The 142,045-nt window shown below is 37.6% G+C and overlaps 13 protein-coding genes, 3 long non-coding RNA genes, 1 other non-coding gene and 1 pseudogene across 46 annotated transcripts in view; 10 read left to right on the top strand and 8 right to left on the bottom strand.

Moving 5' to 3' along the window:
* Window positions 1-13,060: 13,060 nt before the first annotated feature.
* Window positions 13,061-17,138, top strand: LOC112194753 (delta(12)-fatty-acid desaturase FAD2). Its single transcript, XM_024334981.2, has 2 exons — window positions 13,061-13,220; window positions 15,672-17,138. The coding sequence occupies exon 2, from the start codon at window positions 15,683-15,685 to the stop codon at window positions 16,829-16,831; it is 1,149 nt and encodes a 382-aa protein (XP_024190749.1). The 5' UTR covers window positions 13,061-13,220; window positions 15,672-15,682; the 3' UTR covers window positions 16,832-17,138.
* A 6,905-nt stretch (window positions 17,139-24,043) lies between these two features.
* On the top strand, window positions 24,044-25,015 carry LOC121052374. Its single transcript, XR_005808853.1, has 3 exons — window positions 24,044-24,476; window positions 24,600-24,783; window positions 24,879-25,015. It is a non-coding gene; the product is annotated as an uncharacterized LOC121052374 (long non-coding RNA).
* On the bottom strand, window positions 24,829-27,201 carry LOC112194752 (UPF0481 protein At3g47200). The gene is made up of 2 exons (XM_024334979.2): window positions 26,908-27,201; window positions 24,829-26,464 (listed from the first exon to the last, which is right to left on the bottom strand). Exons 1-2 carry the CDS (start codon window positions 26,995-26,997, stop codon window positions 24,962-24,964), a joined length of 1,593 nt encoding a protein of 530 aa, XP_024190747.1. The 5' UTR covers window positions 26,998-27,201; the 3' UTR covers window positions 24,829-24,961.
* Window positions 27,202-59,485: 32,284 nt separating this feature from the next.
* LOC112194355 lies at window positions 59,486-60,253 on the bottom strand (annotated as a pseudogene).
* Window positions 60,254-67,412: 7,159 nt separating this feature from the next.
* LOC112193568 (VQ motif-containing protein 25) lies at window positions 67,413-68,249 on the top strand. Its single transcript, XM_024333758.2, has one exon. It carries the CDS (start codon window positions 67,495-67,497, stop codon window positions 68,062-68,064), a length of 570 nt encoding a protein of 189 aa, XP_024189526.1. The 5' UTR covers window positions 67,413-67,494; the 3' UTR covers window positions 68,065-68,249.
* Window positions 68,250-70,810: 2,561 nt separating this feature from the next.
* On the bottom strand, window positions 70,811-76,233 carry LOC112192180 (probable plastid-lipid-associated protein 13, chloroplastic). Its single transcript, XM_024331771.2, has 7 exons — window positions 75,829-76,233; window positions 75,352-75,473; window positions 75,188-75,271; window positions 74,961-75,057; window positions 74,225-74,441; window positions 72,427-72,479; window positions 70,811-71,174 (listed from the first exon to the last, which is right to left on the bottom strand). Exons 1-7 carry the CDS (start codon window positions 76,102-76,104, stop codon window positions 71,079-71,081), a joined length of 945 nt encoding a protein of 314 aa, XP_024187539.1. The 5' UTR covers window positions 76,105-76,233; the 3' UTR covers window positions 70,811-71,078.
* An 8,762-nt stretch (window positions 76,234-84,995) lies between these two features.
* On the top strand, window positions 84,996-85,437 carry LOC112192179 (protein disulfide isomerase-like 1-6). The gene is made up of 3 exons (XM_024331769.2): window positions 84,996-85,083; window positions 85,195-85,266; window positions 85,348-85,437. Exons 1-3 carry the CDS (start codon window positions 84,997-84,999, stop codon window positions 85,435-85,437), a joined length of 249 nt encoding a protein of 82 aa, XP_024187537.2. The 5' UTR covers window position 84,996.
* Window positions 85,438-86,448: 1,011 nt separating this feature from the next.
* TRNAA-UGC lies at window positions 86,449-86,521 on the bottom strand. Its single transcript has one exon. It is a non-coding gene; the product is annotated as a tRNA-Ala (tRNA).
* A 26-nt stretch (window positions 86,522-86,547) lies between these two features.
* On the top strand, window positions 86,548-91,880 carry LOC112192174 (DNA polymerase delta small subunit). 4 transcript variants are annotated; one of them, XM_024331764.2, is made up of 15 exons: window positions 86,548-86,708; window positions 86,895-87,021; window positions 87,204-87,310; window positions 87,404-87,530; window positions 87,832-87,939; window positions 88,701-88,816; window positions 88,906-88,989; window positions 89,221-89,289; window positions 89,375-89,446; window positions 89,521-89,612; window positions 89,689-89,816; window positions 90,053-90,154; window positions 90,310-90,377; window positions 90,591-90,651; window positions 91,632-91,880. In XM_024331764.2, the coding sequence occupies exons 1-14, from the start codon at window positions 86,652-86,654 to the stop codon at window positions 90,642-90,644; spliced, it is 1,311 nt and encodes a 436-aa protein (XP_024187532.1). In that variant the 5' UTR covers window positions 86,548-86,651; the 3' UTR covers window positions 90,645-90,651; window positions 91,632-91,880. The 4 variants fall into 4 exon arrangements, with proteins under 4 accessions (XP_024187532.1, XP_040372519.1, XP_024187530.1 ...); XM_040516585.1 differs by having other exon boundaries at window positions 91,617-91,880; XM_024331762.2 differs by having other exon boundaries at window positions 90,591-90,667.
* Window positions 91,881-92,461: 581 nt separating this feature from the next.
* LOC112192178 lies at window positions 92,462-94,300 on the top strand. Its single transcript, XM_024331768.2, has 2 exons — window positions 92,462-92,967; window positions 94,041-94,300. The coding sequence occupies exons 1-2, from the start codon at window positions 92,593-92,595 to the stop codon at window positions 94,128-94,130; spliced, it is 465 nt and encodes a 154-aa protein (XP_024187536.1). The 5' UTR covers window positions 92,462-92,592; the 3' UTR covers window positions 94,131-94,300.
* A 4,109-nt stretch (window positions 94,301-98,409) lies between these two features.
* LOC112192175 (probable protein phosphatase 2C 68) lies at window positions 98,410-101,668 on the top strand. Its single transcript, XM_024331765.2, has 4 exons — window positions 98,410-98,992; window positions 99,830-100,194; window positions 100,758-100,994; window positions 101,106-101,668. The coding sequence occupies exons 1-4, from the start codon at window positions 98,689-98,691 to the stop codon at window positions 101,346-101,348; spliced, it is 1,149 nt and encodes a 382-aa protein (XP_024187533.1). The 5' UTR covers window positions 98,410-98,688; the 3' UTR covers window positions 101,349-101,668.
* Window positions 101,669-102,634: 966 nt separating this feature from the next.
* LOC112192176 (actin) lies at window positions 102,635-105,665 on the bottom strand. 2 transcript variants are annotated; one of them, XM_024331766.2, is made up of 5 exons: window positions 105,507-105,665; window positions 105,067-105,136; window positions 104,575-104,968; window positions 103,413-104,026; window positions 102,635-102,985 (listed from the first exon to the last, which is right to left on the bottom strand). In XM_024331766.2, the coding sequence occupies exons 2-5, from the start codon at window positions 105,124-105,126 to the stop codon at window positions 102,920-102,922; spliced, it is 1,134 nt and encodes a 377-aa protein (XP_024187534.1). In that variant the 5' UTR covers window positions 105,127-105,136; window positions 105,507-105,665; the 3' UTR covers window positions 102,635-102,919. The 2 variants fall into 2 exon arrangements, with proteins under 2 accessions (XP_024187534.1, XP_024187535.1); XM_024331767.2 differs by having other exon boundaries at window positions 105,067-105,139; window positions 105,507-105,648.
* A 1,930-nt stretch (window positions 105,666-107,595) lies between these two features.
* On the bottom strand, window positions 107,596-110,381 carry LOC112193251 (probable protein phosphatase 2C 51). The gene is made up of 7 exons (XM_024333327.2): window positions 109,768-110,381; window positions 109,408-109,657; window positions 109,214-109,319; window positions 108,959-109,100; window positions 108,587-108,854; window positions 108,069-108,439; window positions 107,596-107,962 (listed from the first exon to the last, which is right to left on the bottom strand). Exons 1-7 carry the CDS (start codon window positions 110,045-110,047, stop codon window positions 107,937-107,939), a joined length of 1,443 nt encoding a protein of 480 aa, XP_024189095.1. The 5' UTR covers window positions 110,048-110,381; the 3' UTR covers window positions 107,596-107,936.
* Window positions 110,382-111,036: 655 nt separating this feature from the next.
* Window positions 111,037-113,553, top strand: LOC112195206 (UPF0481 protein At3g47200). Its single transcript, XM_024335574.2, has 2 exons — window positions 111,037-111,216; window positions 111,675-113,553. Exons 1-2 carry the CDS (start codon window positions 111,127-111,129, stop codon window positions 113,172-113,174), a joined length of 1,590 nt encoding a protein of 529 aa, XP_024191342.1. The 5' UTR covers window positions 111,037-111,126; the 3' UTR covers window positions 113,175-113,553.
* Window positions 113,554-117,094: 3,541 nt separating this feature from the next.
* Window positions 117,095-120,803, bottom strand: LOC112191513. 4 transcript variants are annotated; one of them, XR_002932987.2, is made up of 7 exons: window positions 120,476-120,803; window positions 120,136-120,389; window positions 118,620-118,762; window positions 118,446-118,521; window positions 118,022-118,181; window positions 117,693-117,758; window positions 117,095-117,414 (listed from the first exon to the last, which is right to left on the bottom strand). It is a non-coding gene; the product is annotated as an uncharacterized LOC112191513 (long non-coding RNA). The 4 variants fall into 4 exon arrangements; XR_005808425.1 differs by lacking the exon at window positions 118,446-118,521 and having other exon boundaries at window positions 117,647-117,758; window positions 120,476-120,802; XR_002932986.2 differs by lacking the exon at window positions 118,446-118,521 and having other exon boundaries at window positions 120,476-120,801.
* An 11,279-nt stretch (window positions 120,804-132,082) lies between these two features.
* On the top strand, window positions 132,083-132,850 carry LOC112194354 (microfibrillar-associated protein 1A). The gene has a single exon (XM_024334604.1). It carries the CDS (start codon window positions 132,083-132,085, stop codon window positions 132,848-132,850), a length of 768 nt encoding a protein of 255 aa, XP_024190372.1.
* Window positions 132,851-137,488: 4,638 nt separating this feature from the next.
* LOC121052236 lies at window positions 137,489-138,593 on the top strand. The gene is made up of 2 exons (XR_005808611.1): window positions 137,489-138,061; window positions 138,164-138,593. It is a non-coding gene; the product is annotated as an uncharacterized LOC121052236 (long non-coding RNA).
* A 2,186-nt stretch (window positions 138,594-140,779) lies between these two features.
* LOC112192125 (probable ribonuclease P/MRP protein subunit POP5) overlaps window positions 140,780-142,045 on the bottom strand; it is a 7,969-nt gene continuing 6,703 nt past the window's right edge. For 16 of the 23 annotated variants that reach the window (XM_040516762.1, XM_024331696.2, XM_024331710.2 and 13 more), the window contains 2 exons: window positions 141,519-141,706; window positions 140,780-141,186 (listed from right to left, as the gene is read on the bottom strand). In XM_040516762.1, coding sequence (XP_040372696.1) covers window positions 141,558-141,706 — 149 coding nt within the window. In that variant the 3' untranslated portion in view covers window positions 140,780-141,186; window positions 141,519-141,557. The remainder of the gene's footprint in view (window positions 141,187-141,518; window positions 141,707-142,045) is intronic. The other 7 variants (XM_040516752.1, XM_040516763.1, XM_040516754.1 and 4 more) reach the window with 1 other exon arrangement.

Raw genomic sequence — 142,045 nt, 5'->3', positions numbered from 1 at the left:
CCAACTTACTTTTACAAATAACCAATTTGCTATCTACACCTCACTAATTTTCCTATAATGCCCATCGTCTAATAAAATTAATAAAAAACATTTTTTCTTTTTTTAGATTCTATTATTTGAGAAAAAGATGGAGGTCTAAATAACAATTTTGGAGGTATGAATAGAAGCTCCCTTTCAAAAATCAATAGTTGGATCTCCTTCAGTTTTTGAAGATTTGGAATTGCAGCAATTTTTTATTTTTTATGGAAGTTCATCCTCCATATACGAGTAACAGAGGTGCTAGCATTTTTTTCAATGAATTGTCAACTCTTGGTTAGCGTAGGCAACAATACCATGTTTGCTCATCATCTCGTATAAATATGTTTTCCAAGTATTATTTTCATTGCATTTAGGTGTCATTGTCCCTAAACTGATTCTCTCCTACTTGTTTCCATAGCATCTTGAAATGAACATGCATGGTCTTTTTATTTTAGATATGTATGGGATAGTAGAGGAAATTACAATAATCAACCATGAGTCTAGTGCATTCTCCATAGATTTATATCAAATGGTCGAATTTTTCATCATATTTATAGAATAGTTCCACATAAAATTGCTCTGCATTGACGATGTGCAGAAAGATCTTGTGAACAACTACCTATTGTTGCGTTTGTCATATAAATGTGTTGGAGTACTGTTTTTTGTCACCGCTCATTCACATGTTTGATTGCATTTAGAATGAGAAGGGCTTCATCAACTGAGGTGTCTTTGTATTTCCCATTTTCTCTCCTTTTTTTAATTTTTTTATAGCGCTGTGATAGATCTTGTAAATTGTCAGCTATGTGAGCAAGGAAGTTTCACTTTATGAAGACAAAGTAATTCATAAAATTTTGACTTCAACGTTAAATAACATTTGGCAATATATATTTTAGGGTTTACATTAGAGGAGAAAATTTTTCCCAAGTTGAAGACTATTATTGTTCGTAGAGATAAGAAGAGATTTTTTTTTTTTTTTTTCCATTTGTGTCTTTATTGGTAATTTGACATGAGTTAACAAAGTCAACTATTATTTGAAAAAAAATGAGAGGTTTAAATATCAATTTTGGAGGTATGAATAGAAGCTCCATTTCAGAAATAAAAATGAGAGGTCCATTTAGGGAACAACAAGAAAAATAATATTATAATGAGCTATTATTTATGTGCTTTTTACTCTCATGGGGCAATTTGAAGGCAATAATAAAAGAAAATGATAATAGAGTCGAGGCCAATAATAATAATAAAGGGGATATTATCAACTTTGTTTCAACGGATTTGAAATAGATGAATGCAAAGTGTAGGAAGTGGAGTGAGGAATAGGTCCACCATTTGATGGACCTCTCTCAGTTTCAAACAGTTCCTCTCTCAGTTTATTTCTTTTTAGGATTACCATTTGATGCTTTTTGTAATCAATTTTTTAATTCTTTGATTCATTTTTTTTGCTGATTTTTATGATAAGTTGGTGTCTAACATTAATTTTATAGGGATGTTTGCCTTTCACAATTTCAGTAAAAAAAGGGGAAGAGATACATCAGAGAACAAACACAAGACTTGAGCTATGGAGAGGCAATGAATCGCTTAATTTGGTTGAATGGTATTGTACTTACTGTTAGCTGGTGAGTTTTGTTTCTGTCAATACTCAATAGTTTTGCAAATTTCAGTTTTTGTTGTTGTTGTTGTGCATGTGTATGTCATCTTTATATCTCTACTATTGGTTCTGAGATGCTCAAAGGATGAATTTCTATCTACCACAGAATTTTGAAGATCAAGTCTGTGCATTTGATGGTATCTTAATTTTTTTATGTTTATGTATATTGTTCACATAGAAATACAGTGAATTATTTTTTTTTATCTTTTTCTTCTACTGGCTTTGTTCATATCAACAATTTGATGACTAATCAGCTTAACTTGCCTTTTATTTTTGTAAGAGATCATGTTTTTCTGTAGTTACCATCTTAATACATCTTTCGTGCTCCAGAATCATTTGGCTTTCAATTTTCAAAGTCCACAAGCTTGCTCTATGGAGTATGGAAAGTTATAATTAATTTGGTTTAATTACAAAGGCTGTTTAATTATTGCAATTGGAGAACTTGTAAGACATACTACAGCTTCAAAGTTTTGATTTGTTGTCTTTGATGTAGTTGATGATGGTTGCTGATTAGTTTTCCTGACTTTATGGGAAATCAAGTTTCATGTGCCTATGTGAATTCGGTGCCTATAATAATGTCTTTTTTGCCAAAGCAAGATAAAAGATTATAAGTTTCAGGTTTTCTTAAATACTTTACTCTGACTACTATATTTTTTCTTAATTGTCTGTTTAGGTTATCTTTGTCACATTAGCTGCTAGCCTTTGCAGCCTTAATCTGCTCAGAATGCGAGTGTGTATTTGCCCTTTTTGGTTTAGTTAAGGTTCTTATGTGTCACGCCCCTGATTTTTAACACAAATAAAAATTGATATACAATCTCATACTTATATATGTGCGATCGTTCAGCCATCAATACCAAATACCTGAAAACTTTTTCCTTTTTAAACCAAATACATATTGATGCCCTGAACCCACAAAGTTAATATATACTAACTCCACAGAGTTATATATTACACAAGCTTACGAATTAAATTGTTAACAACAAAATAAAACGTAAATGCTCTTCAGAGCTCACTACAAGCAGAAGTCTTTATCAACGGTAAAGTCACAAAAATGACTTCCTACCGTAAAACTGCAAATGGCGATGCCTCAGCATCAGTCACGATTATCCTGACCTGCAGGATTAACCCCTACACCGTTTGAATTGTGCACCAGGTTGCCACACAACAAACCTGGTAAGCTTTTGCAAGCCCGTATGAGTAAACTCAAAATCACAAAACAAAAACACATTCTTAAGTCACCTCAACCTAACCACGATAAGCACATAACTCACAACTACAACCATCTATTTCATAATCTTCCATCTCATGCTTACGTAGGTTAACTCATGACTAAAACCACATGCTCAGATTCTCAACCTAGCATCTCATTACACAAATTTCAGTCAAACAAAACCTCCTCAGATAATGTTTGGAAATCCTTTGACGCACAACGGCGAGTCACAAGGATCACACTCGTTTCCTTCCCACCGGAAGCCTTTGTCCTCAACATGACGTCAAGGTGAAAACAATGAATCACCTTCTTATCCTCACACAGAGCACAATCGTCACCACTATGGCCTTTAAGATCAATAAAACCATCAATCAATAAAATCAAGAAGAAAACAAGGCAATCACAATTCAAAACAAACAAAACAAGTCATAGTAATCATCATAACCCTACACTCTGACATCCATAGGTAGCTTTGACCATCACAGCAGTCCTCTCTATCTTTGTTAACTTAATAACAATTCAACTCCGCTACCGAGCTGTCATCACACTGATTAGCACACAGATTTCACCGACCATCACACAGATAGCCATCATCCTACTAATCATCACACAGATAGCGATTATCCAACTAATCATCACACAGATATCGCCGATCATCACACAAATATCATCGGTCATCACACAGATAGCAATCATCCTACTGATAATCAAACAGATATTACCGGTCATCACACAGATAGCAATCATCACAAGGACATATCGCTGTCATCGATTCATTACACAGATATTCCTACACAAGCTTTACATGACAATCATTACAAAGATTCATCGCACTGATGTCATTGATTCATCACACAGATATTTCTACACAAGCTTTACGTGACAATCATCACAAAGATTCATCACACTGATGTTATCTATTCATCACACAGATATTCATACACAAGCTACCATATCTTAAATCTCAATTAAGACGGTCATATTAGACTCATGGTATCTCAACACACGAAATTCTACAATCACAACTTAATACACAATTTCACCATTCTCAAGAAATAATGAACTCATTTCAATTATTGTTCACATCACAATGAAATCACCAATGCATATATACATCACGTAAATATATATATATATATATATATACACACATGTAGTCATCCACTCAGGAATGCCACTAATACCAACTATAGTTTGCAGTTAACTAAATAACTCCCAAAACGATAAAGGTATTTCCGTTTATAAATGAACCTTGTGAGATTACTCACCTCTGAGTCCCGCTGCGTCTTCACATGCCAACCAAGATAAGTACAAACTGCTGCAATTCTCTCAACACAAGCCTGTCAAGTACCAAAATACATACGGTCTCGAATCAGTGCACGAATCACAAAGTGATTAAAGTCCGAACCCCCGTTTTGAACTAAAATCACAAAAGTGACTCCAATCGAGGCAAAACCACATCCGAGACCTCCTAAAGTCTCTGGAATACTTCTACAATCGATATGGCCAAACCACAAGTCGATCGGATGCTTGAATCCTCACGGATCGAATAAATCAACCGATATGAAACCGTAAAAATCATAACAATTTCATACGAACTCCAAAAATTGAAGGAAGAGGTTACTCTAGATTTCTTAAGTTTTTTAAAATGAAATAACAGAGGAGCATGTGTCACAAAAGTATACAATTCGCACTAATTAATTTCAGACTATAGATACAATCTCTATGATCAGAACATGCATTATTTCACCTTGGAATTTTGAACATGTATGCAAAGACACAAAAGTGAACAAATTGAGAACAGGCATCAATTTAGCATCACTCTATCCATGATTTGATTCATTGTCTACAAGTACATTACATTATGATTTTAAGGGAGAGAACATACATGATTCTTTTTATTGTAGGACAAGGTCTCTGCGTCGATACAAAGTAGTATATACCAATTTCGTAGGTGAGATCGAAATTATAGATTGGAATTGTTCTGGATTGTTATGTTTAATATGATTCCCATGGTACTTGTATGAACAATGTTGCATGCAAGCTCTCCACTACTATATTCTTTGTTTCAATATCAAATCACGTTCTATGATTTAATGTTTTATGGTGGCATATCGGTGGATGAGGCATTACATGACAGTAGCATTTTATCTACTGAAACAACCTTCTGTGCCTCTGGGTTCCCAATATTCAATCACTTGTGGCTCTGGGTTGTCTTTATTTATTATTGCCCTTCTTTACTATCTGCTTTTTTATTCTTTGTACAACTTAGTCTCTTTGATAGTTGTATTGGTTTCACTGAGGAAAATTTCTCCAATATGCTATAAGCACTTTAGAGTGAAATGTTTCTGTCAAGCATTTGGGTCGTATGTAAAGTTTATACGGAGCAGTATTTGTAGCTGAAATTTAATTCTCATCTTCACATCTTAATTGCACGCTTTGATTCATAAGTGGGCTCCTGTTGCCATGCTCTGCAGGTGCTAAAAGTCTCTACAAAACCTCTAAAAGAGAACTTCCATTTCCAGTGACGAGTTCCAAATGCAAGAGTAGAAGAGATTCCAAGATTTGGGGAAGAGATCAAGAGGATTCCAAGATTTAGTTCACCAATAACCAAATGATTAAGCTACTTCTATATTGGGTTTAGTATAGGAGGATCCCTAAACTCTTTTGAATTAGTATTTAATATTGATCCAACTACTTTGAATTAGTGCTTATTGTAAGGGAATACTTGTTTTTATTTTAATTTTATTATGTACTTCTTATTTTAATTTTATTATGTACTTCTTCAAAAATGCTTGAGATCCCAAATAATTATACCAAATATCCATACCAAATGATGTGGCAGGTGCCATATCATCAAACTATTTTTAGCATGTATTCTTATATTTTATTTTTATTCTTTAAAATGGAAAGATCAATAATTGAAAGTTATTGTTGTTTAATTAGAAGAAAAAAAAATGTATATGATGAACAGCAACAAAAGGAATGAATAACCCTATACCAACCCCTTAAATTATGGAGACTTTAACATGCAATTGTAGGAAAAGGCCATCAACCAAAACAGAGTAAATAGAATACATAGTTGTTATGGCTTAATTCATTAGTTCATTGGCAATTGAATAATGATCTATTATATACTGCTAGTGGTGGTGGGTTTCATCATACTGAAAATAGAGATATGTAGTGATGAAGTAAACGAGAAATGATGATTTTCAATTGATGGCCATATCCATCTCTAATGGGTTTCAAATGAGTTTCAAATGAATTTAATATGAATTCTCATATTGTTAGACGGAGAAAGAAATAGTTGTACTATTATATATGCAGTCTGCCAGATTTGATGTAATTTCTTTGCGCTATTCTCTAGATTTCGTTGCTCTTTTCATTCTGCAGATGTGGTTGTTTTGTTTGAGGAAGGGCGGTAGCAGATTTGGTTGTTTGGTGAATCACGTTCTTCTTTTTTGCTGATTAATTAGTTTTCTAGATAAAATCAATGAAATTTGCTGAAAATTATTAAATTGAATATCGTGACACGTCAGACACCAACTCAGACGCCATGTCATTTGATATTGCTTTTTGGTATAATTTTTTTGTGTCTGTAGCACTGCACGATATTTCTTTTGTCTACTCATCTTTATTATCTACATTATGGAAAATGCTTGAGACACCAAATATTTATACCAAAATTGAGTACCAAATGATGTGGCATACAACACTTCATCAATATCATTCCATAAATTTCAATGACATGGATTTATTTATTTTCAATTTAAAAAAAGAATGTTTTTGAGAAAATATTTTGTATATTATCAAAACCCTAATGTTTTACAAAATCAAAGCAATTACAAATATAATTACACTGCTTCTTGTGAAGAGCAGCCAATGTTATTCGTTAATTGGCTTCATCTTGCTTAAATGGGGAAAAGGATGAAGAATAAAACAGATAGAGAGACTAATACTGATTCTTATCCAATTCTTTATTTGAAGTCTATTATCCATCAGCATTCTAAATTTATGGACAAGCTAGTTGATCTCATCCCTGCTCAGTTCTATTTATCCAATGACGACCGGAATAAGCCATGGTTTCAAGGCCTCATTAACTTGCAAAAGCTTTAGGTAAGAAAAAAAATAAAGAAAGACATTAAGAAAACTCGCAGAGTTCGATTCAAAACTCAAACATCAAAGACCCAGTTATAATCTTTCATGTGGGAATTGCCTTTTTTTCTAATATATATTTTGATCTGGGTATCAAGGTTGCAGAGAGCCAGATTGCTATAACAACTCCATCTATTCATTTTCTAGATTAATTTGGTATTTTGTTTAATTGTGACTTTTATTTAATATAAGTTTTCTTAATTCTTAAAAAAAAAACATGAAATTTATTTTATATTCAACAAGGAAATCCATGTCAACATTTAAATTGATGATATGGCATGTGCCATGTCATTTGGTAAGCAATTTTGGTACAAAGTTTTGGGATCCCTAGCACTACTCCTATATTATTATTCCTCGTCATAACCAAATAAACTGCAACAAAAATAAATTTTCTCGTTATGGACAAGAGAACCTATGATGACAAAAGTAAAGTTCCTGGTCATTGAGTACGTTTGGGGAGGAATGGTTTTCTCACTAATTAAAGATAGCTTATAGCGAGGAAAAACTTGTTCACCTAAAGCTATCTACAACAATAAAATTATTTTCGTCCCAAAAAGCATATTTTAAATTTTTTAGTATTTATAATTTTTAAAGTATTACTTATTATTAGCGAGGAAATAATAGTTTAGTGATGAAATCTATTTTATCGAGAAATATATTTAACGACTATTTTCTAGCCTTCAAAATTTTTCATTGAGGAAAAAGTATAAGTTTAGGCGTGGAAAAAAATTGTAGCTAAAGAATAACAACGAGAAAAAAATATATTCATCACGAAAAATGTTTGGCGAAGAACTAGTATTTTCCTTGCGAAAACTTTCTTGACCACCCTATCGCGAGGAACTGACGACCAAAATATTTTCCTCGCAAAAGCACAACGGCGAGGAAACCTCAATTTTCGGCGACAAATTTGTTCCTCACAAATTAGCTTTTCTGTTGTAGTGCAGGTGCAAAGAAGAGAAGAGGCCGGCTTTTGAGGTCCAAAAACAAAAATCCTAAATCGAAGAAAGTATTTGCTGAAGAAGTCTTAAGTGTGCTATACTTAAGTAAACCTCCTAGCCCTACCTTGAAGAGCAAGGAAAAAATATAGGAAGATGTGGTAGGAGCCTATATACTATGTCTTACAATTCTCCATAGTTCATAAGTTCACTTTTAATAAGTGAGCAATTAGTTCAAATATAGATGACATATCTTCTATGTATCACAATAGTTTTCTACTACAACTAGGGCTGTCAATGAGTCATGTCGGGTCAATGTATTTGTCGTGTCACAAGAGACAAACTCAAACCTAACCCATTTGATAATCGTGTCGAAAATTTAAACCCAAACCCATCCTATTTATTAAACGGGTTGCCTGTTTCCAACCCACTTAACCCATTTAATAAATAAGTTGTGTCGCGTTGTATCAAATGGCCCATTTAAGGATTAACATTGCAACCCATAAACGAAAAAAAATGCATAAATTGATTAAATTCACTAAAAAATTCACAAGACGAAGAATATAAATAATTATATATAATTCATAAATAATTAAATCAAATAATGATGAATTAAAATATTTCAAATTGTCCAATCGTAGGATCAAATACTCCCAACGTCCAAAATTTCAAGAAGTATAGCATAATTGTGTTATATAGGTTCACTTCGTGTTGGTGGGTTGACCCGTGACCAACCTGTTTATTAAATGGGTCATAGCGGGTTGACCGCAGCCGACCCTCTTATTAATCGTGCAGGTTCAACCCACTTTATTTCGTACGGGTTTCAAGTCGTGTTATCTGGTCAGGTCTGAATTGACAACCCTAACTACAACTTGTTGACCTGTCCAGTTGAAGGCAGCAGAAAAATATGTAATGACTATCTTGGCATGATTTTAATGAAATCCACATTTCTTTAAAAAAAAATTAAGATCCAAGATCAACTCATTTAATTAGATTTAATCAATGTATATTATTTATTTAAGAATCAAAGCCTTTTTCATAACCATCTATATTGAAAAAAAAATAAATAAAAAATAATTAAAATGATAATTTGGATTAACAAAAATATTTCTATAAGTGTCTACTTGTTTGGCCCCTTCAAGAATCAATTTCTAATTTCACCACTGGATGAATGTAAATCAATAATGTAGGCAGCACCCTTATAAAATTTTTCGTGGTTGAACTAGTAGAATTAATAAAAAAACAACAACAAATTGTTGAAGATACATATTTAATTGTACAATGGTGTTTTGATAAAATTTAAGGAGGTGTATTTAGCTTTTTAAGTATTCAAAAAAGTGAATCAGTGGTTTAATAAGTAAGAGATGTCTAAATATCAAATTTGGAAGCCAAACTAGAACCATGGTTGAGAAAATTTCCTTTCCTTTTAAAAAGATAGTACTATGAATTTTTCTATTGGAACCTTCAAATTTACTCACTTGACCTTATATGTTTGTTACACTACCTATCAAATTTTCAAATACAAAATTTACTTACTACACCTCACTAAAGTTCCTTAAATAATTTCACTCATATAATTTGAAAAAAAAATATTATCTTTAAAATAAAAAACTTAGTTATTTCAATGATTAATTACTCTATAAATCTTAATTACATGTCTATTCCTTAATCAAACAATATAAATCTCTTATCCAATAAAAAAATCAAAAATAAATTTCTAATCAACAAGAAAATAACATGAACTATTCTATAGTTTTTTTTTTATATATATAACTTTTTTTTTCTCTTTTAGCTGTGCAAAAAAAAAAAAGATTAATCATTTTTTTAATGTTGATTTTTTTTCTCTATTTTCTGTACCTCATGATTAATTATTTAATTTTTTTTTTAATTTTTCTTTAATTGCTAGCTCTTTTAATTTTATTTTTTACAAATATAATAGATAGACATTAAATCATACCAACAATAAATGATTTTCTTCACTTCTACTAACATTATGTATCCCAAAGCCCTAAAGAGAGCCAGTGGCGGCTTTTTGAACAATCACTTTCTTCGTCCGACGGTGGCTCTGGGCTAGCCTTTAGGCCTCGCCGACGCCTCTGCTAGACTGTAATTGCACTATACAATCGAAGAACTCTTGTGCAGGGGTCGCTCGAGGGTTTATTTGTAGGCTGGTTTTTTCCGATTTCGGTCTCTGGTGTTTCATTTCGGATTCTAGTGGATTTGCGTTGCAAGTTCAGTGGAATCTCTGTTTGGGATTCTTCGACTAACGACGTTTGTAGGGTTTTGTGTGTCAATATCAACGGCTGCGTGGGTTGGCGGGGTGCTGGATTAAGGTGGCTTCGGTGTGAGGCAGGTGGAGGCGGCATGCTCTGCGGTGTGTAGGATAACAGTGGGTCTGGTCCGTGGCGGGGATCATAGCGAAGCGGCGTCAAGTGAAGCTTTGCTGCCACTACGCGCGGGGTTCAGGGTTGGAGATGGATGCTAGGCTGGAGCCAAGCCTGGTTTGCTGGGCCTTCCTTTAGAGCTTCTTGGATCAAGATATGTTGGGCTGGGGTTTATGGCCCTAAGCCCAACTCTATGTTTTTAGCTTTTGTCTAATTACACTATTTTCTCTTATCTGTCTGGCCTATAGAATGTTAGTATTCTACATCCAAAGAGGAAGAGTTTCTTGATGCACCGTAATTGAGTGCATGGACTTTGAAAACTTTTCTTTGCTGTCATTCCTAGCTAGGATTTATTGTTCTGATAGGCTCCTGAATAAATGAGCAAAAATATTTCAAAGTGTAATGACACCTATTACTCCTAATGGAAATTATATATCTATGCCATTCTAGCATGTGTTTTGCTATTAATGAAATCATTATATTTACCTCAAAAAAACAAAGGGAGCTTCTATTCATACATCGTAAATTGATAGTTGGACCTCCCTACTTAATAGACCTCTAACTTATTTTTACAAATAACCAATTTGCTATATGCACCTCCCTAATTTTACCACAATGCCCATTGTGTAATAAAATCAATAATTTTTTTTTTTTTAAAGTTCTATTCATACCTCCAAAATTGATAATGTATCTTTAATTTTTAAAGATTTCACTTGCAATCTGTAATTGGTAGTCTCTCCCTTGATAGAGTTCTGTTATGATTAATTATGGTGGTCCAAGGAAGCCATCATTAATCAGATTAGAGGTGACAAACGGGTCACTAAGCACGAGCACGGCACGCTTAAAAGCGGCCCGGCACTGTCTAAGCTCGTTAGTGGCCCGGCACGACCCGAGCAAGTTAGAATAACAGGTCGGGCTGGGCCTAAGAATATTGGCCCATTGGCCCGGCCCGGCCCTAGCCAGTAATCACGGCCCGAGTACGACATATTGTGGGCCGGCCCGTTACAAACACAAAATTTCATTTTGTTTTTAAAAATATTAAAAAACTATAATGATGAGATTTGAATATGAGACCTTTTTATTTAAAATCTCATGACAATTCCACCAATGTTTTCTTTTATATTGTCAAAATAATAAAACAAAACATTATATCCTTATTTTGACATAAGTATTTTTTCTAAATATTAAATATATGTTTATTAATAAAGACTAATCTCTTAATAATACAACTATAGAATGAAGGAAAGAATAATAGATACTAAATCTTCATTATATCAATAAAGATTAATCTCAAAATAATATACTAAAAACAATATATTTTGAGTTGTTTTTTTTCTTTCTTTTTTATAGTGGAATATAAAAAATTATTAGAAATCTAATCTTAAAAAGCTAAGATTAAGAAAAATGTCGTAGAACTTAATTTATTTTAATTTTCTAAATAGTTAAATACAATTAATTTTTATTTGTTCAAATTAAGATTTTAAAATCGTGCTTTATAGTGGGTAGGCACGGCACGACCCGTTATTGACCCGGCACGAGCACGGCCGAGCACGATATGGGCTCGGGTCATGGGTCGGGCTTAATGTTTAAGTAAATGGGCTGGTACGAGCCCGACACTATAATAAATGGGCCGGCCCAAGCACGGCACGAAGCACGACTAGGCCCGCTTAAAATGGGCTGGACCGGGCCGGCCCGTTTGCCACCTCTAAATCAGATTATTCGTTTCCTTGGAGAAAGCATGGGAGGTCTACCGTGTGAAAAGCTACTTCACTTGGAGAAAAGCAATAATCGAGTTATAGAGGGAAAGAAGTCCTACTTCCATTAGAAAACTAAAACAAGTGCTGATTTTTAATTCATGGATCCCATTACAAGACTTAACTCCAACAGTCCAACTACTCCCAAGCACACAACGCAAACCTTCACAGAGAGCACAGAGTGACAGAGAGAGACTCCACTACCAATTAAAACCGTCTAAATTTATTTGATTGCGTAAGCTATGATGACTTCAATTTCTGACTTATAATTTTGCGGATCTAAAATTTGGGAATTGGGTGAAGGTTTTTTTTGTTTTTTATGTTTTTATTGGTAATTTGACATAAATTGACAAAGTCAATTATAATTTGGAAAAAAGATAGAGGTTCAAAGAATAATTTTAGAGATATGAATAGAAGCTTCCTAAATAATTTTCTTTAAAATAAAAAAAAAAATTAAAAAAAAACCTGTTTGCCCCATTTTTGGTCCCTCGCAAGGCCAGTTGCCTTTATTGTTGTGTTGCACGCGAGGCGTACCGGCACCATGGCGGTTATTGCCTTGTCCTTCTCGTTCATATTCCCATTCCAACCAGGGGCATTCTCGTCCATAAATAAAAAATTCAGAATCCCCATATCCGGGTCCCGCCCACAGTACCGCGCACGTGATCCCCACAGATATTTTTCACCTGCTCAGGTAAAGAGTCCGAAGTCCAGACAACCTGCACCGTCTAGCTCTCTTCGTGAAAACCAAACGAACGGCCAGGATCGCACCTCCAATTCAGTTGAGAGCATGCGGCGGAGCATCGATCGTGTCACGCAAAGCTAGCAGAAGCCAACTCAGCCCCCCAATCACTCCCCGCCACGTCAGCCGATAGCGAAAAAAAAAAATAGAAATCTCTCAACTCCGCAAAACAACCTGTGGTCCCGATGCGGGTGCCCCACCAGGCCCACTAACTTATTATTATAATTTATTTTTTCGAGAATCGGAGGAGGGAAGCCACTGGTTAAATAGGAGTGGCCTCAGCTTCCTTTGCCTCAAGGGCTGGCGATTCATAACATAGCCACAGCCCAGAGAGAGAGAGAGAGAGAGAGAGAGAGAGTGCCGGAGAGCTTCTCTTTCAGGTACCGTCCTTCCCTCACTTTCTTCTTCCTTTTGATTATTTCTATATGTATATGCTTTTTGTTTTTGTAATTATTTCAGAGATTATTAGTCACATTTTGTGCGTCATGCCATTATGCAAGCTCCGGCAAATGTTCATATTCCGGTAGCGAATATCGGCTAGATCTAGGCTTATCAACTTTTGCTCGCAGATTCAGATTATTTGTCCTCAATATACATTATTTTCGATCTCAACGGCGGGCGAGGTTGATTATTGATTATTACAAATGCAACTAGTATTCCTCTTTTTCTCTATTACTGATTTTATAGAATATTATTGAGCGGTTTTAAGTCCGATCTGACTCGTCTGAGCATACCCGTCTGGATCTTTTGTCGTCTTGTTCGATTTGATTTTATTATATTCTTGAAGATGGCCGCCACATGATTCCTACATGTCGTCATGCTCAACCTCCTCTGTATTTCTGAAAATTAAAATATAATTTTTTGTTGTTGTTGTTCTCCAAAATGAAAAATGACGAAGGATTTCTTTCTGGGTTTCTTTTTAATTTTTAATACGCTGGCGTTGTTCTGGTCCAGAATTAAACCACTTTCCGTATTTATTTTTTTTATATTTTTTTTTGGCAAGATTACTTTCCTTATTTGAAAGCATCGCCACCTTTTCTACTTAAAACGTGTCTTCCGTGAAATTAGAGTTGCGAGGATTTTCTGGCCTTTCGTTGTATCTGGCGCAGTTACAGATCTTTAGACACGGACAAAGGAAGGAGGGAAGGCCCGATATGTGTGTACATTTTTGGGATTAGTTTTCGGCTGAATATTAGGAAAATAATTAAAGCTTGATTAGTCTTCAGTCCAATATTTAGAAACGTTAACAAGGGACTTGGCGTACGATAATTATGGAAAGTTTAGCCTAACTTGACTAGTTTGCACGTTCGGCAGTTTACGCCGTTGGCAAATTGGAATAATAAGTCAATTCAGGAATAGTTTTAAAGAATGAGTCGTGATTAATCGAAGAAACCATGACTTGAGTTGGCCATGATACTAGGACTGAAACAAAACTCTTCTCGGTTTTGCTTCTCTTTTCAATTTGCTTCAGTTTCGTATTAGACTTCTCTTTGTAGAAAGCTTTTCCCATTTCTTTTCTATTTGTCCCTTTCTTTTCATTTAAAATAAGAAAAAGAGGTTGTGTGATTTTAACGTGTGATATGCCACTCTTGAGTGCATTATTCATAAATTTAAATTCAGTGCTTTCATTTTTCACACTTTTCTTGACCATTATTTTCGGTTCTGCCACTATTGTTTATGTAGGGTAGCAATTCTTTGGAGAAATTCAGGTCGTGGGTCCTAATTATAAATATCAAAGAAACTTTTAGAATTGTTAACCATACTTTGTTGAGCGGTGCTATCATATAATTAAGTAGTTGTTGTCATTTGTCAATAAATTTATGTATGATAGTGAACGGAAACTGACTGCCATTGCTGGGCCAGTGGCCTATATACTTCAAACCAGTAGAGGGCGGCCCCATAAGCACGGCCACCCTAATATTTACGGAGGTTCGGTCATTGATGGATGTGTGTTGATACACGTTTGTTTCTCTTGATTTAAATTTCATGTGTACCACAGTATCACTTTATTATGAGGGCAACAATGTCATGTTGGAATTTCAGGTTGAAGTGGTCAACTTAATCAACTATGAAACTTGAGTAGTGTTGGTAGTCAATTTTCCCAGCTGTGATTGTTGGATCCCAGACCGACACAAACCTAGTATTCTGGGTTTTGAATTTCTGAATCTTCCTTTGTAGAAACAATTTATGCTCTCTTTAAAACAAAGAGGAAATTGAAGAAACTCACTGGTAACAACTTGGTTTTGCCGTCTCAGATAACAATAAAATATGGAATGCAGAACCTTGTCCTTACGTTTTCACCGTAATTTGTTGAGTCGATGTGATCATCGCACCTCCAGTTGTTTAGTGGATTCTATTGGATATTCCACTTGCCTCTATTTTGGTTTTAATCGTTTACTTTTTTCTCCATTTCTTTTTGAGTGGTTTCCATGTAAAGGGTTGAAGCTCCCCAATATCTTAAATGGGGTCGAGTGTTTGTAGGTTAACTTTTGCTGGGTCGGCTTTTTTGGTGTTTTTCCATCCAGCCAAGAAGGAAATCCAACTAGCAGTAGTCACTTTCAGGGTCTAAATAGGAAAACCAGGTTGGTGAGGAATAGAATAGAATAGTGACCACACAGAGAATCAAAATTAAACTAGTAAAGGATACAAATTATTCGGAATTGTTCTATTTATATTTTATGCCATGTCTTTTTCCCTCGTTACTCTATGTTGAAATATTGAGGATTAGGCAAATTATTCTACCTTGTTAATAGAAGTTCAGAAGCAACAAGTTCATCAGCTCCTTGTAATAAAGCAGTATTGAATTTGTTTCACCCTTTCCTTCTTGGCAGGTTTAGGAACAATGGGTGCTGGTGGAAGAATGTCTGCACCCCCAACTCGCAAGAATGCAGAAACTGACAACATCAAGCGAGTGCCACACCTGAAACCTCCATTCACTCTTGGCCAAGTCAAGAAAGCCATCCCACCTCACTGTTTCCAGCGCTCCGTCATCCACTCTTTCTCCTATGTCGTCTATGACCTCGCAATTGCCTCCATCTTTTATTATATTGCTTCAAATTACATCAACCACCTCTCGACACCTCTCTCATTCCTGGCATGGCCAATTTACTGGGCTCTTCAGGGCTGTGTCCTAACTGGTGTCTGGGTCATTGCACACGAGTGTGGTCACCATGCCTTTAGCGATTATCAATGGCTTGATGACACAGTTGGCCTAGTCCTGCACTCCTGTCTTCTCGTCCCCTACTTCTCTTGGAAGTATAGCCATCGCCGCCACCATTCTAACACAGGTTCCCTTGAGCGAGATGAAGTCTTTGTCCCAAAACAGAAGTCTGCTATGGGATGGTACTCCAAATACCTTAACAACCCACCAGGCAGAGTCCTTACTCTAACTGTCACACTCACTCTTGGCTGGCCTTTGTATTTGGCATTTAATGTTTCTGGAAGGCCCTATGACGGCTTTGCTTGCCACTACCATCCATATGGCCCTATCTACTCCGATCGTGAACGTTTGCAGATATACATTTCGGATGCTGGTGTTCTTGCAGTCTGTTATGGGCTTTACCGTCTTGCTGTTGCAAAAGGGCTTGCCTGGGTCTTGTGCTTCTATGGAGGTCCCTTGTTGGTGGTGAATGCGTTTTTGGTTTTAATCACATATTTGCAGCACACCCACCCTTCATTGCCACACTATGATTCATCCGAATGGGACTGGTTGAGAGGAGCCTTGGCAACTGTTGACAGAGACTATGGAATCTTGAACAAGGTCTTCCATAACATCACAGACACTCATGTCGCTCACCATTTGTTCTCAACCATGCCACATTATCACGCAATGGAGGCCACAAAGGCAATCAAGCCGATATTGGGCGAGTATTATCAGTTCGATGGGACTCCATTTTACAAAGCAATGTGGAGGGAAGCAAAGGAGTGCATCTACGTTGAGCCAGATGAAGTTGATAAGAAGGGTGTCTTCTGGTACAAGAATAAGCTGTAATTCTGATAAAAGTTGTCGAACAAGCTTGTTGGGAAGTTTTAGATTCCAGTCATCAGAAGTTCAGAACTCAGCTTCCCTGTCTTGATAATGTAGGTTTCTTTCTGCTGTTTTGAACTACTTATCATAATAGTTGTGTGGCTTTCAATAATTCTTTTGACCCGTAATTATCTTAGGAACTAAGATTACAAGCTATGGTCTGGCGTATGTTTTGTTTGTTTCTTAAGTATAGAGCTTGCAAGAGGCCCAATCCAAATGGAACTTGCTTGTCGATCTAAATGTGGAATATATGTATACATGGTTGCTAGAAGCTTTTCTTTGTTGTTCACGGGAGGGAAATCCACCGAATACACGCAAGACGTTTCGTGTTGGTATGGGACGCAGGTGCTTCAATGAATCTGTAACTCGTATTGATGATCATATCAAGATGGAACTCTGATGACGTTTTTGTATTCACCCAAAAGTTAACTACTGCTACAACCGAGTTCGTATCAAATAGGACCATGTGGTCCTTATTAGGGCATCAGCTGGCACGCAATTCTTACCGACTGCCCACTAATTTATAATAACGTGATGGGCCTTGTGGCCAAGCCCAATACTTATGAAATTGGGTGCCGATCTATCCCTTAGAATAGAGGTGGCAAACGGGTCGGATCGGGCAAACGGGCCGGCCCGGTCCGATCCGACCCATTTTAAGCGGGCCTAGTCGTGTTCGGGCCGGCCCATTTATTATCGTGCCGGGCTCGTGCCGGTCTATTTACTTAAACATTAAGCCTGATCCGGCCCATGGCTCAAGCCTATATCGTGTCAGGCCGTACTCGTGCCGGGTCAATAAACGGACCGTGCTCGTGCCTACTCACTATAAAGCATCATTTTAAAATCTTAATTTGAACAAATAAAAATTAATTTTATTTAACTATTTGGAAAATTAAAATAAATTAAAGTTCTATAACGTTTTTCATAATCTTAGCTTTTTAAGATTAGTTTTCTAATAATTTTTTATATTCCACTATAAGAAAGAAAGAAAAAAAAAACTCAAAATATATTGTTTTTAGTATATTATTGTGAGATTAATATTTATTAATATAATGAAGATTTAGTATCATATTATTATTTCCTTCATTCTATAATTGTATTATTATGAGATTAGTCTTTATTAATAAACATATATTTAATATTTAGAAAAAAAATACTTGTGTCAAAATAAGGATATAATGTTTTATTTCACTATTTTGACAACATCAAAGAAATAGCATTGGTGGAATTATCATGAGATTTTAAATAAAGAGGTCTAATATTCAAATCTCATCATTGTAGTTTTTTAATATTTTTAAAAACAAAAATGAAATTTTGTGTTTGTAACGGGCCGGCCCACAATATGTCTTGCTCGGGCCGTGCTGGGCCCATTACGGGCTAAGGCCGGGCCAATGGGCCAATATTCCTAGGCCTAACCCGACCCATTATTCTAACGTGCTCGGGCCGGGCCAATGGACCAATATTCCTAGGCCCAACCCGATCAGTTATTCTAACGTGCTCGGGTCATGCCAGGCCACTAACGAGCTTGAGCCATGTCGGGCCGCTTTTAAGCGTGCCGGGCCCGTGCCGTGCTCTTACTTAGCGGCCCGTTTACCACTTCTACTTTAGAATTAGATGTTTTTATCATTAAACTTTTCTATAATTGAATCCGTTCGCATTGAAGTTCTGAACTTCAATAATGATCAGCCAAGTTCAGACTTGAAAACTAAAAAGATCAAGATGAAACAAGTGTTATGCTTTCGTCCACGGGCTGCAACATCTCCTTTAAATGAGACCATGTGTATGTGTCATATAGTCGTGTATATTTTCATAAGTAAAATTGTCTTTCTATAACTAATCAAAACATTATAGTTAATCAAAATGTACCTTTTTTTCATTGCAATCTATCAGAAATCGTCCATCGAGATTACAATAATCAAAACATCAAAAAAATTAGCAGTTACAATGAACGAAGAAGATTGAGAATCTAACTATAATAATTTCTTCTTTGCACATGTTACTTTTTAGAGTTGAAATTATGATCAAGCAATTAGTCCCCAAAAATAGGGATGGCAAAAATCCCCAGTGGGGCGGAGCTCCATTGGATATCCACCCCTAATGGAGGGAGAATTCGGGGACAAATGGGGAATGGGGATGGAGATCCTCAATCCCCGCTATCTAAGATTGGGGATGGGGCGGGGATGGTGTTGTGATCCACATCCCCAAACCCGCCCCAATAATATATACATATATTTAACTATATATATTTTAATTTATTTTTTATAATATAAATCATAAATATATACATTTACTACTTTACTTTAATGACTACACTTTTACTTTAATGGTGTTTTGACTTTTGCACTCAATGAATTATGATTTATGAATTTAATCATGTTTTAAATTTATTTATTATAGATTTTGATTTTAAAAAAGGCAATATGAGAAAAAATTATTTTATTTATTAAATTCTTATTAGGGATTTGGGGCGGGTTTGGAGGTTTAGTCCCCAGTGGAGATGGGGATGGGGAATCCCCAATATAATTTTATTGGGGATTGGGGTAGGGAATGACCCTGGGGATGGGGATGGTATTGTGATCCCTATCTCCAACCCGCCCCATTGCCATCCCTACCCAAAAACAACGCAATGATCATGACATATCAGTTAGACACTGAGTCCATGACTCCAAAATCCCATCCCCATTAAATGTTGGAGAATGTGGGAGGGACTCCCACATCTAAAAAATAGTTTAAGGAATATGTCCTTTAGTAAGTGTTCTTAAAACACTTATTAAATGGACAAAGAGAGGCAAGGCCCAAAATTGGGAGGAAGTAGACCTATGCCCTGTTGTAAATATATATATATATATATATATATATATATATATATTTATATTTATTTAAATATCATAGATGGGCCTTGGGCCAAAACGGGAAAAATAAATTCCTTTTTGCATTTTGTTTCTGGTGTTCTTGTTTGATTTTCGGATAAATATCAAACATCAGTTAACTGTTGATTGAGTTTGAAATTTAAACAAACAGTTACAACTGTTCGTCCGAGGTTTATATATGCAACGTGAGAAGAAACAGAACAAACGCTTCTCCTCTCCCCTCCTTCTTCTAAAAGAGAAACACATAGTAAAGTTTGCTAGGATTCAAGTCGAAGTGCTTCGACTTGAATCAGATAGTTGTATCCTGCAAGATAGACGTCCAAGGAACTACAAGCACAAGAGTAGGGACGAATTTCTATTTTAGGAGATTGCTGCAAGCAAGCCTCTATCTATTATCAAGTCAGTGATTTCATCCTCTCTTCGTTTAATTTCAACCAAATTGATTTCTTGTGTGTGTGTGTGTTCATATATTAGGATTGATTTACTTTAGTCAATTGATTTCGTAATTATATCTATATCTATATACAATTCATTGTGGTACACGATCCATTGCTTATTGTGCACTGTTCTAACATTAAAGACAGTCGACACTACCATATATAGAATGATGGATATTGTTCCACAAACAACGCCATAACCATGGCGCGCATACTGTAAGACCACGACAGCACGAGCCCATCCCCATTAGAAGAATCATCTAATTAAAACAAGACCTGATATAAGAGACTTATGTGAACTAACCAAAACATAAACAAAAAAAATAGAAAGTCGTGTTAAAAACTAAAATACCTATGCCGCTAGAACCTGCAGATCCCATCTTAAGCAAGATGACGCTAGCCTACTAACAAGCACTAGCATAGAATCATGGAGACACTTCCGCAAATAAACGTCACCATGCATGAAAAAGAAAACTTTGAAGATAGAAGAAATTTAATGTATCCAGCAAATTTCTTAGTATACCCAGTCTTAAAATATTCTTGTTAGTTTTTCAACTATATCCTTACAAAAGAATAAAAAATAAAAAAGTTGCACCCAACAATTGCTCTGTGGTGTCGCAGGTGGTTGTGCAAAAGTTCTCCGTTCTACCTTTTTTTTTATTTTAAGAATAATTTGTTCTCTACTTTAAATGGGAGATAAAAAAATATAAAAAGAAAGAGTATAGATCCCAAAAATTAACTACTTAAGCTTGCTTTTGTGGTATAAACTATAAATTGATAACTATAAACAATTATGAATCTTTTTGTCAATCTCTACCGAGAGAGAGAGAGAGAGAGAGAGAGAGAGAGAGAGAGAGAGAGAGAGAGAGAGAGAGAGAGAGAGAGAGAGAGAGAGAGAGAGAGAGAGAGAGAGAGAGAGAATTCAATGTGTTTAGAATGCTTCAATAATATTCACCTCCAACAATAGGGTTTATAAAGTGATACAAGTGTAATCCTAATAGGAACGATCTCCTACAATTATACAGAGAGACAAAATCTATATGCACAAGGAAAGTAAATATTTACAGAATATTCTATACTCGTCCTCAAGTTGGTGCATAGATGTCAATCATGCCCAACTTGTCAATCGAGTTGTCAAACACTTTCCTTGACACTCCTTTCGTAAGAACATCTTCTAACTGATCTTCTGTATACACAAAAGGAAAACGAATAGCCTTCCTGTCCAGATTTTCCTTAATGAAATGTCGATCTACTTCCACATGCTTAGTCCGATCATGCTGAACATGCTTAGTCCGATCATGCTGAACATGCTTAGTCCGATCATATTGGGCGAGTATTATCAGTTCGATGGGACTCCATTTTACAAAGCAATGTGGAGGGAAGCAAAGGAGTGCATCTACGTTGAGCCAGATGAAGTTGATAAGAAAGGTGTCTTCTGGTACAAGAATAAGCTGTAATTCTGATAAAAGTTGTCGAACAAGCTTGTTGGGAAGCTTTAGATTCCAATCATCAGAAGTTCAGAACTCAGCTTCCCTGTCTTGATAATGTAGGTTTCTTTCCGCTGTTTTGAACTACTTGTCATAATAGTTGTGTGGCTTTCAATAATTATTTTGACCCGTAATTATCGTAGGAACTAAGATTACAAGCTATGGTCTGGCGTATGTTTTGTTTGTTTCTTAAGTATAGAGCTTGCAAGAGGCCTAATCCCAAATGGAACTTGCTTGTCGATCAAAATTTGGAATATGTATACATGGTTGCTAGAAGATTTTCTTTGTTGTTCACGGGAGGGAAATCCACCGAATACACGCAAGACGTTTCGTGTTGGTATGGGACACAGCCACACAGGTGCTTCAATGAATCTGTAACTCGTATTGATGATCATATCAAGATGGAACTCTGATGACGTTTTTGTATTCACCCAAAAGTCAACGACTGCTACAACCGAGTTCGTATCAAATAGGACCATGTGGTCCTTATTAGGGCATCAGCTGGCACGCTATTCTTACCGACTGCCCACTAATTTATAATAACGTGATGGGCCTTGTGGCCAAGCCCAATACTTATGAAATTGGGTGCCGATCTATCCCTTAGAATAGAGGTGGCAAACGGGTCGGATATGGCAAACGGGCTGGCCCGGCCCGATCCGACCCATTTTAAGCTGGCCTAATCGTGCTTGGGCTGGCCCATTTATTATTGTGCCGGGCTTGTGCCGGTCCATTTAGTTAAACATTAAGCCTAGTCCGGCCCATGGCTCTAGCCCATATCGTGTCGGGCCGTACTCGTGCCGGGTCAATAAACGGGTCGTGCTCGTGCCTACCCACTATAAAGCACCATTTTAAAATCTTAATTTGAACAAATAAAAATTAATTTTATTTAACTAGTTGGAAAATTAAAATAAATTAAGTTCTACAACGTTTTTCATAATCTTAGCTTTTTAAAATTAGTTTTCTAATAATTTTTTATATTCCACTATAAGAAAGAAAGAAAAAAAAAACTCAAAATATATTGTTTTTAGTATATTATTGTGAGATTAATCTTTATTAATATAATGAAGATTTATTATCATATTATTATTTCCTTCATTCTATAATTGTATTATTATGAGATTAGTCTTTATTAATAAACATATATTTAATATTTAGAAAAAAAAATACTTGTGTCAAAATAAGAATATAATGTTTTATTTCACTATTTTGACAACATCAAAGAAATAGCATTGGTGGAATTATCATGAGATTTTAAATAAAGAGGTCTAATATTCAAATCTCATCATTGTAGTTTTTTAATATTTTTAAAAACAAAAATGAAATTTTGTGTTTGTAACGGGCCGGCCCACAATATGTCGTGCTCGGGCTGTGCTGGGCCCATTACGGGCTCGGGCCGGGCCAATGGGCCAATATTCCTAGGCCCAACCCGACCCGTTATTCTAACGTGCTCGGGCCAGGCCAAAGGACCAATATTCCTAGGCCCAACCCGATCAGTTATTCTAACGTGCTCGGGTCGTGCCAGGCCACTAACGGGTTTGGCCATGTCGGGCCGCTTTTAAGCGTGTCGGGCCCGTGTCGGGCCTGTGCCGTGCTCTTGCTTAGCGGCCCGTTTACCACCTCTACTTTAGAATTAGATGTTTTTATCATTAAACTTTTCTATAATTGAATCCGTTCGCATTGAAGTTCTGAACTTCAATAATGATCAGCCAAGTTCAGACTTGAAAACTAAAAAGATCAAGATGAAACAAGTGTGATGCTTTTGTCCACGGGCTGCAACATCTCCTTTAAATGAGAGCATGTGTATGTGTCATATAGTCGTGTATATTTTCAGAAGTAAAATTGTCTTTCTATAACTAATCAAAACATTATAGTTAATCAAAATGTGCCTTTTTTTCATTGCAATCTATCAGAAATCGTCCATCGAGATTACAATAATCAAAACATCAAAAAAATTAGCAGTTACAATGAACGAAAAAGATTGAGAATCTAACTATAATAATTTCTTCTTTGCACATGTTACTTTTTAGAGTTGAAATTATGATCAAGCAATTAGTCCCCAGAAACAACGCAATGATCATGACATATCAGTTAGACACTGAGTCCATGACACCAAAATCCCATCCCCATTAAATGTTGGAGAATGTGGGAGGGGCTCCCACATCTAAGAAATGGTTTAAGGAATATGTCCTTTAAACCCTTATTAAATGGACAAAGAGAGGCAAGGCCCAAAATCCAGACCTGTGCCCTGTTGTAAATATATTTGACCTCACCAATTCTCAACCAATTCGAATAAAACCCGAACTCGAACCCGAGCCGAGCCAGACTTCCGATTTCAATCGTGGGCTTAATTGGGCTGCCTCTCTCAACTACCACACCCGCAACCCACCCATTTCCCGCGCTAACTAGAAGTCCTGTGGTTCAATTCCCAATGAAAGTACACTCCATAAAATGAGTTACCAAACCCCAAAACAGTAACCCCCTTCAATTTTCTTCCTTCCCAATTTTGCTTATAACGAATCTCACGAGACGGCATGGTACCAGAGCACCATGGAAGAAGACAGCTCCTCCGGAGTTCGCCTAATCAGTTTTTCCTTCATACTAACCCTAATTACGACGATGACGGCAGCCTCTTACGACGAGTCGTCGTCGACGTGTTTGACGCTTTACGAACAAGGCGGTGCTCCCGCGGTTTTTCAATCCCCAAAATGCCCTCGCTGAAAGCGCGCCGATTCCCTCCAGCGTTGCCAGACCGCCGTGCGTCGAGGTCTGAGAAACCTCCTCGAGGATCGTGCTCTCGACCTTCGCATTCCGTTTCCTGGTAATTAAATTTGGGGCTGGTTGTTAATTAGGGTTTCGCTTCCTTCAATTCTTGGCTTAATTAATTGGGTCAAATTTGCAGTATTACTAAGAAAATTACTGAATTGACATTGCGATTGAGTAGGTGAATTAGGGATTAAGGAGGTTAAAGTTGGGATTGTGGCTGTTTTTGATGGGCATAATGGTGCTGAAGCAAGTGATATGGCTTCAAAGCTCGTCCTTTGGTGGTTAATGTTTGTTTCCTAATCGGTTACAATTACTTTTCGTACCTTTATCTGCTAATGACTTCAATTCATGGGAGTTTACTGGTAACGCCCTGAACTCAAATCATGATTATCATTATAACAGTAAGCTTTTCTGCCAAATGATATTGATGTGGAATTTCGTTTTGTTGATGAAACAGTGTTGTAGTAATGGATCTTGTGGATGCTCAAGACATGCTGGAATGTTGCATATGTGATTGAGATACTTGAAACAGATACATACTTAATTGATAGTACGAGCTGTGTGCATGGAATAGTATGTCTGCAGAGATGTGAGAAGGAGAATGGTGAGCGCTGCCATGAATGATATGAAACTCCATGGAGAAGAAAAATAAGTGCTGAAAAGGAGCCTCCTATATCTTTGAATCCGCACCCTCAGAAATACTTTGAGTTTTCTCAGATGAAACCAGGACGTACAGTATTCATTCACTTCATCGCACAAGGTTCTAAAATGGAATTCCTTGACAACAACTTCATCTAGTATACTTCTGAATATTTGAGTCAAATATTCATCTTCACCTCCAATCCAGTGGTGATATTTTGTTATCCCCTTCTCCTGAAGCAGATTGCTATCCCGCGAGGAATCGATGAGACTCTTCATGAGGCAGGCATATGATGTAACGCCATGCGTACTACTAAGACTGCATTGCTCATAAGCAATCAGGTTCCTCAACAATGAACTTGTCGTCTCGTGAATAAACAGTGGTGGAATTCTGATTACTCCCTCACGGAAAGTTATGTCCAGCAACTGGTCCTGGCTGGAGCCAATGCCAAACTCGACTCCAGATTCCAAAAGTTCGGAGGCACAATAATTGAATCCCCATACTTTATTCTTTTGGACTGCCCTAAGGCGCTGCTCCTCAGGGATCAATTCCATATTGAGCCTCATAGACAAGTCCGTAGTTTTAGTCGGAAGGAAATAGAACTTGTGCAAGATATCCAGCAAATGCTTGTACTCAAGTCTCCACTCTGTTACAATGCTTGCCTTGAGGCTCACAGGTTGAAAGAAATGAAGAGCAAGGCCATGTGGCGGAGGCAAATCATTGTCGACAAGAATCTGATGACCACTGATAGCATCATACAAATCATATATAATAAATAAGGGGATTTGGTTTTCAAGCAATGCCAGATCGTGCCGTAGATCTGCAATCATCCAAGCACTTTCTAGAATTGGATCAGATTCAGGGCCTTCTAACTTCCCGTGCACGTATAGGTAAAACCTGATGAAAAGTTCTAATAAGAAGCAACCATCGACCAACATTATTTCTGCTAGTTCCTCCTGATCAATGTTGCTCATATCTTCAGCGTAGCTTCCACGAACCTCTGCGTCCGAATCATAAATAGCAGTCGCCCACTCTCTCATGCATTCGGAAGACTCACGCGATCCAAAGCTGAAACTTAGAGCTCGTTTTTGTGCTATTTCTTGTGCTTGCTTAAAGAAGTATAGCGCATAACGCGACTTGTGCTCTCTCATAGCTACTAGGTTAGGCTTGTGTCGATGGAAAGGACCGATGGAGACAACATGAGGGCTGTAGGCATCCTCAGTGACTTGATGAAGTCTATTTGGAACTCTGTAGATGCCCAAGTTCCACGGCCGCACACTGTGGAGCTTTTCTTCGATTTCGGTGGTCCACTTAAGTTTCTTTCGATACATCTTTTGGGTAAAGCTTATCTCGCTCTCTGGCTGTTTATGTATATAGGATCCAAAGCTCATCTCGGTTTCGTGCTGTTCATGTAAAAGGGACAGGAGATGAGGAAAACAAACCACATACAGAGTGAATTGTACCAACACCACCATATAGGCATATATATCAGTACTGTTCTATATATGTATGTAATTAACATATAGATCTGAATCATCTGATGCAAATCATCCACTTATAATAAAGAGTAATCTTCTTTTTAAAAAAAATTATAGAGTAATATTGGCATTAGACCAAATGCTGTTGGCTAAGTCTGATCCCGGGGAAATTAGTAGGTTTGGACTTCCAAGTTACCAGCAAATAAATAACGAGCAGAACCCGGCAAGCCATAATTAGATCCTTTTTGAAGTAACATACATATTGAAAATCCATTTTGTAGTTCAAAACTTCAAATTATGCATATATATAGTCATACTCGTGTATCCAGATAGACAAGCAGAAAGACACAGAAAGATAGACGAATTACCAGACTTTCGAAGTCCACAAGCTCTTGATCAATACCGTCCGCCATCGATCTAAGCTTGCCAAAAGACCAAAGTGAATGGCCAAGTATCATAAAGACTATTCTTAGTCTCGCCTCCCTTCCCCAAATTCAACTGAAATTTGAGACACGGTAGTCAGAAGAGAAATCATTCACGACTGTATTCAATTATTAGTTGAAGCAGCGATTGACTCTCGGTTGTTATATGCCCCTTTTTTTTTTTTTTTTTTTTTTGGAATATTGAAATATGTTTACAGTACTCTTAGAGTCTTTGTGGGAGCTGTCGGATCTTTGTGGCCTAGACGTTTGGTCAATATCAGCTAGATAGGCCTCTATGATGAGAGTCAAAGGTAACGCATTCCAAGGTCATTGTCGAAAATTACACTCATGAAAACATTTGACAAATTATATAGAAACCTGTCGGAGATCCGGTCAATCTCGATTGCCTGATAAAAATAACGGAGTCCAATTTGACCTCACCAATTCTCAACCCCGCTTCAAATTAAAACCCGAACCCGAACCGAGCCGGACTTCCGATTTCAACCCCGAGTCGTATCATTTATTTTCTTCTTTTACAGGTCAGAATTTAGTTATGCTTTTGGTAATACAGTTCATTATTAATTTCAAGAACGTTCCCCATTTTTGCTTTAGCTACACTTTTCATTGGGTACTTTTAAGTAGGGCTGTCAATTCCGACACGACCCGATAACACGACTCGAAACCCGCACGAAATAAAGCGGGTTGAACCCGCACGATTAAAAAGCGGGTCAGCCACGGGTCAACCCGCCATGACCCATTTAATAAATGGGTCGGCCACGGGTCAACCCGCCAACACGAAGTGAACCCGTATAACCCGATTATGCTATATTTTATCCTGAAATTTTAGACGTTGGGAGTATTTGATCATAAGATTAGACAATTTGAAATATTTTTCTTTATAATTATTGGATTTAATTATTTATGAATTATATATAATTATTTATATTCTTCGTCTTGTGGAGTTTTTAGCAAATTTAATCAATTTATGCATTTTTTTAGTTAAATGGGTCGCATTGTTAACCCTTAAATGAGTCATTTTGTCAAACACAACACAACCTATTTATTAAATGGGTTAAGCGGGTTGGAAACGGGTAACCCGTTTAATAAATGGGTTGGGTTTGGGTTTAAATTTTTGACACGATTATTAAATGGGTTGGGTTTGGGTTTGTATCTTGTAACACGATAAATACCTTGACCCGACACGAACCCAACCCGACACGACCCATTGACAGCCCTACTTTTAAGTTTAGATAATATAAGGACCCATGAATTATGACTCTATGAAAGGAAACAAAGCATGGCTCACAAGTTTTAAACAGAGAAGCATGTCTAATGAACTCTCTCACCCAGAAATTATATGGGTTCAATACATAGCAAACTGAGTAGCTAATTAGGTGGCCATACTTTAAAAAAGGGTTATGGAGAATAAAAGAGTTTCTTTTAGCACATACATGAGGGACCAAATTAGCCATGATGACCGGCCTAAAAGGAAAGATGTTCACATGGATAAAGATCTCTAATTAGATCCCAATTGCTCTCTTAATAATGGGTCTTACCATGTATGATCACTTTAGGCCTGTAGCAAAGTAACAATATATTCTTTCGTCTCTCTGTGATTTTCATCTCGGTTTAAATCTTAAATTCATCAATAATTATGCGAAGAAAATTGCTGTGTAAGATGGGATCAAATACTCTTACTAAAGAAGAGAGAATTATTGAGTCAGTTCAGATTCATATTTGCTTTAAACTACATTGATGTAACAGCTCAAAGTGCAAATAGCTTTGTAGCATTTGTAACATGATTCATTCGATAAAAAATACGACACAACTTGCGATGTTCTCTTTAAGGACCTTGTATTTCTTTATGGGAATCAGACTCTTTCTCCTCCCCTTCCATCATCATCATAATGTTAGACGTGAAGTTTTAACAACTTGAATTTCACTCGTGTTTGAAGCAGCGAGTCGAGCTCTCATTACTCTAAAACATAATGTTACAAGGATTGTGAGATCAAGTTCTTAAAAAGAAGAAAATGTTATATAGAAGACTGGGTCTAAGTTGGAAGATGAGGAGCGAGCACGTTGTACGGAGGTTGGCCGGCAACTATCAAATTTAACCTCATATACTACTTTGTGAGCTTTCTCTTCTTATACTTCTTTGTTCAGACACCTAACCCTTATAGGTTCCTCCTCTCCAAACCCTCCCAACCCAACCTATTGACTTGGCCATTGGCTATGTACAGAGAAGTTGGATGCAGAGAGTTTGAATTAGAAAGCTTTCTATTGGGAATTGATATTTGATTTCAGGTGGGTTTAGTTCTGGAAACTGGCTTTAATTGCCTAGCATGCATGGAGTGAGCACTGGTTAGTAAGAATTGAGTTCATGAAAGGTTAGTCTTAGAAGATGGAGAGACAAATTTTGCACTCACATAAGATGAATACCTTTTCAATGAAGATTGAAGGGGAAAGGGTTTAGCAAAAATGAGAAAGTCGAGAGCATACAAATGAGGAAGATGATAGAGCAAGTGAGGGGTAAATTGGGAATTTCTGTCGATGAGGAGTGTGGTTTACAAAAAAGGGAGTGAAATTTTCACTCCCCTTGATTTATACCAATAAAAAAATAGAATATATTAAAGTTTCCTAATAAAATCACAATATGATTTAGTTTCATTTTTTTAATTTTTTATTTCAGTTTCAATGTTCGTCTATTTTACTCCATGTCAAAATAATAGTCTTTGTATTTAATTAATTGGTTATGTATTTAGTTTTCCTTACAAATTTAGATTTCAGAAAATTAGTATACTTATTTGTCATAGTCTTTCAATAATTCAAATGTTTGTAGGATGAATTAAAAAAATGGTAGGGTGGCAATAGCTGCACCCTATGGAAATATATCATTCTTTTCTTTTTTCCTTTTTATGTTTGGTTACAAAAGGCCTGAAAGCAAGTAAGAAAACAAAATAAGTTAACTAAACATGGGAGCTCTCCTATTTTCTTGGCCTAGAGATTTCGTCAATATAAGCTAGATATATAGGTCTAAATAGCATTCCCTCGAGGAGACTCGGAGGTAATGAAATGATTCAAAAGTCATTGTATACAATATTTTTTGCTAAAATATCTGCTATCACGTTGTATTCACGAATCACGATAAATATAGCTCAGACTCATCAAGGATTTAAGAATATCCATAATAAGTTAATAACATGTCCGAATAAATATAATATAATATATAATTAAGTCATTAACATGATTTTTTATATTTTTTGATGAAGGGATCGATAAATTACAATGATTAGAGAAAACTTGTGAAGTTAGATCTAAACGCTAATAGAACTTGAGGAATCGACAAACCTCTAAGTCTCCAACACACCATCATGGACCCAATAGGTATAAGCGCACCATCATAGTGTCAATAACCATCCCGTAGATCCATACCTAGCGAAGTGGTCAAGAAAAGTCATCCTCACGATCACTAATCACAACACTCTTAGGACTCCAAATACGCTCCATTTTGCCCAAAAACTCACACCTTAAGAGGAGATCCAAATGCACGCACGAAAAAATTCAACAATATAGAGAGGGTTTTTTACTTCAACAATGCCTGAACTCTTCGAGGACTTTTAAAATGATACATGTACTTTCAAAGTGATCAAGGTGATACCTGGACTCAAGTTTTCTTATTAATGTCATACCTCCGTCAAAATTCCGTTACGGCTCCGTTAATTTTAACACGTGTGACCAATGTTCTAAAAAACGCGAGGCGCTAGTAGGGTGGTAGCTTGGGGCCTAGCGCCCAAAGGCTTAGGCGGGGACTAGGCGGTTTTTAATTATTACTTTATTTTATTTTTATTTTTATAACATATATATATATATATATATATATAAACAGTCCGTCTCCGCTACGGTCGTCCGTACCTTTTCTTAGGTACGGATTTCCAGTTTTTACCCATTTTTCGATCACATATTCACATCTTAACCGTTCAGTTTTGAGGTCTTAATGTATAGATTATCTCTGTAAAATTTTAGCCAAAATGATGATCGTTAAGGCATTCAAAACTGCAATTTACAACAATAAACACAAACGGTTCCTGTTCAACAGATTCGGTTCGTTCGTGTAAATTGCAGTTTTGGATGTCTTAACGTTCATCAATTTGGCTGAAAATTTGCAGAAGTGATCTATACATTATGACCTAAAAACTGAATGGTTAAGATGTGAATGTGTGGCCGAAAAGTGGGAAAAAACTGGAAATCCGTTCCATAAGCTTAGGAACGGACCTTTGTTCCTGAGCAAAGTTCTATATATATATAAACAAGTGTGTGTTTTTTCCTTTTTAAACTTTTCTTTTCTTTTCTTTTAGTTTTAATTGTCTCTACTCTCTTATCAGAGTGTTATGATTGTAATTATATTAATTAGTGTAAGGGCATAATTGTCATTTTTCAATTAAGTGTGATTAGAAGAATCTGCATTCATCTTCGTGAACTCTCCCATTTTCCTCTTTGCAGTCTCGCGTTTTCTACATCTCTCTTCATCCTTCTTTCTCTCGCCAAAATTGACAACCAAGCACCTAAGATCTTCACTTCCTTCACCAAGGAAAGCCCCAGTCATCGACCAATTGATAAGTTTTGGTGATCAGACTCAAGATTTGAATTTTGGTCTCTAGCTTTCTCTCTCATTAGGTTCATCGCCGAAACCACCACCGTCAAATCAAATTACTGGCGTTGGGTTGTCAATTTTGAATTAAGGACTTAGTCGAAGACTGGGTTTCATTTCAGAGGGTAGTCTCTAAATGCTTTTGAGTTTTGAATCTTCTTCTTCATCCTTTTGATACCTGACCAGAATCAAAAGAAAAAAGAAAAAAAAAATTTCAGCGCCCAACAGGTCCACCTAGGCCGCCTAACCCGCCTAGGGGGCCGCTTGGAGGCTCGACGCCTAACCACTTCGCCCAGGCCAAAATCTGAATTGGATGCCGACACCTAGGCCCTTTTTTAGTTACTTGAGCGTGGCGCACGTGAGGCACTAAATGATGATAAAAAGACTGATTTGCCTAAATGTAGGGGTATATCCGACTATTAAAAATAGGTATTTGTTTCAAGGAATTGATATTTGAGAGAGAATTTGTTGTGCTTTTATTGATAATAGGGGCCTCTTTATATAGAGGATTACAAGCATAGAGATAGAGTTGTATATGGAAACATAATCGTACAATGATTAGATATCTACAAATATCTCTGAGAATATCTCTAACATAAACCCTATTACAACTAGAGCAAATAACCTAGAGTTTGGGTCAGACACATGTTCTGGATTTACTTAAATACTCCCCCTTGTGTCGCCCAAATACGGTGCTCCTCTTGTTGCCTTATTAAAAACCTTGCCGAGTAACAAAAACCCTGTGGAACAAAAATAACCTCGGTCGAAGTGGAAAAAGAGCACAACACACCCTTCACGTTTCGAGATTAACATGTAGACATCTCCTCCTGATGACTACGATCATAGGAGTTCGGATAACTTTTGCAAACCAATGCTTGCAACATGTTTCTCGAACGTGGATTTAGGCAGTGACCTAGTAAATTAACAAATCTGCCACATTATCCTCAGATCGAATTTGGTTCACTTTGATCTTGAGGAACTTCTATTGTTGCTGATTATAGAAGAACTTGGGCGATATGTGCTTGGTATTTTCGCCTTTGATGTAGCCTTGCTTCATTTGTTCAATGCAAGTAGCATTATCCTCATAAATGCTGGTAGACTCATATGTGGTAGATTTCAAACCACAATTGCTTCAAACATGTGTAACTATGGTTCTAAGTAATATACATTCACGAATGGCTTCGTGAAGAGCAATAATCTCTGCATGGTTTGAAGAAGTAGTGACTAGGGTATGTTTAGTTGACCTCTAAGATATCGTGGTCTTACCTATGGTGAACACATAAACAGTTTCAGAACGACCTTTGTGTGGGTCAGAGAGGTACCCAACATCAGCAAAACCTTCCAAAACACTTATGTCATTTTGGGATGGGGAGAGGACTGTTGGTGCTGTCCCTAACATATGATGGGTCTAAATCCATCATCTCTCTGTATGGATAGAACAAGCCCATACCAATCGTCACTACTACAAAAAGTTAATCACACAACGGAACAGAAATCGTCTATTGTGTGTTTAAGTGAACTCTATTGTACAACGGTATTAGTGATGTTCTGTTGTGTGAATGTCAACAAAGTGATAATTTTTTTCTCAGAACTACATTGCACAACACAATTAAGTATTGTCCGTTGTCTGAGTCTTAAAACATTTAGTGGCAGATTTTCCTCCACTTTGAAGTCTTGGTTGCCTCTTGAAATCTGAAATTTTAGGCTACTAGGTACAACGGTGCATTGAGATTTCTGTTGTGTGATTGAAAACTGGGTGCCAAACTTTGAGGAAGCTTGCTTGAATGTCTTCCACTAGGTACGCCTAGTGCAAGCTATAGAAATTGGACAACAGATTTAAGCTATTCGGTTGTGTGATGTAGGAACATAGGCGGCAATATTTTGAGCCAAAATGCTGTAGGCGGCATATTTCCCTCCATATTTTGGCATTTTGATTTTATATAGTGCACTCATACGACAGTTGGTTAAGTTTCTGTTGTGGGAGTAACTTTAAGAATTTTTTTGCTAGGTTTAATTGCTGCATTGTGTCCAAAAGGAAAAAAGAAGAAAGAAAATAAAGCCTTTGGTTTACCTTCGAGGCTTCGACACTCTCTCTCGACAAAACGAAATGAAACTCCCAATCAGTTCTCTTTCACAAACCCTAAATCTCAGTCCTCTCTCAATCCTCTCTCACAAACCCTAAAGCTAGAGGCCGATTTGGATCTCTCTCACCATCCTCTCTCTCTCTCTCTCTCTCTCTCTCTCTCTCTCTCTCTCTCTCTCTCTCTCTCTCTCTCTCTCTCTCTCTCTCTCTCTCTCTCTCTCTCTCTCTCTCTCTCTCAATCTGCAACCATGACCTTCGTCTCAATCCATCGCATAAAACCATGGCCTTCGTCATTTTAGCTGTCAAACAAGAAATCCCCGAACTCTCCTAATGTCCAAACCGTCTAATTCTCTGATTTGTTTGACGGAGGAAGGACGGCCATGGAGACGGTATCGACTTTAGGAGAGTTCCGTCTGAATTGAGATCAGCGATGACCAAGCTCTCCACGACCTCTTCTCTCGTCTCCGATGTCCTCATCGTCCTCCTCTGCTCTCTCGCCATTCTCGGCCTTCTCTTCCGCCAAATGAACATCTCGTCAGTTTCCCATTTTGTCCTCCACTTTCCTTCTGTGATGAGTTGCTTTTCTTTCTGATGATTTTGGTTTGGTTGTTGACTTCGGTTTTTGGGAAATTAGGGTAATTGGTATGAATTGGGGCTTTGGGTTGGTTGTTTATGATTTTATTTTGAAATGCTGATGAAAAATTTGGGTTTGGGTTTATACCATGATTTTGATGAAATGAGTGCAAAGATTGGGTGCTTTTTTGATGTTTTCCCTTAATTTCTTCCATTTGTTATGTTTCTGTGTGATCTGAATTGAATCAATTGTCTTAGAGGTTCCTCCCATGCAATGAACTATGCTTATGTTTTGTTATCTGCTGTGTGCTTACATTTGTGATTTCATTTACTAGCCAGGGTTCTCTTATTTCTAATGGTAGAAAAGGCTCAGCTGACGAAAATTTCAATAATGAAAGGGTAAGTTTGGTTATGCACTTCTTAGGACAGAACTAAAAGCTTTCTATTCATATGTTTGTATTTATAATGGCCATAAATTTGGCTAACAACAATATGTTTGATGCAAATAAACAAAGTGTATCAACACGGAAGAATGACAATGGGACAGAGCAGTTCTCAAGGTAGGAATCTTGGGTTTGTTCTATGTGTTTATCTGAACTCCAATTAAGTTGATGCCAATTATGTACATGTTTGAACAATGAACCAACTCCAATTGTCTGATATAGGTAGAGTTGTATTTAATCTGATATAGGTAAAGCATGCTCATTTAAGATTTTTTTTTTCCTTTCCAGGTGTTCAGAATCTCACTCAAATTCCTTAAGGGTCTGAAAGAGACTAGTGAAAATGTGCATACTGTAGCACTTCCTTCTTGATTTGCAGCAGATGAAGAAAGTCAGCTTAGTATTCCACTACAACCAGTTTCTAGTACCCTTCCTCTGTCAAATAAGTCAGGGAACTCCAACAAATTAAACCCAAAATGAGTGGGAAAAGTACTAGAAAATAATTTGAGTTGGAGAAACATAATTTAGTTAAGGTTGAAAGTCAATCTGAGATGCCAATCAAGATATAGCCTTACGTCAGCAAAAGGATGGTGAGTTCCATGTTCCCATTTATTGGGTCTATTTGTTGATGACGGAAAGTTTAAGATTTCTAAAGCTAGTTTCCTCTTTGATTGGTAGGATTTCTCTGTTTAGTGTTGTGGTACAACATTGGTTGCATGATATCTCATATATTCATGTTAGGACTCAGTATATGAATTTCATATGACATTTGGTAAAGTGGACATTAAGATAATCCATCAAGGCTTATAGGCATTATTTGAAATTTGAAGTAACCTTCCTATCTTGGCTGGGAAAATTAATTCATGAATACACTCAGACACACTCCATCCCATTCTACTTATGGGGATAAGAGATGATGTTTGACTCAAAGGCAATTGGCACGAAAACCAACTTTGAGCATTACCTCTCCAATGGAATCATTTAGTGTCCTTCATTTCATTATGGTCAGATTGTATGTGGTCTAAAGTGACAGTAAAGAGACCATGAAGTGAAGTGATCTGATGATTGTGAGCCTTTATTTTATTGTTTTGTGCTTAAAATCTGTGAAATGCAGACACATGCAGCACATATCTGACAGACTCTTAAGGCTGAGACATTTTCTTGTGTGTTTCCTTTCATGCAGTGAACTGGTGCGGGTGAATAATTCTGTGCAGGTGAGCTAATTGAAAATTGGTCAGTGGTGTTGGGGTACAATTTTCATAGTTTATACTTCTTCTTGACATATTCATGACGTACAGTATCCTGATTTTATTGAGATTTACTATATCCATGTATGATGTATCCCATATATGTGCAAAGTAGCTTTTGTATTGTTAAGTGGTCTTTTGTGTAATTAAGTATCAGGTATCATGTAGTTCATAAGTGCTGAGTTAGATTTGGTTGCATGAATTAAAAAATATAAAGGATATCGGAAAAAAAAAGTAGATGGAAAAATAATGCTCTTTCACCCTTAAGTACTTTGTTATTTAATTCTAGCATTTGATAATGCCGATAACTTCTTGTATTTGGGTTTTTCTGTTTGTTCTTTTCTTCCATTATGTTGTCTATAAAATTTAGAATTCAAGCACTATTAGTGATCTTTTAGGGTAACTTAATTGGGCTGGGTTGGTGTTCTTTTCTTTTAAGGGGTTTTTTGCTTTTTGCAGTTGCATTATGGGAGGGATAGTAGAGGCTTGTAGGAGAGATGGCATCACCTGTTGTCTTAAAAGGGGAAGGACATTATGGGAAAAGCAATAAGAATTAGAGACTTAAGTTTTGTATGACGCTAGTAGAGGAAGGACCTGGTGCTAGTAGGTAATGATTCATGAGAGGTCACATACTTATTTGGGTCTAAGTTCCAAATCTAAAGCTCTATCTTTTTACATTCTTGAATTTTATTTTTCAATGCACACTCTGCTTTAATTGGAACATTGCATTCCAATGTTATCTTGGTATTTGAGTTCTCATGTTATCTTGGTTGATCCATTTTGTTTTCTCAGTGTGTCACAGAAGAGGGTTTTGAGCTAACAAGAGTGACGCTTGTGACTATAAAATTAAGAAGAGGTAAGTTCTCGTATTTTGTTTCCCTCATTGTGTCAAAGGAATTGATGTTTATGTGATTTGATGCAATGCCTTTTATTTTCAACATTTAATTAAAAAATTGCATATGTAAGTTTACTCATGGTGGTTCCGGTATGTGGTTGACGGAGTCTCAGCTAATTCGTACAAGGTTGCGGAGTTCCCTGAAAATGTCAAGGTATATGCTATCGTCTCGGTGCTCTCTGAAAATTTCAAAAGTTTCATGCTTTCATTGAAATAGAATGATAACAAATAAGGGCCCTGGAAGTTTAGGTCTCTAGCTTATGGATTATAAAGTTTTGCTTCAATGTAATTGAGTACTTCTGTTGTGGGTTCATAAGAAGAACATGGAATTCGAAGTTCCTGCTCTTCCTCTCTTTTGTCACTAATCTATTTAAGTATCAATGGATGAACACAATTTGGTTCACCTGCTTCTTATGCACAATAATATGCATAGAAAGATCAAATTAGTATATCGTCTTAATCTAGAAACTATCATGAAAATTGAAATGAAATTTGCAAACTTGTTAATAGTTTACTTGTTCGGTTCTTGTTTATAATAATATGATCTTTTGCAGGTGTGCTCCCAAGGTATTTCAGCTCAAAATGGTCAGTGGCCAAATTTTACTTGCAGGAAGGTCTGCAGCATATAATGGCAAGCGGAAGAATACCATCATGATCATTAGCATGGATGGAAGGTACCTAAAATTGCTTGCTGGTTTCCTCACTTTTTTTTATGTCTTGATTTGTGATTTCGATTTTGTAACAAGAATACAGTGAATCAATTGAAGTTTGTTTTAATGCTTATAAAATTGTATATGGTGAATCAATTGAAGTTTGTTTGATGTATCAAAGTGGCTTATTCCATGTTATTTTGGCATCTTATAGCAGAAAATGATGCAAAAAATGAAGAGGCTGATATTGAGGAGCTCATCAAAGCAGTTGCAAATCAGGTGGCAAAGTAATTGTTAATGGAACAACAGTTGAAATGATATCTAGGAATGATTTTAGGACAAAATACTGTTTACTCCCTATACTTATAAGGTCTCGACGTTTCAGTCCCTGACGTTTCAATTTTACCTAAAAAGTCCCTGAACTTTCCAATTTCACCAAAAAAGTCCCTGCTGTCAATTTTCCGTTAAAAAGTCTGTTATCTTGCTGACGTGGCACTATCTCAACAGTAAAATGACTATTTTACCCTTACTGACCCCAAAAAAAAAAAATTTACTATCTTTTCTCTTTTTTTCTTTTTTAACTCTTTTTTCTCTATTTTTTTAATTTGTTCTCTGTTTTTTTTTTCCTACTCTTTGTTTTTTTTACTCTTTTTTCTTTTTAATTTGTTCTTTTTTTTTTCCTACTCTATTTTTTTTTACTCTTTTTTCTCTCTTTTTTTAACTCTCTTTTCTCTTTTTTTATTTTATTTGTTCTCTCTTTTTTTTAACCCTCTTTTCTCTTTTTTTTTTTTATTTGTTCTCTTTTTTTTCCTACTCTTTTTTCTCTTTTTTTTAAAAAAATTTTTTCCTCTTTTTTTATTTGTTCTCTCTCTTTTGTTTTTTTAATTTCTTTCCCTTCTCTGTTTACCTCTTCTTCCTCTTCCTCATCTCTGCTCTTCGGCCTTCTTTTCCTCCTCCCTGATCGCAGCTCCAGTTTTCGGCGAGCATCACCACCTCTCCTAATCACCGTTGGCGTGCCCGCCGCTCCAAGCAAGTGTTGGCCATTCCACCATCCATCCATCATCCCCGTCATGCCAGCAAGCATCACCACCTCTCCTAATCACCCCTCTCCATACAGCGGTTCCAAACCAAATCGGAGCACACCCAAATCAAATCAATTCACCTTCCACCTCCCTTTCTTCGGTGCCAAAACTGTTCAAACATTTCTCTCTAAAGGAAAACTCAAATATCTTATCCTCTTCGAATCTCTATTGGCTCATCATCTCAGCAAACCAACACCAAAGAAACGTTATTGACGTCGAGAGAAAGCTTCTGTGAATCTGAAGGGAAGAGAACCCGACCATTCCGGTTTCCAGGCGGGGCCGAAAACTGGAGCTGGATCAGGGAGGAGGAAAAGAAGGCCGAAGAGCAGAGAGGAGGAAGAGGTAGAAGAGGTAAATAGAAAAGAGAAAGAAATATATATATATATATATATATATATATATAAAAGAGAACAAATTTAAAAAAAAAAAAGAAGAGAAAAGAGAGTTTAAAAAAAAAAAAGAGAAAAGAGAGTAAAAAAAAAAGAGAGAAAAAGAGTAAAAAAAAAAAGAGAACAAATTAAAAAGAAAAAGAGTAAAAAAAAAAAGAGTAGGGAAAAAAAAAAACAGAGAACAGATTAAAAAATATAGAAAAAGAGTTAAAAAAAGTAGGAATAAAAAAGAACAAATTAAAAAAATAGAGAAAAGTTAAAAAAGAAAAAAGAGAAAAGAGAGTTTTTTTTTTTTTGGGGTCAGTAAGGGTAAAATAATCATTTTACTGTTGAAATAGTGCTATGTTAGCAAGATAACAGACTTTTTAACTGAAAATTGACGGCAGGGACTTTTTTGGTGAAATTGGAAAGTTCAGGGACTTTTTAGGTGAAATTGAAACGTCAGGGACTAAAACGTCGAGACCCTATAAGTATAGGGAGTAAACAATATTTTGTCCATGATTTTATATCAGCTTTTGATTCAAGTGTAGCTAGCTTGGAATGATTTCTTGTTTGGTACATTATCTAGTTACTTGAATGTATGGATGTTTGAAAAATAGTAATTGAATGATATGGATTAGAGTACTGTTTTTGTGGTAATTACTATCCAATATTTAGTCATACAACACAATACAAAACAATGTGTTGTATGACTGCAAAAGAGTTCAAAATTAAGGCTTCTCCTACAACAGTCATTGGCTGTTAGCTAATTTGATTACAATATTCACACCACAGCTAACCAAATGTAGTTGTTGTGTGAACTAACAACCAACAACAAAAGAAACAAAATTCTGTTGTGTGAGATTGATAACACACAACATAAATAAAATTGTCTCTGTTGTCTGAATGCAATAACAGACAAGGGAGATAATTTCACTTTGGTTGTCTGTTACTTATCTCAGACAACAAAGAATGAGTTATATCTGTTGTGTGTTGTGAGTCTCAGACAACAAAGAATGAGTTATATCTGTTGTGTGTTATGAATCTCAGACAACAATTAATGAGTTATAGATGTTGTGTGTTATGTGTCTCAGACAACAAAGAGAGAATTAAAGCTGTTGTGTGTTATTGATCTCAAACAACAAAGAATCAATCATAGCTATTGTGTGTTATGAATCCCAGACAACAAAGAAAGAGTTATGGCTGTTGTGTGTTATGAATCTCAGACGACAACAGAAATTATCTTTTGTTATCTGAATGACTCGACACATCCCCGCTCATGCCATGGCAGCACATGCCTGCACAGAATTCACACAACAGAAAATAACTATTCTGTTGAGCCAACTATTATCAGACGACAGTGGAATCACCGTTGTGTGATTGACACAACACTGACTTAGACCAAGGTGGACTTCTTCATCGGACAATAGAAATCCACCGTTGTCTAATTAACTTTTTGTAGTAGTGCGTACCACTGCAAATGAGATGTCCAATCTTATGCATTGAGATAAGTACAATAATGCGCCTATTGCACTTAGGTAGGGCACTTCTGTCTCTAGCACATCTTCGTTGTCATCTTTTGGACGAAATGGATCCTTCTTTGGATCAAGACTACGGACAACCATTGGGGTACTTGAAGGCTTAACTTTGTCAGTATTGAAATGCCTAAGCATCTTTTGGATATAAGCTGATTGATGAATTAGGATACCATCTTCACGGTGCTCAAGTTCCAAACCGAGGCAAAACCGTGTTCTCCCAAGCTGTTTCATCTCAAACTCTGATTTCAAGTGTTCAGCGGTTTCCCTTAACTCTTTAAGGTGCCAATTATGTTCATGTCATCAACATAAACAGCTACTACTGCAAATTCAGAATTTGTCTTCTTTATGAAAACACATGGGCATAGTTCGTTGTTAACATATCCCTTCCCAATCAAGTAGTTACTTAGACGGTTATACCACATCCGTCCGGATTGCTTCAATCCATATATTGAGTGTTTCAATCTTATTGCAAACGAGCTCCGTGGTTTAGAGCCACTTGACTTGTGTAACTGAAGTCCATCTAGAACCTTCATGTAAATCTCTGTATGTAGATCCCCATATAGATACCAGTAACCACATCCATGAACTGCATGTTCAGTTTTTCAAAAACTACCAAACTGACAAGGTAGCGGAACGTAATAACGTCTATTATGGGAAAATATGTCTCCTCGTAGTCGATTTCAGGACGTTGTGAGAAGGCTTGCGCCACAAGGTGAGCTTTGTACCTTACAATCTCGTTTATCTCATTATGCTTTCTAACGTACCCATTTATGACCAACTGGTTTGTTGTTAGGCGGTATTGGCACAACTGGCCCGAATACCTTTCTTTTTGCTAGAGAATCTAGTTCTGCCTAGATCGCTTCTTTTCATTTTGGCCAATCAGCTCTACGTTGGAATTCATCAACGAAGCGCGGTTCTCTGTTATCGGTCTCAATATTCTCACGCGCTACAGAATACGCGAATGCATCATCAATGATGATGGAGTTTCTTTCCCACGTCCCATGTATACTAGTGTAATTTACAGAGATCTCTACATTCTTAGGGATAGGTTCTGACATTGAGGCGTCCCCCAAAGATGTCTCTTGGACATAACCATAATTCGGAACATTTTCATGGGACGGATTTTGAGTATCGATGATCAAAGGATTTGTTTGTGCCTTATTCGCTCTCTTTCTAGGGTGAGTATCCTTCGAACCAATCAGTCTACAGCGCTTCCTCGCGGGACCTGCGACCATAAACGCCACATCACTGCCAATATGGGAAGTGGCGCCATCTCCTGGTACCTCAGGAGCTGCGTTACATCCAGTATTGGGGATGACAATCCTTGCAGGCACATTTGCAGTAGGTATATGTGATCTTGTCACTTTAGCAACATCAGAAAACGCATCAGGTAGAGTATCTGCTACATTCTGGAGCTCAGTAATTCTTTGCACTTCAAGTTCGGACTATGTGGTACAGGGATCAAGATAAGACATAGTGAGGACAGTCCATGACAATTCCTATCGGTCCTGTTGAACATCTATGTTCTTATCTCCTCCTAACGATGAGAAGACTGTCTCATCAAAGTGACAATCTGCAAATCTAGCGGTAAAGAGATCGCCTGTCAAGGGTTCCAGGTAGCGGACGATAATTGGAGCTTCATATCCAACATATATGCCCATTCGTCTATGTAGACCCATTTTAGTACGATGTGGCAGCGTAATAGGCACATAATGACATACCTAAAAATGCGTTAGTGTGAGATGTCACGCCCCGAATTTTGAATAAGTAAATTCAAATCCGAAACGCGATAACTTAACAAGCACAAGAAAAACACATAGAAAATTTTCCATTTAAATTAAGCAACTAAACAACTAAGCTCACAATGTAAATACTGACTCGTTCTTTAGAGTCACATATTACATTACCGAGAGTTTACAAATTAAACTGAATGATAATTCAATAAGTAAACACACCCACCACAACTCACTCCACATCGGAAGACTTAAAACTAAGAGTACCCTTCGACGTCCACGCTACTGAACGTACACCTCAGCTTCGACGACGATTAATCGAAATTCTAACCTGCACAATAAACCCTACACCATGGAATAATGCACCGGGTTGAAACAACAAATCCGGTAAGGTTTTACAAGCTCGTGTGAGTAAACTCAATTAAAATGACTCACGTCATGCATGCTTATATTTCTCAGTTCGTGAGATTAATTAAAATAACAATATTTAACTCCACAAAACACAACCAAACATACAATCACCCTAGGTGAAAATTAGTAATCTCTTCATAGAGAATTAGCTAAAGAGATCACCTAAAATCACACAATTCAAATCATAGCAACTCCTGCATATAGTTTAGTTCAGGAGATTACATTTAAAATCAACAATCTCCGTTTAATCATTTTTCAACACAAAATCAAATTAAAGCAACCAATGTCACCTCCACAATTCATTTAAAATCAAGTCCCACATGGACAACAAAAGAAATGACACTGACACTCTCTTTTAAACAAATATACTCATGGGCACACGATAACTCAAAATTATCCCTCAAGAAGTATATTGTACTCAAGGGCACGCAATAAATCAAAGTTATTCCCCAAGAAGTACATTATACTCAAAGGCACACAATAACTCAAAGTTATTCCCTAAGAAGTACATTGTACTCAAAGGCACACAATAACTCAAAGTTATTCCCCAAGAAGTACATTGTCAGACAGACTAGAGCTCTAACTGAATCGTAACCTGTCACCTCGGCCGAGGTTCAGCCTTACGATAATACTTGCCTCGATCACAATGTGATAAACGATACTCAACCGAACATTTGAAAGTCCACTTGACTCAAATACTTTCCTCAAGCAAAACAGACTTTTACACAATAATCAACACATCAGGATAATTGTATGCTCGTAAGAGAAATGCTCGAAATAACAATTCAATCAACTCTCAATCATTACTTCACCAATGTCACACCATCCAATATATATATATATATATATATATATATATACGTAGTCATTCACGCATGAATGACCACTAATACCAACTATAGTTCATACATATTAAAACCAAGAAATTCATTTTATACTTAAATTCATTTTTTTACCTATGCGTCGTAGCCCTATGAACCGTAGTCGATCGAGTTCATATTATTTCAAACAAATCTTTATTTTCAAAAATGATTTACAATTATCAATTAATTCCGACAATTAAATAACTTGGTTCGTAAATAAACCACATGAGATTTACTCACCTCTAAATCCAGCTGCGACTTCTTAACAGCTCAAAATCACAATCACAACCGTCCGTCCAATACAAATCTGTCAATCACCTAGTCAAATATGATCGCAACTTAGCAAATGACTCATAAAACACACTTAAACGACGATCCAACAATCGGATTCTCACGGATCCCCCTTGGGATCATCCTATCAAAATTATACGAAGATCCAACGGTCGGATCCTCATCCGTGACCACACAAAGTCATCGAAACAGTTCTACAATCAACATATCACAATTTGAAGTAAATCTGACTGTCGGATCCTCCCGAATTGTAAACCGAAGATAACGCGTAAAACCGTAAATCAAGCATGCATCAACTTTTTCCAATATGACCCCATAATATAACAAAACGATCGTATGGATGCGTAGATGCATAAACTGAAAACAGAACCCAAAAATATGGTCTAACGAGCCACCGGCAGTGGGCTGTCAACGACGGCTAACCACTTCCGATGGCAAAGTGACCAACAAAAAACTTGTTCATATTGAAGAGATGAGCAACTTTCATACCTGTAGCTAAGTGAGAATCGGTCTAGATCGTCCTAAATCAAGCTTGGAAGTTGAATTAATCTCGGCCCTCTGATCAAATTCCAGATTCGTTGTGGACCGTCGAAAGCTTCAAACCTTGATCTTTCACTCCACACTCAAAATCGTGATACAAGGCCCACATGGGGATGATCAGGAAGAAGAGAAGATCCCAAAACCGTGAAGAAATATGCCGGTAAGTCGTCAGAGCACGCAAAACCGATCGGGTCCCGATCTCGTGTCTGGGGTAGATTCGAGCTCCGTCTGGGGACAGCGGCGAGTGAAACGGAAGAGAAGGCGCGTCAGTCAGGGCCGGGTACTCTGTCGTCGGCGCCGGGAAGGCTGGCTTCTAGCTGAGTCGGGTCGAGCGCCACCCGTCGGGTCTGAGGAGAGAGAACAGAGAGAAATCTAGGGAGGAAAATGAGAAAAAGGGAACTTTTGGGATTTAATGAAAAATCCGGATTTTTCTCCTATTTATAGAAATTTCCCTAAATTTCAATCGCTCATAACTTTCTCATACGAACTCCGATTTCAGCGCTCCACATGTCCACGAACTCTTATCGACACTTTCTACGACTTTCATGAAGGAAGTTTTCACAAAATCGAAACGTACAAAAACTCAACTCTTGAATCAAAACATTCCAAGCGAATAATTGTTCGAAATACTCTCTCATCAACCTCGAACTACGTACTCGTACCAACGATCATCGAATAGTTTCCAGGAAATCTTCAGAAAATAATAATCAATTTCCGGGGTATTACATGAGATATCAGGCTCGTACACAGTCACTAGCTGTAACGCAGAGTATGGTTCGGTGGCAGTGGGTCGTAGACGAATTAGCTTCGTTGCGTGCAGTATTGCATATCCCCAAGCAAAAACATTGAGATTGGTGCGTATAACCAATGTGTGGTATACCCACTCGGGTCGCCAATACGTCGTAGGCATACCGTAGACCTACCAACTTAATACTACAAGGCCTTTTGAAATACGAGTTTTAGAAAATAAGAGACAAATAAAACTTTTAAGAAAGGACTTTCGATCAACAACTCAACATTCAAATTAACAAGTCTGGAAATGCTTCAAAATAAAGTGGGCAAGTGCACTGTGACTCCTTAGGGTTTACATCATAATTGAAATAAAAGGAGTTCAACAACAATAATAAAACAAAGGTTAAGGCGCACTCCCAAGTAGGCGGACCTCACATAATGTATGTGCTATCATTTGTAAGCGCTTAATAGCGGCTTCTGCGAGACCATTTTGGGTATGAACATGGGGAATTGGATGCTCTACATCAATCCCCAGTGACATGCAATAGTCATTAAACATTTTCAATGTAAACTCCCCACCATTATCTAGTCGAATTGACTTAATAGGGTGGTCCGAGGAGTGAGCCCGTAGACGGATAATCTGGGCTAAGAGTTTAACATATGCAGCATTTTGAGTGGACAACAGCGCGACATGTGACCAGCGTGTCGACGCATCAACCAATACCATAAAGTATTTAAAAGGTCCGCAAGATGGATGAATTTGTCCATAGATATCCCTTTAGATTCTCTGTAAGAACGGAATGAGTATTTTTGGATCCTTTGCATATGACGGTCTCGGTCCTAATTTCCCAAAGGAGCGAGGGGCCTTAGAAGCAACCAATGAGGATTTTAGCTGGGCCTGAGCGTCTAAAGCGCTATTCGAAGCAAAATTTATGACTACATCACCCATCTTGGCGTTGGGACCATGGAAAGTGGCATCCATGGCACCTTGGCCATGGGAATTGGCATCCATGGCGTCATGGCCATGGGTGATGCCATTACGGTATTATCAAGGGGGACAGTGGCGGCCCTAGGCCTGCGATGGCGTAAGAGGCTGCGGCGGCGGTCATACTTAGTCCAGGAATCAATCTTTGATTCTTGCTTCGTTTCGCTTGAAGTAATAGATGTCTGTGTGAAGTCTTTAATATACGGATCATCATATCACGAAAAGGATGTCCTAGTCGGTCATGCCAAAGCCAATATGTGTCTGAATCCAAGAGATCTTCTCTTATAACATTATTGGATTCAATAGGTCGAATTGTAGTGACATAAAGCCCACTAGATTGACACATATGCTTCTCTAAGATACGCTTTCGTCTACAATCATTAGAGGTAAGGCAAAGGAACTCTTTTTCTTTCTCTGTATGTGTTTCCGCATGGAATCCGTTAGCTCTGATATCTTTAAAGCTTAATAAGGTCCAGTTTGCCTTAGGAGCATAGAAAGCTTCTGCAACATTAATCAAGGTGCCATTTGGCAAGCAGAATTGGGCCATTCCATGTCCTCGAACTAAATCCGATGGCCTAGCCATCTTAGTTACAGAGGAATATGTAGGCAACATCTCCAAGAATAATTGCATATGGCAGAGAATGGTGTGCGTAGTCATACTATCCGCAAGACATTGCAGTTCTCCAGAGTCCATTCATAAAAGAAAAAGGCTCGTAATTAAAAATGAGTCATAATGAAAAGAACTCAACTTTTATTAATAAGCCAAAGAGAATTACATCATTATTTCTTTAACCAAAGAAAATCTAATCCAAAATGCTAGTTAATGCAAAACAATGGTAGTCGTCTAACTCTTTTCGGTAACTCCAAAATAAATGTGACCAGGTGAGTAGAGAGATGTAGGTGGAGCAAGGCTCGCTTAAGTAACACTAATCTCAAAACCTTCCTATTCATCACACTTACTTTGGATGAGCCTACTTTGAAGAAAGACTAAATCATTGGCATCTACTACAAAATAATATGGCAATTGCCTACATCTCTTAGAAAATAAAAGGACTTAATCAAAATCACCAGTCTCTTGGCCTTTGGAGTCTTCCACCCTCAGAGTGAGATCGTCATCTTGATCCTCTTGCTCCATGTAGTTTGCTTCACTTGCTTCACGATACTGCTTGTAAGCGTTTGCAACATTTTGGGATGCTTTACATGCTTTGGCCTAATGTTCAGACACTCCACACCAAAGACAAGCATCATTATGGTCAGGCTCCCTTGATCGAGGCGCCTTTGGGGCGCGAATGGGACTACCACTGTCCTTGGTGGCATCACCATCATGGTCGGAGGCTCTGCCTTTCTCTCTTCACACGTTGACCTCTATGGTTCCGTGCATGCCTATCTTGACGGTTACCTTCCTCTTTAGGGCAAGAATGTGGACTAGAACGTCCAGAATCATCCCTAACTTTAGCATTTCACTCCTTGTGTTCTCCCTTAGAGGCGAGACTATAGTTAGACTCCGGAATAGACTTGGTTCCCACGGGTCTAGAGTTATAGTACTTCACAAGGATATTGTTGTGCTTTTCAGCTACGTTCATGGCACCAATAAGCTCAAGAAACCTTGTGATGTGTCCTACATTTACATAAATCTGATAATTCTTAGAAATCATCAGTGTAGAGATGGGGAACGTAGAGAGAGTCTTCTCGATCAACATCGTATCAGTGATGTTCTTTCCACAGAACTCCATCAAAGACTTGATACGAAGGGCTTCCGAATTGTAGTCAAGTACGGACTTGAAATCACAGAAGCGGAGGCTATGCCATCTCAATTCTAAATCAGGAAGCAGGGAGTCACGAATGTTGCTAAATCGCTGCTCGAGTTCTACCCATACCTTTCTAGGGTCCTCCTCATTGAGGTACTCATTCTGGAGCGCGTCATTCATGTGCCTTGTCATGAGAATGATGGCTTTAGCTTGTTTGCCTCAAAAGTAGCTTTATTCGCTTCCAAAGTGGCAACTTGTTGAGGAATAAGCACGTTATGACTTGGCTCTAGGATCGTATCCAGAATCCCATCGGCCTTAAGATGCTGGTGCACATCACGTACCCATTTGTGGTATCCTATGCCTGTTGTCTCCAGTGGAATAAAGTCAAACTTGTTTAGGTTACTCATCCTAAAAAACAACAAGAAATTAGGGTTAGTTTCAGAGCGAAAAATGCTACCACGAAAACAATAAAATTTCTGAGCGTAGTCGCTCTCAAGAAATTAGGGATTTCTGAGCGTAGTCGCTTCCAAGAAATTCGATTCCAAGAGGTATTGGATTAGATCGAAACAATGATGTGTTTATGGTCGATCATAACTTCTCAACAAACTCTAAGTTTTGAGGACTTTAAGTTTGGTCGATCATAACCCCCACAGTTCGGCTTTTGGTCTCCCATATGAAGAAGAAAGGGGGGAGGGGGTAGAAGAAGGGAGGTTGCAAGTCCCCGAGAAAAAATAATAATAATAAAAACTTCAAAAACGGGAACTTATAGAACCTTTAAAACATACCTTGAAAAGTGTCGAAATTTGCAGGAGTTGGCTGGGAAAATTCGCCAGTGGTCACCGGAAAAAGTCGCCAGTGGCTGGAGTGAGGCTAACTTTGGCTGCAAGCGAGGCTAACAGAGGTAGGAGCTACTTGCATGCACTATACAGGGCTGTTGGCGTGCTTGTGCGCTGATGGGCTGCTAACGAGGCTAATCTACTTAGCAGATTGGGCAGGTGGGCGCGAGGCTTGCGGGATCTGTTGGCAGGACGCGCAAGTGGGGTGCGAGGCACTGTCGCAGGCAAGTGAGGCTATCCAAGGCCTGTAGCGAGGCTAACGCTCTCGGCAGATGCGAGCGAGGCTCGCGGGATCTATCGACAGAATGCTAGCGAGGCTAGCGAAAGTGCGCACGCGGGGCTTTGCTGGGCTGTGGCAGGATATGTCGATAAATGTCGGCAAGGCTTACAGGGACAGGCACGCGCAAGTCTCGGCAGGGAGGCTAGCAAGGCTAATCTTCCTGTTCAGTATTTTTCCACGGCCAGTTCAGTGTGATTTCGGCCGGTTCTCGAGGGTTCGCCGCCGGTTCTTGGCTCCTGGGATCTGGGGCTTTTATGTGTGCGGTGGAGGTTTATGGGATTTGAAGGATACGAAATTAGGGTTTCAGGGTTAGGGCTTCGTGCTGATAACGTGTTTTATGGAATCAATATTTGAGAGAGAATTTGTTATGCTTTCATTGATAATAGAGTCCTCTTTATATAGAGGATTACAAGTATAGAGATAGAGTTGTACATGGAAACATAATCATACAATGATTGGATATCTACGAATATCTCTGAGAATATCTCTAACATAAACCCTATTACTACTAGAGTAAGTTACCTAGAGTTTGTGCCTGACATATATTCTGGATTTACTTAAACAATATTTACTTTTTTAATCATTTTTTTCTACCATCTCCTCCTCTTGTCTTCTTCCTCTAGCGTCTCAGCCTCTCGGCTTCTTCAAATGCAATCTCTCTCACTCTAACCTCCCTCAATTATCATGCTTGACCATTTATCTTATAATCACGTACGATGACTCTAGATTCGCACGGGTGCTCGTCCTCGAGGTACGAACACAACGACGCAATGTCAAAGTCCTCGTAGCAATACGGGAAAAGGGAAGTCAGGTCGGACCTCGTCTTCCACCTCGAAATCATCCATGCTCAGCCGACCTCAGAGCTCTGGTAATGGTGCTGCAACGTGTACTGAAGTTTCATGGTGGCGAGGCGGGAGATCCAGAACTCGGAATCAATTTTGAACGATTTCGACAGATTTCTGATTTGTAATCTATCCAATCAGCATTGCAAGGTCAGATTGGGCTGTTGGTTTTAGGTAGATGGTTTCTTGATCGGAATGTTATCTCATTATTAAGGTGAGCGACGGCTATAGTTGATATAGGGGCGCGGCTGCCAGGTGGATTTCCAGCTCTTACTTTGGTGCCCAAAGAGTGATCGACGACGGAGTGGCGTGCTCTTTGAAATCAAATTTGATATCAAAACCAAAGTCATTCCCAAAATCCCCGATTTCCGATTCCCAATCTTTGAATCCGGACAACTCCTCCAGCTTTGAGCTTCTCTAGAAATCAGAATTCGATCGCCGCTATTTGAGAGTTGAAATTGAAAAGTGCATAGCGAAAAGGATGAGAGCAAAAAAATGATGCATGAGCCGAATAGGACAGAACATGCTCGACGGATCCGACACCGTTTTAAAGGTCTCCTTGGAGTTAGTGGGCCGGTTGTTTCAGAAGTTCAATACTACAGACTCGCTGGAGATAATATCCAATCATAGGGGTTCAAGTTGATTTCGGGGATATGGTGGTGTAGTCAGAGGAGGAGTAGTCGTCTAGGGTTTGGGTGGTGGTGGTGGAGGAGGTGGGGCTGAGAGGTTGAGGCTTTGTCGTCGTTTTAGGAGATTGCTGCAAGCAAGCTTCTATCTATTATCAAGTCAGTGATTTCATCCTCTCTTCGTTTAATTTCAACCAAATTGATTTCTTGTGTGTGTGTGTGTGTATGTTCATATATTAGGATTGATTTACTTTAGTCAATTGATTTCGTAATTATATCTATATCTATATACAATTCATTGTGGTACACGATCCATTGCTTATTGTGCACTGTTCTAACATTAAAGACAGTCGACACTACCATATATAGAATGATGGATATTGTTCCACAAACAACGCCATAACCATGGCGCGCATACTGTAAGACCACGACAGCACGAGCCCATCCCCAGTAGAAGAATCATCTAATTAAAACAAGACCTGACATAAGAGACTTATGTGAACTAACAAAAACATAAACAAAAAAATAGAAAGTCGTGTTAAAAACTAAAATACCTATGCCGCTAGAACCTTCAGATCCCATCTTAAGCAAGATGACGCTAGCCTACTAACAAGCACTAGCATAGAATCATGGAGACACTTCCGCAAATAAACGTCACCATGCATGAAAAAGAAAACTTTGAAGATAGAAGAAATTTAATGTATCCAGCAAATTTCTTAGTATACCCAGTCTTAAAATATTCTTGTTAGTTTTTCAACTATATCCTTACAAAAGAATAAAAAATAAAAAAGTTGCACCCAACAATTGCTCTGTGGTGTCGCGGGTGGTTGTGCAAAAGTTCTTTGTTCTACCTTTTTTTTTTTAAGAATAATTTGTTCTCTACTTTAAACGGGAGATAAAAAAAAGAAAAAAAGAAAGAGTATAGATCCCAAAAAATAACTACTTAAGCTTGCTTTTGTGGTATAAACTATAAATTGATAACTATAAATAATTCTGAATCTTTTTGTCAATCTCTACCGAGAGAGAGAGAGAGAGAGAGAGAGAGAGAGAGAGAGAGAAGAGATAGTAGAAAATAAGAATCCAATGTGTTTAGAATGCTTCAATAATATTCTAGAAAATAAGAATTCAATGTGTTTAGAATGCTTCAATAATATTCACCTCCAACAATAGGGTTTATAAAGTGATACAAGTGTAATCTTAATAGGAACGATCTCCTACAATTATACAGAGAGACAAAATTTATATGTACAAGGAAAGTAAATATTTACAGAATATTCTACACTCGCCCTCAAGTTGATGCATAGATGTCAATCATGCCCAACTTGTCAATCGAGTTGTCAAACACTTTCCTTGACACTCCTGTCGTAAGAACATCTTCTAACTGATCTTCTGTATACACAAAAGGAAAACGAATAGCCTTCCTGTCCAGATTTTCCTTAATGAAATGTCGATCTACTTCCACATGCTTAGTCCGATCATGCTGAACAGGATTGCGAGCAATCTCAATAGCAGATGTACTATCACAATACAAGTCCATATGTTTTTTGAGTTTAAAACCCAAATCTTTCAACACATTACGAATCCACAACATCTCACAAACTCCATGTGCCATTCCTCGACTCAGCTTCAGCACTTGACCTAGCAACAACCTTCTGTTTCTTGCTGGGCCAAGTCACCAAGTTTCCCCCAACAAATGTAAAATACCCAGATGTGGACCGTCTGTCTGTCTTATCACCAGCCCAGTTTGCATCCATGTACCCCACAACTTCCAACTCGCCCCTTTTTTCAAACAACAAACCTCTTCGAGGTGCCATCTTAAGGTATCTCAAAATACGATATACTGCATCCATATGCTCTTCATTGGGACAATGCATAAACTGACTAACCACACTCACAGCATAAGCAATATCAGGCCTAGTATGAGAAAGATAAATAAGCCTCCCTACTAGACGTTGGTACCTCCCTTTATCAGTTGGAACTTGATCCGGATAGATGGCAGGGTTGTGGTTCATCTAGATCGGTATCTCAATAGGATTACAGTGAAGCATCCCGGTTTCAGCTAACAAGTGAAGCAGATACTTACGTTGGGACAACGAAATCCCCTTCTTAGACCTTGCAACCTCGATTCCAAGAAAGTACTTTAATTGTCCAAGATCCTTCATCTCGAATTCCTTAGAAAGATACTTTTGTAGAGCCTCCATCTCTTCTAAGTCATCCCCTGTGACAACCATATCATCAACATATACAATCAGAGTGGTAATCTTCCCCTGACGACGTTTGATGAACAAAGTGTGATCTGAGTTGCTTTGCTTATATCCAAACGCCCTCATGGATTTAGAGAATCTTCCAAACCAAGCTCTCGGAGACAGCTTCAAACCGTAAAGAAACTTTTTCAACTTACAAACCTTGCTAGTATCATAAGACAAAATTTTCACTCCTGGCGGCATGTCCATATACACTTCTTCCTCCAAGTTACCATTGAGGAACGCATTCTTCACATCAAACTGATGCAGAGGCCAATCTTTACTTGCTGCAAGTGAAATCAATATTCGAACAATATTGATGTTTGCTACAGGGGCAAACGTCTCTTCATAATCAATTCCATAGCGCTAAGTGTAAACTTTGGCAACTAATCTGGCTTTTTATCTGTCAATGTTCCCATCAGCTTTAAGTTTTAATGTAAACACCCATCGGCATCCAACAGTTTTCTTTCCAGTAGGCATAGTCACAATATCTCAAGTCAAGTTTTTCTGCAAAGCCTCTAGTTCTTCATTCATCGCTTGAGTCCACTTAGGATCTGCCAAAGCATCCTGTACACTACTAGGAATAGATACAGTGGATAATTGATCAACAACAAGTGCATGTGACCCAGATAACCTATGGTTACACATGTAATTAGCTATAGGATACTTAGCTTTAGTTTTGATGTCTGGTTCATATTGTTTCTTAGGAATACCCTTGGTAGCCGTATGTGATCTCCTAAACTCAATATTACCTACCCCAGATCACTTGTTTGAAATTAAAGGTACATGAGAAGGAACACTTGCAACGGATTCTTCAGTTGATGATGTAGAGAGGGGGAAGAACTCTGATGAATGAGGACTCTGAACATTCTGTTTATTGGGTGTATCATTATCACCTTCAAGTTGCATATCAATTTCCTGGAGCGTAGAGTCCCTGTTTGACAAGTCAATTCCACTTTGGGGCTGCAAGGTAACATGTTGGCGTGTTGCACCTGTCCTTTCTGACAAATTATGAATTTGACTTGTAACATTAGGATTATTTTGCTTGTCCAGTGGTTGGCTAAAGCCAAATAATCGGCTGGAGCCAAGCCGTCGGCTTGGAGAGTCAAAAATCTGCCCATCTGAGGGCCCCACTGATCCATCGGCTTGTCTACCTCCTAACAGACCACCATCTTCACCTGCGGACCGCACAGTTAGGTCACCATCTCTATCTGAGGGCTCCACCCCCACGGGTCCACCAATTGGTCCAGCTCCCAATTCTTCTTTTTTGTTTCCTGCCTCTATGTCGTTTTCAACTGATATTCTCCCAACTCCAAATTTGGACTCCAAGGCCTCTAAATCTTTGAATTCTTCAAATGCAAATAAATCCTGAGAATTTCCTTCCTCTCCCCCTGAAGGGAAGACTCTGAAACTCCCCCTGAATTATAAGGCTTAAATTCGCGAAACGCAACATCAAGAGAAACATGCATAGTGCTAGTAAAAGGATCATAACAGCGATAACCCTTTTGGAATTCCGCATAACCAACAAATATACACTTATGGGCACGGGGATCAAGCTTGCTGCATTGAGGCTTGGGAATATGAACATAAGCTACGCATCTAAACACGCGAGGTTCAAGATTTGCAAGCGACGAAAGCGACAGAAGTTTCTGAAGTTTCTGCTGAGGATTTTGAAATTCAATTACCCGAGAAGGAGTACGATTAATGAGGTAGGTGGCGGACTTCACAGCCTCTCCCCAATATTCATGAGGTACATGCATGCCAAACAAAGGAGCACAGACAACTTCAAGTAACTGTCAATTCTTCCTTTCTGCCAATCCATTATGTTGAGGAGTATATGAGTTTGAAGTCTGATGTCGAATTCCATGAGATTGCATAAACTCCTGCATAGGGCCATTAACATATTCACCACCATTGTCAGACTGAAAAATACGAATAGACTGTTGGTATTGCGTGGACACCATTTTATGAAAATCTTGGAACATACATCACTCTTGTTCTTTAATAGAGATACCCAAGTCATACGAGTACAATCATCAATCACATAATACCGAGCTCCAGAAAGGGAGGGGATCTTGGCAGGACCCCAGACATCCGAATGAATCTTTATAAATGGAATGGGACTTTTATTAAGACTAGGTGAATACGAAATTCTATGACTTTTAGTCAATTCACATACATTACAATGAAAATCGGAATCACTGACAGTCGAAAACAAATGAGGTTGTAGTTTCTTAAGATAACTAAAAGATAGATGACCCAAACGACGATGCCATAGCCACACTGTTTCCTTAGCATTCTCTACTCCATTGACCTGATTCACTTGTCCTAACAACTGTTGTTCTCCACTCTCTGTCAAATCCAAGTAGTAGAGCTTCCCTCTTCTAACACCATAACCAAGAATTCGCCAGGTCAAAATGTCCTGAAACACACAGAAAGAGGGATAAAAGGTCACAATACATGCTAGTGCTAGAATAATTTGGCCAACAGATAGGAGATTATATTCCAATGAGGAAACAACCAACACAGAATCAAGGGTCAATGTATTAGATAGAACAACAGAACGTTCTCCGGTAACCGGAGTGGAGTACCGTCTGCAGTAGAAACAATATTTTGAGAGGAAGGTTTTAGCTTTTCTATGAGACTAGGATCATTAGTCATATGGTCAGGTGCACCTGTATCAATTATCCAAGAACTATTCATAGATACCTTACCCTTCATACCTGACTGTGCTATATTAGCGGAGGCACTAGACGGCTTTGTTTCCTCTGTAGTAGCCACGACAGCTTTTCCAAGGTTCTTTCGTGGTTTCTTGGTGAAATCCCACCAATCAGGGAAGCCAATCACTTCATAACACCGTTGCTTGCTATGACCCAAATCTCCACAAACTGGACACTTTGTATTTGCATATGGATTTGTTTTACCTGGAGGCCGAAGTTGTGAGGGAGTTGAGAAGCCTGAGGAGGACCTCTGTTTACGTTGGACAGCCATGGCAGAGAATTCAGAGGCGTGTCCCATTGCCTGCCTCTCAGAATGCACCTTCCGGACATATGCATAGCTTTGCTCCAAGTCGAATTTCGGGTCTTTGCCCAAAATCTTACCACGGACTTGATCATACTCTGAATCTAGTCCACTAAGGAACATGTGAACTCCCATTCATGCCATGGCAGTGGTTTCTTGAATCACTGCAGCCACTGTGTTATTCTGAGAGGCCATACGCTGATCAATTTCCTGAAACATTCCCACTAATTCATTGTAGTAGGTAGGAAGAGTCCGGCCATTCTGTTTTGCTCCAAAGCACTTCTTGTTTAACTCAAAAATCCTGGTTTCATCAGAATCATCATAGAAGGTCTTCTCAACAGCTTCCCACACATCTTTGGCTGTTGGGAGTTGTATATATCGATTCATGAGTGATGGCTCCATGGAATCAATTAGCCAACTCTTCACTTTTTCATTCTCTGTGGTCCAAACTTCAAATTCAGCAGAATGTACATTCGATGCAGCTCTAGCTCCAGTGAGGTAGCCAACCTTTCCTCGTACTCCAATCCTCATCTTCATAAGAGGTGCCCATATAGTGTAGTTGGATTCATTCAAGGCAACGCTAGTTGGAAACGTTGAGTTCTCTTGAGCAGTGGTATGATAATGGTTGATAATAAGAGGCATGTTGTGGAGTGCAAGGGTGGCAGCGTCGTCCTCCATTTAGCATAATAGGGACCTGTTAGTGAGATATAAAAGAAAAGAAACTGTAGCAATGCAGCCGGCTTGAAGGCTTGTCGGCTTACGATTTAGGTAGTATGTCTTGTCGGCTGCAGCAGAATTTCGGCTTAGGCAGTGGGCCTAAGCTACCCACGCGATGCTTGTCAGCGGGTTTGGTAAGTTTGTCTGCTACCCAGGCTGCTGTACGACTTTCAAGACTGACTGTGTCAGTTCAGAAATAGACTTTGATGAGGCAATTTGTAAAGCTCTTCAAAATTCAGGTTTCAGGTTTCAGAGGAATACAGTGCAGGTATTGAGCCTGCTCTGATACCAAGTAGAAAATAAGAATTCAATGTGTTTAGAATGCTTCAATGATATTCACCTCCAAGAATAGGGTTTATAAAGTGATACAAGAGTAATCCTAATAGGAAACGATCTCCTACAATTATATAGAGAGACGAAATCTATATGTACAAGGAAAGTAAATATTTACAGAATATTCTACATAGATCACTATCAGAAGTAATTCTAATAGGGTTGTTCAAAGAGTTGTTTTTAATGATATTTGTTCATCATTAATCATATATATGATTAGGAGTCTAGTTTCATAGAGTACGTTAACCAATCTCGACTCTTCTTTCGCTTGAGAGAGAGTGGCAGCATGAGTGTTGGGTGCTAAATTGTTAGATATGAGGTGGTTTTTTTTTTTTTTGGTCTTTTCCAATCCTTTTTCCTCTCTTCATGATTTGAGAATAGGAAAAATGGAGGCAGTCTTAGCACAGCTTCCTCTGTCTCAATCGGGTCCCTCAGAGTTTGGTATTGACTCACAGGTTTGTTTTCATATTTGGCCGGAATGAATGGAGGCTTTGTGGGCTTCTTCTCTTTGTTGCCAGGCGCTATTGAAATCCTGGACTCTGAAGCTTTCAAGCCTTTTTGCTTGGTTTAATTAAGAAAATGAACAAAGCAGTTTTGTTGGGTGTTTGGGTTTGCTGGGTTTAATTAAGAAAAATGTATAACTGAGAGAATTGCTGGGTGTAGTTAGAAATTTAATAATTTTGTTGGGTGCAAAAACTTTACTGAGTGTACTTAGGAAGACCTAAGAAATAAAAGAGATGAAAAAAAACTCAATGAGGGTCGTTTAACAACACAGAGATGCTCATGTGTGATTATGTATGGACAAATAATTTACCTCTGAGAATCAGATTACTTGCACTATACGTGCTCCGATTTAGTGGTGACTAACGTACAGGTTGTGGATGAAGTATCAAAATAATTTGGTTTTAAATGTCTGGATACATAATTAGTTGTTCTTAAAATCAAATTACGATTCATTGGATCGCAATGCAAAATGGTTCAAACTCATCTGTGACAAACACTCGATAAGTCAGTAGCTTTCGTAGAAGGTAGACTACTAGCTTCTTCATATGCCTGATGTACATACTTAACTTGGATCGGTCATTTGTTGGAAGACCCCGTATCCCCTCATTGACTGATTTGTTCTCAGGGAATTCTACAATGTAGCCAATCTACAGGTCGACATCAATGCATATAGGCCGTAGGATGAAGTTCATCTGTGTGGCAAGTATCAATATACGGTCGCACCGTAGAACATCTTAACCCAAGACATGGTTGAGAAGACCGAGTGATTAGTGGTTTTCAGTATCAACAACGTCTAATGTGCCTGAAGCACTAATAAATCACACACATCATCAATCTGCACATATATACCAATGTCTGGTGTTTCAATCAAATCTATTGATGATCAGTTAATTTGTTTCGCCAAGCATAGAGTAGTGACTGTCAAGGCACTGGGGCTAAATTAGTACTAGTATTATACACGAGCTTTTCTCAGTATATTCTGTTAGGAATATGAAAATGGTAGTATTGTCTTTTGTAATTGTTGCCTATAAATGGGTTGTTTCTTTCTATTTTCAATTAAAGTCAGTAACAATGTAGTCATAAAATTCTCTCCGCGTTCTTCTTCGTTTTCCTTCTTTTTGTTTCTTTCTGTTTCGATTTCAATAAACCATGAATGTTATCATGGTATCAGAGCTACAGCTCTTGATCCTGTGGATATTTCCTGCATGTAGATGCTTTCATTCTACCTCTAGCTTCTGCTTTTATCAGCTTCATTAGATTTCAATTCTGTGTATCCCCAATTTCAAACCCTAACCCCCAAAATTCAATTTCACCTGATTCTTGAAGCCTTGGTCATGGATTCTCACTCAAAGCTTGAGCATGATCTCATCTTCCGTTACCTATGATTCGAAGTTTTATTGCTGTAGTGTGTACCGTTTGCTCCAGTTTGCTTCGTCGGGAGTCCAGTATTTGCTTGGTTCACTCATTGGACACCGGGGATTTGTCTTTTCGCTATGATTGAATTGAGGTTTCTTCGGTTATTCACTTGATAATACAGAATCACTCTCTCATCTCAGTGAACATTTCGTCGAATACTTGGTGGGCGTTCTTTCATCTAAGTCTTGATAGAATTCGGTAATTCTAAATCGTTTGCACTGCACTTAGTGGATATGATTTATTATTCATGGTGTTATTCCTGTGTTGATATGGAAAACTTGATGGAATTGACTGTCATGTAATGATAATTGTTGTTATCTGGTTATTCAGTGAAAGTTGTGTGCTGAAGATGATGATGAATATGGATATTTGAGAATTCTCTATTATCTTGTATTGTGGATGATTGAGCTTTATGTTCAAAACTGTGCAAATCAACCTTTGGTGTTATATGGCTGGGAGGTTCTCATATCACTAAGGTCTGATATGGCAAATTTGAGAAGGAAGATGTCTAATTCTCTGTTATGGTGATTCCTATAATATCTTGTGCTCTTCTTGGCGATTCTGAATTGTCTCATCAACCTATATTCTTGCCACATTGTACTACTAAGTGATGAATATTTTGGTGTCATAAGGCTGATATGCTATTGTTTAGTGTTTTTCCTACCGCTAAGTGTGTTGACTTACGAGCTATGAAACAAAACAAAAACCTTGGAGGTGTGTTGTCCTCTGTATAACGAAATTTTGGAGATGGATTTTGTATAACATAACTTTTGGAGGTGTCCTGTCCTCCGTATAACAAAACTTTGATGATGTCCTGTTCTCCTAAAAGAAATTCTTGCAGTGAGTCATAATCCAAATGGGGTAGTGGATGGAAACACATTAGGCAGCTGCTTAGAAATTTATGCAGTATATGTTGGGGTAATGCAGAAGAGTTGGAGGCCAAATTATATGATGTGAATAGAGCCATGTTGAAGAATTGTGGGTTTGTTATGCACCAGGTTTTGAAGATGAGGATTACAATGTTCACTGCTTTCAGTAATGTGGTTGTTCTACTCTTGGTTTTCACTCTGGAAGATAATAGCTGCAATGAATAACTTGAATATCTGCTTTGTTTTTCTATGGCTTGCAAGAGATGAAAAGGTGTCTCTGCTTCTTCAGTATGTCCAGTTCCTGTTGAAGTGTCTGTGTTTGTCTAGCAGCTGAATCTCTTTCTTCCTTGAGGCGCTGGAAAGCCTGATTAGAATTGGGATCAAGACCACGCATAGAAGCTTAGTCTTCTGAGTTCTCTTGACCTAAACCCGGAGTTAAATAGACAACTCTAAGCTTGCACTCCTCTATTGACATCAGAATTTGGAGCCACCGTTATACTCTGTAGGAGAAATTTATCTTATTTGCACTGCATGTATGGAGGATATTCTCGTTGGGCTTGGAGAGTGACCATGATTACACAAGTCCTAGGCCTATATAACACCGGTGTTGGGTCGTACAAAGTACTTCTTAGGGAAGTGATTAACCTTGAAAGCAGCATGGTTTTCTGTGTTGTTGATAATGACTTTTAGATCGCAAAAGCTTTGCTTTTCCAGCTCAAATTGAAATCTGGGCCCCTCTGGAAGGACAGATCAAATTATTTCTACCACCGGCACTCATGATTATATATCTTGGTCACTTGTAGTGCAACAAAAGCTACAGTCCTAGTGTTCTACTTCCTGTCCTTTTGACAATTGACATGTAAATGGAAGCTCCTTTGTCAATGGATGAAGATGCTCCAGTTTACTCATACAATTGATATTTGTCAACAAGGCTGCTTGTAATGACCTGCTATGCTACAGATGACTTGACTGCTGTTGAATGTGTGTCACCATGTCTTCCTCGTATGCAGTTGCTCAAGAATGAAGATCACAGGGAGTCGACTTAACAATGTAGTCATAAAATTCTCTCCGCGTTCTTCTTCGTTTTCCTTCTTCTTGTTTCTTTCTGTTTCGATTTCAATAAACCACGAATGTTATCATATTCAATATGAATCATATATTAGGAAGGCTTTGCTTCAATGTCATGTTTGAGGTACTTCTCTTTTTCTTTTTTGTTTGGGTTGGTCAAAAAACACGAGGTCTGAAGTCTGAACAAGAACTAATTAAACGCATTTAATTTGACCGATTTATCTTTAGCTATAAAAAAGTAATTAATGTAATAGTGGTTAAGCTCTCTCTTCTTACTTCGTCAGTCTCAACCCTATTAAATCATTGCAACTTACTTGTTCTCCTTTTATTTTGAGAATTGACATTCAAACTTTGGACCTCAGTTCTAGACTTCTAGCATCGATCGATGATGAGAATACCATCATATATGTAATAGCTAGTTAGTCGGTCATGTCAAATTACTTAGTCGGTCATGTCAAATTACTCACGCAATTAGAAATATGCAAATTAAACATATAAACATGAAACTTACTATATAATTAGAAAAATTATACGATACATTAATATACCGATACATCAAGTAGATTACGTTTTATTGTAGCTATTGGCTTCATACATTAGTATATTAGTTTGACTTTTCTTTTATTAGTCTGCTACTCTATTTATTCATCAAACCTAATCTATTTGATGTATCGGTCTATTAATATGCAGTAGACAAACCTTCCTAATCAAGTCATGTATAACTGCTGCAGGTTGAAAGCTGTGTACGTATGAATAAAAATTACGCCCATTGTGTCTTTAAAACTAATTTATTAGCTTAGCATATCCCATCGAAAATTATGACTTGCATGCGATCGAGGCCAATCTGTTCTCCGTTGATTCAGTCTGATGAATATCAATCTATCTGCAAGTGTATGGGCATCGATTTTCTAGATGTTAGTTAACATTTGGATTTTTACAGCTTAATTTATTTGTACTAATATATTAAGAAAATGGCCGCTAATCGATCACAAGTAGAAGTGATAAAATCAGTCCTGGACCACACATGATCGATCCTGAAAGCAACTGATAACAGAGACTTGCAAAAGGTCTTACAGTACTGCAATGTCTACTGATTCTTTCACCGAACTGGTCGAAGATTCTGAAACTTGCATCACCCATCAAAAAGAAACAGTAAAAGTAAAACAATGCATGCATGTTAATTAATATATATTTGGTGCTGTAGTCAAAAACTAGGAATTGATCTCGTGCTGTAAAATTGGTAAACAAACACATGCCCTGAATTAGTCTCTCTGATCATATCTTGTTAGAGAGATACTTGTTGATCCTTGTAGATATATTTTAACTAGTAATCTGGTAATTACTCTATGGTGTGTGTGATTATATTATTTGAAAACTAATTATAACATTTAAAACACTAATACATATATACTAGGTCAAACATGTCGCATTTCTTATAAAAAAAAATACTAAAACTGAGAAATTAATGTCAATCTAGTTTTATAATTTTATTTACGTGATAAATAATTAACGTAAAGTCTCGAAATATGTTCTTATTAAAAGATGTCAATTGTTAGATCTCTTGAGGATTTGATAAGATTTGCAGAATTTCATAAACCACATTTGTGGAATCCCATACTACAATGGACTAGAAATGAATTATTCTCCACTAGGCATAATATATATCTTGTATGCTCATCACGTTGGCTTGACCTAACAAGGGTTTGGGTCTTCTCTGATCACCCCACTATTAATGGCTCGATGAGATCTGAAAAGGTATATAGTTGCAGATAATCGAAGAGATGTTGAATTCTTGTAACAGCTGAAAATATAGTAATTTCAACTAATTGATCAACCACTTCGATCTATAGCTGCAGATTATATATTAGGGGTCAAATAGGTAAGTAATTTTCATGTAACTAGGAAATTAGAAATGAATATTAGACCAGCAATGTCTAGAGGAATGGAAATTGAGGAAGACTCTCGTGGGGCGACCTGGACAATTTGGGTTTGGATCTTCTCTAGCTCAAATTGTCTGATCGAGCAACCTTATTGTTTGATCATATTTGATTTATTGGTGATCGGAAAGCTAATAATTTTCTCAAGAATTTACCTTGGTAGTTGGAAGCCTCTAGCCACATGCAGAATTCACCGTAGTCAGAACTGTAATAGCAGAACGTGGCAGTACTAGAGCACTCGATCGTCTCTGCAAGTACCATATCAGGATAAACAGAAGGATCATATGTGTACGTGCATGTCACAATATTCATGGCTAGCTATTACATTTGTCCTTCCGATCTGTACATTTATTCTGGCGCTAGCTAGCTCTCCATATATATCAGAAATAATTGAGTTCGAAGATGTCACAAATCAAGGCAATGCGTGCGAGACACATGTGGTAGACATGCTTTGTAATTTTGGTGCTAATTAGGTTTAACAGTCTTGTTAACTTTCGTCAATATTCAAATTGATGTACTTCTCACAAATAAAGTAGATTACTTTTCATCTCAAGATGGATGATTATATGTGAAAGAGAACGTTGATGATGATTTAGTTGAGTAACTTTATGATTTTTTTTTTTTTTGAAAAGGGGCTGGTGCGGCTGCCTTCAAGTCTTGATTAATGAAACTGCAGAATACAAAAGGGGATGTAGCATAAAGAGAACAGCCTGAAATAATATCAGGAGTCTCTACTAAAACTATATATTCTATCAAGCACCAATTAGCAAAGAGTGCACGACTGGTTATTCTATTTGTTTTGACAAAGCGATGACATACCAGATAGATAACTCTATTATGAAAAAGCATAATTACAAATAGCACAGGTTTCCCACCATGTTGCCGCACAGAAATAAATCTGGCGACACTCCATTTTATCCTGCCACTAGGAGGTTGTATCCATTTAATCAGGTAAACAGCTCGTTGCCTCGTTAGGCCAGACAAGACACACTGAGTGTGCATACCGAGACCAAGTCCACGTTGCCCTACCCTAAAGGGATAAGGACTTATAACTAGCATATAGCCACGTCAGATCATCGCAACTGCTAAACACATCGACTTAATTGTCAAATTCAAAACAATAATAATAGAAATTGCAATTTGCATAAAATTAACAAAAACAACTAAGAAGGGCAATTTTTCGTTTCCTCAAGTGCATGTAAAGCCAGCAAGGATCAAGCTAGCTATGAGTACTCATCAAGTGCAGTCGTGAGTGCCGCTTCCACGGAGACGACGACGACGACGACGTCAAGGAGTGGCCATGCACTCGCTTCCGCACGTCGACACGTGTCACCTCTGTGATCGGAGGTTTAGATACGCCTGCCATCGTATATATATTGAGTTGGGCCGTGGGCCAGTGGGCCGGCACGAAACCCGTGTGCTCTCTCTCTCTCTCTCTCAGATGATGACGGAGCACACACACATGGATGCACGAGCACAACCTTCACATGCGCATCGACGGTTATCATTCTCTCAGAAAACGAGAATCTCCGCTCCAGCCCCTACATAATCCATTGATTTAGTTTTAATCTGCCGGCTAATACTATAATAGCCATGCTCCATTTCCTTAATTAATTCTTTTCTTTATCTCTTAACTCTTATTTACTTATTTCTTCTCTCCACCGCCCAAGTTTATGCTATCACGGACTTATAGTCCTATACACATGTATACGGGAAATTATAATCAACATGATGTAATGTTGACAAAGACAAGAAATACAAAGAAACATTGAGTGGAAAAGCTAACTATGTACCCAATAGAAGTAAAAGAAAAAAGTAGAAATGGGGCAACTCATTATGAGAAGCTATTTTAGGGTTTGCGTTCTGAGAAGCATGACTACCTTTTCTGCATGCATATACGAACTATGATCATCATGTAAGAGGTCAGAAAAGTGAAACCATAATATCGATCGTATGGCAGTTATACACTTATACCAATTCTACAAGCACCTATCGTGTGCCATGTGACCATACCTCGTAACCAATTTTAAGCAATTCGATCTCACCAAATATATATATATATATATATATATATATATATATATTCCATTGATGAATAATGCAACCTTAAATGGGACACTAATTAAGTGAAGACATAGTCATGCAACTAATGTATATGAGACACTAATTAAGAATGATCCAAGTTAGGTGTTTAGGATCGAAAGCTCCATTAGTGAGTCCGGTCAATTTCTTTTAAAACCGGCCGTGGTACTTCTTTCAACTAGTTATGAGATAAGAGCATAGTGACAAATCAATGATACAAAATCAAACATATTCAAGTCCCTTTTCTAGTTCAAGTTTTCTCCCTTGCTATCTCTTGCAAAACCTAGAGGCTAGGGCGTGGTTGTTTTCGGCGCTAGCTCTTGCTGCACCTTGCACAATGTGTTTATGTGTCGCACTTTTCTCTGCTTTATGGCATCGGATTTTTCTAGTTTTTCGAGTTGTTTTTCATTTCAAGGTTAGACATGATCTCTCAATTTGGGTTTTTTTTCTTTGCAATGGCTACTAATTAGGACAACCATTTTTGTACTAAATATGTAGGCACTGCACATTTGCCTCTTGCCTTTTGGCATATTGTAAAAACATAAGAAAAAACAAGGACGAGCTCATTTTCTTTTGGTTCAATTGGATTTTATCCTGGGGAGTTTCTAGCAATTTTTAGATCTTTCAGGGAGGAACGGACAGTTACAACAAGTTGGAGGATTAATTAGCAAATCATTATAAAAGTATGAGAATCGGCATTTATTAAATAATTGGTGTGAACTGTGAAACGCGGGATTACGTACGCCTGTCGTACAATTGTGGAAGGCATGAGCGTGACGGATTTGCCCTTCATGATTGCCCTCCATGACATTGAAGGTATTGGGGAGCATGGTATTTCCAAATTAGGTTATGCGGACATTTCCGTGCTGTAATTGAATTATGAGACGATCTCTAATTTTAGTTAAGATAAAAAGTAAAAAGAAACAAAAAATAATAGTTTTGATGTTTAACAGGAGTTAATAGAGCGCGCAGTGACATTTTTTTTTTTTAATAATTAAAATTAAGGATGAGGCGATAGTAGCTCCTCGGAAATAGACGATACAAAGGTTAAATTTACAAAACATTCACTTCTAAGTTGTCTCTATACATAATAGACTAGACGACCGAAAGATGTCAACATCATATAATAGCATAGATTTGCGATACCTGGATAACAAATACACAAGACTCAACAGTCGAACTTGACCTGAATTTGGATAAAGAGTACCCCATCAATCAAGGCCCATATTTACCAAAGAAAATACAAGCACAACGATCATCTTTGCTATCGATAGTGAATTCGTGACAAATTTATACTTTTGTTAAATCAAAATTTGTAACTAGGTTAGTGGATATTTGAGCATAGTAATCGAGTTTTTTTATTCATCTTGTATCGCCGTGTCTATTCACATAAATTGTTCACTTGGAGTATTCGATTTCATGATGTTGCTCAAAAAAGCTATGTACTTTCGCTCACCCTATGTGTTTTGTGAACCTTAAATATTTAGTTCCAGCCTTACTAATTTTAGTGAGCATCAATAAGCATCAGATATTCAATGAGTGAACGTATCCCTATGTACTATTTTTTCTTATCTGTCTATAGCTGGTAGTGAAAATGTATGTAATGGTCACTCTGGCTTGTGATGAATGAAATTGAGATGTTCTTTATTATATATATATATATATATATATATATATATATTCTAGTATGACAATGAGAGCTCACTTTGTCAACCCAAATGAACAAACAATGAAATATATAATAATAATTAACAAATAACATATAAATTTAAAAATTGAAATAAATTAGAAAATTATTTTAGTGGGAAAACCTATTGTCATATTCTGAAACATATTAATCAACTAGTCAATAGGATGCTTATGGTTTCGCTTCTCATAACCGCTGCTAGGTTTAATTAGCTATTGGTTTCTTTGGGATCAATCACAATAACCAATAATTGATTTATTATTAACCAACATATTGTGAGTTGAGTTTTCCATTGCTCGTGAATGTTAATGGGTGAGCCAATTGATTAACCCATTGTTTATGCTTTATATTTCACTATTTCCTGATCAAAATCTTTTGTTGCTCTTGAAATCATCTAGAGTGCCAAAATTTCATATCAAAATTTTAAATTCGTTCTTAATTCAATAAAATTTGCACTTTCAGAACAAGAAATATAACTTGAGGAACAAATAATGTAACTTTGTCATTTTGTAAATGTAGGTCAGGAAAGTTATCAAAACTCAAGAGTTGGTTACCATGCATAAAACCAAGAGCTACCAATTAAACTTCTGCACAATGACAGTTCAATAGGTTACTATAAAATGATTCTACTTTCAATCACCCATCTCTCATCGGAGATTCATGGAGGGTTTCTGGTAATCAAAAACTACATACATTAATGCAAATTGCAACTGGGTGACCCTAATTAATCAAGTTCCAAGTTGAATGGAAAACAAGGCCTGTTTTGGACTTTTGGTCATTTCATGGAGGAAGAAACATGCTAGAGATTACACGTTGTTCCCACAACCCCAAACCTTTCAAAACCATACTTATAAGTTTTGCACTAAACAAACAATACACATACAATATGTATAATTATAATCATGAAATACCAATTTGGATAATGGGGGGACCATTTAATTTCCATTTACTTCATTGACAATACAATTTTGCCAGACAACCCCCGCTTGTTTTTTTTCCTTTTTTTTTTTTTGAATCTTGTATTTTTTTCCTTACATTTTTCTGATTTGCCATCCGATTAATTAAATAATATTAATTAACATTTAACACCACCCCTTTTGTGTTAATCCCTCCCCCATATATAAGCAAGCATCACCTTGTCCCTTCCAAAAGCGAATAGATACACACCAACTTCCACAAACCCCCAATCTCCCAACCTCTCTCTCTCTCTCTCTCTCTCTCTCTCTCTCTCTCACCATTTCTCTCATGGAGGAGATGATGATGATGAGCAAGAAGCAAACTTGGGGAACAAGTACTACCAATTCTTGCTCAAATGCTTTGGCCATTCACAGAGACTCACAGACAATATCAAAACCAAAACCCAAAATCAGAATCATCCACATTTTTGCACCCGAAATCATCAAGACCGACGTGGCCAATTTCAGGGAGCTAGTCCAGAGGCTCACCGGAAAACCATCCGACAACGGCTGCACCAACAACAAGAAGAAGAGGGCGCAAGGAGTTCCCAGAAGGGAGTCAGAAGCTCATCAGAGAGGTGCATTCATGGCCGAGACCAAGAAAATGGAGCTGATGAGAAGTACCGGAGCCGGTGCCGGGTTCCGGGGGTTCGAGCAGTTTCCGAGATCCGAGAGAGTGATCAAGGAAGAAGAGATGATGTGGAATGCGGACAAGTCAGGTGGGTTTTTGGAGAGGTTTGCAGATTTGGAAGGGTTTATACAAGAGCTTGGTGAATTTCCTATGCTACCCAATTTGGATTCTACTTCTGCTTCAAATTCTCACTTGCTGCATGGTTTTGAAGGCACCCAACTTGTGTAGCTAGCTAGTAGTACCAGTAATTCATCATCGTCAGAATTCAGAAGAAGAAAGCATGTAATGAATCTGAAAATGGGTTGTGCCTAATCTCTTGGTTTTAAGTTTTAACTTTTGACTCTAGTATTTGTGGTTCATTTTGCTATGTAAATACAAGGGTTTAAAGTTAATTAAGCATATACTTTTGGGTACTTCTGGGTTTTGGCAGAGAGAGATATTGCTGTTGGCAATCTCCATTTGGATGTAAACAACTAAACAAGAAGCAAAAGTAGTCATAATATTTCATTTTTCTTCTTTCTTTTGCAGTTTTGAATTGAATAATGGTGAACCAGGGTCTTGTTTCTTTCTTTTTTGGAGGATAGCTTTCACCCTGCTTCTTCTTTTGTCTCTTGTTAAAATGGGTCTCTTCCTCTTTCTCTGAGCCATTTATGGTTTGGAAAACCACTCTTGTATAACTTTGGGCAATTGGGACCTGCAAAACCATATAGATGGCTTCCCCTGCAAAACTTAATTGTAATTTTTCATTTGTTTTAATTTTAAACACACAAGTCGTCTCTTCTCATTTTCTCCTATCCTACATGTAGGCATGAAAATTCAGATACACTACTCCAAATTTAGCAGCTTCTGTTGAGAAACTTCCAATATTAGTTTTTGAACACTATTTTGCAATAACCACTTGTTTGTTATAAGAGAAAATATACCTACTTCTGCAATTAATTGATTAAATAAAACCCATTAAAAAGTATAGAAGAGTTCAATAAATAAATAAAAAAAGTATAGAAGAGAAGTAGTGACGATTTATATGATTTTTGTTTTGGGAGAAGTATTCAAATGGTCACTCAACTATAACTCATTTGACACTTTGGTTACTCAAATTTCAAATATATCACTTTAGTTACTAAACTATTACACGGTCAATCGCTTTAGTCACGCAAGGGCCATTTTATCTCACTTTGATAACTTCTCCCAATCATTATAATACATATTTCTAAATTTTTCACAATTAGTTGGACGAAAATATCATTAATATTGTGGCAAATAATTATTTTAATGAAAAAAATTAACGGAGTGACTAAAGTGAATAACAGAGTTAAAGTTGAGTAACCAAAGTGATATATTTAAAAGGTGAGTGATCAAAGTGTCGAATATGTAAAAATTAAGTAATCATTTGTGATATTCTCCCTTTTGTTTATAAAAAAATCTTCTAATACTATTAGATTTTATCTTCTCAACCATATGTGGATGTACGGAAGGTACATAATATATATACATATAAATCCATATAATATGTATGTTTGTCATTGTATATGCAGTGTGTTCAAAAAATCGATAGCCGCCCGTCTGTCGGTGACGAGAAGCCTAGCACGTAGGTGCTTAGGGAGGATTAGGCCGTTATTTTATTATACAACATATAAACAAATATAATTAAGAATAAAAGTAATATTTAATAGTATAACTGATTGAAAACATAGAGAAAAAACTAAGCATATAATGAGTAATTACATTTAAAAGTCTTTTTTAAGTATTTGATAAAAAAATTATATTTAAATATTTTCTTAAAACTCGACCTACTGAGAACCTGCTCAGATTAATCAAGGCGGCCACCAAGAGAGATTTTTAGAACACTAGCACCAATATTGCCATGAGCAAATCAGATAGTTGGAACTGTAGATGTTCGATTCACCAAGAGATGTGAAATAATTGTCCCTTAATCTATCAGAAAGACCCCAGTTTGTCGCAGAGGGTTAATAAGTTGACTAGGAAACAGCGGCGGAAAGTCAACATTTTAACTAAATGTTTATTTGCAAATTGCAATATTAATTTCTTAGTGGCATAATTTAACCTCTAATCATTGAATCTAAACTAAAGATGACAGGTACGACTCAAAGTCTCAAACCACCATTTTTTCAACTATGATGCTGTGATAGTGCACATCTGCTGATCTAGAGCGACTGTATGCCGAGAGTTGAGCCTTCAAAGACAACGACCGATACTAGCACCAGGTTGGCGTCCCCTTACGCACATCGGCACTGCTTACTGCCGTATATAACAAGAAAATCTTGTATTACCTCTCAGAAAAGCTAGCATGTCAGAGACTGAATTTCAATGGTATTACGACATTTTACAAACAGAAACGCAGTAATTTTCACTTGATAGAGGAAATACGAAATGCTATATTATCAAACCTTCAATCATGACTTGTTATACGTAATTGAGAACAGTTGGCAACTTCCAGTAAAAGAACCATTACCCTAACGCAATTGATGGGAAAAGAAATGTTAAGCTTCAAATGAGATGAAAGGAGACGTTGAGATTGTCTCGGTCAAGGTTAAACAAAGGTATGTACTCCATAAGCTTCAAATGCTCCGACACATACACACATCAGAAGTACAGGAGGTTTATTGCGAAGAGCAAGTAAGGTTTCCTTGACATAGGCCAAAAAAAAAAAAAAAAACAAAAGAAAGAGAAAAAAAAAAGGCAAAGGAATTGGAAAACAAGCAACATATTAAAAATGAAAATGACAAAAATATTGAGATGTCCTTCCAGGTGATGTAAAGGCAAAAGCTTGATAGGCTGCAAGAATTGAAACCAGCAAGACAGCAGAGCAGAGCACATCTTAGTCAAACAGCGTGGGTGCAATTTAGTCGAGCATGTTCACACTTCACACCAACCTTTAATATTCCAATAGTCTCCTTGTTCTTATCCAGTGAACCTCAACTTTATAATTAAGAACACACACATGCTTAAAGACTTTTAGAAGACAACAAACAACACTCAATCTTGGTCAATTGACTTGAATTTTTACAGAGATGGAACATTTCACACATGTTTTGGTGTTTACTGGTGGCTGGTTGGTTTTTTCCTCATTGCCAATTACTTAAAAAATTCAGCAAGATATCAAGGGAAATCAGAAGAGGAACAACATCTTATTCAGAGAGAAGGACATGAAATGTAACTATCATTTGAAAGTGAACTCTACAAAAATAGAAAAAGTTTAGTTCCCATACATAATAGCACCTTTAGCTCTCATACTCCGTGATGGTTTCTGCCAGGGGAGATGAGGGTGAATCTAACCTTGTAAGTATTTCAGGAACTCCAGCAGCATCTCTTATGATCTGTATTAAATCCAGAAGCAGAATTCAGAGCCTGCTAATGTATAACACTCTGTGCAGTCATTTCAATATATCAAAAATCAACGTCTGTTCTCTCATGTCTATCACAGAATAATATTTGACCACCTCCATTTATTAGAACCTACAGCCGAAAGACACATGTCCCTGTTTTGTACTTTAAAAACAGGTGCCTCCATATTATATTGTATATTTAGAGAAAGCATAACTATTAGACAGTTGGAAGGAGTAGATGGCTCAACAATCAATTGTCTAAGGTTTGACCCTCCTAAACCCTGTGCGAAGATTTGTGGGAGAAGTGTGCGTCTTTTGCAATAGACCAAAGTCTTAGAATCTTGCCGTGCTAAGCAAGATTGATTAAGAGCAATATTTTAGCGGTCAATATATTAATACAACCGCCCAGAAAGAAAATGAAAAGTGATAAGACTTGGAATTGTCATAGGTGGTATACTGGTATATCATCTAAAAACTTAACTAGTAAGTTCTTCCTAAACTACATTTAAATTCCAAGGTTACACAAAAGTTCAAGGGTAGGGGAGCAAATTTGAACTTACTTCATCTATTATTAATTTTAAGACAATTGCAAAAACAATATCAAGCTCAGCAAACGCTGCAAACCATTGACTTTTTGTGAATATTCTTTCATGCAAAGTCAGACTAACAATATAGTTATCTAGGTAAAATAATGAATTTAAAATAATGTACATTTTAAAGCTAAAACTAAAATACATAGCGTATAAGTCTGACCCTCTATTAGAAAGTATTTGAGGCATTTACAAACCTTTTTACACCACAAACAAAATAATAGAACATAATTATAAGTGGAAAACTGATTGTCAATTATTTCCCACAGCAGAGGAATTGAGTATCCTGTTTTGAAGATCCGCAAAGAAAAATTTTCCATGACCAAAACAAAAGAAATTATTTCATCCCCATCAACAAAGTAACTTCATCATGAACAATTTTTTTATAACTATATTAGTATATTAAAGAAAATAAGTTTAAAACCATAACTGTAGAGTTTTTTGAGTTCCACCAAGTTTGATACGGAAGTCTAAGTTACAGATTAATTATTTTCTATGCACATATCCATTTCAGCTAACCATCAGAAAGATATGAGGCTTAGTTTTACACAGCAAAACGCATGTAATGTTTTTTTTTTTGGTCTGAAAAATACAAGTAATGTTTAAAAAATTCAAACTGAACTACAGAAAATAATACTCAGTATAATACTTACCAGTATCTCCATATCAAGATAGGAAATCATGAAGAGTCTCTCGAAAGCTCCAGCTGCAGGCACAAAGTAAAACTTAGCATGGATGCATGGTGAAAGCTAGGTTAAAATAGACCAAATAATCATAAAACACAGTTTATTAATGAGGGTGGAAGGTTAAATTGGTATTTTTATCATGTTTTTGACAGAGCATTAGCAGGGACCACGGGTGACACATATAAATGACACTGAAATTTCCAAATAGGAGAACATAGAGCAGTACACTTGGCATGGATTCATAATGAGGACTAGGTTAGCATGGAGGCAAAGATGAGATGAAATCAGTAATGAAAGAGAGTAGAACTCAAATTGCCTCCTTTATCATATTGAATGAACCATTCTAGATAATGTCATAACTTAGGATGGCATTGCATAAAACTGTTACAAAATGACAACACCACACCCACATCCAAACCAAACAAATCATACATTCGATAAATTGTTCATTCGATGTGTGAGAATGCATCTGAATATCAAAATTGTTCATTTGATGAAAATAAAATATCAACAGCATTTGAAGCCACACAGTTTCAACCTCAACCAAAAGACTGTGTCGTCGGGAGAGAAAGTAACATGGGATGGCAGGACGTAGTGGTTCTATGATGAATATTACATGATTATGAGATGAGACATAGTTGGCTAAAGCCTAAACTGCAATGTGGATAACCTAAAGGCATTTTACATATTCCCCACCAGCGGGAAAACTTCATAGATAGACAAACCTCTGTTGAGGCATCATAATATAACACCTACCATTGCCAAGGTTCTTATCAATGATACTGCCCCATGAGAAGTTCAATCATTTACCTTCAACACACTTACAAAAGGATGGGGGGATGGGGGGAAATGAACATTTATCTTTCAAGAAAAGTAAATGATATAGCTCTGTTAACTTCCCCAACCTAAAATTAATAGTAAAGAACTGACAAGTAATTTTACTGTAAAAGGAAATATATTCTGACTTGTATAATCATATGAATACATAGACAAAATGTTTAACCAAGTCAATAGGCTACAACATTTTCATAAAATTCATAGCAAGGGAATAATGTTTAACCAAGTCTTAAGCAGTAGCCCTAGGAAGACCATGACTAGCGTTGGCTTCTTGCAGAAGGAGATTCCAAGTATATAATCGATCTAGAAATACAGGATGTGGCTAACCAATGCAAGTGACCAATGCCACATAAGAAGCTAAAAAAGGTAGAACCCTTCTGCTTTATGACAACTGTAGGAGAAGCACAAAAGGTTCTCTCTTTTGTAACTATTTATGTGGCATACAAACTCACAAGCATCATTTTATCCTAAGTCATAAGTTTTTTATGTTTCTTATAATATTCCATAATGTATTACCTGACTGATAAAGAGCATGTAAAGGAGTTAGTCATGAGAAGCTGCAAAAGGTAGAACCTTTTGTGCTTATGACCACAGTGGCACAAGTGCAAAAAGCTTCTACCTTTTCTACCTTTTGCAACTTCTTATGTGGCATGAGAACTCACAAGCATCTTTTTACCCTAAGTAGTCAGTTTCCTAAGTTGCGTATACTATTCCATCACATATTACCTGACTGAAAAAGAGCATATAACAAACATGAAAGGAATTGATTAGAGTTAAGGTTTTCCCAAATTTCCTAAACCATTCTATTATGTAGTACCTGATCACAACACAGAAGATACTATTCTGACAACACATTTGAGTTAGAGACATGATTGCATGATTAGGTTAGGATAACAAAATAAAGGGAAAAGAAGAATATCAAACTTACTTAAAGGAACTCTCAACCCACTGGCGAAGGCATCCCTAATTGGAACGGGAAGCTGTTGCACTGTGTTGACTGCCTGACCAAGTGCACCTTTTAGCTGTTCAGGTATTGTTTCTTCAATAACTGTTGGTGTGTCAAGAATCCCCTCAACATATTCCTCTTTCATTCTAACTGGTCCCTCCACAGACAACTTGGTTGACAGAGAAAATTTGCTTTCTATCTGCAAAGAACCAGAAAGAGCTTCAGAGTGAATGCTCACAAAAGTTTAACTCATCAAACTTAAACAGAATAGACATACAGACGATGTGTGTAAATAATAAGTAAACATCATGCCTAAATCAACAGTTCAACACTATGTCTTCACTACCTATTAATACACCAAAGTTACTGTTGGACTAATTTCTTCTTTCTTTTTTTTTCCTCTCCGTCTTTTCCTTTCATAAGTCTTAAAAATTGAACACAAATATTTATAAAAAGGGGCACGATTGAACACAAATTTGCAAATTTGCATCTCGTCTTCGTCCTTTTTTTTGTTATGCTGTACCTAAACAACTTGCACAAGCAAGCCAAATATCTGATGTAAACATGACCAACTCTAGAGCCTAAATATGACCCACTCAAGTTCAGTATCCATTAAAAATCATGCTAGAGCTGTGAATATAGATGAGATGTGCATATTTAGAATAAATGATGAGTACTTCTATTTCTATATAGATATATTATAGACAAAATGTAATACCGAGTTCAATATTTTCATGTGTACTGTAATCTTTGCATTCCCTTCCTTGATGAGCACCTCCATTTTTGACAAACTGGCCACTGTTGAAGGAAATCTCCTGCAGAGAGAGAAATTGCATCAATAAGATAAGATAGCTTTATATTCAGATAATTTTAGACAAGTAAACTATTTGTGACCTATACTAATCACATTTCCAAAAAATGAAATAATATATAAGAACCACTCACTCTAATAGAAATCTAGCAGCAAATAGACCTGGGCTTCCAGACCCAAACCACTCGAAATTCCATCGTCCTTCCAAAAAGGGCGACCTGGGAAGCTGAACGAACAAGTGAACAAGTCATCCAGAGCACATAAAACGTGGGAATGCTATGTTCAGAAAAGCACTTACGTTGTAGGGCGGGGTGTTGGATTGACCCGCTCCAAAGCAGTAATCCTCTCATTGACATCAATCCGCTGCATGTCTGTCGTCTTTCCAGTGACTAATGCCTCAAAACCCCCAGCATCCTTGAACTGAAACAAAAGGTTTCGGCATTCGAGTGTAAGGGTTAGACTATGCCAGACTTCAAAAAATATATATATACTGCGTACTACATGACTAGCCTCACATTTTCTAAAGAAACTGAATGGAGCTCAATACTGGAGCACTAGTGCTTCAATTTTCACATAAGAGGTGAGCAAAAATATTGTGGTTAGCAGCATAATCTGACAGTGACAACCAAACGGTACCTCACATTTGCTCATATATTCTCAGTTTAACTCATCCTAAGCAAACTAATCAGGCATGGTAATAGAAGAAGCTACAAATTATGAAGTGATTAGGTTGAAACTTGAAAGTAATCAAGAATCGTGAAAGTTAAAGACTCACGGCGAGAAGCAGTGATTCTTTAGCGGAGAGCCTCTCCATTTCCTTAGCGTAGGCGGCCGGAGCTCCGGGGACCGTCTGAACCATTGCTCGGACAACGGACCTCTGGAGACTCCGGCTCCGGTCTCGGGGGAGTTTCCGGGCAGACTGCGGCCAGGTGGCGACGGAAACCAGTGAAGTGGTGGTGGTGGAAGAGAGGGAGGAGGAGGACGATGAAGAGGAGGAGCAACAGGAGCCGATGGCGGAAATCGCAGAGAGCTGGCCCTGTAAGGTCGCCATTGAAGAGAAGAAATTCTATGGGTGATGATGGGAGAGTGAGGGATGCGTGGGGTGGTGGTTCAAGGGCGCGAGGGAAGCGTGAAGTCAGAGCGAGAGAGAGAGGGGTTTTTTCGTTTTTCCGAAAAATAATATCTTTTGTTAATTTATTTATTTTATTAAGTAACAGGCCCGATGAAGAAGGAGGAGCCCACCTTGTTGTATCCACACGCCCTGTAATACCTTATCTGGCTATGGCGTATACAAGGTAACAAGACTCAAACTGGGACGCGCTCAAACCGTTTCTTTATTTTTTTTAACTGAAAAAACCACATGGATTACCTTTTACCATCTTAAATTTCATGTCATATCAAGAAAAGAAAACACACGGATTATGTGAACTCATTCTAGTAAGTCTAATTTCTTCTTCCTTCTTTTTTGTCCGCTGTACGACTATATTATTAAACTAATTACTGCCTCACTTTTAAAAATTTATGAAATAAATCTAATAATTATAAGAACACAAATGACGGATCCCCATTGGAGATCGGGGTGGTTTGGAGGCTTAGGCTATGTTTGGTACGGCTGGATTTTTCAGAAAAGCTGGCTTCTGCTTATTTCTGAGAATAAGTAGCTGAAAAGCAAAGTAGCTGAGTGTTTGGTAAACTGGCTTTTTATAAGAGATTTCAGTGGCAGAAGCAGTGACAAAGTGTTTGGTAAACTAAACTGGCTTGTGCTTTTTATTTGTGGAATGACCAAATTGGACATTAGAGATTATTTTGCATTAATTATTTGGTAAATGGTAAATGATTAATATTTTTATAAATTTCATTTTTTATAAATTATGGTTATCAAATTATTAATATTTGATAATTTTAAAAATAACTTATACAAATATATTAGTAACAACAAATAACAATTGGTTTGTAGTTCGCATCAAGTAACCAAAAAAAGGCTTACATAACATGTTCAAATATTCACGTTATTACGCGCACTTATCAAACTTTGAGTAATGCTATTTCTTATTGTTTCCATTTCTTGTGCACCATGACCATGATATTCTTCTTCTTCTACATCATCATCCATCTCTATCCCGCCACTTGACCCATCACCTTCTCTTTCTTCACTGCGGACAAAATGTCTATAACGATCTGCATGTCTCCGTATATAATTATGAAGTGTCATGGTGACAATGACAATCTTCACTTGCTTCGGAAATGAATAACCTTGCATGTCCTTTAAAATCTTCCATTTTTTTCCCATACTCCAAATGTGCGTTCTATAACGCCTCCAAATGGTAGTCATAATGGCAAAGAAGATTTTAAAACCTTGCAAAATAAAAGCCTTTAGTGCCCAAAAGATCCACACTGCTACCAAAATTTATTGTAATGACAGTAACTTCAATACCCTAACTAGAATGTTGAAATGACTTGCATCATCACCCCATGTACATCCTTATTTTCTCAGAAAACAATGATTTCCCTTATTGAAGTATAATAGGATAGAGGTTTAAAAACCACTAAACTGACTGAAATTTAGTTTTATCCAAGCTAAGAACTTTGGAGGCTTGAAGGGTTTACCTCAGCAAGGAGCTCGTCGGAATCTGCAGATCTGGGAGACGGGGAGGAAGAGAGCAGTGAACCAACAGTACAAGGGACAGAGAGATGGGTAGATTGATGCGGAGTTTGTATAGATGGGTAGATCGATGCGGAGTTTGTATAGATCGACGTCGGGGCTGCGGTCTCTGATGACGGACGGAGATGGGGAGCAGCGATGATGTGAGGGAGAGAGATGCTTGCGTGCTGATACGTCTGTGATGGGGAGCAGCGAGGATGCGACGGTGACGGGGAGCTGCGAGGATGCAGCGGTGAGGGAGCAGCGAGATGGGTAGATCGATGCGGGTGTGATGAGGGAGAGAGATGGGGGAGCAGGGGAGCTGTGATGCTGTGGGTGTGATGAGGGAGAGAGATGGGGAGCAGTGACGAGGAAGATATGAGCGTAAGGTTAACGAATGGTTCAGCTGAAATTGTTTCAGCTTGGAAGGGTAATTTTCAGCATTTTGGATTTTTCATTAATCTACAGTAACTACCGCTACAGTGTTTCCGTGGCTTCTGGAAGCTGCATTCTTCAGGTTCAGCTTATCTAAGGAAGCCACAACAGCTTCTGAAAAAAGCTGCCAAGAAGCTGAGTTACCAAACACCAATTTGTAGGGCTGGGCATTTAAGCCCGAAAACCCGCAAATCCGAACCGGCCCGTCAAAACCCGACCCATTTGGGCCGGGCCCTATTTTTTTTTTTTAACAAAACGGTTCGGGCCGGGCCTTTACTTCCAAAGTTACGGTTCGGGCCGGGCCGTCACTTTCAAAATGGCAAAAGCCCGTCAGGCCCGTCTTATATTTAAAAGGGACACATGTCCATTTCTTTTTGGAGCTAATATAAGGCTCAACATTTTTACATAAGATCGGACACACTGAAATATTCTCACTCAAAAACCTAAATGACTAAACGTCTCCCTAATCAATCACTCTATCAGCCTTCATTTCTTCCCAAACTGAGATTGAGAGGCCGCCTCCTTCATTATCAGTCGTTTTTCACAAACCCGATCTGAACCTGCCATATCCGCCAGCGACCAGCACTCAACGCCGAGACTGCTCTCTCTCTCTCTTCTCTTCACCTGCACTGCTGCACGGCCGAGACTGCCGCTTTCACTCTTCTCCTTTGCCAACGCCGTGACTCGAAGACATGGGGAGGCTAAGAGGACGGGCAGATGCGGATACGCGGGGAGGCTGAGAGAACTCGCAGACGCGGGGTGGCTGAGAGAACGCGCAGACGCGGAGAGGCAGAGGCTCGAAATCCGGATCTGTGAGTTTCTTTCTCAGTTTCTCCCTATACTCTCTGAGTTTAATGTACTCTCTCAGTTTCTTCTTTCTCCCTCACAGATCTTTCTGCCATAAGCCAATTCGAAGCCAGGGAATAGAAGCTCGTTCTTCAGGTCTGCAGTTTCTGAACTTTCTGGTATTTTTGTTTATTACACTACACCAATTTTTCAATCAGACGACAGTTTTTCACTGTCGTCTGAATATAGAGTTTGCTGTTGTCTATCTCAATGTCGTCTGATACATGAATCAGACAATACCAGAAAACTGTCGTCTGATAAAGTTTACTACAACAGTGACTACTATACTATCTGTTGTCTGAATACCACAAAGAACAACAGCTATTGGTACCTTAACTCTTGTGCAAAGTAATCTCAGTTGACAAACCCTGGAAGAATGTTGACGTGTAACGAACATTTAGAGGACATTGATTTGTAAAAAAACTGTTGTCTGAAGGAAGCTTGTAGATCAGCAAAGTAATTGAATACTATTGACTAACTTTGAACAAGACAACAGAAAAACTATTAAAGCCATTGTGTGTCATTGCTTCAGACAACAGTTTTTTCTTTCTTTTTTCTTTATGTTCATTTGTTAGACAATAGTTTTTGATTGGTATTGAATTGTCTGAGATAGGAGAGAAGACATACATTCTGTACAATATAATTAAACAACACATCCTTGATTCCAAAAACCATTTCATTCCATCAGCAGTATTCATCCCAACATTTACACAGGAATTAACCTTGCCCAAGTGCCTATATCTATTTCATTAGCTTAACAGGCTTTCAAGTTTCATGAGCTTTACATGATAATAAAAAAGAATACAATTTGCCCCATCTCCCAAGATAGTTGTAAGCAAAATCACTGCAAGGAAAGAAAAGTGGATGCAATTAATAAACTATCAGCGTATTGAGAGCATCATGATCAAATACTAAAGATCTTATAAAAAGTATTGACACAAGTCAATCAAAAATTATTGAGATGCACCGACATTCACATAAGTTGACAGCAACAAACTGAAAAGGGAAATATTGAGGAAAAGAAGAGTCTACATAAAGGATAAAGAGAAAGCATAATTAAATCATTCATAGACCGGAGTACAAATAGTTCCTAAACTCATCTTTCATAAAATACCCTAGAATTGGCTGGCTTTATAACTACCATAAATGGTAACTTCACACTTGGCATCCCACAATGTTGCTGATTTTACCGCCTAAACGAGGAAAGTTTACTTGTTTGTAATATATCTGAGTTGCCCTTAGTTAAAACTGCTTACAGAATCAGTAAGACATGCCCAATAGATCCATGAAAATTTAGGTTTTTAGTCCAGTTGATGTCAAATGCAGCATGCAACTGTATCTTACATTGTCCTATAAAAAGTATGACTTTCTTTAGAAGGATAAAACCAATAACCAACCTTTGGAAGATAATTATCAATTATACGGTGGAGGAAAACACTATGCCAGCACAGAAAAAATATCCAAAGCACGATGGAAACAAACAACTGCGTACAGGGTTCTATTACCTGTCAAAAGTTGCAAGGACTGCAGCAGCTGGCAACTTGAATAGATTTGAGCTACCAGAGCTTCCAGTTTAAAACAATGGGGCAACACCTTCAGAAGAACAAATAACTCCTACATCTCCTGGCACCAACAAATCTCCACAACCCTTAATGGTATCTTCTGGTGCACATAAAAGAAGCATATAATCACCAAACACTAAAAGCCTGAAAATTTTCAACCTCCTAATGCAAATTAGGCGGTGCATCCAAAATTAAACTCTAGTGCTCCAAAAGAGAGTGAATAACTGTACCTTGCAGATAGGGGAAGGCCTCTTCGGGCAAATATAACAGATATGGACAAGACAGCTAGTGCTTCTTTAGTTGCATTTGAATCTGAGAATGCATTGCCACATAAAACAAGTGAAGAACGCTCAATATTAGCAGCAATAAGTGCATTATCTCGTTTTAATTCAAGGCCAATAATGTCACCAATGTCTGGACTGCATGATCAGATCAGACATACAAATTGGCTTAGGAAAATGTAGGTAGCAACGGTAATAAATTTCACAAAAGAGAGGGATCTTGTAACGGTTGGCAATTCGACCACTTAATATATATATATATATATATATATATATATATATATAGTGAGGGATCTTGTAAAGGTTGCATTTCGACCACTTATATATATATATATATATATATATATATATATATATATATATATATCCTAGTTAACATAAAACTATATGTCAGCAGTTGTGGCTATCATATCATGTACATAAAAATGAGAGAATGTAGCCACATAAACTATTAAAGGACGAGAATCATGAGAGACTGCACGGGTGGGTGTCTCCAACTCTGGTGAATTTTATATCACATAAGCCGTTCGATGCCAGCACCCCTTCTTCACTTATTATACATCATACCAAAAACATACTCAAAATCCAAAAAGAGCTGATGTGCGGCATCAGTAATAAACAATTGCAGGGGGATTAAACTAACAGTTCACAGTTACATAGACAACCACCAAAACAAATGTTGACTGATCGAAGTCATTTTTTTATGCAACTATAAGTTCCCATTTACTTACCTAACTACCTTGCTCACTTCAGAATAAGAGCTGATATTGAAGCTAAGTCGTTCCCATTCACATTTTTCTATACAAGTCGTTCTCAAGGAATCATTAAAGAATAATTTCATTTTGGCCCAATTAAATCTAGTATACAGCAGTTGTTGCCCATGTTAGTATGAACCATGAGTCAAGACTATTCCCCCCTAATACAGGTCATTTTCCTGCATGATAGATCATGTATTTAACATTATTGTGCTCATGTATTTAACATTATTGTGCTCACCCCAGGCAAAACATCCTCTGCTGCTTTTTATAGAAGAAGTTCCATCTCTTGAGCCTGTTCAATTAAGATATGAAGCACCAATTTCTTGTGAGAAAATTCAGATTACAGAAGAATTCTAAGAACATTTAAAAACAAAAAGAATAAGTAAATTAAAAAAGTACGAGTTGACCTCATGCCGTGGGATCCTCTGTTTGATATCCTCATAATATCTTAACCCCAACTTCTGTGAATGTGTCAATGAATCTTCATTCTTCAAATCATCTAATGTGCGATGTCCTTTTTCAAATAATTTTAGTGCGGTAGCTGGACCTACACCGCATATTTCCTCAAATAAGCTTATTGTTTTTACCTGCAATTAATTAGCAGAAAGTAGAAAGCAGAATTGTCACAATATAAAGAAATGAGGTTAAGACTCATGGTTAGCTCAGATATTGAGTTCTGCCATTCAAACTGTGGCGATATAAATAACATTTAAAATCTACTTGTGAAGTGTACATATATAACACGCATTTAGATTAGGGTCAGGCTCGAAGTAAATAGTGAACATAACAGAAAGAAGAACTCAAATTTCAACTTAGCAGTAGAATATTTAAATCATAGAAGTGACAGAACTACTGAAAACTATTTCATTACCTTTTCATCTGTTTCAAAGTGCTCCAACTTGGATAGCTTTCTGGTAGTCACTGTCTCTTGAATCTGAAATCAAGGATGAAAAACTTTAGTTATTTTGAGGATTCACCAGTCCATGGACAGGAACATGTACTCTCCCACGATATGAACTAAAATTTAACCTCTCTAAATAGACTACTGATCGATATCTGATTGCAGTTAAAGTAACTAATCACAATCTCTCACCCTGATTCCCAAACCTTCCTCACAATTTATCAAAGAAATGGGTTTGTGACAAAAAAAAAGGCATAGAAGCATCCCAAAATTTCGTCGCAGCTCATTAAAAAAAGTAAGTTGTAAAAATTTACTTTGGCTCTTCTATCCTCCAATCAATCAATAGAGAGAGAGAGAGAGAGAGAGAGAGAGAGAGAGAGAGAGAGAGAGAGAGAGAGAGAGAGAACCCTGACAACAAGAGATTAGAGTTGATGAAACATTGCTTCACCACTGGGGCCTATAGAGATCAGTGACCAATAGCAAGGATCGAAAGCCTTCTGCTGGAAATCCTGCAAATATATTTACTGGAATGTCAGAAATGTTCACAAGTTAATATATTCAGTCCCCAAATCCTGAAAATTAAGTAGAAAAACCACCAGAAAAGTTCAATTCTTTTCTGTCCCCAATCACAGATATATCAAAATTATATGAAGAAAAACGAAATGAAAACAATTTAGATCTCCGTATCTTCTTAAAAAATGGAAAGCATTCTTAGCAAAAACTCAGATAATACCCATCAACAATCTAAATCCAAAAATAAAAAAGAGCAAAGTCACTGCAATATTCACAAAGTCACTGCGAAATACAATTGAGGGAGAAAGAGTGTCAGTACCAGGCCTTCTGATTTATACAGCCAGAAATGAAAGCAAGGAAAGGTTCTTTACCCAATTTCTCACAAAGAGAAGCAATATGGCAAATTTCAAGCTTCAAATATTGAGAGTTTCCTCCTAGTTGAAGACCCAGGCATGACTCCATCTCCAAACCGTTTTCCATCTTCGAGTCCATCTCCAATTCGACTTGGCAAGAGTGCAAAGCCGAGCTCGTGTTCTAGCTGGTCTTCGATATGAAATTCTGGGTCTCCTAATTAAAAACCCCCAAATTACAAAACCCACATCAGAAATCTAGGGTTTGGAGATTGACTTACATTGGGAGTAGAGATCTTCAACCAGTTTGTTGGGCTTCTGTATTGACCCTTTCATCTGAAACATAAATTGACGGGGCAGCGGCGAGAGAAAGCTAGGGTTTTGCAGAAAGGGGCGAAGAGAAAGAGTAAGAGAAATTTGGGTTTCGACTTCTCAGTCATCGTCTATTTGGCGCTATATGTTTTCTTCTTCCCACTTTCTCTGATTTTTGTAAAGGCGAAGGAGAAAGATGGGAGCTGTGAGAAGAGAGAGGGAGTTTTGTTGAGTGGAAGAGAGAGAAAGCTAAGGGGGAGAGTGGAAGAGATAGATGGCTGGTGAGATCGGGAAAATGAAAAGTGATTTTGAGAGAGGGAAGCGTGAGCTCGGGTTTTGGTCAAGGGAAGTGAAAAATTGAAAATTTGGCCGAGTGTTAAAGTCAATTAAGAAGGGCGCCAAGCATATATTGAACCCTAAAACTCAAACAACATCAACTCAAGAACATTGTCTAAAAGAGAGTGGCACAATAGAAACCTAAAAACTGTTGTGTGAATTAAAACAATCAGACGACATCTTTCAACAGACATTGACTTAAAAGATATCAGACAACAGACACCTAAAATAAAATAAAACAGTTGTGTGACTGAAAATAATCAGACAACAGCAAAAATCAACCATTGTATAAATGAACCTTGGACAACATCACATAATAACTGTTGTCTGAATTAATTCATTCAGACAACATCAAAAAAATCAACCATTGTCTGAAATGCTATTGCACAAGAGCCAATAAAAAACTGTTGTCTGATTCAAAAACTCAGACGACATAATATTTCTTGCTGTCGTCTGATTTAATCAGACGACAGTTAAAATGTTTGCTGTCGTCTGATATGTGTTGTCTGATTCCGAAATTGGTGTAGTGTTAAGAGATCTGCAGTTTCTGGTATTTTTGCATATTGACTTGTTGATGATCTTGAATGTTGTTATTGAAGTAGGTTCTCATACAAGTAACCATCATTTAGATGATCTGCATTTTTTTTTCTGGTTGTTTTGAATAAGTTGACTTGTTGATGATCTACAGATACGGCGGGTATTGCATATTGACTTGTTTATTAAGAGTTATTGTGTTTGTGTTTGTCAGTTTATGTTTGCTGATAAAATGAGGCTGAAATGTGATGGAATTGTTGAATCCTAAATTTAAATTTTTGATTTTAGTGACTGCAAATATACTTGTGAGTTGTGGTTCCTGAAAATGGATTTTAATGTAGCTTGAACTATGTGATTACAGGCTTGCAGCATGGCTACTGATGGGACGGCTATTGTTCCATCGCCGACAGCTCCAGTAGAACCAGACCCAGCAGCGCCAATTGGTCCAACAGGTCGTCCTCCTAGATCCAGATAATGTTTATATATATAGACATCACAGATGAAAACCTTGCCAAGCCTTATTTAACGTTATTTGGGCTTGAAGAAGCAGAGAGCACTGTGGTTAGTTTTCAACTTGTGAATGACATGCATGTTGGCTATGAAGTTTTGCTCTGTGCTAAATAATATTTACCAAGGCTATAACTTATCTTGTTTTGTTTGTTTTCTGCACAGGTGGCTGCTTTTGATGTCCGAGTCAACTCTAAATATCTATTAGAGTCAAATCCAACACCAAGCAATATAGAGGTAACAGTTTCTCATGTACCATATTTTCCTTATGAAAAATAACTACGGTGGTACCTAAAACTTCTGGTGTGGCTTTTGTAGGAGTTCTGCTCAGGGCTTCTGCATGGCACTTTGTCTCCATACTTCAAATCACAAGCAATACCTAATAACGTGAGTAGTTTTTTCCCTTAAAAGCATTTGGATCAATGATGATAAACCAGTCTTGGAAAGCTTCCAAATTTCATTTATGCTTTTGACAATAGTTATATAGTTTGCTTCTTTGTGTGTTACTACATTATCTTTCAGCTGAATAAGTTTATTTTATGGCAGAACCAATGAAACAATGAATAATCTCAATGCTAATTTCATAATCTGATAGATTTATCACATGCATATTGTTGGTTTAAGTCACTCAAAAGCTGTGAATCGTGAACTCTTTCTTATACAGTTTATGAAAAACTTCCATGTTATCTAAATCTCTTTATGATGGTTGTTGTAGGCAAAAGCAAAACTGTGGAGTCCAGTTGATGGATGGAAGCTGTTGAATTGCTCGATGGAGAACTGGAAAAAGGGCTGCTAAATTGTTGTATTTGAAATTTTGAATTAGGACTTTCTATTTCAATTGCATATTTGTATTTCAAACTTGGACAGTTGGACATTTGAACTTCATATTTAAATTGGATCATTGTATTTCAAACTTTCAATTGCGGGTATTGTGATTAACTTGTATTTGAATTTGGATTTTATGTATTTTGGATAGTTCAATTTGCAGCTTCAACTTTGGATCTTGATATTGTGTTTTGATTCAAATCTGAACAGGTTGAAATGAATGAAATTTAATGAATGAAATCTGGTACATAGCAAGGTAGATTATATATCCTACTAAGCAAAAAATACAGGTTTTTGGGCCCGAAAGCCCGGCCCGAAATGAAACGGGCCGGTCCCTGTTTGTGTCAAAGTGGGCCGGATCCGGGCCCAATGAAAAACGGGCCGGTCCCGGGCCCAGTGAAATTATTGTTGGACCCGGCCCGTGCCCAGTTTCCCTAATTGGAACTTGGCTTATAAGCACAGGAGCTGAAAAGCTCTACCAAACACAGCCTTAGTCCTCCTTGGGGGATGTGGGATGTAGCAGAAAATAATCACTTAATCGGAAAGGGATGTATCAAAAAAAGGAATAAGATCTGAAGTTGGGGGATACCAAATTGGAGATGCGGGGTATCGAACCCCGTACCTCTCGCATGCAAAGCGAGCGCTCTACCATGTGAGCTACATCCCCACATTTCAGTACTTTGGCACAGTTTTTGTATACTAAACCTCTGCTGTTTCCTGTATCATACAAAGCCCTACCGAGCCTCTGCTTTAGCTTCCAGTGAAATTGACTCTTCTCTTTGTTCCCGCCACTTGCCATGGAAATCGATTCGGAGAAGAACCTCCTTAGAAAACAAGCCTCCTACATCTCACAGGTCCCTACTTTCTCCCTCTCTACATTCTTGCCCGCACTGTAGAAAAAGAGACTAGAAGGGAAGTAAACAAACTTAACCTTCTCATTCCGAAAGTCCAGTCTTTTTTCTTCTTCTAGGGTTTCTAAGCTGCAATTCCTCAATTTCCAGCAATTCTTATTAAATTTAATTTGGTGTGGTGTGGTGCAGGACGACAAGTTTGTGATGAAAGAGGTGTACCAGGGACAGCAGTACAGTCAAATTTACTTTGCGCGCCTCCATCTGATGAGGACCCTCCTCTACTCTCTTCTCCCCAATTGGAAGCCCCATTTACCAGGTTCTCATTTCCTCTCACACATTATTCGGTTTCGGTTTTTCGGGCCCTATGTGTCAAATTTTACCGCATTGAGTTTGATATTTGCTGTTAATTTTTTCTGAATAACTTAACTTTCAGTGATCTGGGCTCTCTGGTAAAATGGTATTTTCATAAGTAGAGGTCTTCTGTGTATGGTGTTGCAGTTTGCACAATTTTGGGATTGGAGGAAGGCAAGGAATGCACCATTGTTGGAACCCTGTACAAGCACATGAAGCTCAAACCTTCCATTCTTGACGAGTACTCTAAGACGGTGGGGTGTACTCGTCCATTCTCAATTTTCCTACTGTTTGGTTATCGAGTACTTGATTTTGATTCTTGTATACTATTATGTTTTGTTTAACAGAGATCTGCGGTACCACTTGTCAAGCCTCATAATTTCGTGCACGCTGATGATTATTTGGTTTTGGAGGATGAAAGTGGAAGAGTTAAGCTTGCTGGGACCGTGCTTTCACCTTCCGTATATGTAACGGGTATGTGTCGTCACTTCTGGACTAATGAGAGAAAGAAACTCCCATTTTGTAATTTTTTTTCAGTGTTGAATCTTGTTTTTGCCCGTGGTTGTTTAACTCACTAGTAGTTTCAATTGCTTTCTTTTGGACATTAAGATTAAGTCTGTATGTCGGGTCCTCGAGGAAGCATTTTATCTTTGATCGCATGTTTGTGACATTAGTTGAACTGTCCATTTTGATCTGGAAGAGTAAATTTGCTTGACATTATAATACCAATTCACTAAGTTTCAACCATGCTCATTTTACATTGACGTGGTGATAGGGAATATTGTTGGCTTGCATGGAAAAGAGACCGGTGCAGGTGAATTCTTAGTACTAGATGTTCTCGAAGCTGGCTTACCACCCCAGATTGAGCTGCCACTTAAATCAAGTACAACGTTATTACCTCTCTCTCCTTTCTTTTGTGGTTTTTCTTCTTTGCAGTAAAGTTTTCACTTGGACATTTGTTTCTCAAGTCTCCATCTTGGAATTTATATATAAAAGGACTATTTACTTTTGGAATCGAACCAGTTAATCTAGTTGATAATACAGACTGTTATTAAGGTGGAAATACATAAACCACTAGAGATCTGCTATTGGTGAGAAATATAATTCTCACTACCAACATCAAATAATGAACAGTCAAATGAAAACAACTAATCATGAACAGGTATAAATGCACAGTTACATGCCCAAATTTCGCTTTACGATTCATATGTTTGGTTTTGGATGATGGGGTGAACTCATAAGCAAAAGTGGAATTATGCAAACTTTGTTAGATAGAATTCGCTATAATATAAGATATAATAGAAGCTAAAGTCACAGGAAATGTTAACTGAACCTTTGAGTATCAAGTGGAAACTCTTGGCTTCTAGTACCTTTGAAATTTTCTTCACTTTTTCTCAGTTTTGATACAGTTACAATCTTAAGAAATGGACAATTTTTTCAATCTTCACTTTCAATGATTCTTATGTTCTGGTATCATATATGATTAAAAAATGTTCTAGTATCGATCTGCCATCGTTATGAATATGTATTCCTTCATATTTACTTTGACTAATTTCCTCTAGTATATATGTTCTAGCATGTTGCACTATTTCGTATGCCCCATTTTTTGTTTTTTCTGTATATCTTTAATTTGTCTGCATGCAGGAGAAGATAAGTATGTTGTTTTTGTGTCTGGGCTTCATGTTGGAAGCAGCTCTTCAAATCCTCTCTTGTTTCAGCTTCTTGTTGATCATATAACAGGACATTTAGGAGATGAGAAGGTTCATGTCCTTTGTCCTTCAAGATCATACACTGTTCATTATGTTCCACACGACTCCTAACATATTATTGTTTTTGGCACATTGGACAGGAACAAAACCTTGCATCGCAAATAGTTCATGTTGTAATTGCTGGAAACTCTGTTGAACTTCCTCGTGGACTTCTTAATGGACAGGTAACACATATAGATGCTGTTGATAATAAGGTAGAATATAACTGTTTAGTGATTGCTTCTAAATTATAGGAGTGGAGACCAATGCGTGTACTTATGATTTTTTGTCTTCAGAAAAAAATAATAATAATAAACTGGAAAGAGCAGTTTTGTAGTTAGTTTATAAAGTGAGATGCATACGTCCTTTTCCTACAAGCAAAATTAGTGAGATGCCATTTTGTTCATTGTTGGTAGAACTTGGCACCAAAGGATCAATCTAGGCTCTCTTCACCAATTAAGGAGCTGGATATTATGTTGACTCAGGTTCTTTCTATCAGTTTAATTTGTCAATACTTCATATTTGTTTCTATCATGAATTTCACTGCTTAATTGACTTCACTTATGTCAGATAGCTGCAGGTGTGCCTTTAGATATCATGCCAGGTGTAGATGACCCTGCAAATGCTTCGTTGCCTCAACAGGTTGGATTATGTCCTTGAAAGTATGCATTTTGGTTCATAACTTTGTTTTGCTTCTGATATTCTTTTCCTTTCAGCCTTTAAACAGATGCCTTTTCCCTGGGTCATCAGTTTATAACACGTTTAGATCATGTACTAATCCTCATTCCTTTGATCTTGATGAGATGAGGTACAATATGGAAGTGATTTGACTTTTGGTATTATCTATTAGGTAATTATTTTGACAGTCATCTTTTGGTTTTCAGATTTGTTGGAACATCAGGGCAAAATATAGATGATCTTGATAGGTATTCAGAAGCAAAGGATAGACTTGAATATCTTGAAAGAACATTGAGGTGGAGGCATCTGGCACCAACAGCACCAAACACTCTTGGTATGAAATCATATATTTTGCTTGTGTAGTTTTGTTAGTCATTCGTTTGATTCAATTTGACATGTTAAGGTTGCTGGTATCTTGAGATAGGATGAGTTCTCTAATTTGAGACCAATCGCTATTATTCAGCAAAATAAATATGGACATGTTTATATACTTTATCTTCCCATAATGTTCTGTTTGAGTTCTTCTTGTGTTATTAAATTCATACTCATGTTAACGTTATGTTCTTTCAGAGTGTTATCCTTTCACAGATAGGGATCCCTTCCGGATGGAGAGCTGTCCTTATGTGTACTTCGTTGGGAATCAGGATAAATATGATAGTCGCTTGGTAAAAGGTATAATCTTTTAACTTCTTTGGATAGATTATTATTTTTATTTTTTTTTAACTTCGCCGATAGATAAAAACAATTTTCATGCTTGCAAAACTTTTTTAATTTGTTTTTTTTTTGCTTTTCTATCACTTGATTAGTCTACAACGTTTCATGGGCAGGATCTGAAGGGCAGATGGTGAGACTCATTTGCATTCCTAAATTCTGTGAGACAGGAGTTGCTGTTGTGGTAAGCTGCTGTATCTTTGACACATGCTTGAAACTTCTTGACGAATAAGTACTGGCATCAATCTTGATGTTAGACGGGTTCGGCGTGTCTTATGTGTTTTAGTGTGTCCATTAAGATATCTTGAGACCTTGTGTAAAGTTTATATAAAGTTGAAAAATTGCAGTTTGAATTATTCTCCAATCATTCTTATGATGGTGTGTTCCCATTTTGCAGCTAAACATGAGAACCCTTGAATGCCATACACTCAGTTTTGGGACTCAATTCTAATAACCTGGTATGAGATTTATCAGGTAGAGATCTGAATTCTTCAATAATTTAGCTCCAGTCAAATGTTCTATTTATAGATGATCATCAAGAAGATGTGAAAAAATTATTTAGCAAACTAGAAACATAATCAGCTCTTCCTTGTAATAGGACAACAAACACACTAATAACAGAAGTTGTGGCACAAAAATTACAACTCTGTCATACGCTTTGTCATCTCCAAAATACGCATGCTACTTTGATCACTGAACTTATTTACAAGTAACCAGACGTATGAAACTATCACACATTGACCACTGAAAAACTTCCTCTCTTTTTTTTTGGTCTCAGATCACTCAAAACTTGGTTGAATAGATATTGAACTAGTAAGACTTTATCAAAATCGGAATTACTTGTTGAATTTTAACTACTAAGAGGGGGTCATTGTAATAACTGGCATTGTATATGTCCAACTTTTAAGAGGGATAGGGGGTGAACAGGCGTTAGCTCTCCATGCGTCATTGCTTCTTTCATTATATGGGGGTGCCAAGATTTTATACTTAATGTGACAATAATATTATGTTGAATTTTTTTTGAATTCTGCAACTTTTAGCCACACGATAATTATATTATGTTGAACAGATACGATGTTGAAATGTGTAATATTGCTCATAAATAGTTTATTAAATCCATTTCAATAGCAACATTCAGCAACTTGTTACTGATTTTCTTAATTAACATTGGAAACATTTAATCTCAGAAACAGTTTTTTAATTAACATTTGAACAGATGTGTTGTTGAAATGTGTAATATTGCTCGGAAATATTTAATTAAACATTTGAACAGATATGTTGTTAAAATGTGTAATATTCCTCAGAAACAGTTTTTAAAATCCATTTCAAAAGCAACATTCAGCAACTTGTTACCCATTTTCTAAATTTACATTGGAAATATTTAATCTCGTTTTCACCTGTTTGAATGGATTTACATATTCAGTACATGTTCTAACAGCATTTGTGGAGATCCATTGAAGAGGGAGCTGAATGTGATAAATCTGTGGAGCCACAGCCTGAATGTTTATTTTCTTTTATGAACATTTGCTTGTTGAATATCTTATATCATGTAAGTGGGCTTTTGGAGTAGTTATTTATGCATTCCTTTGTAGTAGGGAATTCTAGTAATTGAAGATGTTGATGACGTTTTAAAGAATAGATGTAATTTTTCAATTGGTGTAATATTAACAGACTTTAATTTTTTAAATCTTTTTCTGTTAACCATTTCCGTTTACTGAAGAGATGGCTTATGTTGGCTTTCCAAGTCTTGGCTTGGTTAACCATTATTATCGATTCTTTCCCCAAACTTCTCATTTCAGATGGTGGCTTGTATGGTCTTCAGCCGCCGTGATTACGGAATGCTCATTTTAAGTTGTTGCTGGAATGAGCATTTAGTAAATGACTGCTGAACAATACGACCCAGCAGCTCTGCAATTTAGATCTCCAATAACGTTGTCAACGAAAATGAGGGAGTCGTTATACAAATGATGTTATTCTGTTCAGTTTATCGTTGAGTTCTGGAACGAGTTGTGGGCCTTGTGGTCCAATTCTCCTGAAACCCATATACTGACCCGACCCAGATCCAACAAGAGGAGACTGCATCATGTGTGTGTGTCACTGTGTCAGTGTGAACATGGGGGGAGCGCATTTTTAAGCCATCAGATTATGTCAAATGGGAATTTATGTACTCTAAAATGTCTTTCCAAACTCACATGACAATCATACACACACTGCAGTGCACCTTCCCCAACGGCTATATCTGCCCACCCCCAATTATTCAAATCATACTCCCTAACCCCAACGGTCCAATATTTCCCCACTTACATTAAGCACCGAAATCACAAACCCCAAATACCCAACTCCTATTGCAACTCACATACTCTCTCAATTTCTCTTTCTCAACACAAATTGAATTTGTAATGGACCCTCCTACTTCTATTCCTACTACTGCTACTGCCACTGCCACTGCCTCTGCTAGTGTTCAACATGTGACCAAGAGGTCTTCAGATGAGCTGCTCAGGAAATTTGCTGATTCCTGCAATGAGGCCGAGGCCTCAGCGAGGAAGAAGGCGATCAGGGAGCTTTCGAAGCAAAGGAAAAAAAGCCGGAAAAGCGGTGAGTTTGATCAGAGTGAGAGTGCATCAAATGGCAAGAGTAGCAGCTTAGTGGAGAGGAGGTCACTGCTTCCTGTTGTTGCTGGGACTAAAAACAAGGGATTGCTGCTTAGGCAGCTTGGGGTTCATGGCAGGTCAAGGGATATCAGGAACAAGTCCCTTTTTGGTACCATTCACAAGGTAAGACTTTCATCATTTCTATTCATGTTTTTCATACAAATCTTTTTGTTAACCTGAAGATGAATTGCAATTGATCTAAGTCGGTTTGTGTATTTTTAACTACCGAGTCACTAGGTTTTAGTTCGGTATAGCAATAAATGGGAGTTGTATGGATGAGAATGAATCATATGTTTTACTTCTGTTAAAACGCAGTTAAACAATCACAGCTAAGTTTAAACCATTTCTCAAAGCCAATAATAACCAACTGTGAAAATTATTTTACCAACTGTTCTACATAATTGTTCTGTAACCCAGTTTTCATTACAATCTCTTGATATTTATTTGGGTCCATCTATTTTGTATTGGGTTTTCACCAACCAACACTAGGACCATAGGTCGGGGAATCTAAATGGCCCCAATGTTAGGTACTGAGTGTTAACCTAGTGTCTGCAATATTTATGCAGTTTAGGTCTCGGGAAACAGATGCAATAGTAACTATACTGCTAAATTACCACCACAATATTCAACTAATTAATGTATTGATCCCCTATAATCAACTGTTAAAATATACACCCTTGTTGCATTAGCTGATCAAATGGGCTCTTCTAACTAAGAGAACAGTATTGCAGGAGTCCTTTGCACCTCTTAAGAAATAGGAAGCACTTTTGTAGTCTAAGAATGAGGAAGCATTTTTGTACTCTAAAGCACTAGAAAGCATAAGTACAGCAACAGCTACCCTCTCCCCAAAATCTGCAGCCTATTCCCCCCATTCATAGGCTAGCAAATAATCTCACCCAAATGTCCCTCTCACTCTTCTAAGTTCGAACTGTGTTGCAGCCTTTTCTATTCTTAAAGCTGTAGTCTGGTCCAATAAGCCAGCTAAGCTATGCCCATCTCCATTTTTATGGACAGGAGAAGAGACAGGAAGAACATAGAAAAAGATGTATAATATGTATTGATGATGAGTTTGATACTTTGATGACTGAAATATTTTACAATTGCAAATGGGAAAGGAAAGTCAACTTATATTGATGTCACAGACTTTTAACGTTATGGTTTCAACCTTTTTCTTTTTGTTGCATTCATTTGTGCAGACTTGGAGGAGGACCATAGAAGGGGCTTCAAAGGTTTTCATGGAGAAGCATTACAATAGGCACAGGCGTTTGATAAATGACATTGTTTAGCTCCACAAACAGTTTTTGACTCTGCTCTTAATTATCAGAAAATTCTATTTAGTAAAGCTCAGTTAGTGTAAATTTACATTCAAATTTGTATTTCTCATTCTTTTTGCATATTGTTTTTCTATACAAGGAATAAAATAAAGCTCAATTCTAGTTCTCACTCAAAACCTCAAGTTGGATACTAGGCTTTTGCTTATGTGGATCCTTGTGTGTCCGTGTATTGCTATTGTGCTCATATCCAAATTACTAATCTTGTTAAAGTAAAAAGTAGCTTGTTAGTGCGACTAATCACATTTTAACAACCTCGCATTTCATAATGATAGTAGTAGTAAACTAACTTATCTTTTACATAATATCAGATCTGGAGATTTGGAAATCTCTACAATCTCATCCTCCCAATAAGTTGAATTTTACATGTTGGGATTTAATGGGTAAAACCAAAAGCTAAGGACAGAGTTTTAGAGTATCAAAGAATTGTTGCCTCAGACAGTTTAAATTTTTGGGAATTGTGGTAAGCGAAGAGTTTATACTTTTAATATCCAAAGTAACGAAAAATAACATTTACCATAACACGAGTATCTTGACATAATTAATTTTGTAAAACATCAACAACCTTCAACACCCTATGCCATGACTACTCACAAGCATTAAAGTGATTCCCCAAAATTGTGAACATAATAAGTCACACATCTCAAGTTCCACAACCAGTCTAAAAAACTAGCTTTTTATTTTCTTGAAATGTAAAATTTAGACGTTTTGAACGAGATGTAATGTAAAAAATGTCTTATACACAAACACAATATCAGCACAAAAAATATGAAACCACACTTAAACATCAACCTCTTCTAGAAATACATAGTTGAGACTACCCAAAATCCTCAATCTCTTCTCCATTGTTGGTGGTAGAGTTTTCAACCCACTTTGTTGGCCAAATAAAAAAAAAGGTGGTAGTACTCATACATGTGACATTGACTATGGAACCACACTTAAACATCATGCCCCAACCATATCTCATCTCATCTCAATCTGTGAGCAACAATATCTTTAATGGGGCTTCAACTGTGCCTCTATCATGAATGGCTCCCTCCCATGTTTTGGAATTGACCTGAAATAGTGAATGCTGTGACAGCTGAGCCAAGCAAGGCCACCTTGTGAGTGTCTCACAGACCTCATGTGTCTCCTCCTCCTCCTTTCCCCTTTACAATCTTCTTTCTTGGAAAACAACATCCTCCTACCTCTGCATTTCCTCCATTCATTTCATTCAATCCCAAAACAAAGACAAAGCTGGATTTGCTTTCTTCCTGATAAGCTCAGCTCTTACATGGTTGCATCTACTCACTCACACGTGGTGTGGGATCTGCTCGAATATATTGCCAATAAGTCTTCATCTTTTCAATTAAATAAATCTGTGACTTCTTTCCTGGTTTCATTCATTTATATATATATAATTGGAGAAGATAAGTTGTAGAGCTTATGCATGATCATCATCATCATGAGATTGAGAAGAGGCTTGCCTGCACATGGGTGATACTGAAGAGTCTATAGAGAGTTAAAGGCTACTGCTAAAAAGTAAAGAGAAGCTTCATTTCTGGATATAAAAGCTTGAGGGCCATGGGCCATAGCTGTGTCATTGTTTAAGGTCAACAAAGCAATCTGCCAAACCCCATTTATAATAATGTCACCAAGAACAGATCAGAGTTTTGAAATGGTTTATGCCAAATGCTCTGTTTAATAATGATATAAAACAACCATTGAGTTTTCATTTCAGATAAAAAAACACACGAAGCCAATATCAATTGAACAATTTCCTTTTCCATCTATTTCATTTGTGACAAAAAAGAAAACAGTTGTGTCATGAAAGATTCATTACACACTAATAAGAAATTTTTGCTTGCCCTTCACTTCTACTTCTACTTGTCCATCACTTTCTACATTCTAAAATCAGAGTTTGAAATGGTCTATGCCAATTCTGCTCTTTCTGCTAATGTTAGAAAAAAAACAAAGAGTTTCTGTTTGAGTAGGAAAAAAAATAAATAAAGTTAACATCCATTTTGCATTTTCATCAATTTAATTTGTCAAAATCGGACGAGGTCATCTCAAAGGAAAATGATGGGGATTTTTGGTCTATAGTCTAAACATGGACGTCTTAAAGGTGTTCCTCTTCGTCTCTGCGACATTGTCGAATTTTGGAGTGTGTGACGTTGTTGGCACTTGGCACTAAGTTACATGCACTACTTCTAGATGCAAGTCGCGATGCTGTGGCTGTTGAAGCTGAGGCCATCGTGGTTGGTTAATCTGTCAGGGCTACTGAAGATCTGGGCCAACACCCTACACTGATGGGAGTTTTTAACTCGATCTCACAAAAGCAAATGTTTCCACAATCAAGAGGTATGATAGGTTGATGAGAAGAGAAGTTACTAATGGCCCTTCACGTCTCCCACCTGAAGGGTAAGTAAGTATTCGTTGTCGCCTTCAATGACAGCATTACCACAATTGAAGCCACCATCTGTTCCATCTGAACCATATATGACAACCAAAAGTCACATCGAAAAAACAAGCCTCTGAACAGCCAATACCAAATGCAACAGCAATAGTATGCAGAGTGACACCTTTGAGGCATCCCATTTTTAGTCATTGCCACCTATGAGCAACTTGAAGAAGACTTTATAGGTATAGATCCTAATTCATGATTTTTTTTTTTAGATATCGTAACGAGTGTTTCCATTCACATATCTACATTTGGTATATAGATATTTTTTTTTTTTTGAGGTAAAAGAGGTCAGCCTTTATTGAGAATTTGGAAAATTACATATGATAACGTTCAGCTGCAATAGCAGCTAATAAGAAGGAAGGAGGAGAAAAATAAAAACATTCATGTAATAGAGAACTAGCATGCGCAGCCATTAGGTGTGCAACCTTGTTAGCATCTCTTCTAGTGTGAGTAATCTGCAAATTGGGATTTGAAGCCAATTTGGTATATAGATATAGATCTCCTCAAATTTTGAAATGGTTAACCATAAATTTCACTTTTTTTTTTTTCTTTTGAAATCTTCTTTATTACGCAAGTGGTGATATTTTTCATCAAAAAGATATAATTGTCAATTGAAGGTGAATTGCTAAGGAAAAAGAGATGACCCTACTCGTACCCTACTCCCTAGATAGTCCAAAACCCATATTCTCTCATATAAGACTATAAAATCATGAAATACCTATCATCTCCTTCTTCATTCATTTGTTTTCTTCCTTAAAAAAATTGAGAGAATTAGGGTTCTCAATGAGTTGTGTTGGGTTAGGTTCGTGTGATTGTCGTGTCGCAAGAGACAAATCCAAACCCAACTCATTTAATAATGGGGTAAAAAATTCAAATTCAAACACAACCTATTTATTAAACGGGTTATCCATTTCCAACCAGCTTAACCCATTTAATAAATATAAGTCGTGTCGTGTTAGACAAAATGACTCATTTAAAGACAATGCAACCCATTTAACTAAAAAAAATTCATGAATTGATTAAATTTACTAAAGACTCCATAAGAAGAAAAATATAAATAATTATATACAATTCATAAATAATTAAATCAAATAATTATAAAGAAAAATATTTCAAATTGTCTAATCGTATGCTCAAATACTCCCAACGTTCAAAATTTCAAGAAGTATAGCCTAATCGGGTTACACAGGTTCACTTCGTGTTGGCGGGTTGACCCATGGTTGACCCATTTATTAAATGGGTCATGCCGGATTGACTCACGACCATTTAATCGTGCGGGTTCAACCCGCTTTATTTCTTGCGAGTTTCGAGTCGTGTTATCAGGAATTTAAATTTGCTCACCACCAATATTTTTGTGGTGATACCACCACTCAATATAAAACTGTTATGTGTTATAAAACATAAATTATAGTTAATTATGATGTTTTATTAAAAATATATAATTTAAGTATTCAATTAATTCTAAATGACGTGGTAAATTTTAATAGGGTGGTGATATCACCACAAAATAAAAATAATGAGCAAATTTAAATTCATGTTATCAGATCGTGTCTGAATTGACAGCCCTGCACCGAATAACAAAAAATTACATATGAGAGAGGAGGAAATAAATGAGCACTCAGCAAAGTAAAAAGTACATCATACAACAAAATAATAAAAAAAGCTGTACCATCATTTCATTTTCAGCGGCACATCTGTAATTTGGTCATCCCAGTGGTGTCCTTTCAGTCACATTTAAAACCTTTCAGAAAGGGCAAAAAAAAAAGACTTAAAGAAAAGAGTGCCTCTCACACGCTTTCGTCAACTTTGCCATTACTTGGTTGTGCAACTCTGCTTTTCTCTCTGAGTCTTTCCCTCTTCAACACACACAGATAGAGAGAGAGAGAGAGAGAGAGAGTGAGAGAGAGTGAGTGGACGGTGAGAGTCTTTCAAGTCCTTGGCTTGAAAAGACGACAACCCTTTTCCCATCCCACCCCATACGTCAAAAAAAATCAAGAATTCCAATTTGGGGTTGGGTAGTGAGATTACTTATTAGAGCAAAGCAGTGTGTTGGGGGTTGGGAAATGAGGGATGTTTTCGTGGCTGGCAAGGATTGCGTGGACGTGTTGGAAGCCGGTGAGGAGATATGCCCGTATGAGTAAAGATGATATTCTTGATGACTCCTCCATTGAAGACCCTCTCGTTTGGTGCAGACCCCTTGACAAGCACGCCTACGGTGAATTCTCCTTCGCCGTCGTTCAGGCCAATGAGGTTCTCGAGGACCAGAGCCAAGTCGAGACCGGAAGGGATGCCACTTTTGTTGGAGTTTATGATGGACATGGCGGCCCTGATGCGTCCAGATTCATTTCTGACCATCTCTTTCTCAATCTTATGAGTGAGAGCCGCTCTCTTGTTGCTTTTTTCTTGACACGGATTTGTGTGTTTTTTCAGACCACGATTGCCTTCTTCTTCTTTTCAATGTGGGTTGTGTTTTTTTTTTATTGGGTTTAAAGCAGAGGGTTTGGATTTTTGTGATCATCTTCATTTATGATTGAAGATTGAACCACTCTTTTCTTCGCTTTTGGGATTTTTCTTCTTGGGATTGGTGGGGGCGTTTGTGAACTGCCTCTGTGAATTTGTGTTTTCTTGAAACCGGTTGTCTGGTTTCTTTACGTGTACTTGGCCCTTTGTCAGACGTGTGTGTTTGTCTTGTTATGTGCTGTTGTTTGAGCAAGTTTAATTAGTTTATGTTGATTCATGTGGTGGATCTATTGGAAAGAGGAAGAGAGAATTGGTTCCATCATTCGAAGTAGAGTTATGTGGTGGATCTATTTTGTTGTGCATAGTTGGAGTAGATTTGAATGTTAAATTATGTGATTGGAAAAGAAAAAGAAAAAGAACTTGTTTGGTACTGCCTTTTTTTTTTTTTTTTTTCAATTATAGTTCTTTCTTATGTATGCATAAGTATTTTGTGGTCAAAAAGAAAAGTTCAACTATTTTCTTTTCCTTCCACTCCAGACCATTTTAGATATATCTGATTGTGGAAGGAGAAGAGAAAGGCAGTTTCAGAATACATGCATTTGTTTTGTAAATTAAAATATAGCCCTCTGGAATTTCCCTATTGGACATTAGATGCTTTATTTTCTGTATTGTAGGCATCACCCTTTGATTTCTATTGTGATTGAAGTACTTTTGGCTTTTTCAAATTGAAACTGATTTAACCGTGTTACAGGACATGCTCGAGAAAAGACAACCATATCTGAAGATATCCTTAGAAGTGCCTTTTCTGCTACCGAGGATGGGTTCCTTACTCTTGTGCGTAGGACTTGTGGAATAAAACCAGTGATTGCAGCAGAAGGTTCTTGTTGTCTGGTTGGAGTTATCTGGAGTGGGACTTTGTATGTTGCTAATCTAGGTGACTCGAGAGCTGTAATTGGTTCTTTAGGTAGATCAAATAAGATAGTTGCCGAACAGCTGAATAGGGAACACAATGCAAGTATAGAGGAGGTTAGACAAGAGCTCAGGTCATTGCATCCGAATGATTCACACATTGTAGTTATGAAACAGGGAGTTTGGCGTATCAAAGGCATCATACAGGTTTACTACTTTTTGTCTCTTTCAACTGATTGGCTTGTTTTGATCAAGTTGGTAACTTGTATATATGCATGGTGTTCTTTAATCTATTAGTATTGATACCTGCTTTCCTATTATTTATGCGGTCTGTAAAGTCATTTGATGTATGCTTTCCTCATCCTGCTGGAATGGATACCCAATTTCTAAAACAACTGCCATTGTGATATGTGACTTGAATTTTTCTTGATTGAAATGTTTTGTATTCTTAAGAATTGCAGTAGTATAACTATATTCACAATAGAAATTTACATGTCCTCTCCAGGCATGTAAGCATGCTGACGAACACAAGTGCATGAAATAGCAGCTATGGTTTGCAATACATCATTTTTGTGTCAATTTGATGATGTTTCTCTTTCCTGGGTCAAGTGAAATCAATGGTTATTGTGGCATCAATCATGTATCTTTGAGACTTTGCAGGAATATGCTTCATTATAGGCCTATATAATGTTTAATATTTTGTTACTCCCTTAAAATACTTATGTAAACAAAATGTTAAGTGGATTCTGACACTGGATTCTCACATTCAGGTGTCTAGATCTATTGGTGATGCATACTTGAAGAGGCCAGAATTTTCTCTTGATCCTTCATTTCCGAGATTCCAACTTTCTGAACCCCTCGGGCGGCCTGTGCTGTCAGCAGAACCATCTGTATGTACTAGAGTTCTACGACCTGAAGATAGATTTATAATATTTGCATCAGACGGTCTTTGGGAACACATGACTAATCAGGAAGTTGTGGAAATTGTGCATAATAATCCTCGACAAGTATGTAATTTTGTTTTTTGTTTCCTCTTATTGTCTCTTTCCCCATTCTTTTCCTTTTATTATTTAGATTTTAATAATGTTTTGTTCTCTTTTGTTTTTCATAAATGTTAGGGAATTGCAAAGAGACTTCTGAAAGTATGTCTTGGTGAGGCAGGTAGAAAAAGGGATATGACATATGACGACCTTAAGAAGGTTGAAAAGGGTGTCAGGAGGTACTTCCATGATGATATTACGATTGTTGTCATTTTTATAGATCATGATTTACTGGGGAAAACTCAACCTTTACCTGAGCTATCAGTAAGAGGGTTCATTGACACGGTTGGACCATCAAGTTTTAGCATCTTCAAGGATTGATACAAATGTGAAGTCTGGTTCATAGAGTAAACGACACCCAGTAACTTTATAGCCTAGGTCTTGTTTTAGAAGACCAGGTTCATCAAGTTTTTTTTTTTCTCTTTATTCAACATTTCTCTTAACATTGGATTGTTTGTTTTTCCAGCTGTTCTTAACACCTTCTGAAAGCTTCTTTATATAAACTGATTTCTTTACGTAAAACCATGCACCCTAGGCAAAGCTACGGGCAAGCTTCAAACTTTTTTGGAGTCTGTATACACCCAAAAGTTGTGCAATTTATTTGGTCTTAATAAATGTGTTCTTATTAAGCTTTTCAAGTACTAATAGTGTTGAGTGTGGAGCTAGAGATTTATTGGTCATCTTTAGCATATGACCAAATGAATTCTACTGTGATGACTCAGATGGAGAACCAATTGTTATGTCTAGATCGTTTATAATGTAACTGCAGCAAGGCAATCTTGAGATCTTTTATTTCAGACTCAATTTGACTGATATCCATGCCAAACTTCATCTTGCAATAATATTAAAGAAGTGTGGTCGAGTTTCATTGCTTACCATTAGATTAATAAGCAATAACAGATCACGTGCCTGAGAGAAGAATATTGTGAGCGGCATCAGGATCAGTTTTACACGTCTAAATCTAAGATGAACGAACATCCCATGTTGTTACAGATTTTTCACACAAGAATTGTAGAACGTAGCTGGTCTGGTCTCAATTTTTGGAATATGCCGGCGACTTTTGGATCCTGTTCAATGGCAGGTCAGATTATATATGGTAATTCATATTGTTTTTATACGGCAACTTGAAACCGTCTGCGGCAGTACACGCTAGAATTTCCAATGAAATGTAGCAATATTGGCATCAATTTACATCTCATTGAGCACAGAAGTCAGGCTCGTTGATTTTCTGGCTCTCTGTTGTAGCTTGACACTGCTCCATGGATTTCTGCTTAGTGTGCTAAGCACATCTGTCAAAGTTGGCTTATACTCCAAGTAATGTAATGACAAACCTTTCTAGCATGGTTGCCCACAAGTTGTCTGTGCTATGAAAGAGATGGCAATCAAGATTCCAAATGGCACCGCTTAGATTGAACAAGAATTTGGAATCTTCTTTATGTGTCTTACTGCAAATAATTTGGTTCTAGCAATTTGGAACATATTCAATCAACAATTTGTCTGTTACTTCAGTCCCTGTAAAGATAATATAGAGAAAGACTGTTTTAATATCTGAACAGCAAGAGTCATCAGACATGAAAGGTACTAATTCTCTTGAATCAGACAGAAAATAACACAAGGAATAAATAATATTGAAGGGGATTTTTGATTCAACCAAACCCAAATCAGTACCAATACATAATTTCTCTACAAAGCAGTAACAAAATAATTGAATATTGATCATATTTTCCTCGCCTCCATGCTCATGTCCCAACATAACAAACATAGAGAAATAAACATGAATGAAAATGTAAAATGAATAGGAAAAGAAATTCTGCAACCACTTAAATAGAAGCCTTTTTGTGATACAAAATCTGTTAAGTGTAAATTCTTGGTCCGCCTCTTGCTTCGCGCAATTAGAAGCATTTCCTGTGAACAATTGAGGGGCCAGACTCATCATACTCAGCCTTTGCAATCCACATCTGCACTCACAAAAAAGAATAACTTTCAAGTAAGCATTTTGAAAAATATGTGATGCTGTGATGTGATTCAGAGCTTATTTCATTCAGGAGGTGCTCAGGACAGAAAGAATTATCGAATCAAATAAGAACCTAGAAAAATAAGCGAGATTTTTCTGCTATTTTCAATGAGCACATGTTCTCTACCAGTATCGATATTCTGTGCTTTCAAATCTAATTAAAGAGATAACAATGTTGATACTTAATACTCATGGGATTTCAAGTCAATTGTGCAATGGTGTGCCACATGTATCTGCAAACTAGGCGTTATAGTCATCTTACGGTGACTTTTAACATATAGATGTACAAAAGATGTGGAAGGATGGAAGTTGAACGAGAAATGCATTAGTAGAGTGCCTAAGCAGATGTGCATTTGCACACAGAACAGTACCTGTTGGAAGGTGCTGAGGGATGCCAAAATGGAGCCTCCTATCCAGACACTGTATTTCCTCTCAGGCGGTGCTACGACCTTGATTTTCATGCTACTTGGAGCTAATGCTGTAATCTCTTTGCTCATCCTATCAGCAATTCCAGGGAACATAGTGGAGCCTCCGGAAAGAACAATGTTGCCATAGAGATCCTTCCTGATATCAACATCACACTTCATGATAGAGTTGTATGTGGTTTCATGGATACCAGCAGCTTCCATCCCGATCATGGATGGCTGGAAGAGGACTTCAGGGCATCGGAATCTTTCAGCACCAATCGTGATAACCTGCCCATCAGGTAATTCATAACTCTTCTCAACAGATGAGCTGGTCTTTGCTGTCTCTAGTTCTTGTTCATAGTCTAGAGCAATATAGGCTAATTTCTCCTTCATATCTCTCACAATTTCCCGCTCAGCAGTAGTGGTGAAAGAGTAACCACGTTCAGTCAAGATTTTCATGAGGGCATCTGTAAGATCACGACCTGCCAGGTCCAAACGAAGGATGGCATGTGGGAGGGCATACCCTTCATATATCGGAACTGTGTGACTCACACCATCCCCAGAGTCAAGAACAATACCTGAACAGCAAAGCATACATGACCACAAAGCATTAGCATGGGAGTTTCATTGAGAGTAGAAAAGATAACTTCTTGAGCTTCAAGAATACACTGTACTTTGCAATAAGCATCTGGATCCTTAAGCTCAAATTATGACATAGATGATAAAGAGTTATTTTTCCGCTGAGCTAAATAATGAATGCATTTATGCAATAAAGGGAAATGGAACTGAAACATATATGGTAAACTTATTTGAGTGTGTTGCCCGTCAGATAAGCAATACATGAGAGAGGAGAGCTGAGGAACTGAAGATGAATTTGATTCTTCTCCCCATCATAAGGACATGATCTAATAATGAGGTACATAATAATGAAGTGCATACACTTATCATTGCTTATAATGTAGGAAAACATAAAATTTAAATTGAATTGGTCTCTGTCTTTATCCATCTTTCTTGTCCCATGAGATCCACTGGAATTGTTTTGGTTACAAGACATTTCCTATAAATGATAATAATATATCATGCATCTTACAGAGAAAACAATTAATTACTCTATCAAATCGCTTACCAGTTGTACGTCCACTAGCATACAGGGAAAGGACGGCCTGGATTGCAACGTACATAGCAGGAGTGTTGAATGTCTCAAACATAATTTGAGTCATTTTCTCACGATTGGCCTTGGGGTTAAGGGGTGCTTCTGTGAGGAGAACTGGATGCTCTTCTGGAGCCACACGGAGCTCATTGTAGAATGTGTGATGCCAGATCTTCTCCATATCATCCCAATTGCTAACGATACCATGCTCAATTGGGTATTTCAAAGTCAGAATACCTCTCTTCGATTGAGCCTCATCCCCTACATAGGCATCCTTCTGTCCCATCCCAACCATCACACCCGTGTGGCGAGGGCGGCCTACAATGCTGGGAAACACAGCTCTTGGAGCATCATCTCCAGCAAATCCTGCCTGCACCACCAAATCAATCAAGATCAGCTTTTGAAATCCCTCTAGGAATAAGAAAAAACCATTTTCCGATCACGAATCACTGAACACGGGATCAATACCTTGACCATCCCGGTACCATTGTCACAAACAAGGGGCTGAATATCCTCGGATTCTGCCATTTTCTATTGTCTGCTGCCAAAAAAACACCAACATTGCATCAAATTATAGTAAACAATTGTTCATCCCTCGGATCACATTCACATCTATGCATCTGATAATAAAATACACTAAACATGCTTGTAACAATCTAATATATCTGTAATCCATGAGAGATTAACAAAACTAAAAGCAAGCATATTATGCAGATCATCATTAAAACATAAAAAAAAACTGAAGGAAATATGAATCCAATGCATTTATGAAACAAAACCGAAAAAAATGTGTATGTTTCTGGGATGATCGCGCAAAACCCATCACCGTTTTCAAGAATCGAACACAACAAACAGCTCAGATTCAAAGCAAAATAAATGAACGCCAAAAAGAAAAAGAAAAAGGGTACCTGTGAAAGGAAACGTAATAGTGTTTAGATGTGAGAGGGGCTGGTGTTAAGGGAAGAAAGGAGAGAATCGAATGTTTTGGGGTTGGGTACCCGCCCTCTGGTTTAAAAAACGGAAGCTTTCCGAAATGAAATTCAGCTTAAATGAACCCCAAATGCCGCGTCTTGGGATCCTGACCGTCTGTGGGAGCATCTCATCAACGGACCCCATGACGAGTCACGTCGATGGTGGAAACAGCTGGCTCACTTTCGGTCTCCGCTACCGCGATGACTACTATGCCCCTACTATTTATCATATTGGCCCACTTGTCCTCTCTCTCTATGACGGAGGGCATATTAGGAAATACAACCATTTCTTTCCCTCCTCACTTTGAGGAAGTTCTTTGAGCATAGTGTTTTTTTTTTTTTACATCTCCTTTATTGGTCGTGAACTCGTGATATCCCAAATACTTGGATATCCCAAATAATTTAACTTTTTTAACGATTGATAGGAAGCTCATCTGTTTTAGTGTATAGGATTTTTACAAATTATTTACAGTCATGTTCTTTAAGTAACTAATATACTCATTGAGTTAATCTTGTTGCTTGCCTTTGATTTAGTTATATGAAGAACAAGTAGTAGTTATTGTTGTGATTTTGAGAAATTTTTAGACTATAGACTTACATTATAGGATATATCTAAAAATGAGTGATTACACATAACTCTAAACCATTACTACCTGATCCAAAAAGAGATTACCAATAACACATTTTTGTTATTTAGATTCTGAATTTCGAAAGCATTTACGTGTTCTTTTTTCTTTATCTTAGGTAAAAAGCTGTGGTGAACCAAGTTCGGTAATAATTTCATTAATTTGGTTTCCGAAAATGCCCTTTGTAATGTGGAGATGCCAAAGAAGGGCAGATCGGTCGTGCAAAAATGGTAAATATAGATGGGGTTTTGTTAAAGTGAAGTGTTGGGGGGTGGTGGAGGGGTGGGGCTGGGTGGTAGTAATCAATATACATGGGACGGTGCGAAAAAAGAGCGAAAGCCAACGGGGCAAAACTGACTTGAGATGATGCCGGCGTGTTTTTCTCACGTGCGGTCACATCCCACACTTGTCCTTCTCCACGTTTCTTTCGAATTTTCCATTTTGACCTAACTGAACTGGTCATCCTTCCTCGACTAGTGTCGTGAAACCCATAACTGCCGGCCAACCTCCGTACAACGTGCTCGCTCCTCATCTTCCAACTTAGACCCAGTCTTCTATATAACATTTTCTTCTTTTTAAGAACTTGATCTCACAATCCTTGTAACATTATGTTTTAGAGTAATGAGAGCTCGACTCGCTGCTTCAAACACGAGTGAAATTCAAGTTGTTAAAACTTCACGTCTAACATTATGATGATGATGGAAGGGGAGGAGGAAGAGTCTGATTCTCATAAAGAAATACATGGTCCTTCAAGAGAACATCGCAAGTTATGTCGTATTTCTTATCGAATGAATCATATTACAAATGCTACAAAGCTAGTTGCACTTTGAGCTGTAGCATCAATGTAGTTTAAAGCAAATATGAAAACCACATTAACACGAATGTCTCTTCGTTAGTAAGAGTATTTGATCGCATCTTACACAGCAATTTTCTTCGCATAATTATTGATGAATTTAAGACTTAAACCGAGATGAAAATCACAGAAAGACGAAAGAATATATTGTTACTTTGCTAGAGGCCTAAAGTGATCATACATGGTAAGACCCATTATTAAGAGAGCAATTGGGATCCAATTAGAGATCTTTATCCATGTGAACATCTTTCCTTTTAGGCCGGTCATCATGGCTAATTTGGTCCCTCATGTATGTGCTAAAAGAAACTCTTTTCTTCTCCATAACCCTTTTTTAAAGTATGGCCACCTAATTAGCTACTCAGTTTGCTATGTATTGAACCCATAAAATTTCTGGGTGAGAGAGTTCATTAGACATGCTTCTCTGTTTATAAAACTTGTGAGCCATGCCTTGTTTCCTTTCATAGAGTCATAATTCATGGGTCCTTATATTATCTAAACTTAAAGTACCCAATGAAAAGTGTAGCTAAAGCAAAAATGGGGAACGTTCTTGAAATTAATAATGACCTGTATTACCAAAAGCATAACTAAATTCTGACCTGTAAAAGAAGAAAATAAATGATACGACATTCAAGTTCTAGTGATACTAGAAAATATTTCACCTTCTAATTTTTAATCTCTATATATGTATATGTTAGTGATGTATAGTGTAGCTGTCTGTAGTGGACCTGGAATAGATACAACATTCCAGCATCTATTGATTACCGATGTGCCTCTCTCTTTTACTTGTGGCTATCCCAGTTCAATACCATTTGGCATAAAAGCTTACTTTTAAAATGGCAATGATGATTCGATTCAAGGCTTTACCAGTAACCTTCCATTGCTGTTTGGTCATAACTCATAATTGAAGTCATTAGCTGATCAAGGTAAGAGAAGTAATTGTTAATCGATTAGGAAACAAACAATCACCAAAGGACTATATGCAATGATGTTGAGTTGTTCTATAGTTTGATTTAGACTCACCTGTGCACTCATCAGTGGAACTTTGTAGTCCTAATGCTTCACAGTTTCTGTCCCTCTCTGAAACTGATCCTTCCATGAAAAAACTTTCAAAAAACCAAGTAGATATCATTGGAACGACAACAGCTGCCACATTATCCATGCTGCCCTTGTCGAGTGCAGCATTCACGATGCAGTTGGCTAATGAGTATGAACAAGGCGAGGAAGAGAACTCCGATCTCCTAGAATCATAACTCCGAGCTTCCCACAATAAATCACAAACATCCTGCAGACTCTGCTTCTCAAAAACTCCATCAGATGCAGCAACGAGATAGGTATCGTTTACAGTCAGGGGTTGCCAGTCGGTCAACTCTGGTGTAGATATAACGCCGAAACTGATGACAGTTGAGTGCAAAAATTGAATTGAGTAAACAACTTGAGACAATAAGTGTAATTGAACACACCTAAGTAAATGAGAAGGGGCTCTTTCAAAAATACTACAGGATCAAAAGAGGAAATGATACTTTATTTCTTACCCTTACCTTTTGAAGGAAATATCGCCAATAGATCTGGAAATAGCCAGCTGACCATTTACTCGAGGCACACCACCCAATTCCACATAGCCACCAGCAGTTTCCACGCGGAATTTTTCATCATCTCTGTCTGGATGATGATCTCTCGTCAATTCCTTAACAGAAAGCTGCACCAACCCAGAGGAGGAGGAAGCCAATTCAAAGTTTTTCTTATAGTTTCCTAAGGGAGATGATATGGCACCATTACGCCTTTCCCGCCTGTATCTCAAATAAGCGGCTGCAATAAATATCCAAGCACAAGACAATAAATAAATGTTACCCAAAAAGTAATGTGCTTTAAAACAGTAAACAGCTCCATTCCGAGATTAAAATCCTTCTTACCTTTAGCCTCTGCAGGAGATTGAAATTTTTCTGAGCACAGAAAAGCCTTTGAGTCTCCAATATTGGCAACTAAAATATGGCCATCAGCAAGTAATATAATCGAGGCTGTAGTACCAGATACAAGATTTTTCCAAGATGCTTCCTTCATATTTCAAATAGGAAAAACATTAACACAACGGTAAAAAGACAGAAGATCATGCTCAACTATTTGAACCACGCATAGAAACACCAAATTAATTAGTACATTTAACATACCATAGAAAATTTTGCATCAATATCATGAACTGCTCTCAACAATGCTTCTTTCAAAATATCAAAATGACGCGAATCATCAAACTTTGCTTTCAAAGAAGGATTAAACCTGAGAGAAATCATCATAAAACTCAACAACTTTTACCCCCAAAACCTTCTTTGACATGGCATTGAGGCAAAAACATATAGAAATGCACCTTGCAACATCCAATTGATACGATCGGAATACACCATTTGAAGTATAAAGTTCTCCACCAGTTTGCAATATTTCTGTTCTTGAATATTTATTCGATGCATCAGAATAATAAGGTGAATCAAGAAGAAAATAGGTATGCAAAACGAAATACTCCAATAAAAGCTTTGAGGCCATATCACTGGCTTCAGCACCATTATGCCCATCAAAAACAGCCACAATCCCAACTTTAACCTCCTTAATCCCTAATTCACCTGCTCAATCGCAATGTCAATTCAGTAATTTCTTAGCAATACTGCAAATTTGACCCAATTAATTAAGCCAAGAATTGAATGAAGCAAATAACCAGCCCCAAATTCATTACCAGGAAATGGAATACGAAGGTCGAGAGCGCAAAGAGCACGATCCTCGAGGCGGTTTCTCCGACCTCGACGCACGGCGGTCTGGCAACGCTGGAGGGAATCGGCGCGCTTCCAGCGAGGGCATTTTGGGGATTGGAAAACCGCGGGAGCACCGCCTTGTTCGTAAAGCGTCAAACACGTCGACGACGACTCGTCGTAAGAGGCTGCCGACGTCGTCGTAATTAGGGCTAGTATTAAGGAAAAACAGATTAGGCGAACTCCGGAGGAGCTGTCTTCTTCCATGGTGCTCTGGTACCATGCCGCCTCGTGAGATTCGTTATAAGCAAAATTGGGGAAGGAAGAAAATTGAAGGGGGTTACTGTTTTGGAGTTTGGTAACTCATTTCGTGGAATGTCCTAAAAGATGAGGTTTTTCCATGTTTGCGTTGGGTTATAGGAAGGGAGGGATGGAACCAGGACTTCTGGTTAGCGCGGGAAATTGGTGGGTTGTGGACTTGTGGGTGTGGTGGTTGAGAGAGGCTGCCCAATTAAGCCCACGATTGAAATCGGAAGTCCGTTCGGGTTTCAATTTGAATCGGTTGAGAATTGGTGAGGTCAAATTGGACTCCGTTAGAGCAAGTCCACCCGTTAATGTTGGCAGATCAATACTATTCACTACTTTTTGTCTTTTATTTCTACCATTAAGGTTGCCATGTCAGATACTGTTCACAAAAGGTCACCGAATGTCAGTTGGCAGATCAAGAAATTGACCCAGAGTGACCTGCCAATTGACATTCGATGACCTTTTGTGAATAGTATCTGACATGGCAACCTAAATGGTAGAAATGAAAGGCAAAAAGCAATGAATAGTATTGACCTGCCAACCTCAACGGGTGGATTTACTCTTAGGCAATCGAGATTGACCGGATCTCCGACAGGTTTCTATATAATTTGTCAAATTTTTTCATGAGTGTATTTTTTGACTTTGGAATGCGTTAACTTTGACTGAGACTTCTCAGGATGCTATAGAGGCGTATCTAGCTGATATTGACGAAGTGTCTAGGCCACGAAGATCCGAGAGCTCCCACAAAGACTCAAAGAGTGTAACATATTTCAATATTGAAACAGGCCATAACGTATTTCAAAAAAGAATAGGCCATAACATTGATATGCAAGTTAAAGTCATATGAAAAAAACAGAAAAAAAAAATGGCATGACAACCGAAAGTCAATCGCTGCTTCCACTTATTGAATACAGTCGTGAATGATTTGAGTACCGTGTCAGCGTGTCTCAAATGTCAGTTGAATTGGGATAGGGAGGCGAGTTGGCGAGACTGAGAATAGTCTTTATGATAACTTTTTTTTTTTTGGCAAAGTAGTCTTTATGATACTTGGCCATTCACTTTTGTCTTTTGGCAAGCTTAGATCGATGGCGGACGGTATTGATCAAGAGCTTGTGGACTTCGAAAGTCTGGTAATTCATCTATCTCTCTCTGTCTTTCTACTTGTCTATCTGGATATATGAGTATGACTATCTATATATATGTATAATTTGAAGTTTTGAACTACAAAATGGATTTTCGATATGTATGTTACTTCAAAAAGGATCTAATTAAAGAGACACAATTGGCTTGCCGGGTTCTGCTCGTTATTTATTTGCTGGTAACTTGGAGTCCAAACCTACTAATTTCCCTGGGATCAGTTAAAAGAAAGCTTAGCCAACAGCATTTGGTCTAATGCTAATATTACTCTTTAATTTTTTTTAAAAGAAGATTACTCTTTATTGTTTGCATCAGATGATTCAGATCTATATGTTAATTACATACACATATAGAACAGTACTGATATATATGCCTATATGGTGGTGTTGGTACAATTCACTCTCTGTATGTGGTTTGTTTTCCTCATCTCCTGTTCCTTTTACATGAACAGCACGAAACCGTCAGCATTGGATCCTTTATACATAAACAGCCAGAGAGCGAGATAAGCTTTACCCAAAAGATGTATCGAAAGAAACTTAAGTGGACCACCGAAATCGAAGAAAAGCTCCACAATGTGCGGCCGTGGAACTTGGGCATCTACAGAGTTCCAAATAGACTTCGTCAAGTTAATGAGGATGCCTACAGCCCTCATGTTGTCTCCATCGGTCCTTTCCATCGACACAAGCCTAACCTAGTAGCCATGAGAGAGCACAAGTTGCGTTATGCACTATATTTCTTTAAGCAAGCACAAGAAATAGCACAAAAACGAGCTCTAAGTTTCAGCTTTGGATCGCGCGAGTCTTCCGAATGCATGAGAGAGTGGGCGACTGCTATTTATGATTCGGACGCAGAGGTTCGTGGAAGCTACGCTGAAGATATGAGCAACATTGATCAGGAGGAACTAGCAGAAATAATGTTGGTCGATGGTTGCTTCATATTAGAACTTTTCATCAGGTTTTACCTATACGTGCACGGGAAGTTAGAAGGCCCTGAATCTGATCCAATTCTAGAAAGTGCTTGGATGATTGCAGATCTACGGCACGATCTGTCATTGCTTGAAAACCAAATCCCCTTATTTATTATACATGATTTGTATGATGCTATCAGTGGTCATCAGATTCTTGTCGACAATGATTTGCCTCCGCCACATGGTCTTGCTCTTCATTTCTTTCAACCTGTGAGCCTCAAGGCAATCATTGTAACAGAGTGGAGACATGAGCACAAGCATTTGCTGGATATCTTGCACAAGTTCTATTTCCTTCCGACTAAAACTACGGACTTGTCTATGAGGCTCAATATGGAATTGATCCCTGAGGAGCAGCGTCTTAGGGCAGTCCAAAAGAATAAAGTATGGGGATTCAACTATTGTGCCTCCGAACTTTTGGAATCTGGAGTTGAGTTTGGCATTGGCTCCAGCCAGGACCAGTTGCTGGACATAACTTTCCGTGAGGGAGTAATCAGAATTCCGCCACTGTTTATTGACGAGACGACGAGTTCATTGTTGAGGAACCTGATTGCTTATGAGCAATGCAGTCTTAGTAGCACGCATGGCGTTACATCATATGCCTGCCTCATGAAGAGTCTCATCGATTCCTCGCGGGATAGCAATCTGCTTCAGGAGAAGGGGATAACAAAATATCACCACTGGATTGGAGGTGAAGATGAATATTTGACTCAAATATTCAGAAGCATACTAGATGAAGTTGTTGTCAAGGAATTCCATTTTAGAACCTTGTGCGATGAAGTGAATGAATACTGTACGTCCTGGTTTCATCTGAGAAAACTCAAAGTATTTCTGAGGGTGCGGATTCAAAGATATAGGAAGCTCCTTTTCAGCACTTATTTTTCTTCTCCATGGAGTTTCATATCATTCATGGCAGCGCTCACCATTCTCCTTCTCACATCTTTGCAGACATACTATTCCATACACACAGCTCGTAATATCAATTAAGTATGTATCTGTTTTAAGTATCTCGATCATATATGCAACATTCCAGCATGTCTTGAGCATCCACAAGATCCATTACTACAACACTGTTTCATCAACAAAACCAAATTCCACTTCAATACCATTTGGCAGAAAAGCTTACTGTTATAATGATAATCATGATTTGAGTTCAGGGCGTTACCAGTAAACTCCCATGAATTGAAGTCATTAGCAGATAAAGGTACGAAAAGTAATTGTAACCGATTAGGAAACAAACATTAACCACCAAAGGACTGCTATATGCAATGATGTCGAGTTGTATGTTCTATAGTTTGATTTAGACTCACCTGAGCATTCATCAGTGGAGCTCTGTATTCCTAATGCAGTAATGCTTCACAGCTTCTATCCCTCTCCAAATTAAACTGATCTTTCCATCAGAAAATTTTCAAAAAACCTAGTAGATATCAATGGAACGACAACAGCTGCCACATTATTCATACTACCCTTTTCAAGTGCAGTATTCACAATGCAGTCGGCTAATGAGTGCAAAAATTGAATTGAGTAGACAATTTGAGACTAGATGTGTAATTGAACACACCTAACTAAATGAAAAGGGCTTCTTTCAATAGTACTACATGTAAGATCAAATATGGACATAACACATATCATCATAAAGTAATTGATGATTAGCTTAATATCAATCCTAGTTTAACATGGATACAAACAGTAAATCAATACTTGTAACTTAATGAAGCAGTGTATCTATTCATTAAGGTAAGTAATCCTATTCTTAGTCTGCAAGAAAGATTACAATGAAGTGTTACATTAAGAATCTAACTAGGAAACCTAAACCGATATGGATAGCTTTAATGGGAAGCTTCTTGAGGGTTAAGTCTCCTATATATACAGATGAATTGGTCCCTGATTACTACCGACGTTTTGCATATTGTTCTGTCCATTGAGAAGCTAGTTGGTAAGTAACAGAAGGCCATATTCAGTGTTCGTGTTTGTAGCATAAGATGGAATCCATGCCAGTGATTGCTGAAGGTAAGCCTTAACCCCTTTTATGATTGTGTGCATATATTGTGAGCATGTATATGGTTTTTAACAATTGGTATCAGAGCATAGGCTCACATATATCAAAATCGTTTTAGGGTTTTGCAAAACAAATACAAAAAAAAAAAAAAAAGGTTTTTGCTTTTCGGGTCAAGTAACTGACCAAGTCACTGACCATGTAACTGGTCATGTAACTTATCAAAGTAAGTTACTTAAGTCGATTGCTGCATCTGGTTAATTATCAAATTCACGCTTCCGCTGTGATTTTTAGCAGCAAATTGGGGAAAAAGCAAAAATAGGTTTTTCTATGGAAATTGATTTCTATTCATAGCATGATAATTGAATTTCGATTGTGCTCAAGAACACTAGTTGCATTCCCGGCGTGCGTTAGGTTAGAGTAGATGGTGACCGGATGAAATTTACAATTTCTTGATTGTTCTGTGGTTTCTTGGAATCGAAACAATTTTGATTGTGCTTGAATATGCATGATGAATTGATTGATGATATGGTATTGTATCTGTGATTGTGTAAAATTGCATGAAGAACAAAAATCTCCCAGAATTTGTTTACACAATTAAAATTGACAGATACGAGAGCTTAATTTTCTTACAAAGATGAATCTGGGTAGAATATAAAGTTAAAAGCTCATGAGTTTTGTGGTTTTCTGTTGGCATAAGTGATTATGATGCACAAAGCATTCTTCATTGATGTTGGCAGAAAACAATGATCAGGTCACTGACCATGTAACTGGTCATGTCACTGACCATGTAACTGGTCAGGTCACTGACCATGTAACTGGTCAGGTCACTGACCATGTAACTGGTCATGTCACTGACCACGTAACTGGTCAGGTCACTGACCATGTAACTGATCGAGTAACAAAACTGAAATTGTGTTTTGTGTTTTAAAACTATGCTTCAGTTTTATCTTCCAAAGAAGTGGTCAAGTATGGTTTTAGAATACAAAACAGCAATATGCGTGCTTGATGAAAATAAATACGGATACTTAGAAATTTTTCTTCTGTCTAAAGATGTGGATAAATTTCTTTGGATAACTTGTTTTCATTGAACATGGTATATTGATAAAGAACTCCAGGATGTTATGCTTCTGCTCAAAAGTGTTGCTTAACATTATTTTTGGTTATGGACTGATATGAATGCAAGTATGGATTGTTTAGGTTTTCTGTATGTTCTTGTTTTGGTTGCTTAAAGCTAAATAAAACACAGAAAACTTAAAGTTATTTTCTTTACAAATTGAGAACTCACACGAATTTTTGTTTTGCTCCTTAGGTAACTCTTACATGAACTTGAACAGTGTCTTGATGCTAACTGGAACCAACTATAGAGCTTGGCTAGATTCTGTAGAGAACTATATGGGAATGCATGAGAACATAGACTATTGCTTCACTGAGGACAAACCTGAAGAGTTAACTGAAAACAGCACTAAGAAGGAAACTGATCTTTACAAGAAGTGGCATAGATCCAATAGAATGGCTAAGAACCTCATTCGTACCTCTATGTCCAAGACTGTCAGAGGAAGTATAGAAGAACCTGAGCTAGCATCAGATTTTTTGGAACTCATTGGTGCTAAGTTTAAAGAAAGTGAAAAGGCAGAAGCTGCTAGGCTAACCAAGGAGTTTCATGATTTGAAGTACATGGGTTTAGGGGGAGTTAGAGAGCATATTATGAAGATGATCAATATAAATGGCAGACTCAGGGAGCTCTTGATGGGGGTTAGGGATGAGCAGGTAGTGCATTATGCACTACATTCCTTGCCTAACAGTTTTAGTCATCTTAGGACCAGTTACAACTCTCAAAAGGGAAACTGGACTCTAGATGAACTTATATCCATCTGTGTGGATGAAGAATCTAGGATCAAGGAAGAAAAGGAACCTGCTACAACCATTAACCTCATTGAGAAGCCTAAAAGGAAAAAGCCCCAAAATAAGCTCAAGCCTATCAAAGCCATAACTAAGAGTTCAACAGCTGCAGTGGCCAAGGAAAATAGGCTATTTAGGTTCAAGTGCTACTTTTGCAAAAGAGTAGGACACATCACTACACCAATTTTTCAATCAGACGACAGTTTTTCACTGTCGTCTGATTATATACTTTGCTGTTGTCTATCTCAATGCCGTCTGATACATGAATCAGACAATACCACAAAACTGTCGTCTGATAATATTTAGTACAACAGCAGTTACTATCCTGTCTGTTGTCTGAACACCAAGAAGAACAACAGCGGCTTATATACTTACTATTGTCTAAAGGTGTTCCAGACAACAGAGGCTTATATGCTTGCTGTTGTCTGAAGGCTTGATCAGACAATAGGGACTTATATGTTTGCTGTTGTCTGAAGGCTTGGTCAGACAACAGGGGCTTATATGCTTGCTGTTGTCTGAAGGCTTGGTCAGACAATATGTACTTGCAAATTCCATTGTCCATCCATTATTGATACTATAGATTTCTCCAAAAAACTGTTGTTTGTTGTTTTGCTGGACAATGACTTTCTCGTTCTTTTAGTCCTTACTAGCAACGACGCCCGCGCGATGCTACGGGTATATTATTCATGCATTATAAGACAGCGATAACAAACATTGATGCATTTTTTTTTTTTTTTTTTGAGAACAGAACATATCCATTAATCAATCACGCTTACAATGGGGGGGACATAAACCTAAACCCCAAGAAACCATGGTTACAGAGACCATCAGGCCAAAGGGCCCAAACTCTAACCACCAAACGCCCATCTCCAAGGCTACCTTGAACATTTGACCCCGAAAATTCCAGTAAAATCTTATAATCAACCGCCAAGAAAGCAGCGTCCTCTTCATTATTGATGCATTATTATATAGCTAAATATATAAATTATAATTCATAATAAAGTATCAATTATAATTCAATAATTGTTGGCTTACTTCCATGTTGGATATGTAATATAACTTCGATATAGAAAAGACTCTTTATATGTAATGTAACTCTGATATAGAAAATACATTAACTCATCTGCAAGGTCAGACTTGTTTACAAACATAAAAAATTTAATCTCATATAAACTATGATGAGAAGTACATAAGCCTCTCAACTTGCTTCCTTCTCGCATTCACTTGCTTTGTGCAATCAGCAAGGCACTTTGTTCATGCCATCCACCTAATAAGCACACCAGACAGTAACATTCGAGCCTGGATTTTGAGCAAACTGGGTAAGAACACCTGCACAGCAATATACAATTAGATGAATTAAAATGGAAGCTTCTTTATATGACTTGCTAACAATTCATATCTCACACTGAAATTTCATCCATATATCCATATATATTTTACCATCTTTTTCACACATTTCAAATGTATAGTGTGCCCACATGGTAAGATAGTCATGTTTGCTTATCGAAAAGAACTGTGCAAATATCTTATGTGAGTTGATACACTATAGAGCAGAAAATACCAGTTTAATACTAAGTGATAAGTCGCCATTATCTTCCAAAAATTACCTCAAAGCACACAGGTCAATTCCACACAATTGTGTGAATCCTTCAGCACTGTTGAGTAACAACATCCTAAAGCACATAAAGAGATGTTCCAATTTAGACATGGAATGATGTAAAGATTAAAAATAAAGTGTTCGAAGTTAATTTCATTTTATGCATTTCTTTCATCTTTTGAAAATGGTTTTCGTATCCAATTCCTGCGAAATTGCGACTGCCTTAGAATTAGAACAAAACAAACAATAAGCTTCAAGTCAGAGAACAACTCAATTTGTTCTCCTAGACTTTTGACTTATAATATATCTAAATTATTACTGAATTCCCAAAGAAATTACCATCAAGGTGGGATTTATTCGTGAGCAGCTTGTTTCTAGAAACCCCATCACTCATATCAAAGAGGTTGACCATTCTTCCCAGGCATCACGGGAATGGCCTATCAATGTTGTGAGCTTTGCTGCCATGCATCCCCTTCATTTCATCCCGTGTCATCACATACTACATTACAATAATCCCAGTACACAATCACTTTCAATTTCTTTGATTTGTTAAAGCAATAAAACAAATCTGTAGTGAAAGAACTAACAAAGCATTGACAAAAACGACAGCTTCCACCTTAGCAAAGCAGACAAAAAAAAAAACAAAAACAAAAAATTTGAAGCTACCAAGTTCATCATGATTAATAATTACAGAAAGAGGAGCAGGACTTTTTTTTTTCTATTTCACCCCAAAACCAGCACAAACCAGCAAGCTTAAACTTACCCACTTTAAGTTGACCTTTAAGATGTAACTGAATTAGATCAATATCCAACTTTGAATCAGATAAAAATATCATAAACTGTATTAAAAGATAAAAAAAATGGATGAGTTCATAACTATATCAATATACTTGACAGAAGAACTGATCAAGGCAAAACCAAACATCGTAGCACGTACCCGAAATTCAAGGAGTGCAATGCCTAAGGTGGAAGGGTACTGCTAGAGGAGGAGTCCAAGCTGTGCCTCTACAGCTGCTCCCATTCTGCCTGTGCCTGTGCCTGTGGGGCACTGCCGTTTACTATTTTCTCCTTCTCCTTCACCTATATTTCATACATGCAGCAATTAAACAATGAAGTTAAGGGTTACTCTAAATTTTACTTTATTCAAACCATTAACAATTTCCTTCCTTTATTAAATTGGGTTACCCTAAAACAACAAAGGCATCAAATGTGATCTAATTTTGATAACAAAAGTTGATTCAATTAAAAAAAAAAACAATTCTGAGGGTGTTACATTATCATACAAAAAGATCAAATTCAAAAAAGAAATTGTGTGCGAAGAAGTCAAATAAGTACAGTAGCCAGAAGAGAAATTAAGTGTTACAGGAACACACAATAAATTATCAATCTTGGTTAAGAAAATTCAGAAACTAATGTCAAGCTGTATGCAGAACAATCCTCTAAAATATCATCTCAGCTTTTAATATATTTTGTTAGGTACCCACCTACAGGTTTTACCAAAATGGTTTTGTGGCCTTCTTTTTGGTGGAGAATATGTTAGTTCACCTTATTGAAATAAGACAGAAACACTAATCTTATTCTACCAATCTTTTTTTTTGGCAACTTATTCAATCAACTCAGCCAATAACAGCAAAAGACCTTTGATCAATTCCAAACATTAATCCAATAGGCAATGGTAATAGTTAATTACAAAGATATTGGTGGTACGGAAAAATTGGCTCAAAGTTAGCTTCAAACCTCTGAACTTGGAAATCAAGAAAGAAATAGCTACTTATTATTCTTAACAACCAAACCTCTTTTCTTTGTCTCCAGTCCAAATCCCCGGTGGCAGGATTTAAACATCATCGGTGGCAATATGGTTATGTAGACCACAGATGAAAAACAATAGAAAAATAATACTAATGATAAAGAAAAAAAAAACAGATAATGATCTTCCCATATACCAATGTTTCCCAAATGGCATCAACCACGTAATATAAACCAAATGATCCGAACACAAGAATTTTCATTTTTAATCCCCATTTAGTTTTCTTGCTGATCCTTTAAAAGATATCACCATCAGATTCTTAAACTCTTCCATATAATTGATAAAGGAAAAATTTAGAGAAAAAAAAAAGAAAGAAAGGAGAAGATCGAGTTAGAACCTGGATAGTCAAAACCCAGGAAAGGTCTAATTAATCAACCCCCCAAGAAAATATCAAACAAATACAAATCTTAGAAATGAAACCCAGAAGCAAGACCCCAAAACTTGTCAAGTTTAGGTTTCTAAAAACTACAATCAATCAGAGATGAGAAAAACAAAAATCAGATTCAAGATTTCACCTCTTGTTTCTTTTTATTCGCAATCACTCATACATATGGAGAAGGAAAAAAACACCCAGAAATTAGATTCAATCTAAAATGAAAATTCATTAACACATAATATGAAACACTCCCAAGAAATCATCTCTTACCAAGACCCAAGAAATCATCTCTGTTTGAAGATAGAGATATACTCAAACGGCTTCTAATAATTTTCCGTTGTTTCCTCCAAGTCCAGAAATCTCAAGGTTAGAAATCCATTTAATCCAAATCAACTAATCTGAATCCAAAATTCGAAACTAGACTTCTTACCTTTCTGCCTCTGAACCATCACGTATTCATAAGTCATAACCACTCTTCCTCTGCTTCAGTACTCAAACTTTTCCATTCAAGACCCACAAGACCTCTAAATTCAGAAAAAATGCAAATCAAAATTCATAATCTTTAGAACTGAAGCTTCGATTTTGACAAAAAGGAGAGTTCAAAGCTTACTGAATCAAAGTGGTGGTGGAGCTATTGCGAGATCGCGGCCGGAAATTGACGAAGGAAAGGGAGCAGTAGCAGCAGCAGCAGTAGCGCGGCTTGGAGGGTCGCGTGTAGAGGCAAGAGTCGGTACATGGCGGTGCTGGGCTTGGGTTTTGATCATATTGAGGTGCTGGTTCGATTGGTGGTGGCGGTGTCGTGAATTAGTGGCCAAAACTGGTGGTCTCCAGCGATGGCAGGGAGAAATGGAAGGGAGAGAGAACAGAGAATTGGGCGTGCGGCCGAGAGAGAGAGAGAGAGAGAGAGTGCGTGTGTGTGTTGGGTTTCTAGCTAGGGTTAGTTTCTTTAAATACTAGTCCACATTGAAGTCAAATTTTGTCGAACTAATGGAGGGAAATAGTGAAAATTAAAAATTTGACTAGTGTTCAGTAAGGCGCGCCAGCACATTTGAACTAAAACTCAGACAACGTCACTTTTAGTACATTGTTTGAGAGAGAATTGCACAATAGACAACTAAAAAACTGTCGTGTGAATCAAAACAATCAGACGACATCTTTTTCAACCATTGTATTAATAGCAATTGCACAACAGAGAAGTAATAACTGTTGTGTGATTAAAAACAATCAGACGACATCTTTTTTCAACCATTGTGTTAATCAACCTTGAACAACATCGATGTAATAACTGTTGTCTGAATTGATTGATTTAGACAACATCGGAAAAACAACCATTGTCTGATTTACAATTGCACAACAGTAATGTAACAACTGTCGTCTGATTTAAAAATTCAGACGACATAATTTTTTTTGCTGTTGTCTGATTATTTCAGACGACAGTTAAAATGTTTGCTGTCGTCTGATATGTGTTGTCTGATTGAAAAATTGGTGTAGTGCATGAAAAAGGACTACACTGGCTATAAAAATTGGTTAGCCAAAAAGGGTAAGATTTTTTCTAATACAATTTTTTCTTTAGAAATTAATCTTATAAATGTTGAACCACAGCCTTGGTGGATAGATTCAGGCTCACCTATTCATATTACTAATTCTTTGCAGGGATTCATAAGGAGGAGAATCCCAAAAAGTGATGAAGTGAACCTGTGTGTAGGCAATGGCATGAGAGTGGCAGTCAAGGCTATTGGAACCTTAAAGCTCGATTTAGGATTAGGAAAATTGTTAGTTATGGACAATGTTTTTTATGTACCTTCCATGAGAAGGAATTTGGTTTCGGTTTCTCTTTTAGTAAAATCTGGTTGTAGACTTGTTATGGATAGTAATGGAATTCTTATTTCTAAAAAATTCTGTTCAAATTGGTTTTGGTGTTATTATGAATGATTATTTACAGTTAAATTGTTCAATGGCTCAACAAGAAATTTTACTTGTTGAAAATAACACAAACAGTACTAACACTTTAACAGGTGTTAAAAGAACCAAACTAAATGAAAAGTCTGCATTTTTATGGCATAGAAGACTCGGCCATGTTTCAAAAGAGAGACTGAAAATTTTGGTGAAAAACAACATCCTAAATGAACTTGATTTTTCTGATCTAACAGACTGTGTTGAATGCTTTAAGGGAAAAATAACTAATACTAGAAAGAAGACTGCATATAGAAGCCAAAATTTATTAGAACTCATACACACTGATATATGTGGACCATTTAGGCATCAAACTATCTGTGGGAATGTGTATTTTATCACATTCATTGATGACTTTTCTAGATACAGTTATATTTATCTACTTTCAGAAAAGGCACAAGCATTGAAAGCCTTTCAAATCTTTAAGTCTGAGGTAGAAAATCAACTGGAAAAGAAAATCAAAACAGTGAGGTCAGATAGAGGGGGAGAGTTCTATGGAAAGTACACTGAATCCGGCCAACAAAAGGGTCCATTTGCCTTGTTTTTGCAAGACAATGGAATTAAAGCTCAATACACAACACCCTATAATCCACAACAGAATGGTGTTGCAGAGAGAAAGAATAGGATTCTTTTGAACATGGTTAGATGTATGATGTGTACAACTGGTTTGCCTAAATTTCTGTGGGGTGAGGCTTTAAAAACTGCAAATTATATTTGCAATAGGACACCTAGCAAAGCTATAGAAAATACTGCTTTTGAGCTTTGGTGTGGCAGGAAACCTAGTCTTCATCACTGTCATGTTTGGGGATGTCATGCAGAAGTTAGGATTTATAATCCAAGCTTGAATAAACTTGACCCCAAAACTGTTAGTTGCTATTTTATAGGTTATCCAGATAAATCTAAAGGCTATAAATTATATTCTGCTCATCATTCACCTAGAATTTTTGAAACACATCAAGTAAAGTTTCTAAGTGAAAAAGTTCACAATACAAACCTTGAGGATTTAACCTCAGATTTTGAGGAAATTGTGTCAGATGAGAATATAAGTGTAGCATTGCCTTTAGAACAAGATGTAACTGATCATGTCACTGGTCACGTAACTGACCATGTCACTGACCAAGTAACTATACCTGGTCGAGTAACTGGCCAAGTAACTGACCAAGTCACTGATCAAGTCACTGCCCATGTCACTGACCAAGTAACTGTGCCTGGTCAAGTCACTACCCATGTCACTGACCAAGTAACTGTGCCTGGTCAAGTCACTACCCATGTCACTAACCATGTAACTGACCAAGTAACTGTCCCTGGTCAAGTAACTGACCACGTAACTGGTCAAGTAACTGAACCTCACCATCCTCCAGTGGCCCAGCCTAGAAGATCACAGAGAGCAAGAAAACCAACTTATGGGGGGGAAGAGAGTGACTACATTGTTTATCTGCAAGAAGCAGAAATTGAAATGGACTGTGCAGAGGACAATGATCCAACTACATTTAATCAGGCCATTGAAAGTAGTGAATCTCATCAATGGCAGCAAGCAATGGAAGCAGAAATTAATTCCATGAGTAAAAATGCAGTTTGGGAATTAGTTGAACCTGACCCCAACCAGAAGCCTATAGGTTGTAAATGGGTTTTCAAAACCAAAAGAGATGCAAATGGCAACGTAGAGAGACATAAAGCAAGATTAGTTGCCAAAGGTTTTACACAGAAGGAGGGCATTGATTTTACTGAGACTTTTTCTCCAGTTTCTACAAAAGACTCGTTTAGGATAATCATGGCTTTGGTGGCTCATTTTGATATGGAGCTACACCAGATGGATGTTAAAACAGCTTTCTTGAATGGTGAACTAGATGAAGTGATTTATATGAGGCAGCCAGAAGGGTTTGTACAAGCTGGAAATGAAAACTTAGTGTGTAAGTTAAGAAAATCAATTTATGGCCTAAAACAAGCTTCTAGACAGTGGTACAAGAAATTTGATTCTGTGATTTCTACTTTTGGATTTACAGAAAATCTTGTTGATGAGTGTGTTTATTTGAAGACTGTTGGGAACAATTTTATTTTTCTGGTACTCTATGTGGATGATATACTTTTGGCTAGCAGTAACATTAAATTGCTTAAAGATACCAAGAGTTTTCTGTCAAGGAATTTTGACATGAAAGACTTAGGAGAAGCATCCTATGTACTAGGTATTGAGATTAAAAGAGATAGGGCACAGAGACTACTTGGTTTGTCTCAACAGAATTATGTTACCAAAATTTTAAAGAGATTTGGTATGGAGAAGTGTGCAGCTGGAGAAGTTCCCATGTCCAAAGGAGATAAGTTAACCAAGAAGCAAAGTCCCAATAGTGATGTTGAGAAAGAAAATATGGAGTCAAAGCCTTATGCCAGACTTGTAGGAAGTCTCATGTATGCACAAGTCTGCACTAGGCCGGATTTGTCTTTTGCAGTAGGGATTTTGTCAAGATTCCAATCTAATCCAGGCCATGAACATTGGGTAGCTGGGAAGAAAGTGTTGAGATACCTGCAGAGAACTAAAAACCACATGCTAGTTTATAGGCAAGTGGAGGATCTGAAACTCATTGGATTCTCAGACTCGGATTTTGCAGGGAATTATCCAGACTCCAAGAAGTCCACTTGTGGATATGTGTTCTTGCTTGCAGGAGGTGCTATTGCTTGGAAAACCATGAAACAAACACTTGTTTCAACTTCTACTATGCAAGCTGAATTTATTGCAGTATATGAAACTGTGTGTGAAGGACTTTGGATTAGGAATTTTCTCATGCAGACCAAAGTATTGAGTCACATTGTGGCTGGAACACTTGTAATTTATTGTGGCAATGAGGCTGCAGTTTTCTTTAACAAGAATAGTAAAAGGTCAAATAATTCCAAGCATATTGATCTAAAGTATTACAGTGTTAGAGAAAGAGTAAAGCATGGTGAAATAGCTGTTTTGAGTATTGACACAAATTCACAGCTAGCAGATCCTTTCACCAAGGCATTGTCAGTAGTAGCATTCCAGAAACATACAGCAAGCATTGGAATTTTAGCTAATTTAGATGCTTAGGTTCAGTAGAGAGTTAGTCCAGTTGGAGCATTTAAAATTATAAGGTTTTTTGAGTTCTTGTGTTTTAGTTGTGATCTTTTATTTTGTTTATCACAACTTGTTTGTAATGACAGATTTTATTATTAATAAATTTTGAGGTATTTTCAGATTTTGGTTATTACTGCAGTTTTTGTTGAATGTTCTGAAAATTATCGATTTTGTGTTTAAAGTTATACTTGCTATCAGATGGCTTAAATCATGTGAAGCATGATGTTAAGGTTCAAGCAATATCTTTAAGCCATCAGTGTTCAGTAAATTTGTTTGAGTTTTTGGTTTTAGAAACATAAAGTAGGACCTAATATATGTTTACTTGTTGATACACATTAACATATATTGTATCACTTCTGGTTTGACATATGTGGATTGTAGGAGCTTGTGTTTGTGGTTTTGAAACTCTGCATTTTTGTTAAAATGTATACTATTTCTTGCTCTGCATAAGTAGCTATGATCTGACCATGTTGGAATGGATTTTCGATTTAAGTTTGTTATCTGGCGCGCACTTCAGTAAGTTAAGTAGGTTTTGATGTTCTCTGGTGCAAATCATCGAGCATGATATGTGTGAGTCCAAGGGGGAGATTGTAAGATCAAATATGGACATAACACATATCATCATAAAGTAATTGATGATTAGCTTAATATCAATCCTAGTTTAACATGGATACAAACAGTAAATCAATACTTGTAACTTAATGAAGCAGTGTATCTATTCATTAAGGTAAGTAATCCTATTCTTAGTCTGCAAGAAAGATTACAATGAAGTGTTACATTAAGAATCTAACTAGGAAACCTAAACTGATATGGATAGCTTTAATGGGAAGCTTCTTGAGGGTTAAGTCTCCTATATATACAGATGAATTGGTCCCTGATTACTACCGACGTTTTGCATATTGTTCTGTCCATTGAGAAGCTAGTTGGTAAGTAACAGAAGGCCATATTCAGTGTTCGTGTTTGTAGCATAAGATGGAATCCATGTCAGTGATTGCTGAAGGTAAGCCTTAATCCCTTTTATGATTGTGTGCATATATTGTGAGCATGTATATGGTTTTTAACACTACAGGATCAATTGAGCAAATAATACTTTCATTTGAACCTCATGTTTTGAAGGAAATATCGCCGATAGATTGGACACACACGGTGATAAGCTTCATCTCTGCAGCGGTCCGCCTTTCGGTTAAACCCTTAAACCTCAAAATGCCGCCGTCTGGTATCGCCTATTAACATGTCCTTTTGGTGCACCATTTACAGTTGGGTTTCCGAAACTCTTGGCAGCAGACTACAGCGAACTCCATCAAACAAAGTAAGCTTCATCCTTTTCCAAGCTTTCTATTTCAACTTAGATTTTCACTTTTCAGACGCTCTGTATTTGAAAGTTAACAGCTTTCGGCTTATTGATGTAATTGGGTTACTTGGTTTATTTTTTTTATTATTATTTTTTTGCTCGGTGAATTAATCGTTTTCATGTTTGGCTTATTTGGTACTTATGCTAATTCTGTAGTAGGAAGCTGTTGAAAATTGAAAAGTTGGGGTTGTAATTATGGTTGCTAACTTGCTATTGGGTCTGCAGCATTGCCATTGAGACGATTTGGAAGCTCGATGGAGGATAACGGGTCGTATAAGCGGGGTAGGAAGAAAATGTTGAATTCATGATGCAACAACAACATCAATATAAACAAGATCATCTCATACAACAACATATCAAGAATAAAACATCAACTGCACAACATCCACACATGATCTGCAGAATAGCCTTCCTAGTGGAACTAGGACTCCACCTGGATCAATGACGCTCTGGATCCCTACAGAAACAACTTGGCCTAGGTTGGACATCTTGAGCAGCAGAACGAGGATTCTATTTATTCCAAGGAAAGAATTCAACAATCGCTTAGACAAAATCAAGGAACTTTTCGTACGTTGTTGAATAGAAATAAGGAATCCCAATCTTTGATAATTTTGTCATCATATAATTGTTTTCAAATGAGTCCATTCAACGATGTAAAATATTACGATGGGATAAAAGAATCAATTAAAAGAGATAGGGATTCCCTAATTCAAATTACAAATTTGTTATAGCAGCAGCAGAACTCGAGCAAGGAAGCCTTCTGTATGTCAACACCAACTGCTTCAGAATGGGGCTGAACAATATGCAAAACTGGTGGTGAATACATGGACTTTGCTCCCTATTTATATTGGCCAAAACCACGAGTTGGACTCATCCCATAAGGAGTCCAACACTGCTTCATGTTTATCCAGATAGGAGACTTAGAGTTTACCAGAAATACTTGATGTAATACAGGTTGATTACTAATGAATTCCCTACTTCTATTAAGAGATATACACCTCAATAGATAACCAGAGTTAGAGTTATATTCATGTACTTCTTGTTATTCTGATAGGATTAAATCGATTGGCTTTATCTCAATGTAAATCAGATAATGTTAAGTCCACATATTCTAACAGAAAATGGGTACGTGTAGAAAGCCTGTGTTAGGGTGCTAACCCTAACTACTGGAAATCAACAGATGAAAAAGAGAGCTAAAGAGAAAAGAAAGAAATTGAAATTGCAGATATATTGATCGATAAGATAAGGAATACAAGGTCTGGTTTATATAGCCCAAGATGAGCTACCTACCACGGACACGTGTCCTCCACTTATTGGTTACAGCTAACAGAATAACTAATTAACCACTTAACCTTAACTGACTCAATTAACGACTAATTAACTAACACACAAGCCAAGCACATGACAACTTAATGACTTCTCCTAGTCGGGATAGGAATACTCATTTAGGCCTAATTTCATAACAATGCAGCCCCCTTAACAGAAACTTGTCCTCAAGTTTCACATTCTGAGTCAAAATCTGGACACCTCTGATGATTGCTTTAAACAGCCCACCTGCTTTAACCATGCGTTCTTCCTGAGCAGTCTGTTTAGGAATAGAAAGAGCACGTCCTGAAATATGGTCATGATGTAAAGCTGGTGTTGTGGAGACCCCCTTCACTAGCTCAATGTTCGCTGACTTGCTAAATCAAATACAAGTTTGTACAAGAATGGCAAGATCACAAGACCATCCACTATATATGCAACTCGAAGCGCAGGCAACATAATCTTTGTTTCATTCATGTGTTTGGAACAACCCCATGTAGAAAGAGCCCTCTCAAAATTTTGTACCATGTACTCATCAATTTTAGGCTGCTCTGTTGTGTTTTGGCAAATCAGGGTGAAAGCAGAATGCATGATCCCATCTTCCATAAACAGAAGATCATGTTCCGAAATATAATCCAGTCGACAATATCTTGACCAAACTACAACATGAGGAATATCACAGCTGAACAGTGAAAGAACCCATAATGTAGAGTAGACCATGTGAAAATCTTCATTGACGTTTTGCAAGACAATCATAAGACCATAGCCAAAAGCAACTTGGAAATATGCCCATGTATAAGTGGTTTCCAGTAAAATCACCTTTGTGTGCAGCCAACACATATTATAGTGATCCATGTGTCAATATGAGATGGTAACGTGCAACTCTCCACCCAAATGGCAAACAAGTCTTTTATCAATTGCTCTAGTGTGAACAATGTGGCATTCATTAACAAACATGACCTCTCTTATCAAGAATGCACCACCAAATAACACTTTAGCCTTGAGCCTAATTAAACCATGCGAGTTAAGTACCCAAACCTTTAAACTTAACAATGCTGTAGCAATAGAAGTCAGTAAAACAATTGGATGGTTAGAAGAATACCTCAACCAACCTTTTACAACATGCTTGAAAGATTCAAGTAACAAAAATTGCAGAACTGCTGATGGGATATCTAGATCAAGCTTGTGTTGAAAATAGCGAAAATAGTTAAGCAGTAGGGCATATTGCCCTCTCCTTAAAGCATCTGATGATTCTTGTCTAAGAATTGCCAATATGAGCTTAAAGAAGATTGAATGACAGGCTGTCTTTGGTAATTGTTTTGCCATGATAATATCAAGACATGCCTGATTATCAGAACTAAAGCCACCAGGGAATAAAAATATTTCATCTCGAAACTTTCCCATGCATGTCAAAGCAACCTGTTCAAGCGAGTTCACAACACCTTGAGATGAAATGTGATGTCGGAGCTCAACCAATTCATGCTCCATTTTCTTAACGTTAACCACACATATATCTCCGTCTTTGCTTCCCAGAGCAAGATACTTTCCATCCTTGCTGACAAACCTAACATCAGCATATGTTTTAAGTAGCCATTCATGTCCAATTTTCTCTAACATATCAGCAAAAAGCAAACTTATTTTCTCCAACTTATCAGCAAGAAACAAATTCACTTTCTCCAATTTGTTCTCAACAGATAAACAAAGAATATTACCGTTCAACCAGGCGTTGAGAGTACCAGCAAATGTAGGAACGTCCTTTTGCAATCACAGAGTAATAAGCACCAAATAAGCCATCGACGTATAGGTGCTTGATTTTTCTCATTAGTTTCCATTCTAAACACCTTGGAAAATAATATTTCCATCAATGACAAAGAAGTAACCATCTGTCTCTTATTTGACCTCTTATTAACCATTTCAGAACTACCGACCGGTGCCATATTAATTGAAGCAGTATCATAAGCCAAACCAGTAGCAACTAGGAAATTATCAAGTTTAATTTCTCTAGTTGACTTCCCAACAAGTTATCAATATCCCCATTCATTTTCTCAATCCACTCATCAAGAGGCCAATTTTCTTCTCCAACTTTACCATTCAAGCAATTATGATAGAGCTTAAGCAAACAAGACATGATACTCTCAAAAGCTCTTCTAACATCTCGAAAATTTAATTTCAACGTAGTCAATACCTGAGACAATGAGGTTGGGGTCAGTCCACCAAGTTCGTCAAATGCTTCCTTGCAAAAGGGTTTAGTCTCCTTTATCTCACAATGACACAGCTGTAAGCATTGAATGAACCCTTGCACTCTCTTAGCTCCAGATTGTGCATCAGCAGAACATATCGCCATCTCACTGCCATGCTTGAGCCAACCAGTATTGACATTGTTCTCAGACAAACCAGCATCACAGACATATAGAGAAAGTAAAGTAGAAAGGGCTTCCTGTGTAGAATTAGGAGATTTTTCCAAAGCAACAGCGCGCTAATGCCTCGTTGTCTCTAATGCAGTTAGAAGCATCAACAATGTCACGATGAGTAGCGAGTCCTCCCCCTTTGTCTCGAATGCTCATAGGAGCAATAATGGTCCTTCCTACATTACACATCCCATCTGATTGCAGCATTTTATCAAACATATAGAGTGCATGGTATTCTCTTCTTTTCCCACACAAACTTGGCGAGTAACATGTAGAGTGCATGGTTCCACAAACACTTGATACACGAGTAAACACTTGTGGCTGTACCCACATGTTAGAGAACAGAGCTAATGCTTTAGAGGAATCAGAGACTCTAGCATAGCCTGAAATCATACTGGTCCATGAAACCGCATCTTGCTTAGGCCTTTTATCGAACATCTTCCGGGCGTCTTTAACATTACAAATTTTGACTAGCTGCTTCAGTTGAGAGTTGAGTTCGAGCATGTCTACATGATTACCCATATGGGTTTTCTGCTCAAGGTGCTTTGGTGTTGATTCTGAAACCAGAAGGTTTCGGCATCCAGTCACAACTGCAACTATCAGCACGGGAACGGAAGCAGGAGATGTCTCAACTGGCACATCGAAAGCATCTGCGGACGTAATCAAAAGAGCGCCACATCGGTCCGTCTTTGAATCGCCATGAATTTGGGTTCGACTGCGGCGAGCGAGCCTAGACAAGGGTTTTCGCTTCATCAGTATTTGGGACCTTATCCGAAGGTTTTGGTTCACCCGAATCTGTTTGAGCCTCTTGGTTGGAGGTGTACCGTCTCTATCACCGCTGAAAACACTGCCATACGTGGAGGACAAAGTCGATTGAGAGATTATGTTAGCCTTGGACTGAGTTTGATGGTGGGAAATAGATGAATCAGAGTGAGGGTAATTGACTGGTGGGTTAAGTGATTCGTGTTGAGGGTTGGGGGAAGCCGAAGCAACATGATAAGGAGGTAGAGGCGAGAGAGGCTCTTTGGGGTGTCCGATTATGACCGAAGGTTGGTGCTGAAAATGATACGGCGTGTTTTGGGGGTTCGGAACAAGAGGCGGAGGTGGTGGATAGTGGCCCGGCGGTGTAGGTGGTGTAGGCTGCTGAAAATGATACGACTGAAAATGATAATGGTGGGCGGAAGAAGGAGGTGGGGGCAGACGTGCATTGGTGCTCAACTGAGCAGAAAGATGTGGAAACTGGTGACGGAAAACATACCCATTGATGATTGTTTGGGATGATGAATGTGGTGGGTACGTAGCTTGGTTGGGATGAAAATTGAGTGAACTCTCTATGAAATTGGTGGGTATCTTGAAGACAATAACAGTCTGAGCGACTGTAACCCCCGCCGTAGAGGCCAAAATTACTAGGGTCAGGCGGACGCGGCGGTGCAGATGAGTATTGTGGTAGAGCGCTCCCCGGCCCCATGATTTGGAGCTCTGATACCAATTGTTAGGGTGCTAACCCTAACTATTGGAAATCAACAGATGAAAAAGAGAGCTAAAGAGAAAAGAAAGAAATTGAAATTGCAGATATATTGATCGATAAGATAAGGAATATAAGATCTGGTTTATATAGCCCAAGATGAGCTACCTACCACGGATACGTGTCCTCCACATATTGGTTACAGCTAACAGAATAACTAATTAACCACTTAACCTTAACTGACTCAATTAATGACTAATTAACTAACACACAAGCCAAGCACATGACAACTTAATGACTTCTCCTAGTCGGGACAGGAATACTCATTTAGGCCTAATTTCATAACAGCCTGAAAAGCAAGGGGTCATGGTCGGTCCTTTCATGCTAGTATATATAGAACTACAGAAGTAATTTCTACAAAAAGTAAGGTCAGAAGGTCAGAATACTATTAATTAGTGCGTGAAATCCTAATGAAACATGGAAAGTCTTGATGAGAAAAGGAGTCTCTTTCCTTATTAACCGAGGTTTCCTAGTGGAATTAATAATGATCTATATATAAATATTGCTGTGCCCAACTATTTTGTTTAAAATTCAGCATAGAATTTTTGAGCCTGCAAAATTAGGGTTTCTGACACATACGTGAGATTATGGCGATGCGAGGCAAAATTAGGGAATCGACAAAAGTTAAAAGATACTGGCCTGGAAAAGCCCCAGAGTGGGCAAACGATCGTGATACCTGCTCCTCCGACGAAGAAGGGATTACCATCTTGTACAAATCCTTCTCAACTCGTGATGATGATCCAAGACTACGTCGTTTGGCCGAGAGGAGGAGTGTAAAGAGGCGCATCCGCGGTGCCAAGATTGTTGACACAACTGAAGAGGAGGAGGAGGAGGAAGAAGAAGAGGACGCAGAGACTTTGGAGGAAAGAAGAAGAAGGATTAAGGAGAGGTTGCTTCGTCAGAGGGAGCAGGAACAACAACAAGAGGAGTTTGAGACTGATGACTACTACTCGGAAGATGAATCCGATGAGGACTACGAAGAAGAAGAAGAAGAGGAGGAGGATGAGATTGCTGGTGAAGTAGTTACAGTGAAGCCTGTATTTTTGTCCAAGTCCACAAGAGACACGATAGTTGAACGTAAGAGACTTGAGGAGGCCGAAGAGCAGGCCCTGGAAGCGAGGAGAAGGGAGCTGGAGGAGAGGAAGAAAGAGACAAGGAGAATGGTGCTCGAAGAGATTCGGAAAGACGAAGAGATTCACAAGGGTTTGATGAATCAGGATTCGGCAAATGATGATGTTGACACTGACAATGATCCTGAGGAGGATACTAAAGCAGCTTGGAAGGCAAGAGAGAGGGCCAGGCTCAAGAAGGAGAGGGCAGCAAGGGAAGCAGTCATTTTGAAGGAGAGAAGATGAATGATCAAGAGAGGAAGGAGTACTGGGAGAGGAAGAATCCTCCCTCACCTCCTGCGCCACAGCCCCGAAAGGGGAAGCTTAAGTTCATGCAGAGAGATCACCACAGGGGAGCTTTCTTCCGTTCGGACTCTGATGATGAATATGGCGTTTTAGGAAGAGATTATTCTGCCCCAACTGGAGAGGATAAAATGGATAAAACAAGACTTCCCAAGGTGATGCAGGTCAAGAATTTCGGGCGTAGGGGAAGGGCTAAATGGACTCATCTTGTCAATGAGGATACTACTGATTGGAACAGCCCGTGGATGTGGAATGATCGTCAAAGGTCAAGGTATAATGTGAAAATGGCAGCCATGAATGCACCAATAGCAAGACCAAAAGGAAACAAGAGATTGAGGTTCTCTGTGGAGGAAGATGAACTTTAATGTGTGGTTGCTATTCTCTTTATTGAAATTTATGTCGTAGGGGTGGATTTGATCATTTAAATATTTGATTGGTGATCGATATTAGAACAGCATTTATGGAGACTCGGGGGTTCAGCCTTCTGATTCTAATAATTAATGTTGGACAATTTCTTTTTAGCAAACATAGCCATATTTTTTCAAACCTTAACATATTGTTTGTATTGAGGAAGTAATTGAGATTTGGTCTACAATGTGTTTCAGGAAAAAGACAAACAAATTTGTGTAAGATTGTTAAACGCTCTGAATGAATGCATAGAGGTTCATCAGATTTTATTTACTGAATAAAATAGCAAAACAAGATTCTTTTTTCTGTCCCTCTTCTCTTGATCCGATGATACGTAATATATTTTCTTTCCCTTACAGGTCTCCGGTTCTCTTTTTACTGATGCACAGTTGAGGACAGTTGTGGAGGGGTTGCATTCATCTTGGAAACTGGAAATAGTAGACAGACAGGAAGCAGAGAGCTGTGAAACTGGAGAGCAGGACAATGAGAAAAAGCAAGAGAAAATCCTTAAAACTTTTCCCTTGGAATATATTACGTTCCTAGCTTTATATATATATGTTTTCTTGTGTCAACAGGTTGGAACTTGCTTGCCTACATTGCTCGAAAGACTCCAGGCTGCTTTCTTGCCTCATTTTGATGGTGTTATATCAAAAATAACAAACATGTGGATAAGTAACAATCATGTACTCTTCTCTCCCAGAGTAAAACTAAATAAATGAAGTTGTTTGATAATTTGTCTACATGATCAAAGTCTTTGTATCTCAATATTTTCGGTCAAATATGCATTTCAAAAGTATGGTTTCCATAAACAAATTGGTATTCAATTTAGGTTTTGATGACCATAGAAATTCTAGTAGTAGACTTTTCTGAACCTGTAGTCTCTCTTGTGGTTCGCTAAATGCAGGGTTATGATTATACAGCTGAAGGAGAGATTACTGCATTTTCGTTTGTTAATGATGTCGCGTGGCACTGCCATGAAGCTGCTTATAAGTGAGTTCATTTCCCTCTATTTGCCCTGCTTTAACTCATAACCAATATATGTGCCTTATGAAGGTTTTATACCTACTTTGATGAACAGGTACTGTCACTATTGTGATATGCATCACCTGAGTTATTTCCTTTGATGGAAAATGAGAGGCTCTTATATCCTTAGGTGAGTACATTTTTGCTTAGGTGGTGTTTTGATTGTAGGATCACCTGAGTTATTTCTTTTTACTCAAGCTACACGAGTGAAAGTTTGTATAATTAAATTTAGTAGTTACGTCTAACTTGTAGTTCTTTATCTCCAGAATCTATCGAAGATGGAGGCAAAGAAGCTTTTCAATCACCTTAATAGCTTAGAATATGCAGGTTGTGATATTTTGCCAACGGGGCATCAACATTATGCCTTTCAATTTTTCAATGTTTTTGTAATTTTCAAGATTGGTGCAAGTTGTATGAAGTGTACAAAATATTGTGAAAAAACATATAAAATTTATGATTTATATGGCTTCTTTTACTCCCAAAAAAAAAAAAATTGGTACAAAGAATTGCTCTTAGTGATGGCATTATTGTTGTCGCCAAAAAAATGTCACGGCGTAATTACTGTTGCAAATAGCAATGACGACGCCACCAACGACATTGGTGACTGGCGTCTTGGTTTAGCCATCACCATTGGTCTGTTGTGGTGGCAATTTGGCTCTTCGGGGAGGCCTTGCTCCTGGCCACTGGAACTTTATTATTGTTATTATTTTCTTTTTATAGGGATATATGCGCTTTACTTGTAGATTTTATTTCATGCAACTTGTTAAAGGAAAAGCACATTATGTGCCTTCGTCAAAGTGACTGACAAAGAGGGAATCAAGGAATTAGCAATTACCATCAATCAGCATAAATTACAGATCAATCAACATTTAATGTCATCATTGTAATTGATATTTCCGTTGTAATTCTCTCCATATATAAATGGACTATGAAATGAAATGAGTAGACCAATTCCAATCATATTTTACTTTTACACGTTATCAGCACGCTCAGAACCAATAGCCAAGAGAAAAAAACCCTAGTTTTCTAGTTTCTTTCTCCTTCCCGTAAAAAAAACAAAAACAAAAACAAAAACCTAGAAGAAAAAAAACTTTTTCTTCTTTTTCTGCCGCCACCCAAAAAAAAAAATCTCCAGGTCGGCTTTGCATCAGACCCGGCCTCAGAACCCAATCAACCTCTCCACACCCCGCCTCCTCCCCTCCGCACAACCCGCATGCGCAGCCTCCAGCCCAGCGCCTGCAACAGCGCTGCTCCCTGCCAACATCCAGCCTTGCGTCCTCTACCGCGCATCAGCTAGCAGCAACCCCGACACCTGCAGATCCCGCCTCCAGCCTCCAGCCCCACCCGGGCCTCGCCTAGCACCTCTCCCCCCCCCCCCCCGCGTCTGCTCAGCCGCCTGCATCAGCAGCCCCGTACCCCATCATCAACAGCCCCGCGCACCTGCATCCTCGGTGCCCCTGCCAAGCCCCGACGCGCACCCGCTCACCTGCTGTGCTGCACAAATCGATAGCCACCAGAAGGAAGAACACGCGGAGAAGAAAGAAAAAAAAAGAGAGAGAAAAGAAAAGGGAGCTTCTATTCATACCTCCAAAGTTGGCATTTGGACCTCCCAACTTAATAGACCTCTAACTTACTGTTATAAATAACCAATTTGCTATTTAGACCTCCCTAATTTTCCCACAACGCCCATCGTCCAATAAAATCAATAAAAACTTCTTTTTTTTACGTTCTATTCATACCTCCAAAATTGGTAGTTGAACCTCATTCAATATTTGAAGATTTCACAATCCTATTTTACCCTTGATACAATTAAGCTGCACAAAAAAAAAAAAAAAAGTTCTCCAGTTGGTAGTCAATACAGTGTTTTTCATTAAATCAATTGAATATAGAAGCATGTTGATATACTGCTATCTGAGATGTTTAGATATTACTCCCAATTCTCAAAATTTTTAATTAAACTGAGTTTTTGGATACAAAGTTTTCATCACTTAATTATGGTTTACATACAGGTGCCTGTACTGAAAGTGGTCATGGTGTTCCAAAGCCGGTCCAACATAATGCTCCTTAGCTTGGAGAGAGACACACATTTACTAATTGCTTCGAGTTGAAAAAAAAGCGCAAGTAGCAATATAATAGTCAATGCACAGCTTACAATTTTGCGAATTGCCTCATCGAAACATACTGTTTGTAGAGGTAAGAAGAGACTTTTTTTTTTTTTTTTGTCAGTGAGCTGTGGCATGTTGGTTATCTAGGATAACCGATATAGTGGAGGTCACAGGTTCAAACCTCACTGACATCATGAGAGGGGAAGAGTGGGGTGGGGTTAAAAAAAATAAAATTAAAATTAAAAAAAAGAGTTTTTTTTTTTCCTCCTCTTTTGTGTCCTTATTGGTAATTTGACATGAGTTGACAAAGTCAACTATAACTTAGAAAAAGAGAGAGGTCCAAATGCAAATTTTAGAGTTATGAATAGAAGCTCCCAAAAGAAAAAGAGAGAAAACAGAAAAAAAGAAAAGAAGGCCCTCGGCCCAGAAAAAAAAAAGAAAAAAAAAAAAAAAAAAGGAAAACAGGCCCTGTGGCCAAGAAAAAGAAAGAAAAAAACAACAACAAGGCCCGTGGCCCATTGTTGAAAAGAGAGAGGAAGCGGCCCAGTTTTTCTTAAGCCCAAAAACATCGTTATGTACGCCTGCATCAACAAGCTCGTGCGTTAGGATTGTTTTATTTTCTCGAAACCAAATATGTCCTCTTTTATTTCATACTCTGATATATTTAATTATTTATAATTAGAACTTTTGAGCATGTTTAATTAGATAATATTGATTTTTTTTTTTTTAAGCAAGCCTTATTACTTATGTTTTATATGATTATCTTTAAGCATGATTATATATTTTAGGACTAAATTCAGTTTGCCCCCTCCAACTTTGGGGCAAACATCAGTTTGATCCCTGATTTTTTTTTTTAATCATGATGGTCCTTCTTTCATTTTCCATCACGTGCGTCCGAATTTCAAATTTGGCTTGAAAAGTGACGTCAGGTACTGACTTGGCACTAACATTATGACCCACTTTTCAGACTTTGACCCTCAATATGAATGAAATGTCCAAACTACCCCCTTGAATATCCTTCTTCTTCTTCCTCTGCACGATTCTTTATCTTCTTCCTCTTCTTCATCCTTTCAGCCAAAAAAAAAAAAAAATTCATCTCCTTCCTCATTGTTTTCTTCACTGACCCATTCATCTTCATCTCTTACCCTAGATCGCCTCTCACATTAGCTAATCCTCATCGTCATGGCGGCCGAAATCGCCATCCTCAACTTGAAGATGCTCGTTGCCTGCGGCAACCTCGTCAAGCTCAAAGCCTCTGACAACTTCTATCCTTACCAAAACAGACAGCCCCAAATTCATATAAAATAACAATTCAACCATCATTAAGGACGGTGTCATCATTTGCTATCTTCTATCTTCGTCATCCAAAATTCCTTGATAACTCCAGCTCCTCCTCACGTCAATTCCAGCGCCGTCATCAACGACATCGATTCCGCCGCACAATTCCGTCGTCAATCTTGGGTTCTGGGCGCGAGTTCCAGTTCTTGTGGTCACTGACGATCTTGACAGTGAAGATTAAGTCGGGTCCAAGAGTGGGTATGGGTATGGGTCAACAAGAAGAGAGAGAATTGGAATGAGATACGGGAGAGAAAGAAGAGGGAGATGTAGAAGGTTGCAGGTGAAGGGGAACCCGTTTTCTTTGTGTTTTTTGGATTAATTTTGGCTATGTTCTTATGAGTTTTCTGTATGACATAGGATTGATTGATATTGTTTGAATCAGTTTTTCATGGTCCAGTTGGGTATTGGGGGATTCAAGGAATTTGTAGGATGCTGGTAATTGAAGATATATGTTGGGGAGCTGAGGTTGATAATCTCTGTTGAAGACAGACAAACGGAATTCTGGAATTGCTGAAGAAGAAGAAGCTGGATCATATGGAATTGGAAGATGAGGAAGAAGGAAAAAAAAAAAAAAAAGGAGAGAAGTCCATTTTGCCCTTCGTGTTCTAAAACCCAGATTAAGGTGGGCCATAATGTCGGTGCCAAGTCAGCACCTGACGTCACTTTTCGAATCAAATTTGAAATTTGGACGCGCGTGATAGAAAATGAAAGTGCAAGGACCATCATGATTAAAAAAAAAAATCAGGGACCAAACTGCTGTGTGCCCCAAAGTTGGAGGGGACAAACTGAATTTAGTCCTATATTTTATTGTTTATGTTTTATTATGAAATTTTGAGAATGTTTTTATTTTATTTACGCTTATATAAATTATGCCTACGCATGCTTTGTATTATGCTATTGTTTACATTTTATTTTATGCATGATATATTATTGCTATTATTATGTGTAGTATATAATTTGTTGTATATTTGTGAAATTTGAGCATGCCATGTAATTTATTTATATATATGCTATGTTTTATCCTTTATTACATGCTATAGTTATTCTTTATTTAGAATGCTATACATATAAATTCTGTTTTGCCATGATAATGAAAATTCATGTGCATTATACATACACACTTACCGTGATAAAACATTTTCACATAGCATCGAAAAATGTGACCATTATGAAAAAGAAGTGCTTCGAATCATTGCTATTTGACTCGGACCTGTTCTAAAAATTAGATTGGTTTTATTTTTTTGGAAGGTCAAAATTAGATTGGTTTCATGAAACAGGGATTAAGTGAAACAGAATTAACTGGGCGGTAGAGTCGTGGAAACACCTGTTTCTTCCATATCATGGAAGAAAGACGATCAAACAATTCCCAATCATGGTCCTTGCGAATCGGATCATCCATATAATTACATTAATTATGTAATAGTTGTAAGTCTTGTACTTTGAATGTATCCCAAAATTTTGTAACGAGTGAGACTGCTGTGACGAAAGCAACAATGAGTTAAAGTTTTCCGCAACTACCTCATGAGGTGAGCCACCATGGCTGTCTTCTACCTTGGTTGAGGCCTTGAGGTAAGTACTCAGTAGGTACAATTTAGTTAAGGATATGATGTCCTCCTTTTTCATCTCATTTTCATTTGGATTCTCCGGATAAGGTTTTCACAAGGCCACATATTACCGTTCACTTGATTTTATATGTATTAGGGCATCTCCAACAGAATACTTATTTCAAAAATAAATTGAAATTTAACTAATTTTAGGCTAAATTTGATCTCCAGCAGACTAGCTAAACAAAAGCTAAATTTATCTTTAGCTAAAAGATCTAGCTATATTTAGCTAGAGAGGAGAGAGAAATTAACTAAAAGTTAAATTTAACTTGGGAATTAGGTATTATGCTGAAGCATAACTCAATATTTAACTACCTACATTCTAGTTTTAGCTACTTTTAGCTATGAAGATAGCTATCACTGTTGGAGATGCTCTTAGGTATCTTAACATTGACAAACTATACATGGGGCTTAAAACGTGATTCATACGTGGAATTGGACGCATTAAGCTTAGCAACTCCCACCAGACCACCACTGAGCTCACCAAACATCCCCATTACTTGCTCTTTTGGTTAATTAAATTGCAGCAACAATCATATACAGTGAAACCTGCTTTTTGCGCACACCTTGGACATGCACATTGACTTGTTGGGAAACAACCTCTGTTAATTTTGTTCGTGATATCATCATCATCATTATTATAAGGAAAGAACGGCACTGTTCAGCATAAAGATTATACAAGAACTTTCGTACGAAATGCGTTCCATGAAAATGTGTCGATTCATTAGAACGGTAATGTTCACCTAGCTAGTCAATAAAATTATGCTCAATTATATTTAAATGTAAATTAATAGTAAAATACAAGATAACTCACCCTTGGAAACAGTTGAGCTGCAGAAAGAGACGGATGAAATCAACTGTCCCCAATACACTATTCCAATTCTGTCCCCATGCATTCACTAGTCTACAAAGCTACAAAGAATAAGAAAATATTTTCTTAATATTTTGTTTCATTTTTTATTCTCTGTGGACCAATGAATGTATGGGGATAGAATGAGAATAGTGTAATTGAGGACAACTGATTTCATCCCGAAAGAGAATTTCAAGACTCTGCTAAAGCAGCATCTTAAACGTTACAGAGCTCTAACCCACCAATCACTCTGGACAGAGCCCCATGTTACGCACATTTTGAGATTAGGTAGGCGCAGGAAGTGACATCGAACTTTTGATAAGCCTAACTTTTGCTAACATCAACCATAACAAACGCACGTAGTTTATGCCCATCAAATGGCAAAAGCACGTCTGGTGTACTGGGAAGAAAAGATTCTTAAGGTCGACCTTTCAACCAGAGAGTTCCTACGGATTCGCAATAACATAAATGTGTTGACAGCCAATTGTCAGTTCTTCAAGGGGTTGGGCAGAGATGTAAGAAACAAAAAGCAGCTCCAGCTCGATTCACAAGAAAGAAGGTTTCAATTGGATGCTGTGAATCTGTAAATAGCTGCTAAACAAATAGAATTTTGGTACTTGTTAGTTAATCACTGAGTTGCTCAACAAAAAGAATTTCGGTACATGTTAGTTAATCACTGAGTTTACATGGAGTACACGTACTGCCCCCCACTTGGTAAAGAACAGAAACCAGAAAGAACATATTCCGAAATAACTAATCTCCCCTATCCAATCCACCACCTTATTTTGTCTTCAAGACATTTCATAGGTATTTGGACGCATACTCCTATAAGCTTCCTGCCTTTAAAGCATTTCAAACCTTCCAGGATTATACAAGGCTGATTTGGCTGAATACAAGACATCAAGCCACCAATGGTGCGACGAACAAGAGCCAGTGAGGCTAACTAATTTCCTGCAAGATGCTTAAAACGAATGAATTCCTTTTCCAGAAAAAATGATTTAAAACAAAAAAAATCAAGGTTGCGTCTAGTTTATGCCCTACTGATACAGGACATCATTTTTAAGTATTCCACTCCCTTTGCAGACCCACAATAGAAAGCCTCTATGAATAAAAAGACATTTTTATAAACACATAATACCAACAGCCATTAGTGACCTCTGGTTGTGATCTATAGCACTAGAAGTACATTGTTATGCTTCATCAAACAACCAGTGTACTTATACCAGCTGTCAAAATAACCCACGCAACAGAAGGGGCATCAAGATACAGGCCAGAGTACTTGCCATCTGAATTCAGTATGTCACCACATATACAGTAAAACTTTAGTGCTCCAAGCATTTGATCTTATGAAGATAGAACTGCATCTTTTGAGTATCTTGAGCTGAAAGATTAGATCTAACCACAAGTTTGTACTGCTCAAATTTTAATTCATCACACTTAAAGGCAGCTATTTTACAAGCTCTGATACTTCCTGATAAAAGGAAAAGAGGGGAATCATACAAAGGTTCTTTAGTGGATGAAAAATTCAAAAAGGAAGACAGTAACATTGAATCAGCTTCTCTCTTTGTTATAGTAATAAGGATTCACTGTATTTCTTAATGATTTGCCACTAAAGCTAAGCATAACAATTTATTTAAGAACTAAGCACTACAGTATAAGAAATAAAACCAAAGAGTCCTAACAAATTATAGCAAAATATCGTGCACGGACAACAATTTTTCTATTTGATGTGAAAACTTCTTACATCTAAGTGTGCATAACTTTTCACATGTTATTCTTGAAATATATGAAAGTGACTAATAGCCAAGTG

This window comes from Rosa chinensis, chromosome 3 (assembly GCF_002994745.2).
Source record: "Rosa chinensis cultivar Old Blush chromosome 3, RchiOBHm-V2, whole genome shotgun sequence".
In the NCBI taxonomy this organism is placed as follows: Eukaryota; Viridiplantae; Streptophyta; class Magnoliopsida; order Rosales; family Rosaceae; genus Rosa; species Rosa chinensis.
The sequence above is the reverse complement of the archived record's forward strand: the minus strand, read 5'-3'. Positions and strand labels throughout refer to the sequence as shown.

Excerpts from the sequence above, each read along its gene's own strand:
- LOC112194753 (XM_024334981.2), top strand. The coding sequence starts at position 15,683 with ATGGGTGCTGGTGGAAGAATGTCTGCACCCCCAACTCGCAAGAATGCA.
- LOC112194752 (XM_024334979.2), bottom strand. The coding sequence starts at position 26,997 with ATGATACTTGGCCATTCACTTTGGTCTTTTGGCAAGCTTAGATCGATG. Across the intron at positions 26,465-26,907 it reads TTGTGGACTTCGAAAGTCTG|CACGAAACCGAGATGAGCTT; the intron begins GTAATTCGTCTA and ends TTACATGAACAG.
- LOC112193568 (XM_024333758.2), top strand. The coding sequence starts at position 67,495 with ATGGAGGAGATGATGATGATGAGCAAGAAGCAAACTTGGGGAACAAGT.
- LOC112192180 (XM_024331771.2), bottom strand. The coding sequence starts at position 76,104 with ATGGCGACCTTACAGGGCCAGCTCTCTGCGATTTCCGCCATCGGCTCC. Across the intron at positions 74,442-74,960 it reads ACATGAAAATATTGAACTCG|ATAGAAAGCAAATTTTCTCT; the intron begins GTATTACATTTT and ends GGTTCTTTGCAG. Across the intron at positions 71,175-72,426 it reads ATCTTGATATGGAGATACTG|ATCATAAGAGATGCTGCTGG; the intron begins GTAAGTATTATA and ends GATTTAATACAG.
- LOC112192179 (XM_024331769.2), top strand. The coding sequence starts at position 84,997 with ATGTTTATATATATAGACATCACAGATGAAAACCTTGCCAAGCCTTAT. Across the intron at positions 85,084-85,194 it reads AAGAAGCAGAGAGCACTGTG|GTGGCTGCTTTTGATGTCCG; the intron begins GTTAGTTTTCAA and ends TTTTCTGCACAG. Across the intron at positions 85,267-85,347 it reads CAACACCAAGCAATATAGAG|GAGTTCTGCTCAGGGCTTCT; the intron begins GTAACAGTTTCT and ends TGGCTTTTGTAG.
- LOC112192174 (XM_024331764.2), top strand. The coding sequence starts at position 86,652 with ATGGAAATCGATTCGGAGAAGAACCTCCTTAGAAAACAAGCCTCCTAC. Across the intron at positions 88,990-89,220 it reads GTGGACTTCTTAATGGACAG|AACTTGGCACCAAAGGATCA; the intron begins GTAACACATATA and ends CATTGTTGGTAG. Across the intron at positions 89,290-89,374 it reads TGGATATTATGTTGACTCAG|ATAGCTGCAGGTGTGCCTTT; the intron begins GTTCTTTCTATC and ends CACTTATGTCAG.
- LOC112192178 (XM_024331768.2), top strand. The coding sequence starts at position 92,593 with ATGGACCCTCCTACTTCTATTCCTACTACTGCTACTGCCACTGCCACT. Across the intron at positions 92,968-94,040 it reads TTTTTGGTACCATTCACAAG|ACTTGGAGGAGGACCATAGA; the intron begins GTAAGACTTTCA and ends TCATTTGTGCAG.
- LOC112192175 (XM_024331765.2), top strand. The coding sequence starts at position 98,689 with ATGTTTTCGTGGCTGGCAAGGATTGCGTGGACGTGTTGGAAGCCGGTG. Across the intron at positions 98,993-99,829 it reads TCTCTTTCTCAATCTTATGA|GACATGCTCGAGAAAAGACA; the intron begins GTGAGAGCCGCT and ends ACCGTGTTACAG. Across the intron at positions 100,195-100,757 it reads GTATCAAAGGCATCATACAG|GTGTCTAGATCTATTGGTGA; the intron begins GTTTACTACTTT and ends TCTCACATTCAG.
- LOC112192176 (XM_024331766.2), bottom strand. The coding sequence starts at position 105,126 with ATGGCAGAATCCGAGGATATTCAGCCCCTTGTTTGTGACAATGGTACC. Across the intron at positions 104,027-104,574 it reads TGCTAGTGGACGTACAACTG|GTATTGTTCTTGACTCTGGG; the intron begins GTAAGCGATTTG and ends TTTGCTGTTCAG. Across the intron at positions 102,986-103,412 it reads CCCTCAGCACCTTCCAACAG|ATGTGGATTGCAAAGGCTGA; the intron begins GTACTGTTCTGT and ends TTGTGAGTGCAG.
- LOC112193251 (XM_024333327.2), bottom strand. The coding sequence starts at position 110,047 with ATGGAAGAAGACAGCTCCTCCGGAGTTCGCCTAATCTGTTTTTCCTTA. Across the intron at positions 109,658-109,767 it reads CCTTCGTATTCCATTTCCTG|GTGAATTAGGGATTAAGGAG; the intron begins GTAATGAATTTG and ends GCGATTGAGCAG. Across the intron at positions 109,101-109,213 it reads TTGATGCAAAATTTTCTATG|GAAGCATCTTGGAAAAATCT; the intron begins GTATGTTAAATG and ends TGAAATATGAAG.
- LOC112195206 (XM_024335574.2), top strand. The coding sequence starts at position 111,127 with ATGATACTTGGCCATTCACTTTTGTCTTTTGGCAAGCTTAGATCGATG. Across the intron at positions 111,217-111,674 it reads TTGTGGACTTCGAAAGTCTG|CACGAAACCGTCAGCATTGG; the intron begins GTAATTCATCTA and ends TTACATGAACAG.
- LOC112194354 (XM_024334604.1), top strand. The coding sequence starts at position 132,083 with ATGGCGATGCGAGGCAAAATTAGGGAATCGACAAAAGTTAAAAGATAC.